General features: G+C 39.1%; 4 protein-coding genes across 5 annotated transcripts; 2 read left to right on the top strand and 2 right to left on the bottom strand.

The window, feature by feature from the left end:
* Positions 1 to 48349: 48349 nt before the first annotated feature.
* LOC111217501 (cytohesin-2-like) lies at positions 48350 to 58156 on the top strand. Its single transcript, XM_022739398.1, has 13 exons — positions 48350 to 48474; positions 49325 to 49407; positions 49693 to 49757; positions 51473 to 51539; positions 52809 to 52927; positions 53579 to 53659; positions 53823 to 53935; positions 54141 to 54289; positions 55050 to 55161; positions 55256 to 55332; positions 55455 to 55526; positions 55753 to 55901; positions 56851 to 58156. The coding sequence occupies exons 1-13, from the start codon at positions 48435 to 48437 to the stop codon at positions 56927 to 56929; spliced, it is 1206 nt and encodes a 401-aa protein (XP_022595119.1). The 5' UTR covers positions 48350 to 48434; the 3' UTR covers positions 56930 to 58156.
* Positions 58157 to 59601: 1445 nt separating this feature from the next.
* On the bottom strand, positions 59602 to 76093 carry LOC111217633 (protein FAM83F-like). The gene is made up of 5 exons (XM_022739592.1): positions 75589 to 76093; positions 68005 to 68172; positions 65124 to 65245; positions 61816 to 62615; positions 59602 to 60318 (listed from the first exon to the last, which is right to left on the bottom strand). The coding sequence occupies exons 1-5, from the start codon at positions 76060 to 76062 to the stop codon at positions 60269 to 60271; spliced, it is 1614 nt and encodes a 537-aa protein (XP_022595313.1). The 5' UTR covers positions 76063 to 76093; the 3' UTR covers positions 59602 to 60268.
* A 2308-nt stretch (positions 76094 to 78401) lies between these two features.
* Positions 78402 to 95848, bottom strand: grap2 (GRB2-related adaptor protein 2). 2 transcript variants are annotated; one of them, XM_022739669.1, is made up of 8 exons: positions 95592 to 95848; positions 87587 to 87719; positions 87398 to 87489; positions 86889 to 87008; positions 82227 to 82416; positions 81324 to 81416; positions 80229 to 80345; positions 78402 to 79645 (listed from the first exon to the last, which is right to left on the bottom strand). In XM_022739669.1, the coding sequence occupies exons 2-8, from the start codon at positions 87662 to 87664 to the stop codon at positions 79466 to 79468; spliced, it is 870 nt and encodes a 289-aa protein (XP_022595390.1). In that variant the 5' UTR covers positions 87665 to 87719; positions 95592 to 95848; the 3' UTR covers positions 78402 to 79465. The 2 variants fall into 2 exon arrangements, with proteins under 2 accessions (XP_022595390.1, XP_022595391.1); XM_022739670.1 differs by having other exon boundaries at positions 80283 to 80345.
* A 5965-nt stretch (positions 95849 to 101813) lies between these two features.
* LOC111217666 (ras-associating and dilute domain-containing protein-like) lies at positions 101814 to 131123 on the top strand. The gene is made up of 16 exons (XM_022739633.1): positions 101814 to 102411; positions 103413 to 103751; positions 104041 to 104276; positions 107153 to 107481; positions 109873 to 110568; positions 110791 to 110828; positions 112117 to 112286; positions 112434 to 112546; positions 116195 to 116414; positions 116822 to 116994; positions 120775 to 120919; positions 122840 to 123021; positions 123142 to 123520; positions 129078 to 129205; positions 130576 to 130715; positions 130819 to 131123. The coding sequence occupies exons 1-16, from the start codon at positions 102284 to 102286 to the stop codon at positions 130913 to 130915; spliced, it is 3513 nt and encodes a 1170-aa protein (XP_022595354.1). The 5' UTR covers positions 101814 to 102283; the 3' UTR covers positions 130916 to 131123.
* The last annotated feature ends 13056 nt before the right edge of the window (positions 131124 to 144179 follow it).

The raw sequence follows: 144179 nt of genomic DNA, 5'->3' as shown, positions 1-144179 counted from the left end.
ACCAATGGCACATAGCAAACAAGAACTTTTAACAGCAAATTAGTTAATTTGCTATAATGTAAAGAAATACATGCTAAACTGAATCAATAGGAACATCATTACTTGCAAAAGTGAAGACCATCTTTCATATATTGAATGGTGAATTTATAGTTGTGGGTTATGTTGGTCTCTTTTTGGGCTTTTACGTTGAAATTTGTGGAATCACCTACAATATTGCTGCTTTGCTGCTATTTAACCATGCTAAGATTATCTCTCATACAGCAATTTTTTTTTAATCAAAATATGTCTGTCAGTTAGTCAGTTATTTATTTGCACTAATTCTCATAATAATATTAAAAGTCATTGTTTTGCATAGTTTTAGCATTTTTTTCCACTCATGTTGTTTTTTCATGCCATTGACATCACATACAGTTTGTCTTGCACTGGTTGTGTGTTATTTTTTATGTATTTGTGTGTTTTTTTAATGTCTACACTAGGTGCCCTTTAAATTGCCCCCTGGGGACAATTAAAGTTTCTTGAATTGAACTGAAACACCTACAATATTTAATATAAGTGTCGTGTAACATTCTTCCTGGTAGTTAGCTTAGCTTAGCATAAAGACTGGAGACCTTTTGTGTTTCCGATGTTTTTGTTGTGTTTTCTGTTTGGTATTGTCCGATGTTATACCTATTGGTGGCGTCCATCTTCTCATCTAAATGCACTACGAAAGTGTATATGTTTACTTCCCAAACTGTTCCTTTGCATTTTTTTCCACTTGTGGTGCAGATGGAGTCATTTCCACAAACATTTCCAGGGTGCTACACTAAAACTGTGGAGAAATATCCATGAAACATATAGTAACAGTATATTTGTGTGCAGTGATGATGCACAGTGAAATTACACAGCCATAAAGATAAAGCTTGTTGCTTCATTTCACTCTTCATTAACTACACAGCTGTCCTATATGGTTTTCAATCTCATAAAAAAAAAAAAAAACATCATGAGCACCATTTCAAAAGAAAGACATGTCAAAAAAACATTGCCTATCTCCTTCTTTAAAATAGGACTTGACAAAATGTCTGATGTTGGTTTCAGAAAATCAACAGTGAGAACAGCACAGATGTGACCTGAGCTCATTGTAAGAGTTCATCAAACAAACTGAATGAAAGGTTATTGTCACCTCAATGGCGACAGCTGCACAGTCTATCAAAAAAGGCATTCAGTCTCTCTGCCTTCCTCAAGTTCAATTTAAAAGACACACAAGGAGGAATAAAAGCCAACCTGAAACAGCAAAAGGAAAAACAACAAATGTATTGTTTGTTTTCTATGAGATCCGAGTAGTTTCTCTGATTTCAGCACATTGCCACATTCATCATTTTTCAATATCTTCAATTCCTTGTGATTACGGACGTTTCACATTGCATTTTCCAATTACCAGCGCCATAGAAACCAGACAAAGAGAGAAGCTGGAGATCTGTGTCATAAATCAAACGGAACCAAATAAATGGCAGAAAAACAAGAACAGATTTTTCTCTTCTCATCTCGTGTCAAAGTGTTTCGAAGAGAAGAGGAGGAAAAACACAGACTTCTCTCCTGCTCCTTGGAGATGACCAAGACATACAATAAAATAGTCTCAAGCAGCTTCATGTTGTTGATGGACTCTGAGTACACTGAGCTGATATTGTCCTGTAATTAAACACCAGTTACTAACCGGAGGGCAACAGTAATCAGCAGAAGTTTCTCTTTCTATCACAGCTTCAATCTATAAGACTACCATTAAATGTTATTAGTGATGCTCCTTTGCATTGATTAGTGGTTCAAATACAATTTTCTCCTGTCGTTAGGTGCTGTTGAGTCATCCTGCCTTATAGGACAATGAAGGTTTTTCTAATACATGTCCCTCTTGTCTCCTTTCCTGTCAGGCTATAACAGCTCAGGCCGTAGCTGATTATCAATATCCAAGTATGAAGATAAACCTTTTTAATATTGCTAAACTGTTTCGCCTCCATATTCATATCCATTAGGGAAGTCCAACTGTTTAAAAGACAAAAAGAACACAGTTTCCCCATTTACACTTTATGCATCTTAGGCAGATCAGATATCAACATATCTATCCATCCATCTATCCATTCCCAGGCCAGATAGGTCTACCCCAGGGTCTTCTACCAGTTTGACATTCCCAGAAAACCTCCAATGGGAAGGTGTCCAGGAGGTATCCTGATCAGATGCCCGAACCACCTCAACTGGCTCCCTTCAACACGAAGGAGCAGCAATTCTACTCCTAGCTCCCTCTAGATGTCTGAGCTCCTTACTCTCATTCCAGCTGCTGTATTCGTGAACTTCTTCGTGAAATTCTTTCGGTGACTACCTAAAGCTCATGACCACTGTTATTGACTGGTAAATCAAAAGCATTGTCTTTGGGCTAGGGTTGCCATCCATTCACATAGAAGGTGGCAACCCTACTTCCGGCTCACCTCCCTCTTCACCTCAACGGTTCGGTTCAACTCCTTCAATACTGCTGACACTGCGCCAATCCGCCTATCCATATCAAGCTCCAGTTTACCCTCACCTGTGGATATGACACAGAGATATTTAAACCTGAGGCAGAAACTCACTCCCAACCCGAAAGGAGCAATCCACTGTTTTTCAGCAGAGAAGCATGGCCTTAGACTCAGAGGTTGCGACTGATCCCAGCTGCTTCACACTCTGAAAGCTGAAAATCGCCCATTAAAAAAACTATGTGTAAATGAATCCAAGAAGCATTCAAGATGTTTTGAAATCTGATTGTTTACCCCAATACAGAAGGAGGTTTGAGACTCATTTCTAGCCAGATGTTGAAAAGGTGTAAATGCAGTGGTAATCTTTCGCCCACCCATAGTCTAACTTCATCAGTGATATATAAGTAAAAACATCACCCTGAACCCTGGGAACCTTTGTTAAACTATTTCACAAATAAAACGATTTACCTATTTATTGAGAATACAAGATTAATTGATAATTATTGCATCCCAAGTAAAAAGCAGAAAAATTAATATTAACTTCAAAGATTAGCAGCCTCATCTTAAAATTAATTTCTTTCAATGCCAGACCTTGACTGTCATGCAGCTGGGACATCATATTTCTTTGAACTGTGATGCCTTAGAGAAATGAATTCATCAAGCTCAAATGCCTTTAAGTCTTTCTAATATCTGCATTGCATTTGTCACATTTCATTCCCCCTCATTAATCATCACACCAGCCACCTCAGGACCATCAGCCCTTTCAGACGTGTCTGAAAGAGGAAATCCATTCAGTTTGTAAATTGAGGTTGTGATCTGCTGCCGGTGTCACGCGGGAGCCAAACGTCTCCTCATCTGTCTTTTTCTTTTCTTTAAATGAAATGAGGGGAGGCAGCTTGTTTCTGTACAGAGCAATCAGTGACATAATCTCACATCTGAATCCTTCCAATCAGAGGGATCAATGGCTCTTACTCTAAAACCAGAGGCAGCCACTGTGAAGAAATAGGACACCCACAGGGTTTTTGCAGGTTTCAATTAGTTACCTTTTTAAGACCCTTATGAATCCTATTTAATAAATGAAACATTTACTTACTTTAACAACCAGGCTTTAATGACACATGATCTATATTTGAATTGTTCGATGTCCAATGTTGTTGGTTAGTTGGTCTGGACTGTTCCAAGACCAGGGGATGGAATGACCCAATGATTAAGGATGGGAATTTGACTCCATCCTGGTCACCCTCACACAAACCACCAGACCACTGATTTTGTCATGTAACTCTATTTGTAACCAGTACCAATTTATACCAATATAAATCAGGCCACTATGTTCATCTGTGAGGAAAATTATGCAAATTGAAAAAGACAAAAATTTGGAACTGATCAACAAATATGAAAAAAAAAATACATTCAAATATAAACATATATTTGAAACTATTTTAGCAATTGCATGTTATTACAGGAGAAAGTGGAGGCTACATGTTGATTATACAGTCATATCAGAAACCCCATGTGGGCTATAATGATATGTCAATAAGTTAACAGAACATGACATGAAAGGCAGTAGTTCTTCACTTTTCAGAAAATGATATGAAATCAAACATTCTGTTATTGATGTCCTTTATCAAAGGCAAACTCACTGTTTAAAGATAGCTCTGAAAATGTGGACACACATGTGTGTGAGCTGCAGTGGTTCAGAGAGGCAGCTATCACACACAGGTGAAGTAGGTGTTGCCCAGGTGTGAGGGTCACACCTGAGATTAGCCGACTCATTCCTGCTTGCTATATTATTGTTGGCCAAGATGACTGTTCAAGCCAAAACGACCCAGGCCACCAAAAAATGTCCCACTGCTCCTGACTGACTTACTGTTGACAATAGAGAAACATGTTTTATTCCAATGTAAGAAAAAAAATTTGATTTAAGATTTTGTGCCAGGCTTAAATTTCAGTACTATTATGTGTCTGGATGGCAGGAGGATGGAAGATAGAATGAATGACAATATATAATCAGCATTCAGTACAAGTCTGAGGCTGAGAAGATATTGTCTAAAGACCACTGGGGCAGACTGTCATCTAGACATGGCTTTAGTTGTAGAAGAGACATGTGCATAGAAAACGGTATCATCTGCATACAAATGGACATTGTAATTTTTTGTTGTAATAATTGTAAACTACACTGGACCAAGCACGGAACCTTGTGGTACAGCTTTGGCTTTTAAAAGGAGGCTTTAAGCTTTCAATGATTTACAGACATCTGTGATATCTGAATTAAAAGCCTGTTTTTTTTATTGTCGTGGATAGCAAAATGTTGCCAGAGTAGGTGCCACTTCACTCATTCAATCAACACTGGACTAATCAAACAGATTGAGCAGTAGCACCAGCAGCAGGAGCAGCAGCAGCAGCAGCAGCAGCTTCTTAACCAGAAGTGCTGTCATGTGGCTGCAGCTATCAGAGAAGGTGAAAGCTGCCTTATCTGAAACAGACAGGGCGTGACTGTGGTTTGTGGTTTCTTGGAAGTGACCGAGACACAATTTAGAACTGCTATGAGTGGGAAGAAAATTTTTTCACACTGTGTTCTGATCTTACTTTAATAATTATGCAAACACCATAATGGTTTACTGTTTAAACAAAACCATTCACAACCTCCAGTGTTAAGCTGCTTTATTCTGTCCTGGTAATAAAGGTCTTTGAACTGCCTGTGAAGATTGGATTCACCTAGAAATGATGAAGTAAAAAAAAGTCATCCATAACTTCATGGAACTTATCCCTATTTATTACTATCATAATTACACCTAACTAGGTATAGATATTCATATAGTAGTGTATTGATATTGTTTTTTCCTCATGTATTTATGCTACTTGACAAAAACTCTCCTCATAATTTAAAATCTTCCCTAAAAACCCCAACAAACTCAGAGCTTTATATTTGTAGCAGATTCTCTTTCTATCATCTCATTCCTAGAGTTGTCTCCAATTCGTCTTACAATATGAAAGTTTCCTAATTAAATATCTATTTCTCAAGCACTGTACTACTATTCTGTCTGTCGGGCACATATGGATTTGATACCGTTTCTGCGAACTGTCAATCTCGAGCTTTGAACTACCAACTTGTTGGTGTACCAAGTCTACGGACAAGCCACACAAATGTATAAGTAAGCACTTGTATCTGAACGCAATTCGAAAATCTTATCCTCAAGCAGACAGAACGCTTCTACTGATCTTCACTAAACAGGTTCTGCCACTGTTTACGCTTACTATAGAAGGCAAAACAGACAGAAGTAGGAACTGGTAACTCTGAATTGTGAACACTTCATTGTGGTTAAAAAGTTCATCTGCATTTGACGCATTTTATACAGCTACTGCGTGAATTTCTTTGTATTCACACAGCTGTTAGTGTCAGCGTTGTTTCTGCACCTTTTCTTTCCACTTCTCCAGTTTTGCTATTTTTAGCAGCGCCATGAGGCTTCAAGTCCAACTAAAACTCACATTTCTACCTATAATTACATTTATTATGACTCCACTGTTTTGAACTGTGGAACCATAAAGCTTCTTTCACAGCATTTTGCTTGTGTTTTCTATTTACTGTTAATCACTTAAACCACCTGAGCCGTCATCTTTCTTTGCAACATAAATGAAATCATAAAACTTCCGATATTATGCGCAGACGCGCGACTACTAAAACACTGTGAAATGGTTGCCATCACACTATAATGTATCCAGAAACAAGTGTTTATAACTGTATTTGTCAGCAGCTATAAGAGGATGCAGATGTTTAAAATATTTAATTTCCAGTCATAACCACCCACACTCCAGGGATTTATTCAAGGCTAGAGTACTAAGTAGGTGACTGCTCAAGTGCCCCTGACCCCCAGGAGCACCAAAAGCCCCAGGCTTTCTCTATATCATTTAAATTTGCATCTCGAAAGTAGAATATCAACTTGTCACATCCTCTTTCATCCATCTTGTCACCCTGTATAGTTTTAAGACCTTCACTGTCTTACTTGTTTTATTTTGTTTGTTTGTTGTTAAGTTGTGTTTTACCTAATTACTTCCTTCCATGTGTCATGTCATTAACAGACAGAAAACCTCAGGAAAGGTCATATTAATCAGTCCAATCTGTAACTGCAACCAAGTTACTGTCATCATCAAGAGGTCTGACAATTATTTTATTGAATAACTTGATGAAGTGGTTCAGTTCATAAAGTGTCAGAATATAGTGAAAAAATGCCCATCATGCTAATCAGAACTTTAAGATGTTGAGAATTTTGGCTTTTTTTTTTTTTACCTGAAACGATTCATCAATTATCACAATTGTTGCCAATTCATTTTATGCCAATTGAAAAATAGAAATAATAAAAAAAAATGCGGAATAAAAGGAGAAATGATGAAAATGCATTAATGTGGCTTTTACTTCATTAGACGATTTCAAATAAGGACCAAGTTTAAAAGATTTGCTCCTAACAGGCATGTTCATCAGCCATGACAGGTACACTGGAGTAGAAAACAAATTTACCTTTATCAAATTCACAGCTACAACAGGCTTCAATTTGCATCCAGGGAAAATTATATTAGAGTAATGTAATAATGTAACATGTAAATATAATGTGTGGCTTGTGTTCTTTCCTCTTTAATTAGACAAAAAGATAAAGGATGTCAACACCATTTTCCCCAAATGCCAAATGTTTCCATGCTGCCTATGAATGTAAGTAGGGTGTTACCACTAAGGTTTACTATTACTGCCCGTGATAATGGAGATGCCTCTTTGTCAGCACAGGGTTACATTGTAGAAATATATTCACATGTACCACCAGTCAACAACAACCTGATCTTGTTGATAAGCTGAAACATAAAGGCAGGTGAGAGAATGTGTGAATCTCACACGGGCTTGACTGCAGATCACAGCTGAAATGCCATCATCTTAGCTGTCACACCACTGAGCTGAGCTGAGCTGAGCTGAGCTGAGCTGAGCTGAGTTGAGCATCCATCATAAAGGTCAGAGTCTGTGACAGCCACAGAGCTTGAAAGGCTCAGAGTATTTCAGGGAGGAGCTTCGTCATCCTGATGCAATCCAGCATCCGGGAAGCAACCCCTGCATTCAGGTGCATAGAGTTTACGCAGAGAACAGAGGTTTGGTGTTGGGAGTGTGTGTGTGGGATGGAGGTGAAACGTAAGAAGTAATAAGTATTATCTTTTTTTAATGCCACTTTATACTTCAAGTGTTTCCCCTACAGTCACTCAGCAGCACTGCGCCGCCGCTAGAATTTCACATGATCATTAATATCAACGGGCTACTAATGGTTTTCACTTGCACACTGTGTGAGCACGACAACACTCATGGAACTGTTTTGAGTCATTGTCTAGTGCATCAAAGCCTCCCGGACCCTCTCCTCATTCTTCAAAGGACATCTACATAAAAGGTAACGTTAGAGTAGCGTAGCTCCTTTAGGGAACAGGGCAGTGCGTAACAAGCGAGCAGCAAAGAAGTGACAGTGAAGCGGTGAATGCAAGCGGAATAGAGGAAAAAGTCAGCAGTAAGTTGTCAGTATGGCAGTAAATGTACAGTATGAGCTGCAGTGTCAATAAAAATGCTGGTTACATGTTGCCTAAGTGCTAAAATGTGTTGCAGAAAAAAAGACTGTTAGTGCAGGTGGTAAAGGAATATTTCATTTTTTGATATTCATTTCTACAGATAAATGTCAAAAGCTGAAAATTAAAACACAAACGAGAAACATGAATAGTCTTATCTATAATGATTCTAAAGTAATTTAATTGGAAACCGTTCTGACTGGCATGACGTCACATCTTCACAAGAGCACCGCTGCTGAAAAAAATTCTAGGGGAAACACTGACCTCTAATAGTCCACTACACCTCAGATGGAAATATTGTAATTTTTACTGCACTACATTTATGTAACAGCTTTAATTGCAAGTTAGTTTGCAGGTTCAGATTTTGCATTTTTTAAACCACAACTCTTCTGTTTTGATTCTCTACTCTCTGCTTGAGTGTATATACCATTTTAAATGTGTACATAAAAGAAATCTGAGTTGGTGTGTTGATAAACCAAAATCAAATACATGACAGCGTACATGAGGTATATGATTTTAACATCGACTGACACTTCACTGAACAGACAAAAACTGTGTGGAGGAGACTTCAACTATCCTCAAATTAGGGCATGAAACAAACAGAAATGTGATATTCCCACCATGTTTTCAACATGTTTTTCTTTTGTTTGAGGTTTTACTGGATCTGTTTTAATTCAACATCATCTCGTTCACCCTCTTCTGCGACAGTTTAATAGTGCTGACTAGAAAATCAGCACCACCAGCTGTTTACCACGATGAACCAACAATGAATATCACATTCATTTGTCTCACTGTCCTCTACCTGCTCAGCAGCAAACAGCAGATATAGTCAGTCAGAGAGAAACTGGTGAACACAGCGGAGCATTTAGCAGCTAAAGAGCCAGATATTTCCCTCAGGAGACCTGGTGGAGACCAAACACAGAGCTAAAAGAGAGGGAACACTGGACTTTAGACTCATGGGCACAAACACGACTACAGAGAAAAGATTATGTTGCTCTATAACTGATAAATACAAATTAAAAGGTGATGATATGTCAGTGTTGTGTTCACAGCAAGCAGAAACGGGCTGAAAGATGAAGTGTCAAAAACTGCAGGTCCTCTAATGACCACTATAGTTCTGCTCTAAAAGCGAGTAAGCAGAAACAGACATGTTTACAGCCTGGTACAAAAAACTGTTTTGGCCTCTATAGCTAATTTCCTCCTCTATGACAACTGTTTATATAACTCACCTGTTTACATTTTATTAAGGCTTAAAGTTATATATAATTAGGGGCGTAGTCTCTTTGAGTGACAGATGGGTGAGCGTATGCTTGCCACAAACCATCATGCACCAAAGTCTCTAGCTGGAGGCTAGGGGCAGAGTCAGGCACTGCCAAGATGGCGACGGCAGAGCAGCTCACTCTTAGCCACCAAAACCACTCTTCAGAAACCTGTGGGTGACGTCACAGAGGCTACTTCCATCTTTATGTACAATCTATGGTTCACAGCTTGTTTCTGCTGCCCCCAAGTGGCTAAAAAAATATTTTTTCATCTAATTAATCTTGGCTTTACAGTCAGAAGACTGTTTACAGAGACTAAAATTATCTAACAAAACTGATGTTGTAAAAATGCGGGATGGACAAAGACAGGATTTTAAAAATTGATGGGAACATGTGGAAATGACGTCTTTGCTTTACAATCCTTATCACAGTTTTATGTTTGCTGTGACGCAGAAAAGGTAGAGTGGACACTGTCTATGTCATGAAAGGTCAAAGTTTGGTCCTACTTCACAAAGCCAGTCCCTGTGGACTGATTGAGTGCTCATTACTGAAAGGACCCAGCAGTGGGAACACAGGTCAGGGTCATGGTTAAGGACACTGGCAGAGCTGTTTGAATAGTATATTTGCTTAGTGTTCTTTTGTTATTTTCCCCTCTTGAAAGCCGAGAGTGAAATGTGCTGCAGCGGTTAACTAAACAGTCCTGAGCAGACGTGAGTGCAGGAGAATGGAAAGTTATTATTATGGTTTACAACTGAGAATGATGATGTAGATAGTGCAATAAACAAGCTATTTACCACTTGAATTAGAGGCAGCCTTTATGTTCGCCTTGAAATTAAAATCAGTGTGTTTAAATGTCGATGAGATGCTTAGTGTTTTACCATTGGACCAATATTCACGACTCCTTATTGGCTGACTGTTGTCCTTCATTTTGTTTATCAACGACACTTCAAACATTATATGAGCCAACAGGTTAATTAATGTTTTAATCTGTGTCAAATGTAGATTTGTAACCATAGCGACAATACATAATTATATGATAATTAAAGCAGTCTTTGTTTTGTTCTTTGGTTGGAGGCAATGCAAGTGCAGAAATGTCTGTGATGTCCAGAGGTAGAAAACTGGACTTTATTAGGAGACACCACTTTACTTCCACCTTTGGGTGTATACTGACCAGTCTTGTTTTGGTGTTCCTCCATGACTATAGACGGATCTGGAGGTTGATTTATATGTTGCCCTATTAAGTACTGGAAGTTCGTGGCCTCAGTATACACATGTCCGGACCTCTAAATGTATCCAGTATTTTGAGTTTTTGATTATTTAGAGGTGTGCATCTTTCAGACCACAAGAGTGCACAGGACACACTAACACAACGTTCCAGTGTTGAGTGAAAATGAATCAATATGCTTCATTATTTTCAGATGATAACTCATGAAATCAAGAAGAGTTTTTACTAAACTAATGTGATAATATCTTGTTAATGCTGCAAGTGTATTTTTTACAAAACCCTGTATCTATGTTGTACTTACAGTGGCAAAAAAAAAGACACTAACAGGTACTGGTTGGCAGGCAGCAGGAATCAGGAGTAGTATCCACAGGCTAACAAGCACTGGGTGCTACGTACACGAGCAACAATGGCACACACTGTATTACTCTGCAGATCAGCTGTTTGAGTCAGAAAGAGCTAAGCGTATGCGCGCTAGTGCGTAGGAATACAGTAGTTCAATGGCCAGAAAATGTAGTTCAGAAGGAAAGGGGAGAAAATATTAAAAATAAACCGTACACTTAAGCTGATGTTAGGTTTTTTCTGTGGGCATGTTTTTAAAGTGGCTAAAACATGTTTTTTGGATGACCCCGTCCACAGCAGCTCATCACTCAGCTTCTGTGAGGGTGCTCCTGCTGCTTCTATGCTGCGACTATAGATATGTACTGTACCTATAACAACCCCACGACCAATTACTTGAACCATCACTTCAACAAAGAATTTATTTGAACCCAAACCACGATCTTTCCCTAAACCTAATCCTCGCCTCAGCATATCTCCTGGTGCTGATTCAGGAAGGGTCAGTGTTGGGACAAATGATCCATGTGATCATTTAGGTTGAAAGACTCGTTCCAACAGTTGATGGTCGTCTTTGTTAATGTGGAAGTTAAAGTCAAAGCACAAGTCTGAAACTAGTTGAGACAGGCTTTGGGAAATAATAACATTAATGTTACACCTCTGTCCGACCTCCACAGTCTAGATTTGCAAGAGCTATGTCGAATAATGTTATATAAAACGAGCAGGAATGGCTTGGTAGCTTATGATTTAAATCATCAAACTCCATCATTTATAGTCACCGTGATCATAAGAAATGCATCAATAAGAGTAAAGCATGTTATGGTCGTTTGTTGGCACGCTGCTGATTGAACACAGAACACATTGAGTATACTGAAAAGTTTAAGTTTGTTAAATTATAACCTTTGTTTTTATATATTATTAACATGAAAAAACATTCTACAGGGTCTTAACAAATGAAGCAGCTTGTTTACTCCCACCTACAACCTGAATTTATCTACTGTTTTAAACAAGTAGTGTCACTGCTCCTTTAAATGTTTTCACTGACGTCACAGATGGAGTCCTTAAACATTTCCACAGCGCTACATTCAAACTGATGGAGAGGAACAACAAAGAAACATATAATAATATTATATTTGACGTGTACAGTGACACAAATCACAGACTTGTCGTTACATTGTACTCTTCATTAACTGCACAGCTGCACCATACAGGATCTACATAAAAGACTCATTTCAAAGAAAGTCGTGACAGAAATGTTTCTTTTTCTGAAATGGGATTTTTTTTTTTTCTTTTTACAAACATCTGATGTTGCTTTCAAAAAATCAGCATTGAGGAAAACTCTAATGTACCTGAGCGCTATCGATCCCTTCATCTTAGTCTCTGCAAGAAAGCAAAGAAGATTTCCCAAAACTATTGTTAGCTGTTGTGTTAACTATTGAACTATTGTTTTCTGCAGCTGTGCTCCAAATCCCTCCACTGATGGTCATAATCAGTTAATCCGGCTGCACCTCTCCTGGTTTATAAAGCCTCTTCAGAGCTGCAGCGCCAACGTGTTTTACACCACGTGTCATCATTCACACACCTAAATGAACATAAGCTCAGCGATAACACACTCTGTTTCACAGTTTAGCAACAATGGAGTCACACAAAAGGAACAACAACCCGGCTTCAGTCACTTCTCATGAGCGGAGAGGGGCAAGGACACAAGAGACTTAAAAACTGATGTACGAGACTGGTGATGTTTAGATTCTTATCCAACACAATGCCATCATCTGATTGGTCCAAAATTCGTTACATGTGCATACAAATGACATGAAAGGTGACTGTAGTACTTTTGACGGGGCTGTGGTTGCTGTGGAAACACATATCACAAAATTACAACATGCTGGAGGAACTTTTGGTGAAACAAACTAGAATCACCTCCTCATGGTTGTTTCCTCCACCGACCAGTTACAGCGTGAGCGTTTCTGCAGAACATTATGATGTCACAGTGAAGTTGACCTTTGACCTTTTTTGGATATAAAATGCCATCACATTTTATCCTTAAAGAAATTTGAGTTAAACTGTGTCATAATTAGTGTATGAATTCATGAGTTATGGCTAAAAATGTGTTTTGTGAGGTCATAGAGACCTTTGACCAGAAAATTCTAATCAGTTCACACTTGAGTCTAAGTCAATATTTGTGTCAAGTTCAAAGAAAATCACTCAGGCGTTACTGAGATATTGTGTTCACGGTGAGGTCACCGTGACCTTGACCTTTGACCCACAAAATCTAAACAGCTCATCCTTGAGTCTAAATGAATGTTTGTCTGCTGAGGATTACAGGTGACCCCGAACCTCATGCAGCTATTATTCAGAGCGAATCAGCGGGTCCTTGAATAAATCAGCGTGTTGATCGATGAATATTTAACGACGACGCTGGTAACTGCTTTAACCTCCTCTCCTCCAGACTCAGCAGGAGGCCTGTCGTTCTGAGGGGGCTGCGGCTTTTCTGAGGCTCAAGAGGAGTGATGAAGGCTGCTCCTCGGGGTTCGGTGAGTCACAGCGACTTAATAAACCCAGTGAATTCACACACAACCTACCATCCAGTTCTAGCTTGAGCTTTGCTGACCTTTTTCTGTTTTGTCCAGGCAGATGCCAAAGAACAAAAAAACATCAGAGCAAGATGGAAAAGGCCTGAGCGCCTGCATCATTCTTTGGTCTTTTTCCAGCTACAATTTCAAGAGCAGATGGAAAACAAAAGCATCTTTTGGAGATGCACCTCCGTACGTAAATGTGAAGGCAATTTAATACGTCAATCTCTCAGTCGTCTCTCTATCATCAGTCTGCGTAAGTGCCTGAGTTACTTTTGCCTAAAGGACCATGACAGCAATCTTTCATCTTGGCACAAGTCTGAATTGAAAGCCATCAGATTGAAGTGAAGGCTGCAACATGGAAAGAATGAGGTCTATTCGTCTAATTAACAGAGATGTTATAACTAAGAAAATAAATCAGTTAAATAAACTGCAACACTTTGAATGAGCCTGCTGCCACATGCTTTTATAGATGTAACGATTAGTCGATTAAAGGTCCCATTTAGTATAAAGGTAGATTTCAATGTTTTGTTTGATTATAAAGAAGGTCTGATTCTATATCAATACTGTGAAAGTATCAAAGCCTCAGTCCACAGAGAAATGCACACAGCCTGTATTCAGAAACTGAGCCTTAAAACCAGCTGTCAGGACTTCTGTAACTTTGTGATGTCACAACAAAACAATCACCTTCTCAGCCATGCCCCAAACCCCGCCCACATGGACGCACCATTCAACCTTGCAGGATTTTTTCACTACTTTCTGACATTTTAATTACACTCTGAATAAATGGTCCCAAGAAAGCTGATTTATGGACAAACTACAAACAACAAATATAATATTTCAACTTTACGCCTTTGCCCACTTTTGGATTAGCAAGGAGTTAGGTGGAGGCAGACACTGCCAAGATGGCGACAGCGAAGCAGCTCACCTTGAGCAGCTCACTCTGAGCTTCAGATCTGCTCTTCAGAAACCGATGGGTGACGTCAGAGAGGCTTTGAATTTCTACATCTAAAAAAACTGATTAAGCTAAGCTAATTAGCCTTTTAAAACTCAAAGTTTTTCTCTTATTCACTTTCTGCCTTTATAAAGCACAGGTTTGCACTTTTCAAAAGCAACTGAAAACATAATGGCAGAAAACAAAGAAATACAATATAAGATGAAAACAGAAATCAGTTAGTTTGAACTGATTTTACAGTGAACAGTGAAAAAGGGAGGTTTGTGTTCCATGAATAGGCCTTTTATTTTGTAAAAATATTTCAGCCACATTTTGGGAAAAGAAAACCTATATACATCCCTTAAGCTAAAATCAGTATTATCATAACCACCAGCTTCCTCTCAATAAGTATTAATATTTGTGTTGTACTTAAACACTGTGACCAGTTTAGTTCGAATTAATTTGTCATTGTTCATTTGCACACGTGGACTGTGAGCCACAGTGACTGGTTCTGAGAAGTTTATCATGATTTTTTACAGTCACTTCAGCTTGTGAGATAAAACATGTTTTTGTTGGGGTTTTTTTCCTGGAAGAAAAAAATGTCCCTTATGTGTTTACTCACTGTGTGAGTGTGATTACCAGCTGACATGATTTGTTCTGTTCAGCTCAGAGGAGCAAAACAACATCATGTCTTCTCAATGTGAAACTACTTCTGCTGTATTTTATTTTTGTTTTGCATTTGTCAAAAGGAGGATGAAAAAACAGGATATGAAAGCAAACAATTCAAATATGATTTAATATGTGATCTTGGAAGATGAAATTATAATGCATTCACACACTAACCATCTGTCCATCCATCAACACACACTCAGAGTCACCACAGGGGGAAGTTAATCAGTTCAATGTGTGTACAGTGTAATTTCTGCTTTTTGCAAGGTCAAAAATACAAAGAATAAGAGAAATCTCATATTCTAGTGCTCCCCCACCGCTGATCAACCACCAACCCATACCCATGTCAGGTAATGGCAAATTCACACGGTAACAACAGAACGATGCGACTATGGATAAAAGTCAGCCAACCCTATGTTGAACCTTAGACTGTAAATAAAGATGGACGTAGCCTCCGTGATGTCACCCACAGGTTTCTGAAGAGACCTCGGCTGAGCTGCTCCTCTGTCACTATCTTGACAGTGTCTGATTCCACCTAATGCCGGGAACACATTGCCTGCATTGCGCGTACATGGCGGCTGACATAGCTGAACTGCCGCGGAGAAGCACATGTGTGTTTTCACACCGGCTGCGTATCTGATGCTGCAGCTCTATCTCTCTACACAGAGTTTGCAGGCTACTAGAATGTCGAATTTCTTTTCATTATAAATTAATTTCTTACATATTTTTGACAGAAAACTTCACTAAAATGCCACTGTCTCCACATGCAGCTGCTAAAGTCTGTATCATATTCAGATTCAGCCTAGAAATTGAAACTAAAGTGAAAGGTGTCAGTTTTATGTCATGTTGCTGGTTTGATGTCAATATGACAGAAAGGTCTTTTCTCTGTCTGTTACATCACGCAACCTTGAGGTGAGAGAAGCGCATCTCACATGTGGGTCACGCAGGCAGTGAGTCCGCTCTAACCTGTTAACATGTGCGCCGAAATGAAAACCAAGAGGTCCCGCAGCCACGTCGCATCCAGTGTGTTCCTGTCCTAACTCCCAGCTAATCCATAAATGGTCAAAGATGTGGGGCGTGTGTGGAGCTGAGACTTCAAGTGTATTCCACTTTGAGGCAAGCATACGCTCGCCAACCTGTCACTCAAAGTGACACTCCCTCAGTTATACAGAGCTTTAAGCCTTAATAAAATGTAAACAGATGAATTATGTAACCCCCCCCCCCCCGTATAGTTTTCATAAAGGAGGAAATTAGCTCTAGAGACCAAAACTGTTTGTGTACCAGACTGTAAATGTTTATTTCTGCTTTAAAGTTGGACACTGTAACATGGGTGTCTATGGGGATTGACTCACTGTTGGAGTCAGACTCTAGTGGTCATTAGAGGAACTGCAGTTTTTTGACAATTCAGTGTTGGCTTCATTTTTCAGCCCCGGCTGCTTGGGTGAAACAGATTCAGTTACCAAGATGCTGGAGTAATACTGAGTTTTCAATTACAGAAAAACAGGTTGGGAAAAATCTGGTAAATTAGCTTACTGTTTTTTTACAGAACAAAACAATTAATTGAGTAATCAAGAAAATATCTAGCAAGTTAATTGATAATAAAATTTTTTTTATTGTTGCATATGTAAGATGTAACCCCTTTACATGTGTCAGTCTAAAATCATGTTCCTTTAGTATTATGTTGGCCATGTCAACTCACTTTTCTTTGCCTGAAAATAACAATCAAATATAGTTGGAAAAAAAGGAAAAAAGATACTAAATCATTTTCTGCTCATATAAATCAACCACATGCTTTCCACGATACATAATTATTTAACATCTCAATTTATTATAATATATGCATGCCCACACACACGCACACACACACACACACACACACACACACACACACACACACACACAGATTAGGTTACCGTGCCAATTTCTTAAATATGTTTGACAGTGGAGTAAAATTTCCTCATATGGAAATATGCATTAGTCTAACAACATCAGATATGCATGTTTCGTCCGTAATTTTACATTCTCTTGTTTCTCTGTTCATTAAAAGGTTTATCAAGAGACTAATGGGCTTTGTGTTCAAATAAATGTCTTTTAATTTAGACTAATAATCTGCCACCAACGTGTTTATAAATTGTAACTAAGAGTTTCCTCATTGGTTACCGCAATAAATTATTTATTAATGCTGATTAATGCAATGAGACGTAATATGACACCAAAGAGACACAAAACGACCATAAGGAGAAAACACAACCACAAAAAGATGCATGCTGACTAAAACTGATGCAAAATGATCACAAAAAGATGCAACACAACTTAAAGAGACAAAATGAGAAGCAAAATGACTACAAAGAGACAGCACAACCACAAAGAGATGCAGACTGACTAAAACAGATGCATAATGGCTACAAAAAGATGCAACATGACCACAAAGATGCAAAAGAGCAAAAATGAGACACAAAATGACTACAAACAGATGCCAAAAAAAAACAACAACCCTGAGACAGAAAACAACTAAAAAGAGACACAACTCAACCACAAAGAGATGCAGAATGACCACAAGGATGCAAAATGACTGAAGGAAGGTGCAAGACGACAAAGCAACTTTAAGAGACACAACCACAAACTGAGGCAAAATGATTAACACGGGGCAAAACCACTTCAAAGACAAAGCCCACACAGACACAACGCGACTAAACAGAGAACACAACCACAGAGAGACACAAAACTACAGAGACGCAAAGTGACTCAAACAGATGCAAAACAACCACAGAGATGCAAAACGTCCATAAGACGACATTTGTTTACTACACTGAATAAACAAAGTGACTTCACTGTTCTGTTGAGAATGGACACTGTGAATGTCCCCCCCCCCCCCCCCCCCCCCCCCCCCCCCTTTACGGTCTGTGCCCACCCCCCCTGTCCTAAAGTTTCCAAACCCGCCCCTGGCTGTAGTCCACACTGAGGGATGTTGTTTCCATCGTTGGTTTTGTTGTTGTCAAAAACAATCTACACACTCTCTCTGAGCACAGGTGAGGTGAGAGACAACAACATCACTCACTGAACTGTCTCAGTTATTTTCAGTTAAAGTCTAATGGGTTAAATTCAACATAAACATGACTGAAATACTACAGATGGATCTTTACTCTTTACAACTTACCTTGCTGCTGACACTCTCAAACCGCGGTCTTCCCCAACCTCGTTCTCCTCTTGATTTTGGATTTATTGGTGAAACAACGCGAGAAGCGCCCCTCGACACCTCATCTATTCCCTGTCAGGATGTGTTTTAATCTTCATCCTCCGCCGTCAAACCGTCCGCTCCGTCAGTGTCTGTCAGTGAGTTACTGCCTCAGTCTGTTCCCTGAGCAACTGATGCACCGAGAGCCTCCAGCTCCGCGTTATAACTGTAGCGCAGGTCGCTCAGTCTCTTGCCTGTAACTAGGTAACAGTTCTGCCTGCTGCAGGGAGTCAAGTAGGAGGTGTCAAAATCCTATGGTGTGTGTGTGTGTGTGTGTGTGTGTGTGTGTGTGTGTGGGGTAAGGGGGGTGGGGTGGGATCGGAGTAGGGTGTTCAGTCAGATTGGACCACTATTTAAGGAGAAATAAGTAAATAAAAGAAGAAACTAAGAATTTTTATTCGAGGTAGGCTATTCATTCAAAACTACTCTTGTAATTTTTTCTTTTAAAAAATGTCAATTTGGGCTAATTTCAATGATTTGCCAGAGGTGGCCCCAACGTTTACTTTGGACAGCACCAGGAGAAAAAACTTTAAGAAACAAAGTGAAACAGTCCTTCACTAAAGCTGTGTCCGAATTCAGGGGCCTTGGAAGACCGACTGCACCACACCGCACAACTAAAGCTGAAATATTTCAGCTTGTTGAAGGACTGCTCAGAAGAACTGAGGTCCAATTTGTAAATTTAGTATCACAGCATCACAAGAGGAAGACCAGAGGATAGGAACAACAGGAACAGGATACACATAAAAAACATTAGGTATTTTCAAGATGGCTTGGAAATCTACACCTACAACCCATCTGCAGCAGAGATGAAGGTAATGAAACTATACCTGCCATGTGATTGGACTCTGCTTTGTGATTGGACTGTCATTGTCCAATCAGATTCAGGTGTCACAACTTGCTACTCACTATCCTGGGAGTTGTATGTACAGGGCTATATAGTGATATATAGTGAGCTATATATATATATATATATATATATACACATGAAAAAACAGTTTCAGAAACTCCTACCCCAACCCATTTTTTTCCTTTCAGGACAAGCGCAATGCATGATGGTATATATTACCATTCGGACAGCACTACACAATGGTGAACACACTATATAGTGGACTGTATAGTGAGTAGTGAGTGATTTCAGACACAGTGAGAGTCAATACTTGTAACTTCAGTCTCACACACTGTGTGGGAACTTTGAGCATGGAGTTTTACAAATTGTGTTCTGCTTCTATCTGTACACAGATGTCAACAAAAGCACTTCTGTCACAGTGTCATTGTGTTACCTCATCATTTTTTCACAGATTTTTTTCTCACTTTTGTTTCCCACAAATACAAATCTCTTGCTTTACAGCTACAAACATTGGAATTATTTGTGAACATCACTTAACAAGTTCAAAATCCTTTTGACCCTAATTTGAGTGTGGGGTGTAGTTATGCCAATGATTTACAATTTCTTGCTGATTTTGAGGGACCATAAGGTGTGGTATTGGCATGAAGTGGGTTCATCCCTATGAAAACACATAATTGCAATTATACTAAATAAAATGACTTTCCATTGTAGGGCAACAAGGACATTTTAAGCGGCTCTTCACAATACAACAAAAATATTGTGAAACATTTGTCTTTACTTAGAATTAATTTTACTTATTGACAAAGTCAAATGTAAATTATGCAGGAAAGTCAGATTATAGATTATAATACAGTGTTCCATCCTCAAAGCATCTGGTGCGGGGGGGGGGGGGGGGGGGGGTTCTTTTTAGTTTATTTTGTATTTTTATTTCAAACCTTTCATCTAGATTTTTTTCTAGACATTTTTCTAATCATCTTTTCCCCCCGAAAACTTTCCTCTTGGGAGGTGTTTATAAAGACGATAAAAAAAACTTAAAAAATGATACTGGCAAAAAAAAAAAAAAAAGTTCACTTGCCTTTCAGGGCCTCTGTAGTTTGTAACAAAAAAACAAAAACAAAATACACATGAAATGTATGTTTATGACTACATTTTAATGTATGTGTAACCGTGGGAAACAACAGGGAAATGCCTTGTTGCCTTGTGTTTAGCCACTTCCTGTTGACCCTCCATTGGTATGGGAAAGAGAGAAATGTAGATTAGAAAATGAGCAATGTTTGAAACCCTTGAGGCCACTGTATGGTTTATGATTCACTGACAAACTGAGATCTGCATGTTGGAGTTACTTTCTAAAATGCTAATCAAGTTCCATTAGGAAGGTCCTGAAGCTGCCAGGATTCTCTGCAAAGTAAACATGGGTCTGGTAAAACACAGATGAGGGTCAGCAGAATCTACATGAGAGCTGTTCTCCCTCGTTTGCCTCACAGTGAACTAAATATTGCCACCCTCAGCTTCTATCAGGACATCTCACTGCGATGAATCCTGACATTACATACTGACATTATACGTGAAATATCTTTCACCTGAATGAGTCATCATGTACATGTGCAATTAGTTCTCCCATTCAGTGATGCTGCACTCGTGACAGTGCAACCAATACACAGGATTATGTAAAACCAGTTTCAGAAACAACATGAAGCTTTACATTGACCCAAGGCTGCAGATTATGTTTACTGTTTATTGTAAGCCATATAGCTTCTCTGTTTATATTCCCACTGTAAATACATTTTCGTTTCCTTTTTAACTTTATCTTTATTTATATTGTTATTAATGTGTTATTATTATTAATCATTTTTATTCATTTGACCTTGTTTTCTTACTTCTATGGGTACTTTGTGTTTATCTAGAATGTAAGCTGCTTGAACATTCAGTTTCTCTTATCTTAAAATTCCCCAAATTTTATATTATTTCCTTTGCCACCATCTATGGGATGATGAGATAACAAAAAACAAAACAGAGTAATCCCTATTGAATGAGTGTTGAATTAATGCTTGACATATTAAAATTTGTGAACAACAGTTTCAACAACAAAAACTGTATTTTTCTTTTTTTTTAATTAGGCAGAAAATATGACAAAAAACAAGACAAAGAATTAATAAGTTTGTACATTGACTGTAGATAAACTCCTCTAAACATCCAGTAAATTAAAAGACACTGTTTAAAGTATTTTAAACCACTATCTATACATTAAAACTGTACATGAAAACTTGTATTTAAATGAAACAAAATTAAAGGCTTTTTTATTCTAATCAGGACTCAAAGTGCCTTGGATGTTTTTACTTCCTGTTTACAATTGTTTGTGTTGACATTACACAGCTTGTCAAACTTCGATGAGACATTTGGTATTAATTTGTATGAGAACTCTCTGGATTGCTGCCATCACTGTTTAATACAAATTCCACAATAATTTATTTTTAAATTTTTCAGTAACAACTTGGAATGCAAAATCCCAGCATTGCTTATTGCACTTATGAGCAAACCAAGTTTCTTGGTGAAAGCCAGGTTCAAACTGGCTTCATTATTGGCTCCAGTCATTTTATAATAGTCATTTGACTGATACAAAATATTGATACAAAAAGGACACAGTCTTCTATGGCAGTATAACTGTAACCTGTTCTTTTTTTTTTATAAATAAATGAGTTGCAACATGAATCTTTTATGAACTACTCTGTCTAATATTTAACTGTCTGGGCAGTTACAGTTGACTAATGTATGTAAACTTGTCACCGTATAGATACAGATGCTACATATTCTTACAAAATTTGAAACTTGTGCCATATATATATATATATATATATATATATACATATATATATATATACACACACAAGTTGATCTTAAGTAACCATTAGTCTTATATGTTGACTTTATATCTAATTGTGAAAATTTTATAAAGTTGTTCCAACTTCAAAATGACAAAAAAAAAAATTGTTTAAATGTTAACGACCAAAATGCTAATTTTAGCGCCATCATCTGTGTAATGTGTAATTCCTTGATACTTTATTGGTGGATATTTGATGGTTGAAACCTCTAGAGTGATGACAGGGATTCTTGTATTAGTGTTTCTGCTTAATTCTGACATTAAGGAACCAAATGCAAAAGGTTTCTATACAAGCTGCCATCAGGATAAGCCTTCTAAATCCAATAATCATATGTCCTCATGCAATATTCCTACCCTACTCTGTGTTGTCATGACTGATTTTTAAAAAATTTGGTATGATATCACACGTGCAACAAATATTCATGAGATCGCTGAATTGCTTTTAGCTGGTGACAAATGTTTTATTGTAGATGTTTTCATGTGTGGGGGGTATTTTACAGCCCCTCATATACAGAGACAGCAGCTCTGTTGCCAAAGCTTTGGCTCACTGGTGTCCTGGGTCTCGTGAAGCAGATGTGTCGTCAACATTTCTCTTTCAGATGTATGGATTGAGCAAGAGTGGTGTAACAGATCAATAGATCGTAATGTGACACATCATTATCACTTCTCCAGTGCTTTCACAAACCAACCCTTCTCTGCTATAAAGAGCATTATTCTGCCTCTGAGGCGACAAAGGAGGCCCTCACTGTCATTAAAATGGTCATGACAACAGTGATGATCACTCCACTGCAACAGTATGTGTGTGTGTGTGTGTGTGTGTGTGTGTGTGTGTGTGTGTGTGTGTGGTCTATCAGATGAACATTCATTCCACATCTCACATGAAATACACACTACAACACAACTTTATTATTATTGTGTAGCATCGCGTTCCAACGCACATGTATGTTTTATCCCCTCCAAAAATTATAAGGAAATATTAGTGCTTTAAACTAAGCATGATTAATCACCTTTTTTTTAATCTATTGACAGCACTACTAAAAAGACCTTTTTCACAAATGACATTTTAACTTTGTGTTAGGAAAATGATCAAATAAAACTCAGGAACACCGTCTGAAAATGATAAGAGTAGGATATTTATTCTTGCAGCAAGGGAACAAGTTACACACCAGAGCTCACAGTGCAAATGTTCAACGGATGCAAGATTCACACAGAATCTTATACACAGAATACGTGACAGTGACCTTGCATTGTTGCTGAAATGAGACAGACATAATAGAGCCTTATCATAGTTAATGTTTTGGTGTAGTGGTCAGGAGGATCAGCAAAGGTCACTGCGCTCCTCTCCGACAACACCTGTCTTAAAAGTAAACACAATGCACACAATAATGGAAAGTTCTATTCAGGATAATACAGTTTCCCTTTAAGATGGTTATGTTAATCATAAAGTATCACAATTTTTCCAACATTTCCCTCCTGTTGATACTTTATGAACTTCTAGTAAATATTAAAGCCTTTTATCACACAATGAGAATTCTTACTATATACATACAGGTGAATTAGGTACATCCGTATTTTCCACACTCTACTCTTCTTCACAGATTTTCACAGTGTACTTCATAGTTCGTTCACCCATCATCACAAGGCACATTTTTAAACAATACTTTTATCATCATCCTCATCAATATCAGTTGGTATGTGTTGGTACATCATAGTTTTTGTTATGGCGGTATCAGTCAGCCTTTGGATAAGTCCTCATAGACATTGTATGCAACAACAACCGCAGACAGAAAGAAGAGCCGCTGCAACTGCAATAGAGACTAGAAAAAAGAAGAGATTAATCCACTCCACCTCCCAAACCAATTCTCCATCATTCTGGTAAAGGGGTGGTCTACACCAGCATTTTCTGCCAGCTCCTGTGAGAGAGCTGTCAGGCCTTGGATGGCTCTAGTAATGCTTCCATCAGGGGCTGTATTGTTTGGAATGAAGGTGCAACACATCTCACCGAACATCTTACAAACACCTCCTTTCTCAGCTAAGAGCATATCCAGGGCCATTCTGTTCTGCCATGCCATCAGGCTTGTTTTCTCTAATTGTTCAGCTATTCCTTTAAACCCATCTCGTGTGTAGTTCACAAACCGTTGTTGGTTATAATAAATGTAATTTATCCAATCTACATTTTTATTAATTGTAGCCCACCAAAAGAACAATGATTCAAATCCTGCGGTTACCTGATTTCGAGCTTTGTATTCGTCAGGTACCCCTCGAGGCACCCTGATCCATTCGATGTATACATGTGTATCAAATGACCCAAGAGGATTTGTTCTGTGTTTTATTCTATGTGATTTGAACATTCCTTTTGATGCTACAGTATCAGTCAAGGGCAATACATAGAATGGCATAACTAATTGGATCAGAGCACATTTCCCTTTCCAGTCATAAGGTAACATTGACCTCAGTGTTTTACCTCCACAGAACCACCATACATCAGCGCGAGGAGTGGACTGGTCCTTTAACCAGTCGTCCTGAATGCCTGTGCCGTTAGTTGATAATGTAACGTTGCACCACGACAGCTCCCCCACATCCTGCCCCGATCCTCTTCGCTCGACACAGGTGTAATTACCTGCATACGGGCTGAAGTGAGGCAGTTGGGTTTCTGCAGTCAGAGGGAACAGATAGTGCAAGATGGTACAGTCCTTGAGAGGGTTAGGAGAGTTGAATAGCCTGAGCATACACTGAAATCCATCTGGATCATTGTTTTGATTTAAGGGAAATGGAACTGTGCCTAACCCAGGTCTGGCTGCCGCACATGCTAGACAATTGGTTGTATTTGGTTTATTGTTTTGTGCAGTATGAATTAACCATCGAAGCCATTCATTTGTGTCAACAAACCCTGTCTCAATAGCTACTTTAACCATTATGGTTGCATTAGTGAGATCTAGGTAAGTCACAATGTTTTTCTGTAGTTGCTCTGCTGCTGTTTTTTATTTGTTTTTATGATGAACCGGCCAAGTGGGTCGGTGCCTGATTCGTAGGCTCCTAGAACATATAAACCGCTATCACTCACTTGTGGATCGTTTAGGGTTATCAGTAATGGATTACAATTATCTTTTTTGCAATTTGTTGAGGATTGTCCTTTAATAATTGTCAGTCGACCAATAAGTGGCTCTCCACTAGAGGCCTCTCGTGGTCTGTAACCCAGGTATACGGACTAGAATTGCTGATGACATAATCCCAATAACCACACCACTGATCATATTGAAAAGCCTGTTTGAGAAGTTTCGCAGATGTATTTGTCTGACCACTTATGGGCTTCTTGGTTTTGACCACAATGTATGACAGAACAGAGATCGAACTTTGCTGCACTACTTTGTCCCTCAATAAAGGTTACTGTTAATGGTGTCTTACTACCTCCCAGTGATCTTCTCCCTACTTTGATTTCCTCTTCAGCGGGGTTTCTGTCGGTGGTCGTCTCGGTCTCATTGAGTGGGTGTTGGTTCTTGCTTACCTGCAACTCATACCATATAATTGGGAGCATAATGATAAGTGTTATACAGAGTAGACAACAGATTGTACCCCTGAGGCCACAGAGGCCTGGTTGTCTAAACGGATGCCATGGTCGTGGCCTATCCATGTTTATTTTTAGGAAATAACTCAACTTAACAGATAAATTATTAATAGGACTATGGCTAATGCTAGGAATAACACAGTAAATATAGTAAGCAGTTTAATGCTAAAATCTTCGTTTTCACTCCACACTATTAAAGCTATCCCTTTTGGTGTTTGGCAAATAGGAATATAATTTAAATTGATTATTTGTTCATTTGTCATCAGAGTCTCTTTCGGAGAAAGCCAGTAACCCCAGACACTTCCCTCCTACTATCTCCAGGTACTGATGGTTTCTTCACTGGTTTGAGACGAGTGATCCTATTGGTTTCACTCCCCTTTGTAGCCAGACTATCCCATGGAGATGCTGAGGTTAGTCTGAGGTTAGTGATCTAGGTCTCACCTGAGTCTTTCTCCAGAGAAGATAGCTGATGTGCTTTCTTACAGTGTGAGAGATGGATCCAGGAGCCCCTTTCTGCGATCTTTACTGCTGTTGGCGTGGTCAGGAGAAGCTGGAATGGTCCTTCCCACCTTGGGCTGGGACCAGGTCTTTTTTTTAATGACTTTGACAAACACCCAGTCCCCCGGAACAACGATAGATGTTGGTTGTTCAGGCTCCTGTGTTGGAACAGAGTTAGCAGATTGAACACTTTTGTTAGTCAACATTTTCTTCATATAATCAGCTAATGTCTCTTCTGCTGCTTCATCAGTTCGAGTGAATGGTTTCAACTGTGGGATCACGTAAGGTCTCCCATACATCATTTCAAATGGTGTAAGACCTGCGCTTGTTGGTGTTACATGTATGTTCAGCATTACTAGTGGTAAACAATAAATCCAGTTCTTCCCTGTTTCCTCCATAGTTTTCCTCAGTTTGGACTTTATAGTTCCATTAAATCTTTCCACTAATCCTGCTGATTGGGTGTGATATACACAACGATTTTTTAATTCTATATTTAGATTCTTTGCTATTAGAGTGATGATATTGTTGACAAAATGTGTTCCATTATCACTATAAATTCTTTCAGGAAAACCGAATCGTGGTATTATTTCTTTAACCAAAGCCTTTGCAACTGTTAGTGCGTCTGGGTGTGCGCAGGGAAATATTTCTACCCATTTTGTGTGCATATCGATTGTTACCAGGCAATATTTCTTCACTTCACATTTATTAAGTTCAATAAAATCCATACAGATGTATTGGAATGGATACTCAGGTTTTGGAAATTGTCCTCTTCTAGGTCTTAGATTACCTTGTGGATTATATTTTATGCAGATTTCACACATTGAACAAAAACTTTTAGAGTAATTTGTAAACCCGTATGTCGTAAATGTTTGCTCTATTGTATGAACCATCCCTCCTGTTGAGACATGACATTGTCCGTGGCTCAATAATGCAGCATACCTGAACAAATTACATGGAAGTATAGGTTTGCCTTGTGGTCACACATAGATGCCTGTGTTGTTTTGCTCCCTTCTTTTTCCACATGTTCTGTTCTGCTCTAGGAGATGTCGTCTGCATATCTTTCAAGATATCATGGTCTATGTGTGTGACTTTCTCTGTTTTTACAGCAAACGCATCTATATGGGTTTGTGCTGCTTTTTTAGCCTCCTCATCTGCTTTTTGGTTTCCTTTAGAAATTGGGTGAGTGTTACGTATGTGTGCTGCACATTTACATATTGCTATCTTACTAGGCAGCTGAATAGCTTCTAGTAAAGCTACAATTAAGCTTTTATGGTTTATCTCCTTCCCAGTAGAAGTTGCCATCCCCCTATTTTTCCATTGTTGTGCAAACACATGAACTGTTGAAGAAGCACACTGACTATCTGTGTATATTGTAGCAGACTTTACTTTTGCTAGCTAACATGCTTCAGTTAATGCTACTAATTCTGCAGCTTGTGCTGAGTAGTGTCTATGCAATGCTTTAGCCATTAATACAGAGTCTTGGGTTACAACAGCAAAGCCTGTGGCATTTGTACCATCTGGGTTCTTTTTGCTTGAGCCATCTACAAACATAGTGAGGTCAGCCTCAAACACAACGCCAGTAAGATCTGGTCGTGGCAAAACCTTTTCATTTATTTCTTGTAAACAGTTGTGTGGGGTTCCATCCGCTGGTGTGGGGATGTAGAGTAGATGGGTTTAATGTTGTACATCTCTCTATAGTTAGATGTGGTTGGGATAATAAGACTGTCATGCATGATAGGTGTCTGGATGGTGTGAGATAGGAGATCTTATTTTGTAATAAAATTACTGCTACTGCATGTGGAACTTTCAGTGTGAGTTGATGAAATAGCACCACAGAGGCTGAAGCCTGTACAGCCATAGAGGCTGCTACTACAGCTTGTACACATGGTTCTACAGATGTACTACAGATCGTGTAGCTCCGGTGTCACAGAGAAAAGTTACTTCACTTCCTCCAATTATTAGAGTAACTTCTGGTTTTATTTCCTGATTTAACATTAAATCAATATGTTGTAAGTTCAGTACTTCACTGTCTTCTCTTGCACTCTCTGTTTCTGTGTGTGTTGCAAGTTTTGTCTGACCTTCCTCTAGTCATGCTGCCCAGTCACCCCCCCCCCACCCCCCACCCCGCTTCTTCGGTCGGTCTGGTGTTTTTCTTTCTTTCTTTGCAACTACGTGCCCAGTGGCCCTGCCTACCACAGACGTAACAGGCATCCCCGTCACCCTGTGGTCGTGCACGCCCTCTTCCTCTTCCACCAGTTCTTCCTCCCCGGCTCCACCCCTTTCCTCGTTCTGTCTGAAAGTACACAGCCTCTCCTCCCTCATCAGTAAACACAAAAGCTTGCCCCCTTTTCTGCTTTCTCTTATTCTTAAAATGGCTTTCTGCATGTTTACAATGTTCTAAAACACTAGTCAAGAGTCCAGTATGATAATCTTTCATGTATTTAATTATGAAGCTACTGATTTGAGGTTGGACTCCACTGAGGAGAGCATTTTTGAGCTGTTGTTCATACGGACTGTCATTAACCATGTTTGCAGGTGGAGAAACTCCACTATGTGTGTCAAAGATGTCTTTAAGTCTAGAATAGTAATGCTCTACGTCCTCATCCTCTTTCTGAACACATCTATTCACCTCAGTCCAATCTGTTCTTGCTTGATATTTAATCACAATTCTCTGCAATAAATCATTTACTCTCACTCTCAAGTCGGCTGAGTCATGCAACAACGGAGTACCGTTTCCCGCATTCGGGCTCCAATCTCCGCTGATCAAACACCAGTCTGGTCCCATCACTTTTCTTATTGCCCTTTCAAGTTCTACTCCATTACATCTGTAACTTGCATATAGATTTTGTATCTGGGTTTGGAATTCGCCTGGTTTTGTTTTTGGATGTGGTATGCCTTCAGCTGCCTTCGCTACATCCTCATTAGTCCAGGGTCGGTGTACAAACATTGTTGGATGTGCCCCATCCCCATGTGGATTTGGCACTTCGATTAGTGGAAGTGTTTCTGTCTCTTGTATTTGATAAGTTTGTGGATTTTTATTTTGGTTTACAATTCTCCAGACAGACCCGACTCTCCCTGATCTTAATTCTCTCCCTTCATCCATTTTCTGCATTTTTAATGGGGTAACCGTGGGTGCGGCTGCCAGTGGTGCTGTTGGATTTGTCTGTTCTAACTGTCTTAAGTCATGGTCTGGGTGAGGTGGAGGATCTGGCACTGGTCCCAATGCAATGTCTGCTCTGTGGCTTCTTCTCACTGCTATATTGTCATCTTCTCTGTCGGTCAAAGTCATTGCTTCAGTCTTTGTCTTTGTCTCTTGACCTTCTTTACCCTTTTTTATTCCTTCTTGCCTTTTCCTGGATTCTGCTAACCAGTCTTTTGCTTGTATAAGACCCTAATTTTTACTCTTTTTAGGCTTCCCCTTTGTCTTTTCTTCTATTTATTCTCTTCACTAACTCCTGACAGTCCCTAGTTACCAGTTTTCCTGAAAATCCATATTTCTTTTCCCATTTTTTAAAGAACTTTATGTTATCCTGGTCCCTAGTGAACATTAATTTTACATCTCCAGTGATTGGACCATTGTTTTCTTTAAAGCAGCAACTACTGCAATTCCCCATTTTCTTATCTGTGGCCAACCAGTTTGTATGGAGTTCACCCGAGCAACTGGTCCTGTTTGATGAGTACCGCTTCAGTTATCACTGTGAGGTTTCCCCTCTCTGTTACTCATCAAGACACCACATTTTCAGAAAATATTCTATCAAATCCCGTTTCTTTTTCTTTTTTTTTCTTCTTCTTCTTATTTTTTTCAATATTTATTTATTTTTTTTTATTATTTTTATTTTTATCAGTAAACCCAGTTTACTGTTCCATAGTTCCCTGAACTATTTTAGGCCTTCTCTTTAACGTGCGGCACGGAGTTATTTATTCCTGTAGTCTTCTCACACAGACTTTGGACTAATAGGGTCCCGGACCCTTTTCTATGTTATCGTCATTACTTGACTTTACCTATTTTATAGTCTTTAACTTGACTTTCCCTATTTTATAGTCTTTAACTTGACTCTCCTACCTTATGATTCAGACGTCCTGGTTTCTCTCTGTTTGTGGATCTCGTCACCTTCCCACAGTCCAGTAGATCCTGGCCTCTTTTTAACAGCAAATTTCTATGCTGGAGGACTTTAGTTCAGGAGTCCCAGACTCCCCCGTGCACGGTTCAGGTCCTGTCCTGGACAGTAGGAGAGGTTGTTGAGATCCAGCTCGAAGGACCAAGTTGTTAGGAAAATTATCAAATAAAACTCAGGAACACCGTCTGAAAATGATAAGAGTAGGATATTTATTCTTGCAGCAAGGCAACAAGTTACACACCAGAGCTCACAGTGCAAATCTTCAACGGATGCAAGATTCACACAGAATCTTATACACAGAATCCGTGACAGTGACCTTGCATTGTTGCTGAAATGAGACAGACATAATAGAGCCTTATCATAGTTGATGTTTTGGTGTAGTGGTCAGGAGGATCAGCAAAGGTCACTGCGCTCCTCTCCGACAACACCTGTCTTAAAAGTAAACACAATGCACACAATAATGGAAAGTTCGATTCAGGATAATACAGTTTCCCTTTAAGATGGTTATGTTAATCATAAAGTATCACAATTTTTCCAACACTTTGCATAGCAGGAAAATCACGGGTGAAACATGTCACCAAGCCACGAGCGAGCCAGCGTGCTCAAAACCAGGAATGGTGGAATGCTGTTGTTTTTTTAATGTTATTCATTTACTCTGTGCATTTCCTGCTATGACAAGTCGAAATGTCAACAACTTCTCCAACCTGAACAACCACACACCACGAATGACCCACAGGAGTGTCTCCTGAAATAGCACCCCTACAGCAGCAGGCTTAACGGACTTTGGTTGTCATGGTTACAATAATAAACACACAGATTGTACTGAGAGCGGCATACCTACTTTTGCTGCCATGGTAACTATAATAACGGTCATGGCTTGGTTATGTTTAGGAATACATGGTGACTGTCACGCCCCGTCTGGATAGTTAAGTTACCTTTTTGTTTCTCCTAGTGTTCTTTGTCTCGTACTTCCTGTTTTATTTTGATACTCACCTCTTGTCTCGTTTCAGGTCCTTTACTTCCTGCCCTGTGTCTTTACCTGCCCTGCCCTAATGTGTTGCACCTGTGTCTCATTGTCTCCCCTCCTCCTGAGTATATAGTCTTAGTGTCCCCCTCCTTCTGTGCCAGCTCGTCTTGTTCCCTCCTTGTTCCAGCATTTTTCCTTGTGAGTTTCTTAGAGCCAATAGTTTCCTGACCTGTTTTGGCCTTTTGCCTGCTGATTTGGACACTGTTGCCCTGACTGAACACCTGTGTACCGACCTCGTTCTGATTAAAAGGACTGATTTTTGAACTGAGCCTGTGACTGCATTTGAGTCTGTGGTCCAGCATTGACAGTGACTTGGGGTCAAAATAAGTACTTCCTCAACATTAGGCAATCTTTGTTGTCATGGTTACAATAATAACATGGTAAATTTTGTCGAATGCTCGTTGATGATAGAAACAACATAAACAGCTACTTTCACACGGGAATGGAACACCGCTCTCCTGTGTCATATTCATCCATCCACCACAACCTCCTCCTGACCTGGACTTTGTCTCTCTTTATACTATATGTCATTGACACTTTTCCCTTTGCACCTTTCATAATTACTACAACCACTAGATGTCGCCTAGCAACAAAAAGTAACTATGGGTCATAATGACCTGCTGCACAGACGACCTCTGGGCTCATTTTTTAACAGGAGGACAGTCTCCAAAATGTTTACTGTGACACAGATCTATAGGCAACTGCCATATTAACTTTATTAGGTGATAATATGTCAGTTTTGTGTTCACAGCTTGTTTGAATCACATGGTTTTCACTGGTTTTCATGTTTTAGCAATCTGCACTCAAACTGCAGCACCATGCAACAGCTACAACACAGTGATTAAAATGAATGCAGACTGGATGTTCTCTGTGTAGATTACACAGCTCTGAGGTCTGCTGAAGGATTTTCATTCTAAATGGAAATAATTGGAAACCAGATCCAAAAACACATCCAAAATCCATCCCAAAGTTTGTAGCACAATTTGAATATAAATGAGAAATCTCCCTCAAACAACAGTCTCTCTTGCTGCTGGAATATTTACTGTGTTTTGTGTTTGTTGGTCTGCTTGACCTTAGATTTTGTAAATATATAAATATTTCCACAGTAAGTGAGAAAGTAATTTTTATTCAGTTGTGTTTTCCTCCAACACACCTGTCATATATTCAGGTGTGCTGACGCTTTTCCAATTTTTTTAAACTTTCATAGCATTTATTTAAAAATCATCAACAAAAAGTATGAAGTGCAATTTTAAGAGGGTGCAATAACCTCAGGTTCTTGTACACCGTAAAGTCAAAACGTCTCTGTGACAGGTGCGTAGGATCCAAGACAAGAAAAGAAAACCAGAAAATCACAAACAAGCCATCAGGGGAACTTCTTGATATAACCCTGGCTCCTTAAAATTCTTGGTACCACTTTACAATAAGACTACCCTCACAAAGGATGTACAACTGGTTTATAATTAGATTATCAATTCATTTGTTAACACTTTATAAATCATAAAAAAGAGCCTTATAGTAACTTATTAATAAATGATGACGTGTTTCACACTTTACATTAAGGCTCATTTTACCAGTTAACTCACTAGTAATATTAATGAGTAATAAGCATTAACTTGATCTTGAGTGAGGCTGCATCAGTGTATGAAAACTGTGTTATAACTTATAATTGTTGGAACAGAGTACCTGTATTTTTAAAATGATATACACATATCTTTTGCATATCTAAAACTGAAATTTATGTGGTTATGCTAGCTTGTGCCGCTACAGTGACTTTGTGTTTACACAGTTGATTGCTCTTGTGGATGTTTCCTCACTGTTAATCCTATTTGTACAAACTAATTCAGCATCTTTCAGTTTTGATTGATTGATTTTTTGTCTTGTATAACGCTGCATGAAGACGAGAGCCCTGAGATCCATTTACTAATTGAATCTCACAAGTTGTACACACTGAGAGAAGACAACCTGCTGATTTGGATGTCCCCTTATAGCGAGGTCTGAGTACACCGCCCTGAAGCTGAAGGGGTTTCAATGTCTCGTTCAAGCAAGTTCTATCTGTCCGGTCAAAGCAGGTGGTGGAGGAAGTATTCACATCCTTTGCTTGTGTAAAAATACCAGTACAATACTTTAAGAACACTCCACTACAAGTAAAAGACCTGCATTTAAAATCAACTTAGGTAAAAGTCCAGAAGTATTGTCAACTAAATACTCTCAAAGTATCATAGTAGAAGTAATCATTTTGCAGTGTGGATGACATTAGATTGTTAGAATTGATGCATCAGAGTATAATTTGACTGTTGTAGCTGCTTGAGGTGGAGCTAGTGTTAGGTATTTTAGTCCAGTGGTGCCCAACCTATAGGTCGGGCCCCTCTGAAGGGCCACACGAGCAGCCAAAAGTGCTCCACTTTTTAAGTGGACCTTTTTCACACATTTAGATTTATAATTTACAGGCAAATTTCACATAACGAGACCATTTGCATTCATTTTGACATAATCAAAAAATAAAGCATGGATATTATTTTTTATCGTTAACACTTACGTTAATTTTAAAATGTAGTAATATAATTGTCTTTTTCTTGAGTTACTGTTCTGCTAGTCTGGGTAATACCTGCTTTTCAAGGTAACAGACTTCGAGTCGTGTTAAATATCTTCAGCTGGGCCCTGGACTGTTTGAAGTGTCAGCTAAAAAAAAGTTCGCTTGTTACTTTCATTTTGTTTCTTTTGCCTATAGTTAATATTAGGTTGTTAGCAAATAACTCTTTAGTGTTTATTTGTCGTTAATTAGTTATTGTCTTAATGGTTTGGCCAGGCAGTGCATATGATCTGCCACATGTTTCAGTCACTCAGGTCAGTTTTGATTCATCCAGGTCTGTTGCAGGTTCATTTGCTGTATGTTGAGTTTTTTTTTTGTTGACCTCTTTTAGGGCCCAAGCTAGTTGATATGTATCCTTCCTTTGTATTTTCTCACTTTGCAGGTAAATAAACGTAATAAAAACTCACCTTTCTGGGAGATGAAAGGAAAAAAAAAAGTTCTGATAAACAAATTTTTCTGAAATATTGGATCATTTTACCCCATGGTGCCTCAAACAGTTATTTAAATGAAACCGAACCTTCTGAGAAATGTAGAGGGAAAATGTCTTTGGTGTAACTGACAAACGACGCATGGTGCCAACTGGACGCTACGTTTTAATCACAAGCCAAAAACATTGGGAAACACTAGAGTAATCTTCAACAGTGCATTGTATTTTATAAACTAATCAAATGTATTTTAATGTCAAATCTTAATCTGAAGAGTATCTAGCAGCTGTTCGATAAATGTAGTGGAGTAAAGAATGTAATATTTCCCTCATGAATGTGGAAGTGCAAACTTTACTGTGAAGCACTTACATATTAAACCTTCTACATTTGCTTTTGCTTCAGTTTGAAAGTTTGTGTAAAAGATTAAAAAACTGTCCAAAGATTTGTGAGGTCTTGAGGCGCAGAGAGAAAGCAGGGATCTCATTAAGAGGATCCTCTTCTTGTCTTGCCGCTACGTTCGCCCACACCTCATCATTCACCACTGACTCATCAAGGTCCTGCAGAGCAAGCAACTAAGAGTCAAAGAGCCTCTCCCACTCTGAGACATGATGCTTTTTTTTCGCAGGGAGAGTCTCATGGGAGTCCTCCTCAACCCGCTGGCATTAAATTTAATAATCCCCCTCATACACTCAGTATGCATATCATTTTATCTTATTTTTTCAAAGAATGTCAATTTAATTACACAAACATTACATCTGGTAACAAATCTGACCTCCTCAGTTGCAGGCTGAAAAGACATTCACAGGATGTTTTAATTTGACAGTTTCTTTGACTTTTTTTGTGGAGCCACTGTTCATTTCTTTTTTCTGTCCTGTAGAGAACCAGTCTGCGATTCACAGCAATGTTATCTGTAACGATGGCGGCAGGCAGGAAGGAATGTGCGCGCTGAGCATGACCTTTCAGACGCTGCAGGGGTCCGTTCCCTGCGGCTCAGTACTGCACCCACTCTACACATGGGTGGTACATTATATGATAAAGAGAGTGTAATACTAAAGCCACACACATGATATCTACTAACTAAAGGTTGAAACATAAGATGGATAATCTTGATTTGACCTTGTTGGACCACTTATATTTAGAAAAAAACCTATATCAGGGTCTTGAGTGGTCTCTGTTTGCCCAGTCTCACCAAAGCTGTAGGTGACAGGTGCTGGTGATATGAACATGACGCTAGTTTAATCCAGATAAAAGATGAATACAAATACTGTACAATATCATTTTGGGTTCAAAGAGAGGAAGATAGAACCCAGGGTTGGCATAATGCATTTTTGTTTGGTGGTTTGTGAAGAACAAGTGGCTCGCAAGCCACCAGTAACTCACCCTGTTTTAGAGTAGCTCACCCAAAGAGGATATAGTCTCTACATGGATGCAGAGTACAAACTTTAAGCAACACAACTTGACTCAGTAAATCTACTCCAAATGCAACAAAATCAAACACAGACCCCCCCACTCCCCACCCCACCCTTCATCTTATTCATCTGATTTGGTTTGGAGATCAGTATGAGTGTTTTCATACAAAATGTGAATAAATGTGATCACTAATATAAGACGTGAGGAGCTCTCAGCCCCTTTTATCTTGGCAAAGTAGCTCTCAGAGTAAAAAAGGCTGGAGACCCCTGGTGTAGACCATTTGACTACTTTACGTTTGGAAATGAGCTCAGAAAAAGGTCATGTTTATTTGTCAGTGTTAGACCACTTGACTATGAAGGTTCTGCAAAATAGGAGACTGACCATCAACAGTTATGTGTTTGCATGTAGCAGGTCAATATTGACATGATTTTCTATTCCAAATGGGTAAAATCTTATTTCATTTTCAGAGCGCAGTGATTCGCTCAGCGCCTCCTAGGCCCAGTCTCGCTCTGTCTTTCAAACACAGTGAAAACAGACCTGTCTGTCGCAGCCGGACTGACCATCAGGAGCACCAAGAGAAATCCTGCTGTAACCTAATGTATGGTAGTATTAAATAACAACCCCTTAGCCAGCAGGCCCGGTTCTAGACTGCTTTGACTGGGGGGGGGGCATAAAGAGATGTTGACTGGGTCCTCTATGAGTGTTCTTTAGGACTGTAGCTGTAACATGCACTGTTTTATTTTATCTAAAACTAAAGCCATAGATTCTAATAATACATAAGCCCATAATGTATTTAATATTACTTAGTAGTTAGATAACACTAACACACACGTAGCTAACTGCTACATCTTCAAGGTGATTGAAAATAACTGACAATAAATAATCCTAAAAACCGCAATTTGCAAGTAGCCAAATAAATCTGTCAGATCTAGAGATCAAATTATGTGGATAATCTGATTCTAAAACCAGGCTATTCTCATCACAGTCAAGTCATTGAGTGTAGGCAAAGTAAGCTGGTAACAGGAGTAGTGATGAAGTCAAATGATAGCGAAGCAACTGCTCTCCCCACTGTGGCCAGTGTTTGTATGACCAGACCAACCAGTCAGATGTAAATGAACTCTGATTATTTGAATGTGGCGTGTTTATGATTGGTCAAATCAACAATGAAAAAAAAAAAATTTCCGGTTAATTTTTTGAATTTTGGGATGAAGCGTGACGATTGGGTGAAGCAGTGGAAGCATTTGGTGGGGCATTGCCCCCTCGAGTCCAGGAGCTGGGCCCGCTAGCCAGCCACAGCTACAAGAATCTAACCTAGAATCTAATTCTGTGGGAAACACTCTTTTGTTTTAGCTTATTAATCATAGTACATTAATGCGTATCAAAAAAAATAAAATCCACCAACACACCTGCCACCTCTGGATATCCTTTGGGCTACACCAGTTAAAAATTCCTAGAACACTTCATTTGCAATTTTTCCTCTTCCTCCCCCTAAAAGAGACATCAGATCTTCTGCTGCCAGAAAACAGCCATCCAGTGGTACTATTCTCAAAATATTTCATTCATTTCTTTAGTCCGTTAAAACATTTTTATTGCTTGCAGTTAGCTGTTAGCTCGTTCGCACTTAGACCAAGTGTTTTGGCTGGAGGAATTGTAAATAATACGATTGACAATTATATTATTCTGTTCACTTGTCATTTCAAGGACTTATAACTAAATAATCAAGGGCTTTTGAAAAATGTGACTCTTAAAGTTCCTCTCCAGACATGTTTAAAAGTCTGTAAAAATCCTCTGCTTTGGTTCCTATTTTGTTTAACATGGTTTTCATCTGTTTTTATTAGACTGTTATTGTTTCACTGCAGTTCAAGGTGGAAACACTCAGTCACGGTGTTGATGAATATTTCACTCAAGATTCATATGGACATATTGACAAGGTTAAACACTTTTCAATACATCTTAAGAATTGACAAGTTTTAACGCTTCCCTTTCTCTATCTTTCCCTCTTAGATTCCACTTATTTCCCCAACTAAGGTCTCTCTTCTCTGTCTGTGTATCTCACTCACTGAATCTACTCTCAATAATTGGCTGAGCTGCATCATACGACCAGTGCCTTGTTATAATTCTCAATAATTTATACCTTATAGGTCCAGGTCTGGAGAGTATGGTGTCCGGGTCTAGATCTGGACCCTGGTCCACCTATTAGTGACCATAGCACTACGTCTGTCAGTCATATCACAAATCACAGGTCCTGCTACACTCTCACACATGAAAATAAACCCGAGGCTGCATCTTGTGTGTTTGTGTATTGAGGTGTGGTGGCTGCTTACGCTGAGTGCTTATCACTTGCTCCTCTAAATAAAAAAAGTTTCCCATGCTCCCTTTATGTGCTCTGACGGGAACCAGCTGCTACTCCGATTAGATAAGTGCTCTTTTCCGACTGTCATCTTCACAGTGCCGCCTCTCAGTTTCATTTAATTCCTAGCTTTGGTTTTTTCTTTGGACAGAACCTTTGCTCCTTTGGCATCTCGCCTGGTTTAAAATATCAAAAACACAGATGAAGTTCAATAGATTTAAAAGGAAGATCTGATCTGTATCTGCTAATTGAATCTTGGTATGTATCTTCACATCTATCTGTGTCTTTAGTATCTGTTGATTTAGAGCATGAAAGCAGATATGCATGCTCCGTATCGCACTTCACTACATTTTTTATATGTTTGGATGATCGGATGTTTTTATAGATGCCCATTAATCAGTGTTTTCACATGTGCAAACCCATTAAAAGATAACCACTTACTAAATAATTAAAACATTCTTGCAACAGTGATCAGCAGCATTCCTCCCTTCAGTTTCTTTACAAATTAGCCTGTGAATTGCTTTATAAATGAGATGCTCTTTGTTTGGTTGCATGTTTTGCTCAGATATGGAGAAGCTTTCTCATTTGCTGCCAGCATTGAAGGAGCATGAAACTCTCTGCGGACCCCAGACCCTTTTTGTTCAGTCTTGTAGAGTGTGTGTTTACAGCCAGGCGTGTGCATTAATGTGCTCTCCCTTTGATGCAGAGATGATTATGTGTGTTTATTTGTCATTCACCATGAGGGATTGCATCACCTTCATCTCAACCCAAACTCGCTTGCATTGAGAAAAGCTTTGAGAGACATGTTCTTCTCTTTGTGGCCCTGCTGTTGTGCTGCTGGTTGCCATGACTGGGTTAGCAATGCAAAAGATGGAGTGATTACCCCTCCCTGACCTACAAGTAAGCAGAAGTACATTGCTTTACCCCATGAAAAGTGACATAAAGTAAAATCGGTGCATAATATAAATTAAAGATCTCATATAGTATAAAGGTAGATGTCTATGTATTGTTTGAATATAAAATAGGTCTAGGTACTGTGGAAGTATCAAAGCGCTCAGTCCACAGAGAAATGCACACAGCCTGTATTCAGAAACTGAGCCTTAAAATGAGCTGTCAGGACCTCTGTAACTTTGTGATGTCACAACAAAGCAGTCACCTTTCTCAGCCATGCTCCAAACCCTGCCCACCTGGACCCACCATCCAACCTTGCAGGTATCTCTGAGTGTTTACCTGAAATCTGCTAATTTTTTTATTGGAAACAGAAAACATTTAGCCAATGCAGGACTCTTACTTGTAATGGAGTATTTCTGCACTGTGGTATTTTTACTTAAGACCCCCTCGGATGACAATCTAGTGTTTAACCTTGTTAACATGTTCATATGATGTTTTTATATATTACAGACATATGATGAGAGAAATAATCATCAACACCATGACTGAGTGTTTCCACCTTGAACTGCAGTGAACCAATGACTCATAAAAGCAGATTCAGGGTTTCATACATAACAAACCTAAGGAACCAAATGTCAACTTGTGGGGACAGGGGGCGGGGCTAAATACACATTATACACAGCCTTGTCAGTACAGAGAGAGAGAGAGAGTTAGAATTAGCACAACCGCTAACACTGTATCAATCATTGCCAGTTACAAGCTAACAAACGACATAAACAAATAAAAGATGCTAACTATGCTAACTGTTCTGATCCGTCTGCTAGTCTCTGGTTCTGGTCTCATACCGTTCTGTGTTCTGCTCTGTGAGTTCAGCTCCATGCTAAAACCTCACATGTACTATGTATTTTCAGACTATAGGAAAGATTGTGTTTTCACTCAGAACTGCAGCACTTTGATAGTGGATCCACACACTTGAGGGTCCTTCTTCTTCTCTTATCTTTGGTGCAAAACCACAATGATGTTTCAGTGACGAACAAGAAAAGAATACATTAGTCTAATGATGTTTAATAGTGTTATGGCTTTGATGTGTGTGTGTGTGTGTGTTTGAGAGAGAGAGAGAGAGAGAGAGAGAGTGAGATGAGAGCAGAGAGTGAGTGTGTAATCTGCTGAACTTGCTGAGCTTGGGTGGCTGTCCTTCCATCTGTCACTCAGCCACAGTTGTGTCTTTAGCATTCTGCAGAGAACTCGCTGTTTTCTTACTGAAATGAGTTTGAGCTCAGTCACATCCACACTCATCCACAACTAACAGAGGGACATGTCTCTATTGGATTTCAATGCTGAAACTAAGACATGTTAAAGAAAGATTCCAGCTGTTTCCTGTCAACAGTTTACAGAAAAGGGAGAGAGAGTCAAACAGCTGGTAACTCCATATGAGAAGGCATCGTTTTTTAATATGGTAGAATAATTTGCTTGATAGAAATCCGCAGATAAAAAAAATGCTTGCTTGAAAAATCTCTTGAAAAATCTCTTGCTTTAATAAACTTGTATATATAAATTAAATATATTGTTGGCATAATATATGCTCGAAACATGTTACATCATATAAAAATGTATCAGACATTTATGTACATATTCAAATTTTACTATGGGTTTTTCATATGTTATAAACTTATATTCCAGAGAATGTATATATGTGATAATAATATGTTCCCTTATAGGTGACATATCTGTCATATATTACATTTCTGTATGCGTAAGCTAGGTAACCTACCCTCCATGCATTTCTTTGATATTGTCAAACTGAAGGACTAGTGAAGGACACAGAACTTAGAAATGTTGTCACTGTTTGAAGACTGAAAGGAGATATTTTTATCATCATTGTCAAGTGGTGAATCATATTTAAGCTCAAATGAATGAGTCACGTACTCCTGGTATATGGCTATACAAGGTTAAAAATCCACATAGAAAACACATTGTGGTTTAAGTGAGAGCATGACTGTTCGCATTTCACACTAAACATTTTACGCCCAACAACAGCAGCACAGGTGCTCTGCCACCTACAATGTCTTTAGAAGGAGAAGAATTCAACAGACTCAGAAGAAGAGTCCTTGTGTGGCTTTGAAAGATGCCTGAAGATCTTGACATAGTTAACCACCCCTGAAGAGACAGAAACTATGCACGAATAAAACTTAAAGATGCAGCTAACAGTCATAAGTGAGGAGCTGTTTCAAGGCATTCAAAAGTGTTTTAAAGCCTCTAACAGAACAGAAGCTGCATAGTGAAAACCAGAGAGCACAAATGAGTCAAGTTTATTCTTAAGTGCCATGAAACCTTGAGGTAATGAAAGCCTCCACTAAACAACAGTCACTAGGGCTCATCTCTCTTTGAGGGACTGATGAATAAACTGCATTGAATCAACACTTTGCTCTTTCAGATGATGTGTTCATGACTGTCTCAAAGGGACATTGTTTTTTGCTTTTTTTTGTTTCTACTACCAAAAACAAGTCAGACTTTTTCTGTAGATTAGAGTTAATGTCATTGGTTGAATTAAGTGTCAGTAGCTGGGGCCACAGAATCATTGCCATTTTTCTGACTGTGATGATGGAAGCAAAGAGGAGAAACTGTGGTCAAGATATTAATCAAATATAGGGATGGCAGTGTTGGTCCAGACTGAAATACCTCAACAATTAGTAAGCTGTGTCCCAATTCAGGGGTTGCATCCTTCAGGGGACATGGTCTACAAACGCAGTCATAGAACGTGAAGGCCAAACCGAAATGACACGGTCTAGCATTCGGAGGATTTCTGCTTTCCGTCACTAGCTGTGCCCGGCCTTGACACTGCGTCGCAGAGCAGCACACCTGTTGCCAAGCAAAACAAAAACTACAGGTATTTAAGCTCCTTGGTTTTAACAGTTGTACCGTTAGCTGTTGAACTCAGCTGAAACCCAATACCTACATATGCAAGTGTAATCCTCAGGCTCTCCGTCAGCGTTGTTTGTTGCCATATTATATTCATTACCAGCACTCAATGAATCTTGGGATAGGTTAGGCCATGAAACATCCACCTGTTGGAGCCGTCCTTGTCCAGGAAAAGAAGGCCGCATCTCTTGGCCGCCTTCGACCTTGAACAGTCTTCAAATGTAGCTTTCGAAGGATGCGACCCCTCAATTTGGACACAGCTGTGGTCTTTGTGACTTTTCCTCTTGATCTCGATTTCGAGGCTTTGGTCGTTGACGGATATGAAAAAACATAGTGCAGGAAGCCAAAACACAGACATTAACAGCAAACACGCTGCAAATACAGAAACACTGCATATTCAGACAACGCACTGGAAGTACTCCAGGCCTCTAGGGGGAGGGCTAAGTGGAACACCTGGAGCACTTCCGTTGTGTTGTCTGAACATGCAGTGCTTTTTTTCTGTTGCATTTGTTTTGGGGGTTTGAGTGTTTTTGTTGTTAAAGCATTTCTATATTTGCAGCATGTTAATGTCTTTGTCTTGGCTTCCTGCGGGACCATTTTTCACATTCACATTCACATCACATTCCCGTTGTTGTATTTGTTTTGTATTTTCATATGTGTTTTTGAATCTGCATTGTTTATGAATTTGCAGCTTGTTTCTCCTATTGGAAGTGTTTTGGGCCGTTGCAACGCGTTTGCCCTTGTCGGCCACCATACTCCCCTTCCTCTACGTCACCAAGATGGTGACCGCTGAAGTTTCCAGTGTTTTACACTCACCTCTATGGTTGGTTTGTTTGGTTTTGAGTGAACCATCCTGGTACTTGCATACCATACTTGTCAATGTGAACTCATTTACGCACTCAAAATAACTAGTGTGAGTATGGAAGTACACGATTTGAGACACAGCACAAGTTTTCAGCCAATCAGAGAGCAACATCTGTCTCTGTCATCAATTCAACATGATTACTCTTCTTAATATTCACCGATTAGGGCTGACTAGAGTCCACAATGACTGATGGTTAACCACAGAGGCCCAGTGATGGCCCATTGTTGGCTCATATGTCAGCCCGGTGTCTCAGGGTCTTTGTAGTCAGCTTTGCTGACTGCAGCTTATCCAGACAACCTCAGCACCAACCAGGCTTCCATTGGATTTTACTGCCAAGGGAGGGAGGGAGCAGCAAGTGATATGACCATTATGTCTCTTTAGAAAGCATTAAGTGATTTGCCAGATGTTGTGTCAGTGCTGTGCCTGCTTTTTACCCTTCTGGGGGCTTTTAATTAACATAATTATTATCCAATCATAGCTATTTCAGTTACATACTTTCAGATCTACAGTGCCAATATTATGCAGCAAAATGTAGTAATATTTACAACATGGTGCACCTAAAAAGTGCGACCATGCACCTTCATGCAATTAATCATACATAACACATAGCCTTTACCCATGGTACTGATCACACTTAGCACTGTGGAGCAAACACAAGCGCTCCCCTGGGAGTGAGCTGCTGTGGTTGCTCATCTCAAACAATCAGCAGACTAACTGAAACCATCAGCAAACCATTCCCACTGTATTCACTTCTCTCTACATGCTGCTCAGAAACATCAGAAGTGAAATGAAGTGATGAAGATTAAGTTCTGAGATCTTTGATTGACAAGAATCTCCTGTGTTAAACTGAGATCTGACCTGTGACCTGAGTGGGATTGGATCCACATTTTACTCAGTGTAATCGAGTCACGTAGGTTCTTGTTTTATTGCTGGTTTCTGCGTCAATGTGTCAGTACCTGAGTGGGCCCAAATAGACCAGAGACATCGCAGCATCATGTCCTTCCATATTGATGTTTTTTTCTTCACCACAGCTGCTTATTAACTGATGAATTAATTGATAGCACATCATGCTGCTGCTGCTGCTGCTGCTGCCAGTGTTTGTGCTCTCTCTCTGTTCGGGTCTGTTTGGGTCTACTGTATTCTGGATCGGGTCTAATTATCCTCAGACAAGGTTTGGATCTGTTGATCTCTTGAAGACCTGCATCATGTATGTGTGTGTGGTGTATATATGTGTAGTTGAATGATGTATGCATGACAACATGATCCTTACATATGAATCCTGTCACCTCTGCACACTGCCCACGTTCCCCTGCTGTAAATAGATCTGCGTTTGGTACCTGAAGGTTTCTAATCTGACAAAGATGCATTTGCATTATGGATATCGAGATACTATGGCAACTGAATAAAACACCAGTGTCAGAGTGTTACAAACCAAAGTTTCACAGGAGAAAATGTGTCAGGCGCTGGCATGTGGGGCTGAGAAAGGGGAGGCAGGTTGCTATTGTCGGAGCCTAATGAGAAATCAAAACACTCAGTGCACATTTTTGTGCAAGTGGGGAGATTTTAAATGGTGCAAATTGGGATGGATGGCACCTCAATAATTACCAATATGAAGGACAATCTTCCCTTTCCTTTGTCACGCTTTGTACACCTGCGATTTATGCAGCGGGCTCACACTTTAATGCTTACTCCTTGTGACTTGCTGCTGCTGCTGTGTGGGACTGTCAGTGCAACAGCTGCTGAAGCCCACTTTGGAGGCAATTACGTCCACTTTGACTGATGTGAGGCTCGTAGAGAGCACAGCTGCAGACTAATCAACCTGAGCGTCTCAAACTTCTCCTGTGAGAGCTCCCGACACAGGCCACCATCCTCACGAAAGATTGGCTTCATGTGGATGGTGATGTAACGGACAGGTTATGAGACTAAAGACATGTTAAAGGCCCCCCACACCCTCATAGGAGCAAATACCCAGAATGAAGGTGCAGTCCAAGTTTTGGGTCTCTCTGTTATTTTTGGGTCTCATTGCAGTCAGTTTGTGGTTGTGTTGTGTCTCTTTGCAGTCGATTTATGTCTCTTTGGTTATTTTGCATCTCTTCTTGAACGCTTTTTGTCTCTTTGTAGTTGATTTGTGTGTCTTTGTGGTTGTTTTTCATGTTTTTGAGCTCTTTTTGCATCTTTTTGTCGTGTTTTTTTCTCTTTGCAGTCGATTTGTATCTCCTGGGTTACATTGAATCTCCTTTTGGTCACTTTCTGTCTCTTTGTGGTTGATTTGTGTGTCTTTGAGGTGTTTTTGCATCTCTCAGTGGTCATTTTGTGTCTGGTTGTACGTCCTTGGTTGATTTGTTTCTCTTTGTTTGTCACTGTTTGTGGTCATTTGTGTCTCTTTGCTGTTAATTTGCATTTGCATTGACTGTCTTATACAGAGCCACTTCATACAGAGGCTCTGGCCCCGGTACACCTTGACCTCTTGAACCCCTCTGCCTGTACCCATTAGCCCCATACAGTAATTAATTTGTGATCAACGTTCTAGCAAGCCTGTCTCATCACAAACTATCCTCCTATATATAGAACTGTGTGAACAATTCATTCCTCATTATGGACACAATGATAGACGCCATTACAGGAGGATGAAAGCACTACAGACAAGAAAGGCTGCAGCTGGAAGATTACCTTGTGTAATAATAAACACTCCTGATGATTGGCAGCGGGAGGAACGGGTCCAATTTGATAAGAGTGAACTCAGAACAATCGAGCTGAGAACGCACTGTCAGGCTTATTTGTGCTGGCTGCTTTTTTTAAGTGTGGACTGACATAGTTTGTGAGGAGAGTCTCATTTTATCTCAGTCTGAGCTGCGGCAACACAAAAGTAAATTAGATGATTAACTAACTAACTTAGACACTGTTGTTCTCAGCTGCTAAAACTTAGAAATAAAATATGTATTAATGTTACTCAAATATTGTCTTTGACTGTCTTTGTGGGCAGGATAAATGTTTTCACACGCACAGAGATGATATTCTTATACGTGTAAAAACACGGTCATAAATGAGCAGTCTTAACAGCTGGAGTGCAGTTTAAATAGCATTAACGCATTAATGTAAATGAAAATGAAGATGCCACTTAAAACCAAACCTTTCATTCTTCAATCAAGGATTTATTGTGAAATGAAACTAAGATTTGCACCGAGTGACAATTGTTTCTCTTATGTTTCACAATAAACTCACATCCTGCTCAAAGTGCAAATCTACTTTAAAATACACACTGATCCTGACTCATGAAGTTTAAAATATATCTGACCGATCACATACAACTAACCCCCACGCGCGCATTTGATGACTGACTTGCATAGTCAAGAATATAAAAATAATTTCCTGACCAGTTGATTTTTTTTGACACGGGGTCAAATTATTCATAGCTGGTAACATATTTATACAATTTGTGGTTATTACTCCAAAGGTAATGATATGGAGTGAGTTAGATCAGCTGATGAATGGAGCTAAATAAAGGTTGAAGACAACATGTTGGCTTAACCAGTCATCAGCTGTGTCTGAAATCACTCATTCACAGCCGCCTATATAACAGACTCACAAGAGTACAAACACTAATCATCATGATTTTGTTTCATCACTGACAACTGCTGAGGCGCACGTTCATTTTCTGTAAATCAAAGATATTATGAAATAGCAATAAAATGCATTGTGCGATTGTTATCACAAAGCAGTGTAGTGTACGTGCTGTGCTGTTGGACCATAGAGTTTTTGTTAAGATGTGAAACACTGTGGAGAAATGTACACACACTGAATTCAGACACTTAAATACAATTACAGTAAATGTTCAAATGTTGTAAATGTGTGCACTATAAATAGGGGGTGATTTTGAGCATTGTGTTAGAAAATATTTTTCGCATGGACATTTTTGCTTCCTTTTTTTGTGGGGGGTGTTTTCATTTCCCCTTTATAACTCTTTCTTTAAAGTGCTGTGTTAAGATTTATTTACACACACTGTAATTTATCACTTATAAACCGTCCTGCTACCTTTAGGAAATTACTGAGCGTTTTTTAAACAACAAATATATTATTGATCAGATGTTTTCATATATTCTGTGGGAATAAATTAGGGCAGAGTTGACAGTAACAAAAATACTGAAGATAACTAGTCTTTTCCTTTTAACCTAACTATGAATCATACTGAATGACCTCTTCTGTTTCATTCTTACAAATATATACTAGTCAGTCAGTATCAACACTGTCTGAGGTGTTAGGGTATATAAAACCCCACTAGGTGGGGCCTCATATTTAGAAATGTTTTGTACAGGTTTTGTTTCCTTCCTGCTGAAGAAGAAGAAATGTCAGCCAGCACTTCTTTAAGAACAGACAGCATGGTAACTTCAGCCCTGTGTCAATGGTACAGTAACAGGCCGCTGTGACAAGTACATTACTTTGCATTTTTTTTTACTTTATACTCAACCACTTCAAAGCCAAGTATTATACTTTTTACTTTCCATACTGTACACAAACATATGATCAGTTTGTAAAATATAATATAGTGTCATAAATAAAACTGCCCAACACTATATGAAGTAGTGAAAACTAGCTCCACCTCAACCAATTACACGATGACTATGCTGCTTACATGTAAAACATCTGTAATAATCAGTGGCGGACCATAACTGAGAAGGAGGTGCTTCTACTCCACCACATTTCAGAGGGAAATATTGTAGTTTTTAACTCAACTATCTTTCTACTGATGTAGTAACTAAGATTTTTGCACACAAATCATATGAAGTGCTTGTAAAATTTGATGCTTTGTTACAGAGTAAATTACCCATATGTATGTTCAGGTAGAGCTGAAATGATGTGACAAACATTTTGTTTCACATGTACAAATGTGACAGTTTTGATGCTTTTACTTTGAATATTTAGAATAATTTTGAACTTTGGACAATAAAAGCATTGTGACGGTGTCGTTGAGCTCTGGGTAACTGTGACAGTAGTTCTCACTATTTCCTGAATTTTTACAAACCAAACAATCAATCAGTTAATCCAGTAAATAATTAACAATGAAAACAATGAAAACAAGAATGGCATTCAGTAGAGCATGTACCTCCACCAAACAATCTTACACGTGTGTGAAGATTCTCCGTCTTCCAGGTCATGGTTATCCAATAAAAGTTGAATCGAGGGCAGCTGGACTTTGTTGATACTTGAAGACGTTGCATCGTCAAACTGACAGCATCATTATACAATTGATACAACATTACAGTTGTTGAGGTGTGTTTTATGTGTGTTGTGTACTGTGCCATGAGTGTAAAAAACAAATTACCAAACCACTGAGCTTTATTGTTCAGTGACATTAGTATGGCTCCATTTATGTTTCCTTTTTTTGTCAAGTTTATTCTATTACTATACTTTTTATTCAGTTGTTTTTTTGTAAGGCACTTTGTAATGTGAGTATGACATGAGTAGCAGTTGTGGCTTTTGGAGAACTAGTATTAGAAATAATAGGTGTACTGTGGTGTAATAATAGTAGCAGCTGTGCAGCATATGAATGAGATTTGTGTTTCGTGAAGAAATGTCCTCACGCACGGTCCACATGTCAACATTTTTGCCATGCACGTCATCTGAAATGTTGTAAGAGGGGCTGTTGAGTGAGGTCGGAGTCCTGTCAGTGTCACAGCTCTCAGAATGGCAGCGCCGGCCCTTTTTTCACTCTGACACTCTGTTTCCTGTGCAGACGTTCAGTCGCTCTACACCATCAACAATATGGCCATATGCAGAAAAGACAGCTTCCTTTGGGGGAAAGGTACGTTTTTATTGTTATTATCTGTATTGTTGTTATTATTGTTATTATCTATATTACTATTATATTACTATACTTAATAAGCTGTTTCTCAAACACAAATACCAAGGTTGTTGGATGATTTAGAGATGTTTTAAGTCACACCATTTGTCTGTACAACTCAATAAAATGCTGCTAATTTAGATTTTGTGGGTGACAAACTGTTCAGTGATATTGACCAAAGCATCTGCTTGTAAATTTGTTTTTATGTTATTCACCCTTTGCATCATTTGAGACCTAAACAACCAACAACCAAACCTAAATTTCACTATTATGCTGCAAATAAAACCATCCACAAATAATCACGTTAATAACAAGTCATATTTAAAAACGTTTGATGAACTTTTATACAAGTGGTTTTATAGACTAACCTTCTGAATTACTTTAAGTGGGTGAGCATTGAGTAACATGGAATTTAATCACATTTATGTCACTTTGGCACAGTGGATGACATCATGCTGATAACTGATATTATATATAAGTCCTCATTTACTTTATATACACACAATATTTGAACTGCATAAGCAACTCTGCAAACATAAATTCTGACAGGAATAGATCAGACTGTTGGCAAGTCAATCATTCATTAGAAGAGGAAGAGATAGCTCTTTCAAGCCTTTTTTCCTTCTTTCGTTCATTGACGACTTCTCTAACCAGTGAAGTATAAAGTTGTGATGCGTTCTGGTCTGTGTGAGCAAGCGTAGGTGTGAATGAAGTTGTTGTGTCCACACTGCTTGAATGTACTGACTGCTGCATCAAGTATAAGCCACCATCCTGAACTGTCCCAGTGTTGATGCTTTTTATTGCCTCACAGCCCCACCGAAACTCACCCAGGCGGAGAGAAGGCCGAGTGAAACCATCAAGATTCACAAGTTTGAGCTGCTGGATGACATCCAGGTACTGTAATGAGTATATTTTTTTTTCCAAGGTCTTACATTAGAGTACATCATTATTCTTTTCCATGCGCCCACTCCTGGCAGCCTGAGCAGAGTTTTTCACAGCACACAAAGGCATTTCATTCACCAAGCTCTAATAGAGATATGAAGGTTATTTTCTTAACAGTAGGGGACAAATAGCCACGGTCACATAGCCTGCAATTGAGTGTAAGGGTGTCTGTGACGTAACATCAAACCTTGTTCCCAAGCTAACATCACAGTTCTCATTCTCAACTTCCTCTCACAGAAGCTCAGGCTGGAGATCAATCACATCATGCCAGAAATCAACAGCTCTGAACAGAAGGAGCAGAAGTGAGTATAAGGAAATTTTTAGAACACCTCTTCAATGAGTCAGCAGCATCTTCCTCTTACTTAAGTGACATTTTGATGCAGTTTGGAGTCCCACACACCATAATGCTCAACTTCCCAAAGTCATGCAATCAATTTTGTTGCAATGTTTCTGAACACTGTCCTTCAGGTGCTGCCTCTGCACATTTTAGCATTTCGTCCTTGGACCTGTTACTAAAATTAGTTATATACTTGACCTTTTAAAAAAAATGCTTCACATATAGCAGTGGTACATTACTTTTAGCTAACTGTTTCAACCAGTACTTATACCAAACTGTTTTAACTGTTAGCCTACTATTTCTACTCTTAATACATCACTTATATTTCAACTGTTAAAACTTTTACCTAACTATTTCAACTGTTAATACTTTAAGCTAACTATAACTTTTACCTAACTATTTCAACTGTTAATACTTTAAGCTAACTATAACTTTTACCTAACTATTTCAGCTGTTAATATGTTTAGCTTAGTAACTATTGTTAATACATTACCTTTAACTAACTATTTCACCTGCTAATACTTTTAGCTAACTACTAATACATTCATTTTAGCTAACAACTGTACTTATAACTGTTTCAACTTTTTATACATAATCTATAACTATAGTGGTTTCAACCATACACGCAGAAACCTAGATACTGTGTCCAGTGATTGGACCTATGGTGGTCAAGTTAACGAATACAGAGATCCAGACTTCACTAAATTACTAACTATTTAAACTGCAAACAGCTTTAATTGGTTATCAGTGTTATTCAGTATATCTAAGTTTATGGTCTGGCTATGCTGGCCTGTGCTGTGAAACTCTAGGCATAACAAAACACATTTACTGTGACAGAACGAATTTAGACAGAATGGTGTTGCGACATTTTGAGAGTGATGTGCATGTGGCTGTCTGCATATTTGGACTTCCTGTTGCTTTTGCTGTTGCTCTCAGACAGAGATAATCATATGTGAGTGACACTTTTTCTTCTAAATGTTTTACTGGCATCACAACTACAGTTTCTCAGTATTGCTGCCCCCACTAAATCCCAAAACCTCCAACACCCACCACTTGATAAAATACACCCTTAGTAATTTAGAAAATATACTACTAAGCTACTACTCACAGATTAATGGAAGGTTAATTGATGACCATTTTGATAGTTGTTTAATAATGTATTTGGTCATCTTTATCAAGTCAAAATACCAAATCATTTCTGATTTACACTTCTGAAATATGAGAATTAGCAGTTTCTCTGAATACCATCACATTAGCAATTGAATAATTTGTGTTTTAAACTACTGGCCAAGTGAAATGATTCATTTGATTATTATTATATGATATATATATATATATATATGATTATATGAATTTGATTAACATTTGAAGGTTTTGAGTTTGATGTTTCTTTATTATTTCATGCCATGCATATAAATATACCCAACCTGCAAGACTCATCAACTTAATACTAAACTAGATAGAGTACGATGCACACATTTACAAATATATTACATGAAGTCCAAACATACATAAAGAATACCAGTTTCACAATAGACAAAACTTTATAGAGAAAGTTTATATATGTGGTAAAAAGAAGAGGACATGTAGTCAGTTTCTGATACAAACAATGACACAATATATTAGTTTATAATGAAAGGTTTTTATTTTTAATTTTACATTTTTTGTCTTTTGTTGCAGTAAAAAGGTTGTGAAGAACAGAAGATTCTTACGTGGGAAAAAGAAATTCAACATGGACCCCAAAATGGTGAGTTTTTATATAAATATATACAATATACACACATATATTTATGTTTATAAACAGGAAAAGTGGATTTAATGGTCATGGATTTGACTTATTTCTTTCTATGAAGGTCTTACGTGTTGCTCTAGTGTCTTTAAACTGCAGTGGTTGGAAAGTTTTTGACACAACCACTATTCGTCATTTGATGTTTCAACACAGCTCAATATAACCTGTGCTGCATGTTGAAAAGTGTGTGTTTGTAGCCTCACTTGACCATCAGACTAAATCTTTCATTTGGTCACCCATATGCATGTAGACAGAGTGCACAGAACATTTGCAGAGCTCTCTCTAAATGTGCAACACCATCTTCAGTTCTGACAGGTCACATGCCATTTATTTAACAGTTCATACGGAAACTCTATTATTATTCTGGTTACCCTGAGCCACAGTAAAGGTACATGAGGTGAAAGTACACTTTCACTCACTTCAGCTCCACTTCATCTGAAGGTTGAGAGCAAGATGACAGCAAGACAACTCCACAGACAGCTGATGTGTGTCGAACTGAGCGGAGTGTGTGTGTGTGTGTGTGTGTGTGTGTGATGTGCAGAAGTGCAAACAGTGCACAGTGCACAGGCGCAGAGGATGAGCAATAGCGAGAAAACCCACATCCTGTTCCCTGAAGTGGGGCAGAAGCTCCAGTTCACCACAACAACCTCTATCTGTCTGCATCTCCGGTAAAAAAAAAAAAAAAACAAACTCTGAGTCCCTCAGCCTGTGCCCTGGTCTGTGCTCAGACCCGAGGACTTGTGCGAGTGGGCGGAAGAGAAGCTTTAAGACTTCTTAAGGGGGGTTAAGGGTGCCTTTAAGTGGAATTGATTTGAAGAGGCACTTAGCAGGAGTACGCACTCAGAATAAAGGGTCATATTTTGATGTTTTGGCTCTGAACACCCATTGAGATTGAGAGTTAACAGCATGCAATATTCATTCAACCTTTCTTATCTCCTGCTCTGGTGATTAATGGCAGCAGTGACTCTAAAGGAGAATAATAAAACTTTCCCGGTGTGTGATATGACTAATGAAGATTTTGATTTAAACACAATTCCCTGCCCTGTAAGCTGAAAGACACAAATAAAACCTCTGAAGATTTAACTTTAAAGATTCTTCTCTATTACAGTCTGAACAACCACTTGACATGAAGTATATAAAGTTTTTGTGTGTAAGCAGGGACATTGCCGATTTGCATGCCCCTGATTTCCAAATGAATGCTCTTCATACAAATCTGACTTCCTGCAGGGCGTCCATTACCTGGTTGAAAACGACCTGCTGGAATGGCAAGCAGAGTCAGTGGCCGAGTTCCTTTACAAAGAGGAGGGACTGAACAAGACCGCCATCGGAAATTTTCTGGGAGAGAGGTACAACATTGACACAACTGATCTGGAAATATCATTGAGCACTTTTACTGGAGTACAGAACTACGGTTCAGTATCGATGTGCTCGTTCTTTATCTGGGTATTTTCATTATATGCTACTTTATACTTCAGCTCCCACTACATTTCTTTACATCGCATTACATCCATCTGACAGCTGTTGATACTGTGCTGATGACTTTACACACACAGCATACCAGCAGCTTATTAAATGAGTTGTTGAGGATTAAACCACCCAACAATAAACAAAGAAGTTAAAAGTATAGCGCCTCTCTGGGGCACCTACAGCATTAAAATGCTGCTTACACATGAATTCGTCAGTAATAATAACTCAATAATAAAATGCATAGTAACATACCACTCAGAGGAGGCTTTTTTTTTTATAACATAGTTAGTACTTTTAATTTTAATACTTGGTATATTTAGCTGATTCTTTAACTTACCTTCTTACTTATTAATTTACCAACATTTATAATGTCATTTTTACTGAGTAGAAACACATGCTTCATAGTCTTTATTCAAACAACTGAATGGGGAACGTCTTCACTTAAGTTTTAAATGTTAATAAGCAGTTTAGAAATGGATTTTGGTCCAGATGTCCAGATGATGATTATTTCCTATTTTCTTTTCACACAGGGAGGAGATTTATCTGAAGATACTGAAAGCCTTCGTGGACTTGCATGAATTCTCAGACCTGAATCTGGTGCAGGCGCTGAGGTTTGCTTTAAAAATAAATAACTCAAATAAATAGATAAAGTCTGTGAGAAATGTTGCAGCAGTTTCGCCTGCAGTCATGTTTTTCTGACGATGTGGAAATCGTCCTTCTTGTGTGTGCGTGTGTGTGTTTTTTCTTACACCCCTCCTCCTCCTTTTCTCACAGGCAGTTCCTCTGGAGCTTTCGTCTCCCGGGAGAAGCTCAGAAGATTGACAGGATGATGGAGGCGTTTGCAACTCGCTACTGTGACTGTAACCCAGGGGTCTTCCAGTCCACAGGTACGAACACAGTAGGCTTCGTCTCACCTGATTGATGATGATAGGAGACAAGTCATCGTTCACAGATTGTTCAATAGAAGAGTTTTTCCTCAGGCAGCATTCACACAAATGGCTGCAATTTTGAATGTATGCAGCTGAAGCAGTGATAACAATGCACGGCTGAAGGAAACACTGTGGTTTTCTGTCTTCTGTGTGTGTGCAATAGACACCTGCTACATCCTGTCTTTTGCCATCATCATGCTCAACACGAGTCTCCACAACCCCAATGTGAAAGACAAACCCAGTCTGCAGCGATTCTTCTCCATGAACAGTGGCATCAACAACGGGAAAGACCTGCCCACCGAGCTGCTCACGGTCAGCGGCCGCACATTTCATTTGTTTTGTTGTTGTTGTTTTTCATTTCTGCGTCGTACCAAACATGTGGTCCATCCCACATGGGATCAAATCACGCCACCAATTTACAAAACCAACCTGCCAACCTGCAGCAAATATGGTCACAATCTCCTCTTCCTGAGTTACAGCAGTGAATAACGTCCAGCAGTCTTTTTGACCTCGATCTTTGACCTTTGACCACCAAATTCTAATCACTTCATACTTGAGTCCGGGTGAATGTTTGTGCCAAATCTAAGCAAATTCCCTCCAGGTGGGCTTGAGATATCACATTCAAGAGACCAAAACCATGGTTTGTGAGGTTACCGTGACTTTGACCTTTGACAACCAAAATCAAATAAGTTCATCTTTGAGTCCAAACATTTGTGCCAAAGTTCCCTCAAGGTGTAATGAGATTTAGCATTCTCGAGAATGGGACAGACAGACGGACAACCCGAAACATAATGCCTGCCGCTCTGACTGTTGCTGACACAAAGGCATAAAAATAAAAGAGAGGCAAAAGAAAGATACATTAAAATTTTTAATTAAATTTCATTTCATTTATTTCCAGTGTTTTTTTGTTTTTTTTATTATTATTATTTCATTGTCTTTAATCCTCTGGAGTTTTACTGCAGTTTTTTAAGCTAAAATATAAAATAAAATGTTAACAATGTATATAGTCTATAGTTTATAGTATATAGTTTGATTTTAGTTGATGTTTCTTCTGCTTTCAATTGTTTTCCAGAAACTGTACACGAGTATCCGCAGCGAGCCGTTTAAAATCCCAGAGGACGATGGGAACGACCTCACGCTGACGTTTTTTAATCCAGACAGAGAGGGCTGGCTCCTTAAAATGGGTGAGATGATTATGTTTGTAGCACACTGAGTAGATTGCAGGCTTTCAGGTGAGATTACTACATCTCAGTAAATTGTTGTTTGTCTTTGTGGAAGGTGGCCGTGTTAAAACCTGGAAGAGGAGGTGGTTTATTTTGACAGACAGCTGCCTGTACTACTTTGAGTACACCACAGTGAGTATCTGTCTCTCTGCTGCCAAGGAAACTGCACTGACAACAAAATATGCAAATGTCAATCATGCTTCCTGTGGTTAAAAGGTGGGGTCTGTCTGTATAATATCCGTCTCTTCCTCCAGGATAAAGACCCGATCGGGATTATCCCTCTGGAGAACCTGTGTGTCAGGGAGCTGCAAGACACAAGCAAACCGGTACAGTATTATTTACGTTTGCTGTGAAGTGAATGAAGGGAGTGATGAGCCTCCACACACATTTTTTTTGCAGCCACACAACTTCATGAATCACACAGAAGCTGCTAGATTTCTCACACAAGTGCTGAAAATAGTGAGTCACAGGGCTATCAGAGGACTGTTAAAACAAACAGAAAGCATATGCACATACAGTGATGGTGCCACATGTGTGTCTGTGTTTGAACAGTATTGTCTGGAGTTATATAATCCCAAAGGACAAAAGATCAAGGCCTGCAAGACGGAGAACAAAGGCCGAGTGGTGCAGGGTAAACACCAGTCCTATAAGCTGAGCGCGGCCAGCACGGAAGAGCGGGACAACTGGATCCACGCAATCAGGTGAGAGCTGCTGATGCTGCGGAGAACACGTGGGAGGACATGTGCCTCTGTGAGCCAGTGCTCGTCAAGGCTGAAGCTGGAACACAGGATCAGAAAAGAGTAAAAACCAGCAGCAAAGATCAGGAAGGCTACAGTCACATCTAAAGCTGCAGCTCGTTTATACAGGAGGTTTTGTGCTGGATTATTACTTGACTGGGACCAGTAACGTTCTGGAGACTCAGCTGGTTTCCTCAGAGCCAAGAAATAGTCCAACAGTAAATTGTGCTTGAGCTTTAGGGGTGCTCGTTTGGACAGAGCCAGGCTAGCTGTTTCCCCCTGTTTCCAGTCTTTGTGCTAAGCTAAGCTAACCATCCGACTCTCATGCTTTAATTTAGGCAAATTCAAGAGATTTTCCGTGGGTCTGTTGCTGAGCTCTCTACCTTTAGTTTGTTGTGTGTTTAAACAAACATAACTGTTCGTTGGTGGGAAGCTGGTGAGGGATCACGTCCTTGTCGCTGCACTAATGTCTCCTACTGGTTTGTGTGGATGTAGGAGAAATAGTATTAATGTTAAGGGCCATCACTGGAGTTCACAATAATGCTGAAACAATTAGTCAATTAATCGGTTAGTTGATCAGTTTTAATAATAGTTTCATTTCATTTATGATAGTTTAATCCAGATGTCACCTTGGGTTTTGGGCATGAACATCTGCAGCTAAAAATACCAAACATCTGCAGGTTCCCATGAAACAGTATTTTCATTTTATTGACATTTTATTAACTAATTTACCATCAGTGGAATAATAAAAAAAAATAACCAAGAAATGAACCAATAATGTAAATAATCATGAGTTGCAGAACTAGCTGGGAGGGACAATGACTGTATGGGCACGAAAAAATGAAAAAGCTACTACTACCACTGTTCTTGATGATCTTTCAGTTTCAAACGTCGTCTGAATCTTCTTTCGCAGGGCGAGCATGACCAAGGACCCGTTCTACGACCTGGTGTCTCTACGTAAGAGGAAGGTCATTAGCAACACATCCTCGTAGAAACTGAAACTCCAGACATCGGTGGAAACAACATCTGAGCATTTTATGGATTAATCATGCTGAGTCTGTTCAACTTCATCACACTTCATTTCACAGAAATGTACGAATTGGGAAGTGGCACTTTGTGAACTATTTGTGGCTTGCAGTGTAAGGTCTTCACATTACTTCTGCAAACTGCACGCACTACTGCTCCGGGTTCAGGGGCCGACACACATCTGCTGCAGAGGCACAGCCCGAGGGGTGGCAAAGACCCCCCATGGTGCCCTCCCGACTGAGCTTCTATATGAAGTGACTTCTTGCTGGAAAGTCAAATAACCACAAAGCCATGCAAACAAGTCAAAACAAACACAATTTGACTACAAAGAGATGCCAATAAAACACCACAAAGCTACAATTATTAGCCACAAAGAAACATAAAATGATGACAAAATACACAAAACAGACACAAAACAACCAAGTGGCGTGAAATGAACACAGTCAGTGTTATAATGTGATGTAAAAACAACTACAAAGAGACTCAAAAGACAACAAAATGAGACATAAATGTCTTGCAGTGGGAGGTGTTGGGGGTGGGGCGTTACATGTCTGTGTCAAGGGACCTGATGTCTCACAGTCTGTCCTTGGCTGTAAAAACAGCAGCTATTTATTGATATTATTTCATGTTAGAATATTTAAAGTTGTTTTATTTTGTATTTGTTTATTACCTATAGTATGTAGCACTTTGTTAAACCTGTTCCGGGTGTTTTTATTTGAGGCTTCCTGGGAAAATATGAAGCTTAAAGAAGCAGTTTCATGAGCGATTTGTGGAGGGTTTTCACTTTTCTTACTTCACTTACTGATGAAATCAAATTTGTCCTTTCTCTTCCTGATGAACATCAAATACAATCACAAACCAGCTTTGTTAAATTCACGTAAATAGAAAAACCAGAAAAGCTACAAAAACATTGACAAGCTCTTAAATTAACTTATGACTACATAGAGTGTACAATGTATTTTATTTAGATACACTTGTTTAACATGTATTATATTATTTAATGACTTCATACTGATGAGGGGATCAAACTATCTGTATAATAAACTCATTTATTCTGAATGTGTGGCTGTTTCTCCAGCAGATGGCGCTGCATCATCATAACATGTCACTTCTTTCACCAGGAAGTTCATGTTCAAATATTTACTTTTAATGCAACTCACTGGATGTTTTTTGTTATCAAATTAATACAGCCCTGTGTTATCTTGTTATTCTCAGTTATTTAATTATCAATTCAATCTTTTCCTGTGAAGTTCCTGTTGTGTGTGTGTGTGTGTGTGATGCTGTGATACAGATATGGTTTCCTGGAAGCTGGTGTACACACACACACACACACACACACACACACACACACACACACACACACACACACACACACACACAAACCCAAATAAACAAACATCATATTTGCTTTTTTGCTAAATATATTTTCTCAGTGTATTCGTCAAACAGTGAAGGTGTGAGTTATTGACTCACCTGTGGAAAACAAACCTCCTCAGGCGTCTTTAAAGGACACGACATCAGCTGATGTGTTGACGTTTCTGTACCTCTTCACTGTTTGATGTCCTGCACACGTCACTGCTGTTTGACTAAAAATAATTATGTTTCCTTTCTTCTCACCTTATAAATGAGGTCCATAAACTGGACCTCTATATTTGATTGAGGTGACTACGAGGTTGAATAAACAATAAATACATGTCATTACTCCAAACCAAAGAAATATTTTGTTATGTTTAATGCAGACCATGCACAATAGGAAATATATTCTTTTTGCTTGTCTGCAGAGCATCCTTGGGATGTGTGTAGAAGTTGACTGGAGTCCACCTGTAGGAAACTGAACTGATCGGATGGGGTTTAGAAAGACACACACCCGTGTGTATGAGGCCCTACACTTCACGCTGCAAGTCAGGACCAATGAACTCCAGTGAACTCCCTGGAGACCTCTGTTAGAAAACTGTGAGTCAGAGATCAGAGTGAAACTTCCCAGTGGCCTCAGTAATTGTGAAATGGAAGACGTTTGGAACCACCAGGAACTACTAAGACCAGGTCTGGCCAAACTGAGGTACCAGGCAAAATGTGAACCCAAAAGTCACTTAAACAGACTTGAAACATAGAGGTGCTCTGGTCTGGTCTGCTGCATTAGAGCATTCTGGATGTGAGATTAACTGTTGTGCTGAGCTGCATGTTGGTAAAGAAGTAGGTAAAGGTTTGCAGAAGTGAAACCTGTTTAGAAAAATGTGAGTTTCAAAAAAAAAAAAAAAAAAAAAACTGGGCAATGGGTCAGTATTTTCAACTATTAGTACATAACGATGTTTAAGACTTTTTAATACCTTAATTCCCATTAATTATGACTGCTTACTCCATTGCCCTGGACTTATGACACTGGGCACACTGCCAGTGGACCTCTACGTCAGACCTTATGTCTTCATAATTTAATCAACAGACCAGGAACAGGTTCTACTGAGCTGCAGGAAATTCATCTGCTCACTGAACCTTTTCATAAGATACTTGACTTGCTGGAAAACCACTTACACTTTAATTTATTTGACATTTAATCACACAAACCATTTATTTATTTATTCATTTATTATTATTAATAAAAAAAAAACATTTTTTCAAATTCCATATATCTACAAAAATGTGATGATTTGTGGATCAAGTGGTTCTGAAGGATTCACATTTTAATCTCTTCCAGTTTCACCTGGATGAAAACAAAAGGCCAAAGTGCGAACACATGAAGCACGACTGTCGACACTCTACATTATTCACAGCCTGTACAACCCACTCTGAACACTTACTCTGTTACCAAGCGTCCCTGTAAAGTGAAACTCAGGGGCAACAGCACAACTGATCACTTTTCCTGTCTCTGTAGCAACCACAGGCGTGACGTAATCCACCCACACCACCTGGGTGGCATCGCGGCCCCTCAGTGGTGTTAGGGTTTAAGCACACAAGTGTAAAACATAAAAACAACACTGTATTAATAATTTAATACAAAAAAAAACATAGAAAAACAAAATAATGGCAATGCAAATCTCCCCTCAGCCCTTTGGCTACTAGGAGAGATTGTATGGAGTTATTCCTCACATGATTAGTTAAACATCTCTTTGGTGCAGAGTCCCATAATGCACCAGCAGAGGACTTTCAGCCAAACCACAGCAGTACAACAGGCCGAAGATGGGGGCGTCTTGTAAAGTGACATGACTTAGTTTCAGTGAGGTAACACTGACTCAGCTGTTGCATAATGTTTAACCATCAGATCCCCCAGCTGATCTTATCACTCTGACGACAGACTCCTGGTTTTGATCTCATGACTGGATGCAGTTCTTCTTCTGGTGCCGTCGCCGGCTTTTGAATCCTGTTCAAATGAAGACACAGATTGATTAAAAGGTATATATTTAGGTATATAAGAAGATATATTTGTAGTTTTAAGAACCTAAAACCATCTCAGTGTAGTTTTACATCTCCTCTCTCAGGCTTCTCTGTGGAGCTCTAGTAACAACAGGTCAGTGAGCCAATCAGAAGAGAGGAGGCTCTGAGCCTCTCTTCTGATTAGCTCACTGTTTTCTGAGTGATCCAATAAAAATATAGCAGATTTCAGGAAAACACTTAAAGAAACCAAATCCTGTAAGGTTGGATTGTGGGTCCAGGTGGGTGTCCCGACGGCTGGTTTTAAGGCTCAGTTTCTGAATACAGGCTGTGTGCATCTCTCTTTGGACTGAGCGCTTTGATACTTTCACAGTATTTGTATAGAACCTAGACCTGCTTTATGATCAAACAACGCATGTAAAATATACCTTTATACCATATGGACCTTTAATATCAGTTAAACCAGCAATAACTGCTTTTGTTTTTTTTTCCCAGAGGAGACAAGTTGCAAACACAGCAGTGAGATATCAGCAGTTACAGAGCAACATGACTATTCGTTGGGAGTCATAGTTGTGTCACCTGATGTATCTCAGTCCAATATCCCCTCTCTTTCTTTCAGGTCTGTGTTTGGTCTTCACCAGCTCCTGAGGGAAATATCTGGCTCTTTAGCTGCTAAATGCTCCACTGTGTTCACCAGCTGCTCTCTGACTGAGTGTGTCTGCTGTTTGCAGCGGAGCAGGTAGAGGACAGTGGCTTTTTTTTTTTTTTGAACAGCTGTTTCTCTGAAAACAGCTGCTGCTGCTGCTGCTACAGGAAACGACTCTCTGACAGTCACTTCATAAATTGTAAGAATATTGATTATAGCCACTTTTAACACCAAATGAATTTTGTCTGCAGCTCTGAGTATCATAAATGTTCAAATACTGATTGGGTGAGTTGAATGTTTTCCCCACACTCATTGTCTGATTTTGATATGTCCTTTATATCGTGTGTGTGTGGAAACCTTCCTCTAGTATGATGAGCTTTTAGACATTTTTAAAAAATATGTCTACATGGAATATTTAGACATTTTGGAAAATACTCTTTTGGAGAGTTATTTGAAAGGACTGATACCAACCTCATGTGAATGGAAATGGCAGCTGTTTAGCTTAGCACCATAATTATAATTATTCTTTGTTGCAGCCTGACAGTCACTAGAGCTGAAATGATTAGTTGGTTAATCAGTTATTCGATCGATAGAAAATTAATCACCAACTGATCTGAAAATAGTTGAAAAGATTTCCCCTGATTTAAACCGTCATGTTCAGGTTTAGGACAGTTGTAACTAACTTCCACCATTTTTGGACATTTTATAAACCAAATAATTAATGGAATAATTAAGAAAATACTCTGCAGATTGATGTAATAATGAAAAGTCGTTAGCTGCAGCAATGATTCGGATTACAATATGGAAAAAGTGAAATGATAGCGATGTTTGAAGACGTACCATCTTCGTCTGGTGTGTTGATGGTCAGCAGAGACACACTCCGCTGAATGACCTTTGACGGCTTCTTGGTTTTGGATTTCAGTGGACCTGGTTTCTCAATGATCTCAAACGAATCCTCCAGCTCATTTCCTGCAATGCCGTTGGTCTCTGGCACTTTGGAGGTGGGCGAGGGACTGTGAGGAGTGACCACACCTTCCTCTATAGTTTCTGTGCTCTGATTGGCTCCTCTGCCTTTTAGGAAGTGCCTGAAGGAGCTGCGCTGTTTCTTCGCTCCGGGCGACTGGTTCTTCTTCAAGCCTCCCTTTCCGTCCTCATCCTCCTCCTCTGAGGGTGAACCAGGTCTCTGCAGGGCGATTCGGTCCACCTGCACCTTTCCATTCTTGCTGGCATGAAAGTAGCTGCTCTGCAGGCCGTTCCTTTGGTTCAGCCCACCAACAAGCGAGTCCCTGGGACTCGACAAGTCTTGTAGGGAGCCTGTGAGGCCCATACTATTCCCAAAAACCAGAGAGTACTTAGGATTGTGGTATTTATGTGCAGGCACCTTCAGATCAATCCGTTTGGAGTCCCCCACCGGCACTTGAAAGCGAGACGTGGGGACGGGAGGAGGTAAGATTTTCTCCACCTTTGGCTTCCTGATGGGTGAAGTGATCGGCGGCTTGGTGATGTTGAACTCCCTGTAGAGGTCGACCTGCTCAGACACGGCGTACAGCTCCCTGAAGTCGTTGTCGAAGAAGTCCACGATCTGTCCCGACATCACCGTGATTGCGTTCCTGTCCATCCGAGACGAACTCCAGGTGAAGCTGCAGGAGAAAAGACAGTAAACCAAACCATGAAGGTCAACTCGTGTTAGAAATAAAACATCTTTTAAAAGGAATAGTTCAACAATTTGGGAAATGTGCTTATTCACTTTCCTGCTGAGTTAGATGAGAGGACTGATCCCACACTCAGACTGTATCTGCACATAAATATGAAGCTCCTGCCACCTAGCAAAGCTTAGCTTAGCATAAAGACTGGAAACACTACTAAAGGTATCAACATCCACCTACCAGGAGGCTTTAATTCTTCCTCTTGCTAACCATCTGCCCATTTTGATGCTCCAGTTTTTGCCATGGATGTAATCTTTTAGTGCTCAATCAGACTGGGATAGCAAACAAGTATACAAAGTGGTCTGGAGCCAATCACTGAAAGGAGTTTTTAAAGATTTTTAATGTTTTTAAAGATTATTTCATTTTAAAACATTTAAAAATATCATTAATACTTACGCCAGGCTAGCTTCCCCCCCTTGTTTTCAGTCTTTATGCTAAGCTAAGCTAAGCTAACCAGCTGCTTCATATCAAGAGTGGTATCAATCTTCTCATTTAACCACAGCAAGAAAGAATCAGCAGATTTACCAACATTTTGAACTACTCTTGAAAAGTGTCTTCATGCTTTATAGTGCAACTTTTGTTTTGTGAGCACATGTACAGTCGTTTACAGCATTATGTAGTGTGGCAGCCACATGCAGCAGGAAGAGTTTGCACAGGTTATGAAAACTTGATATTTCTTCATGTAAACTTGAGTCATAATGAAGTCTCGCCTGAGTCAAAACATGACTGTGCTCATTTCACTTGTCACGAATCAGTCGTTCCAGTTTTGACTTTAGTGATCCGCGACTGTTCCGGAGGAAAACTGAACACTGCTTCACCCCTGATGTGGTCACTCATGTGGTTTACCAGTGGACTCTGACCTGACTGGTAGAAGTCAGTGGCAGATGAGACAGATGGCGTGTGGACAGGTCAGTCACTATTCAAAACATTTAAATCGGGTTATTTTTGCAGGGAGTCTGGTTCAAGTGTTTGTCAGTATCAAGTAAAGATACAGTCTGGATACAAACACTTGATAAACAGTTTATAATCCACTATAATTCAGTCATGAGCAGATATAAGGACATTTTTAGGGTTTATTAATGCTCAGTATTTGTCAGTATTATAACTTTACCTATAAAAACACATTTTTACAGAGATTATAAGCAGATTACTAACACTATGTTTTAGTGTTGTCATTATATGTTTAGACAGCAGCCTGCACAGTTCTTAACAAAAACATTAGTAAACTCTTGTATATGTGCCCCAACTGCACATATACAATTTGTATATACTGCTTATAAATGCTAAATCCAGGGGACTTTAAGTGTTACTGAGTTTCCGTACACAAGAATTTCTTTTAAACATTCAGTATAAATTTAAGAATAACGTGTATTAAAGGTCCCACATTGTATAAGGGTAGATGTCCATGTGTTGTTTGATTATAAAGCAGGCCTAAGTTCTATATTAATACTGTGAAAGTATCAAAATGCTCAGTCCACAGAGAAATGCACACAGCCTGTATTTAGACACTGAGCCTTAAAACCAGCCGTCAGGACTTCTGGAACTTTGTGATGTCACAACAAAGCAGTCACCTCTCTCAGCCATGCCCCAAGCCCCGCCCACCTGGACCCACCATCCAACCTTGCGGGATTTGGCTTCTCCGAGTGTTTACCTGAAACCTGCTATATTTTATTAGATCACTCAGAGCCTCCTCTCTTCTGATTGGCTCAGTGACCTGTTGGATCTTTAGAGATTTTTTAGTTGATTATAAGTTTAGCAATAACAGGAGCCCTTGTATATACACATTTGTGTAATAATAACCACCTTGTTATGGTCTACAGTTTGTTATATATTTCCTTCCTACATTTTAAATATAACACAAGCAAATATATGTAAAACACCTACTCCACGCAGCACTCGACCACAGGTGACGTTATTCCTGCACTAATGTCTGTCTGTCTACACATTCGATGGGAGTGTAAGGGTTAACAGACGTATAGTGTAGTAATTATTTCTCTGAACCTGGTTAATCAAGTAAACACTTAAAAAGATTTTTCGCCTCTGCGTCATAATCTTACAAACATTTTACACGTCTGCCTCAATCAGTGATCATAATGGCTTATGGTTGATTTATAACAATAGATTAAGGAGCAGGTCCAACAAAAGATAAAGAGAAAGTGCTTTAAAAAGCATTCCAGTCATTCAACAAGTTCAGTATGCTTCACAAAGTCATTAGTCTGCTGGCCTGACTTTCTATTATGTTGTAACTGCTGTCCAGGTCTGTGTTGTGTTTAATGATGAATTGTTAGGGACATTATGCTACAGTTGGTGCATAATTATAATATATATATATATATACATATACAGTTATAATCAAAAAAACACATGGACATCTACCTTTATACAATATGACACCTTTAAAAAGTGTGACTGGCTGAAATGTGTGAATCATTCAGAGCTCACCTGTAAGACCCGAACATGACTTTCTCTCCATCCACCAGCATGTATTTGGAGCACAAGGAGCCGGGCAGTTTTCCAAAGGACAGGGCCAGCCCTGCCCCTCTCACCATCCGCACACGGAGGTTCTGTAAAGAAAACACCCGCTTAATTACACACTTCACCTGGCTTAGCATCGCACAGGTAGAGCCAGGTAAACACACTCAGCCACAACTATCAAAAAGAGCAACGATGTATCATGCACGACTGGTTGATTTAAGGCGACGCCAAGTCAAACTGCGCTGTCACACCTTGCGACATAAAGTCAACTTTCTCATGAAATATAAGACAAAACTCAAACCCTTTAGCCACATGTGTTTGCTTACAGGGAAGAGAAACAAGAGGAAAAGGAGACGTTAATACAGAGTAGACACACAGGGAGGAGGCTTCCCTCTGCCGCGGAGGTGCAGCATCGAGTTACACTCTTTGGATCTGTGCTCAGAATCTATGAATGTTCATTTGTGAGAAATAAGAGTAACAGAGCTCAGTGCTCTGAAAAGGCCTTTCACAGCCTTATCAACTGACACCACAGGAGCCAGGTACTCCAGTGCTCCAGTTAAACTAGACTGCAGCTACAAAACTCTGCGTACAGCAGATAAGGCTGGGTACTGTGTCCCACAGGAGATAGGATGACAGTCCGGCTCAGTGCGCTGCTGTTCGCTCTGCATCTAGACCAGCACTTACTGTCATTCCTCAGGTTCTGCAGCTCAGTATTAAATGTTAATTCATAAAAGTAAGATGATGACATAACGAGATAACGATGTGAGCTATTAATGTCACCTGAGTCATGGTGTGGAAGGGTGTTAAGTGATCTCAAGACTGTGTTGTAAGGCCTCGGTTATATTGGCTTGTGGACGTGTACGCGGACACCTGTGGACACCGTGGACACGTAGTTGTTTTAATGTATACGCCACTTGGAAGGTGCGTTTCATAGATGTATAGTAGATTGTCGCGTATGTATTCCACGCATTCGCACTATGAGTCAAATCAAAATGGGGACATCCATGCAAGAGGAGCTGTGCGTCTGTTGTACGAACTGTTGAGGTGAGGGCAGCGGCGGACCTCCCCACACAGCCTCTCTTCAAACTCAGTGCCCATGTTTGTTTTCCAGCTCATGCATAGTTCATTCAAACAACTGGCACGGGTCAACTTTCTCAAGGAAAAGATAAAACTAGGGCTGCACAAATATTATCAAAATCGCAACATGACCAAGTGCAATATCCAAGTCGCAGGAGCTGCCGTTTTTTTGTTAAAAAGGTAAAATGTGTCACAACAGACCAAAATTGAAGCGCTGTGGTGCTACAGAGACGCTTCGGCCTATAATTCATATTGTACTGACGTAAAAGGAAAATGTTTGTTTGGTACAATCACCAACAAAAATCACATCATCATCATTTTCAGAATTTTTTCTGTGAAAATATAATGCAATGGCAATTCAACTGAATCATGACTCATAGCACAATATGAAAGCAATTGCAATATGATTTTTTTTTTTGGCATATGGTTCAGCCCTAGATAAAACCCTTTAGCTATGTGTTTACTTAAAGGGAAGAGAAACAGAAAGTAAGAAAAGGAAACATAAATGCTGAGTAGACACACTAAGGCCTCTTTTCTACCAAAAACCTGCTAAGACCCACTAACATCAGGTTTTTGTCGACAGCGGAAAGGGGTTCAATGGGCATTCACACTTTGGTCAAATGACTCAAATGCAGAAGACGCAGGTATTTATCGACTATGGCTCCGATTGGCATTGACGTAAATACAACACTCGGGTTAACACGCCAAGTTTTGCCTCTTTTCCTGCTGTAATGTCAAACACTGTAAACACACCTGTCACCTGTGCAGCGCGCTGCTGCAGAGCTGCTGCAGAGCTGCTGCAGGCCCAAAATACATTTTAAACACACAATCACCGACTGATAGTGTCTCACACGAGGCTCCGTCACTGACAGGAGCTCCAACCTGAGGATGAGACGCAACTGACTTTCTCCCCTGCGCACGCGCGTGTGTGTGTTTGTGTGTGTGTGTGTGTGTGTGTGTGTTACTGTAACTGCACTTGTGTAACTCCACTGACAGTGTAAAAGCAGTCAATCAAGCTTTTTTTTTTTGCTGGATTACCCGTGTTTAATAAACCTGCTTACTTATTTTTGGTGTAAAAAGAGTATAGGAGGAGGCTTTCCTTGAGAGTTGTTGAGATGGGACTAACAAGGTTTTAACAACCCCACAAGAGCTTAAAGACCTGGAATTCCCCTCTAGCCAGTGAGAACTGAAGAAGCCTTTCAGGTTAGAGAACCTCAAACAAGTCAGCTTTCCTTCATACAGCTCTTAGAGACACCATGACCTGGGAGACTGAGAATCTTAGTAGACAACGTCTCCCTAATGAATGAAAGGGCTAACTAGGATTTCCACAACCTGGCAACCCAAAAGTTGTCCTTATTAATGAAATATAACTTTATCTATAAAGTATTAGTAAATCATTAATGAACCATTCATTGATTACAGCCTTTATGAATGGTGCCTTATCAGGAAGTGGCAGTCATTTATTCATACAACAGAACTATTTAATTAGCTCATTTACTGTCACGTTTTAACGGGTCGACCAGATCAAACACGTCTGTGCTCATATTGTCTCTTTCCTAAACAAGGTGACATATGATACACAACGTGTTTTAATCCATGATAATCCTTTACATTGTCTGCTGCAGGAGAGCAGTGACCCACTGAGGCGCTTCGAACTTCCCATGTTCATTTGCTCTTTGTGTATTGTGTGAGCGAGCGAGCGAGCGAGCAAGCCTCCTCCTCCCTCTGTGCAAGCGCTCTCCCTCCACTGTTTGCTGAGCTCAGTCCTCACCCGCAGATGCACCGCGTTGATCTGCAGCCGAGCGCACATATCCAGGAAGTGGGGCACTCCTTTGGCCTCCAGCACAGCGTAGACAGCCACCCCGCGCCGTGTAGAGGCATCCAGCAGGTCCTGGAGGATCTGCAGGTCTGTGAGGAGGTCCATGACTATGGCAACCACCTGGGAAACACAGGGAGATTGAAATCCAGCCAGGCAGAGAGAGACAGCAGCACCGACAGAGACATTTACTCAAGTGGAAAATTGAGATACTTGAACTTTACTTCGAGGATTTGCCTTTCACGCTACTTTACACTTCTACTCACTACAGAGAAAGAGAGAAATACTTTTTTACCAACAGCTGAAGTTAGTTCACAGATGAAGATAAGATCCACAATGATGATGATCTTACCAAACAGGAAGCATTTTAATTAAAGCAGTCATTCTCAACTTTCTCTGTGAGACATGCGTCCACAGCCCCTGTCTTCTTCATTACTTTGACCTATTTTCAATATCTGCCATTTGAGCCAGTTTCAGCTGCAGCCATAATCTGTTTAAACCATTTATCCAGTAGTTTTAGTTACTATAGTACTATTACAACTTCTCCTTTGCTTCCTAACTACTTCATGTGTGGTGTGAAGTGTTACCAGGCACAAACACATACAATGTCACCAAAGTACGCATCCCTGCATGTTATTATTATTTATTTAGTTTGGGTTTTTTGGGGTTTTTTTGGGTTTTTTTTTTTTACTGTTGCGTTAAACCCATGCCTCCTGGTCTCTGTCATCCACAATAGACCTATCCTTTTTTTATATTATTACACTGGTTTCCTACTGTATTTCCTATGATTTTTTTTTTTTGCATTGTCCAGTAGTAAAACTCCTGTAGCCTACTGATCATAAAAAGTGTTAACTAACTACACTCCGATCTGCCGGTGTAGTTTTCCTGATTTCTTCCTAAATGCCCCGTATTAACAGTGGTCATATTGTTTTTCTGACACAACAATCAGTCACTTTATTTGTCCCAGTGGGACAATCGAGTATGCAGCAGTGCAGTATACTGTATGCATCTAGCACACATAAAAACACCAAAAACACCGGGCACATAAATACAACACCAAGACCAAAAGATAAAGGTCAATAAGTTCATAAAAAAACAGGCAGTTCGTTAGTCGACAATAAAAAGCAACGTCTACCTTTTCCTTCTAGAATTTATGAGGGAGATGACAGAGGGTATAAAAGAGTGTTTGAGTAACGATCCCGTAGAGATGTGATTTACTATGTTGTAAGGCCATTATTTTTGCATAAAAATATAACTCAAGAGTATCTGTAATGCTGCCATTTTATTAGCTAAATGGCAAATACACAAAATTCAAGTCTATCCCTGAATTCCTGAATTATAAATTCAAAAATCATTGTTTTTAATCATATTGTTTTTAATGATCTGAATGCAAAAAAAAAAAAAAATACAAGTAACCCTGAATGGGACTGGAGCAACTATAATTTAAAATCTAATTCAAAAATAAATTGTTAAAGTTAGCAACTCAACCAGCTATAGAAGTAAAATGTTACTTGCACATTAACGCATCAGTAATAATCCACTAGCATAACATATCATGGTACAACAATCACATTATACTTTTGCCTATAATACTTTAAGGACCTTTAATTACCTACTTCAGAGAGTACTGCACTCCTATAACACAGAGTACTACACTACAGATATGTGTAGAAGTAACATAAGTAGCAGAAATACCAGACAGTGCAAATAACAGTCAGGCTCATTCAGACTCTCTCTCCTCTCATTGGTTCGTTTTCCTGGTGAAGATCACTGAGCTGTACGCAGGTCACCGATGACATCACACCTCACGATTTCTGGGTGACCGAGTTAAGATTCACGTCTCGGTACGCAAACACAACTGCTGCAACATTAAGACCAATGAAACCTTTTCAACACTCCCACTGCCAGCGAACACAAAGGCACATAACAGGTGAGCACATCGCACGCAGACGAGGCAACAGTTGATGCTTCCGTGGAACTTGTTTTTCCAGGTGATTAAAAACAAGGTCACGCCAGAGAGTCTCAACACAGTCCAGCAACAGCTGCAATTAACATGGATTGCTTAATTAATTAAACAGCAGTGTCTCAGTGTTCAGGGCCATTACATCAGCCCGTCACAAGACACAAGACATAGCACATATACAGGACACGTATCGGTCTACTTTCAGTGCAGCTTTACTACTGACTATCTTCTTAGACACACACGAGTGTGTTTTACAGCCCCACTGGGCTTTTATATCTCATGTGAGATCATGTGAGGGTTTTTCCATTTCCTTATTGCAGCACTGGTTGTACATGTTTGGGCCTGATCCAGGAGTTTCCTAGCAGAGAGAGAGAGCTCCATGTGGGTACAATCTGAAACTACACTGATGATAAAAGTAAACAGCTAAACAGCTAATAAAAATCTGTCATTTGTAATTTTAGTTGTATACATTTTTTGAAGACCCGATCATCCTTAAAGAGTACGTCATCTAGAGAGCTAATAAAAACAAATGAAATGGTCAAAGTTGTCATATTGACATTTAAGGTGTATTAATTGATTTCCAAACGTCAAGCACTGAGTAACACGAAGAAAAACATTCCACCTTTTCAGTGTCCAGTGGGGGGGGGGGGGCTCAGTGGCTCACCTGCTAGAGAGCGCATCACATGGGCCTTGTCCTAACCGCAGCAGCCGTGGGTTCGAGTCCGACCCATGGCGTTTTGCTGCATGTCCCCTCTCTCTCGCTCCCTGACTTTGCTGTCCATCTCTCACTGTACTGTCAGAATAAAGGCCAAAAATGCCCAAAACAAAGTGTCCGCTAGCTGCCGGCCCCTGAGCTGCTCACTGAATCAAATGGTTAATTCATCATTCACTCTTCTGAAACTTTCTTTATCCGTGATGCACTTACACAGAAACATGACACAGTCAGTTTTCTGGAAATGAAAGCTAGCTCAGCTACATTTTCATAGGCTAGCCTGTTAGCTTAGCTTCACCTCCAATGTGGCTTCATTTGCTCGACATAAGTCAGTAAATGAAATCAAAACGCAAACTACTTGTGTTCATTCACCTGCTGCTTAATGCTATGCTAATTACAACCTGCTACACCCATGTTACGGTCTAATATTACTGAGCTGGATGTTTGTCTGAGGCTGCGTCACATTTTCAACATGAAGAAGCTGTTCATAAAGTCAGCCTAACATTTGATCATGAGATCATAGGAGACTGATCTATGGAAACTTGTCACCGTAGGAACAGTGGTTACATAACCTTAGAAACTGAACCGCGTGTGTGCACCATAGGTGTCCCTCTGGTACTTAAACAAATAGCACTACACCTCTGCTCTGAGCCTTGTTAAGATACTGCCGTAGTGCTCTGCTTTACTCTGCTTGGTTTCAAAGAGATAAAAACATGATCATCTCACTCAACCGGCAAAAGTTTTCATTTATTTCTTTTCATTGCAAACATAAGACTGTACGAAATATGAGACTCTAAGACTGTCTGTGGATTTAACACCTGCTCTTACTCTTGAAAGCAGTTGAATGAGAAGCACGATTCTCCACCTGTCCTGAAAACATTTGCTGCTCAATCCACAGCTCATCATCACATAAATGACACTGCTGGGGTTCGTCTCTCGATCTGAGATGATCATCTCTAATAGAATCAATTTCTGCCTCCAGAATTAGCACATCTGTACGAGTGTGTGTGTTTCTGTAGTTATAAGAGCGGCAATTTGAACTCCTGAAATGCACAAGTATTCTCTCAAGCACTGGGCAGGCTGTCATGAGTAGATGAGAGGTGTAATCTCAGCATATGAGCAGCTAATTAAACTGTGAAGGCTCGGAGTAGGCTACTGTAAATAGATAATGAAGAGAATCAACTTATGTCATCAAGTACATTCCGTTGACTAACCAGTCCCACAGTCACAGGTCGCCCTTGTTTAATCCCCGTCTTGTATCTGTGTGCATCTTTTTTTTGTCCATTATGACTCTCCATCCAGACTAAAACAGCAATATCTTCCCCTAAAACAGCTCCACAAAAATATATATGGAATAAAAATAATATGGAAGTATAAAAACAAATAAAAAGAATTAAAAAAAAAACACTTTTCCCCTATCGCCTTTGCATTTTTTTTTAATTTATTTATATATTTCTCTTCTCCACATTTTTTAATTTACTCATTCATTCCTTTATTTCTTTATTTATTCATTCGTGTTTATATTTCCACATTTATTTTCTTCTTCTTCTTCTTCTTTTACCGATTTATTCTTTTTTATGGCACCCCTATGATTCCATACTCCACAGCTGCATCGCCACAAAAAAAAACCATTCCACACCCACTTAAATGCCCTTTGTGTAGGGAAACACTACAGTATCCCCAGTACAGTGATCATGAACAATATCATTATATTATGACGGATATAAACCTAGCTATAGTCTAGTTCACCTTTTATCCGTTTACCATCCTCCTCACCTCAAAAAGAGAAACGGTGCTTTCTGTGCCAGTTAGAACAAACCGTGTCTCCTCAGCCTCTGGTGCCAAACATCAGGCCAAGCACAAGTTAACATTCCCCTCTTTAGCTTTTTTTTTTTTTTTTTTTTTTCCATACCCAGCAGGTTAACCACTCAGCGGGAATCTCTGAGTGGGCGAGGGAGAAATTAAGAAGACGAGGCTTGGCTGCAGGATCGAGGGGGAGGCTTGAACGAGTCTTTATTTTCCTGCTGCAAGTCCTGATGTGCAGCTGACATTTAGAGCAGCTCGACCTTCAACGTCTGCACCACGTGTGACTCGGCTTGTTAAAACCTGCAAGCGGCTGATCCCGTCGCGGTTTTTAGATTTTATAACTGATGCCGTGGGCTTGGCGAGCCCTTCCCTGGAAAATTGATCTGATTCTCTATAGGTTCTTGCAGATGTTGAGTATAGATGCAGAACAGCGCCTAGGGATAGTCCTGTACCTGTATCTGACTTCACTGCATTCTGTTGAACAGCACATGGCAATTAATCAAACAGACACCATCACAGTTTGACTGTGGGACGAGCTGCAGTTTTTCATTTCTTTATCCTCTAGAAGATAAATTGATTTTATTTGAACAAAGACATGTTACCTGTTAAGAATTGGTACATTTTCAAGATTTACAATGACTTACCAGTTAATTAGGTACACCTTGCTCAAACTAATGAGGTCTAATCCTGTAATAAATCCTCCTTCACCTCCATGTTCAGTTTGCGTTAGAGTCATTTCAGAGGTGCTGATTCATGTTTAAGATCATTATGGAAGATGCGGTTTGGGGTGCTGTTGAATTGCACTGAGTAATACTAATATTTTCTCCGTCTACGGTTCAGTACAGTGGACCGTGATAATGAAAATTTGGGGTAATAACTCTTAACTGTCACTTTTATTTTCACTTCCACATTTATAGCAGAGATGACTGGATTGGTCCGAACTTGTAGAAACTTGTCTGAGGTTAATGACAGACTCGCAGTAAATAGTTTCTGCAGTTATCTGGGTTTAAATCAATAGAATAACTGTGTTAAATATAAATATGACAAATATAAGCCAAGATGTGTTCCACTGTTATGTATGACATATCAACATGATGACGAAAAAAAACCTCAGACTTCACCTTTGAATGATCTATGTTTTTAGTCTAAAGCTGCAGCGAACATCACTTCATGACGTCCTAACTGACTAATCTCGCAATTATTTTGTCAATTAACCGATTCATTTTTTTTGTCTGTAAAACTATTTGTTCATCACATCTTCATAAAGCAGCATCTTTCAGTTTATTGTTTCATCTGAAAACCAAAAATCCAAAGACGCACATTTCAGAAGAACAGACGAAAAGAAAGACCGCAAAGAATGATGAAACGTTTTTGTCCACAAAATGTCAGGAAATGTGAAAAACATAATTTCCCACAAAACATTTGAGTTTAGTATCATATACGACATAGAAAAGCATTACCTATTCATGCTGGAGAAGCTGGAGCCAGCAAATATTAGACATTTTTGCTTAGAAATAAAAAGCTATTACTACATTATCTATAATAGTTTCTGATCAGTCAACAAGTTGTCGCAGCTCTAAAGAAAAGCAGCAAATATTCACAATTTCAAAGGTGGAAGAAGCAAATGTTTGATATTTTTACTTAAATTATTAATAAATTGTTCTCTCATGTCGACACTCTGACATTCTGATGACTATTCAATTAAGAGCATCAGCAACATAACAATAATATGTTAGTATGACCTTTGTTTATGGTTTGGAAATAAATCTAATCCACAGTATGTGTGGATCAATTACCGAACGGGCCTGCGGGGAACAAGTCTAGGGGCCATAAGGCTCAGGGGCCTCTGGGCCACGGGGGCCACAGCCTCTCTATCAAGTGACATCTATTGTTTCTTGTCAATGAAAATGACCGTAAAGAGACGATGACCACAAAGAGACAAAAAGTGACCACAAAAGCCTTTTACAAATCTGTGCCCAGGGACCGATTGTCTCATAATGCGTCCATGGCAACATTCATGTTCCACAGTATATTTTCTTTGGATTGAAATAAATCCTTTGCATTCATTTCAACTATGATTTAAAACAGGCTCCTGTCTCCTCCACACACAAAGGACACAAGTAGAGCGACAGTAATCGCTCTCAGCCTGGGGGTCTTTGTCTCTTTCACTGGTGTAGGTGAGTAACAGTCACATGATCACCTGTAGCCAATCATTTTGAATATTTCAAAACTATTATTCAGGTGTGGGCCAAGTAGGTCAGGGCCTGGTTTTTTTTCTCTGTAAGGACAAGAGGCCAGTTTTATTACACGGTCGGTTATTTTCCAGCAGCAGTGTGATAAATGTGTTCCTGTAACACAGCCTGGAGACTTCAGGTCGTCATCTCTGTAGGAGAGTTTACACACAAACTCAGGCTTTGGGATTTAGATTTGACTTGATTGTCAAACTGCCTTTAATCTGTAAATCTACCTGCATTAATCTTATCAGGTGAAAAGCATTCTGTCTGACTTTCACTGCAGCAAAGTTTGATATAAATGATGCTGTAGGGAAGCATTATTGATTGTTTTCTTAAATAACAATTAAGTGTTTGACCCAAACATTTAATTGTTATTTTAAAATTCTAAAATGTCCAGTGTCGTGAGATGACTTACTTCAAAACCCAACAATGTTCATTTTATCAGTCATGAACAAAAAAGAAAAAAATGGAATAAAAGATGCTGGAAAGAGTAAATGTTGAGTGTACCAGGATTTGTCACACAGTCCCTAAACTACTGGAAACAGGCAGAAAAATGTAGACTGATTAGAAATAAAACCTTCTGGACTGATTTGGGTTTTTTGCAGTGTCAGTTTTCTTTTCACATGAGAATAGCGTGGAACTGCAACAATTAGGTCTAGATGATTAACAGAAAATTAATTGGCAGCTATTTTGACATTTGGATGTTGGACTTTGAGTCTAATAAAACAGGTGATTTGTTTCTCTATTTTCTGGTTATTGATTGATTCACCAATCGATGATGAAGATAATCGTTAGCTGCAGCCCTGAAGTGAAGCTGAAGTTACCTTTTGTGATTCCTGGATCAGTCTCCTCACCACCTGCTTGATGTGCGGCCCGGGCTCTTTGGGCGGATGGGTGTACACGGACACCCGGGTCACGCCCTTGTAGAGGCCGCTGCTGCCGGGCCAGCCGATGTCCAGAGACGGGACCTCCGTGTCGGACATCTGGGGCCAGTAGGTGGAGTGGACCCCGGAGTCCGCGCTGGAGGACTCCTTGGACTTCTCATGCTCCGCGGACTCGGAGTCGCTGTCCGTGTCGTACTCTTGAAAGGTTTTCCGGATGGACTTCACCTCCCTGGCGGAGAGGAAGTCCTTGATGTTGTCCTCTTTGAGTCGCATCTTGAAGGCACCGTCCCCGTTCCTCAGCAGCTGCTCCAGCGCCGCCCGCTGCTCCTCGCTGTAGTAAAACGCGGGTTTGGACTCCGGGATCTTCTCGTTGACGTGGTCGTCGTCCATGCACACCAGCTGGGACTCCGCCATGACCGATACAAGTTCCCCCGCAAGTCGCTCCTGGTTCACCGGGGCCGCTGCTCTGCAACACCGTTCTACCTGTGCAGACAGGTAAGTTCTGAGGCGACACCGTCAGGTGAAAGCAAGGGGCGGAGCCTGGCAAAGCTGCTCACATTATTAGAGAATTTCCTGTTACACAACTCTCAAAATAAAGTTGTCGCTGTTGAAAGTTGGTCTACTGCTATTTTCAAACTGCCACACTGTAAAAATATTCCATTACAAGTAAAGGTAAAGTAAAAGTATAATCAGTAAAATTTACTTAAAGTATCAAAAGTAAATGTTCTCAATGCAGAAAAATGACACCTTATTGTTAATTATATCATTAGATTATATAATTAGCTGGTCAAGGTGGAACTAATTCTTAACTATTTTATATAAGACTGCGACTAATGATTATCATTAATCTTATTATTTTCTCAGCCATGAAATGAAAATATTATCAGCAACATGTTAAGTATTAAACAAATAGAGTATGAATGCAGGACTTTTACTTGTAATGCAGTATTTTTACATTACTGTATTGTTACTTTTACTCTAGTAAAGGATCTGAATCCATCTTCCACCACTACAAACTACAGAGAAGCACAAATGAGTCAGATGTCCCAGGAGGCAACTTTGAATCTGACCCAGGACAGATCCTACAAACAAGGCAGATTAAAACATCAACAAATGATGCAGGAGATGGAGGTGATGAAGAGACAGGGGGAGCAAAGTAAAACAGCCCTGGTGATAAAATCCCCCTGTAATGACTTGCACACATGCAATATGTGAATTAACTAAAAACAGCAACAGGCTTTTCACAATAAATGTCAGAGAAACAGAGAGGAAATTTCCAAGCACCAAAAAAGTTTTTATTGACGCAATGTTTTGACCTCAAAGGTTTTGATGAAGACCTTTGCAAAGGTATCTGACTTTAAATAAAATTTCAATGCAAAAGTCTTCATCAAAACATCAATAAAACAATAAAAAAAAATTTGGAGAGCATGCAAACTTTGTTGTGGGAACTTGTGCGCTGCTTTCTCTGCAGCACCTGTATGTGCTGCACATTGTTCACATTCTTGCTCAGAATAATCAGTTTACATGTAAACTGGATTTAGAGGACATCATGTAAACCTGATTTTGTCCGCAGACTGTCCAGCTGCTATGTGTGTTCAGCTGCACACAGTAGTAAACTGACTGAACAGAGGTGAGAGTTTAAAAATTAACCTGCTTGATGAAAGTGGAGTAGAACTCACCAATTCATCATTGAAAGCAGTATAACCAGTCAGTAGTTAATGACTAAAACTGGTGTGGTAACGTGAACATTTACCCAACATGAAATATTTAAAAACATCCTATAAGCACATTATATTAAGATCGTGGCTGTGGCTCAGCATAACCGCAGCACTTTGAATGTCAGCTCCTTGACTTCCAAGCTGTAATGTGTCCTATAAAAGCACAATATAATAATTACAGTCCCTTTACCATCAGTCAGATGCAAATATATCATGTGTTAGACAGGTTTTATTGACATCTAACAGCAGCAGATAAGAAAGATGCTGTTTGTATGTAGTGAGTATGAGGACAGTGACCGTGGTTAGTGACTGTAAAATGTTTGATAAAAGGCTGTTTGATTTGCAGCTTCCTGGACGGCTGTTTACAACCCAAACCCACACTATTTCCTGTCCCTTCCTGCATATAGCCTCACCACGTGAGCTTCACCGGGCAGATCTGACTGCACCAATAGTACCTGCAGAAATCCCGTATTAATAAATATCAAGGTACCATAGAAATATAGCACAGCACAAACAACTACTGTGGTTTACAGGAAATTACCATAAAGGACAATAAACCTTACTGGTGAGCACCACAAACACAGGAAGTCCCTGAAACAATACATAGGTAGAATTTATCTAACATCAACTATGTACAGTGTGTACACTCAGTGACCAATTTATGAGTACAACTGTTTAGTCTAATGCAATTCAATACAGCTATTACGCATTAAATCTACATGAATGATGATTCAGTTTTTGTTGACACTGTCTTAAACGAGACATTCGTACTGGACTGCTTCAAATTCAGAGGTGTTTCTAATATTCTGCCTCCCTCATGTATATAAATGGGAAGGACTTTGCTTCTAGGAAACTGATGTACACTGACATCTGTGTATGAACAATTTTTCACTTAACTGCTACATAATTTTACTCAAATATAACAAATATTTTCCTGATGATAAGTATCAAGCTGTCTAAGACCTAAACACCAGCTAATTCTTTTGTAAATTATGTGTTTGTGATGTTGTACACAACAGTTGTAAATAAATATGACAGCAGTAAGTGAGACAGCTTGCAGGCATTTTTTCTGTTTAATTTGAGTTGTGCTTTCGTCCAACAACACCTGTGACATATTTAACAGTGCAGAGATTTTATTCAGTTTTTGGGTAATTATCTTGCAAAAGTCAGTGACAAATTAATTCTGGTTTCTGTGAGGCTGCAGCAGTTCAACTAAAGGTACATCCTTTAGTGAATCCAACCCCTTTAATCTGGAGTAGGCTCCAGATTAGTGCAACTTTTACTTTGAAGGCCACCTCTCCTTACTTCTGCTTTTACTTTATAGCTGCCATCCTGCAACTAGACAACCTGTGAGTCTATAAATAAATTTCAGTCTTCCAGAGAAATGCCAGAATAAAAGAATGCACAGTGGCTTGTAGGAAACAAAAATATCATGAAGGAAGATAAAAGCAGGAAGTCCATATTAAAATCCTCAGAAAGACTTCGTCAGAGTTAGCATTAAATTTAAACATAAAATCAGCGGTAAAAAAATCATTTTATTTCCATATCAGTGAGGAAGTTACATGTCTATGTGAAGCATTTAAATTCTTTGGGAAATGTACTGATTTTTTTATACAAAACTTTTTTTGTGGTATAAAATATGACTACACTTACAGCATGAGCAGAAACAGTGGATTCATGAGCAGACTGGCCAAAGAGCATTTTGATATTGGAATTGAATCCCTGCTGACAGACATGCCCTAATAGAGATGATAAAACATTCCTCAGTGAGATCTGCAGCAGTTCCTGTGTGCCAGTTAAACATATGAAAGGTTTTAGGATGTGCCTTTGATCCTTTGTGAATAACTGAGGCATAGCATGTCCAATAAAACCTGAATGAGCACCGCACTGAGTGGCAGCATATATATGAAAACGCTAAATCACTTGCAGTCATTTGGGCCCTGGCATGTTGATGAAGTGCCAACATGCGATGCAGAGATTAGATGAGTCACTGACTGCTCAGTGTTTATGTTCAAAAAGACACATTCGGGGCTGCTGCACCTGCAGAGCGAGTCTGTGAATGTGTGCCGGCATAGTAAGTGCGTCGCCTGGGTGTTTTCTCACAGCTGTATTGTGTAGTTTGCAGGAAACAGCCCGGTTTTCCCCCGCAGCCTCCCTTTCCACCATGATGCGTCCGAGCGATCCAGCACTTCGATGACATCTCCAGCGCAGAAACCGAGTTCATCATCTTCCTCTGCAGTGAAGTCGTAAAGCGCCTTCACTTGCACTGCAGACGGCCTCTGTGGGGGAAAACCGAACGCTGATCAATAGCTGACATTGTTTACCTTCATTTATAATAGTAAAAACATTTTAGCAGATAAAAATGTCCTCAAATTACAAATCGCTATCCAAAGTTACTCATTTGAGTTGTTCATTTATTTAAATTTTTCCCTCTAATTTTTAATTTGTGCTTTTGAAATATTAAAACATGCTCTCATTTTGCTTATTTGCTTATACAGACTGTAACCTTTTATGATATTAAACATATATAGTATAGTATAGTATTTCACTATCATTGTACAGTGTATATTAGCACATTGTGTATAGTTCTATCTTTAGTCTCTATTCTATTTTTATATTATTCTATTTATGCCCTTTTGAAAGTAATTACAAGAAAACAAAGAAGAAGAATAAGGCATGAATAAATGGATTTGAGGACCTAAAATGCCCCGAAATTATCCAAAAATCTGGACCACTGCTTAATGATAAAACAAGTCAACTGACAGAAAATGTATCATTTGCAGCCCTGCTTTGGACTACTTCAACCAAAATCCCAGAACAGACTGTTTTTCCTCAGCAGAGGGGAAAGGACAGCAGGCTGACCTGAGGCAGAAGCATGGTTTCAGATGTGCGACGGGGAGGATATGCAGAACTCACGGGGCTGTTTCTTCCTGTGTGGCCGATGGTGTGAGCACGCTCCTCCAGACCCACTCTCTTAGCCTGGAAAAAGAAGAAAAACACTCCACTTTATGTTTATGCTTGCACTTATAGCTGAGTGTAAACTAAAACTGATAGCCAAAAATTATATAATCAATATAATGGTACACAGCAGTGATGGTGTTGCTTCTGCAGTTGCCAGTAGTTTATTATTATTTTTAACAGATATTTTGAAATCCACAGTGAGTTGGAACACCTGAACGCCACGTATTGTGATTGAGAGTGTGTGAAAACTAGTTAGCAAGTGAGCGGAGAAGTTATGGTGTAATGGATAAACAAAAAAAGAAACGTTTTCAATAGTTAGCTAAAAGTGATTGATGAACACTTGAAATAGTTAAAAGTAATGAATTAACGGTTGAAATAGTTGGCTAAAAGTCATGGTTAAATTGTCAGCTAAAAGTAATAGTTATTAAATAGTTAGCTAAAAATGGCTGAAATTGTAAGCTAAGTTAATTGCTACTTCTTCAGAACAAACTGGAATGCTACAGTGACTTACTATCGGAAAGTGACGAGACAGACCAGCCTGGCCGAGGCTAGCTAGTTAGCATGTAGAAGAAAAGAAGTGGTGGAAATGGGGCAAAACAAGAGTCAACATCCAACGATCGAGACAGCTCTTGGCGAATAAAGGAATGAAGTGTGATGCTGAACTCTCAACATTCCTTCTAGACTGGTAAGTAAACAGCTGTTAATGCTAACGTTGCCTATGTAGCAATAGCAAAAACTGACATAGGTCCTTTAAATAGTTGGCTAGTTATTGATAAACAGTTGAAACAGTTAAAAGTAATGGATAAACAGCTTAAATAGTTAAAAGTAATCACTAAATGGTTGAAACATCTCGTTTCTGCCACTCCGAGAGTTAGCGTTAGGAACATGGGACGTGGCTTCTATGACGGTCCTTAGTTGATCAGACAGGGCAGAGGGGGAACATCAGACTGACGAATGTTGCAAAGCGGTGTTGTTTGTTATATAAAGAGAGTGTACCAGCTGGCTGTGAGGCTGGTCTGAAGCTCTGCGTGGTGTAGCAGCAATCGCTGCAGCTGATTGATGTTGTTCAGGCAAACTTCCCCTCTTCAACTATGGGACGGAAACATACAGGAAGTAGATAACATCGCACTGAAGAATCAAAATAGGTGCATCAGGAACTACAGTAGAATAATTGACACAAGAACTGTCATTTCTATTTATATGCTCACGAATCAAACGTTTTTCATGATGTGTACAAACTGAGGCAGTAAAGTAACTGGAACAAATACAAAACATTCACATAAATAACCAACTAAATTAGAAATTAAATCAAACACAAGAAATGGACATAAATTGACAAAAAAATAAGATAAAACAAATAAAATAAAACCATATAAACACCACAAACAAATGGGTTGTGCATAAAAGTGAAACATGGACACAAAAAACATAAATGACAGACATGATGGGTGATTGTGACATGCAGATAATGGTATATTTTCTAAAATATGAAATACACTCCTTACGCCTAAAAAGGTTTTACGCTGTGTTTGACATTATCTGCTTCAACACAATAAAAATAATTTAGATCTAAAAGAACAACATTTATACATTTTGAATGAGTTTTGACTTTGGTCTCCCATTTATTTTAATACCTCTAAATTCACCTGTAAATATTCTGGTGTTGGCTATTTAGGCATGTATACACATGCCCTGCTACTGAATCCTTTTAGCAATATTTAACCATTTTAATTATTTAAGTAGATCTACATGTAAAATGGTCCCCCTATTATGATCAAAATGTTAAATTAGAGTTTTCTAAGCACAAATATAAAAAACCCACTGGTTCCAGCTTCATAATTTTGAATATTTTCTGTTTTTCTTTGTTTTCTATAATAGTATAGTAGTATAACCTCGTACCGACTGGGCCACAGAGGGACTCCTGTTGGGCATGCTGCCATCGTTGAGGTAGATCTCTCTGGTCTTAGAGATGGAGGTGGTCTTGTAGAACTCCACCAGCTTGTTTAGGGAAGTGAACTTCTCAGACCACAGGAAGTACTGGCCTTTGTTGTCCTTCAGCACTTTGAAGTGCTGAACGTCACTCTCATGTCTAAAGAGAAAAGATGAAGAATCAGAATCAGAAAAATGTTATTAGATGGGCTTACTACCTGTGTTATGCACATTTTTTGTGCATAAAAAACGAGAGGAAACACTGGAAATTCAAAGAAATCTTGAAATGTTGCAAAAAAGTTTTTATGAGGTGGAAAAGTTGATGTAAAAGCAAAATGGTGAACACTACTTAACCATTAATTTTAACTATTTGAACTGTTTATCCAGTACTTTTAGCTAAATGTTCAAACAGTTAGCTAGCTGTTTAAACTGTTAGCTAACTGTTTCAAGTGTTAGGTAACTGTTTCAAGTGTTAGCTAACTGTTTAAACTGTTTATCCATTATGAATCTAATGTAAATGAATGCATGTTTCCTTCCATGCAAATACTAGGAGTTGGTTTATTGAGTAAAACAGCTGGTGGCGTAAATTCTCTAGTTCCTGATATTTGTAGCGCATGTATGAGCAGGTCAATGCTAAGCCCAACCCTACTCCAAACCAACAGCCGTGGTTTCACACGTGTAGAGCAATTTAGGTTTCCGGCACAGATTAGGCAGCTATAGACATTAAACCCACAACACGGTGTAATTGAAGGAGCCAGTGAAACCAAGAACAGTGAAAAACGATGTAGAGAAATTAATGGAAATATGACGTTTATGTCTGTCTCATGTATTACTTTGAGGAAATCAGCAGCTGCAGCAGAGAAGAAGCTGCTGATTGGATGTACCTGCCCGGCAACCACAGCAAATGTCCTAAATCAAACATACCTGCCATGTTGTGTGACCTGCAGGTGCATGGTGCATGCTAAAATACAGACGGTGGATCCTTCAACTGTGACTGAGAACTGGCAGAGAAGCTGGATTTAGAGAAGATTACGGATGGTGATGTTCAGACAGCTGTGTGCAGCACTGTACAGCATCAACAATTACTACTATCTCTGCTTTTTCTACTGCTTTACTCTGCTGTTACTTCTACAAGAAGCAGCAGCTGTTTGATTTATGTAGCTTAATATTGCTGCCTAAAGTCTATGGACAATCCTGCTGTTTCTACTTTATTACCATTTATAGAAGGTAGGCTAAAAAACAGAAACACTCTGTGTAATGTAAAACAGTTCAACGACAGAAAGGTTTCTCTCAGTGATTGGCTCAGCTGTTTCAGAGCAATGATTGAGAGTGATGTGACAGGCTCTAAGCATATCCATCCACACCAGATCTACCACTTTGCACTTTAACTTAAGAGTGTAAATATGTGCAAGTGTTAGAGTACTTGCTCCTTCATAGCTTGTTTATCATTTGGGTAACTGCCTGCCTGTAGAGATCTGATCATGATAACTGGGTGCTTCCTGGTATTTTATTTGCATGGCTGATGATCCAAGAAAGTTTTGATTTGACTGTGAACGAGGACTGACTCATTAAGTGACACGCGTGCTAAAATGTCCTTCCTCAAATTCACACTCATGAGTTTCCTCAATCTTCTTGGTCACAGAGTCACTGTGCTCAGAAAAGGGCTGGGTTTTGTCTATTTCAGTGCACAGGTACCTGAAGGCCCCCACCTGTTCCACCACCTTTTAACTGAACAACTAGTGACTCCCTGTTTCCTTCATTCCTGAATTCCCAGACTGTTTCCTCAACTGGATTGTCCTCTGCTGGTCAATGCAGAAAACTGCAACACCGGTTTACTAGACAGCAATAACTGCCATCCTGGTAGTGATAACTGAGGTCCTCAGCACCTGCCAGGGCCTTTAATGGATGCGGATTTACTGTGATGTTTGGTTATAATACACACAGTTGATAATAATGTTCCTTTTCTGTCTTGTATTTATAAACTCTCCAATAACATATAAAATGGCCTCCACCAGTAGTAGAATCATTAACATGTTAGCAGTGTTTTAATGTAGCTGGACATAGTGGAGCAAATTATAACTACAGTATTTCATATACTGTTGGGTGTATTCCAGAGCATTGTATTGTGTTTTATTTAACTGATAATATGTTTTCTATGTAAATCTACAAAGTAAACACTAAATCTCAGATAAATGAAGAGTAAAGTCCAATATTTGTAAATGTAGCAGATAAGATGTATAAAGCGGCATAAAAGGGAAATACAAGAATACTCTCAAAACACTCTAAGAAAGAAGTTAAATAAACTCATAATTGTAATTAAAAACAGCACAGTAGTCAATTAATCGATTAGTGGACAGAAAATTAAGCAACTATTTTGATTTTGATCAAATAATAATTTCAGTCTTTTTTGCCACATGATAGTAAAGTGAATATCTTTGGATGCTGGTCAGACAAAAAGAGATGCTTGAAGACGTCACCTTTGGACTGTGAGATATTACATCAGAGGTTTTTCATTATTTTCTGGCATTCTGCAGACAGAACGATTCATCCGCTCATTGAAAAAAATAATCAGCAGATTAATCGATAAAGTGATGAAAAGTAATCGTTAGTCGCAGCCTCTGCTTTGAAAATGCAAAACAACATGACTAAGCTGTGAACAGACAAACAAACAGTAAACAGACCAAAAGTGGCCTGTTTTCAAATGTTAATGTACGAATGTACATGTCAAATGTTACTTTTTATGTTATGAAATTAAAAATTAAAAAAAGAGTAAGCATAAGCTGTGGCATAAGTAAAGTAAAGTAAACGCCATTGTCCCAGGAATAATTGTCTTGGGCACATAAAGCATAAAAACACCACTGAAACATGAAAGAGACATTAGACTACATTTGACATTGACAACACAATGGTTTAAAAATAAACTCTAAGAATCCTACATGCAACAATCCAACCGCTACATGCTACAAGAGGTCTGATTCACACTTCGGCCCCTGAGGCTTCCTCTCAATGGCAGAGATTCATATTCAGAGAAGACGGGATGCTGAGAGTCTGCAATGATTTTTTTTTTTTGCTTGTTTCATGACTGTCTGCTCGTACAGGCTCTGAATGTTCTCGTATCCTTTCTTCCACATTACCCCCTCACATGTGCATACTGGCAAGCCTGCTTTTCATTAGCACTGTTAGATTGTCAAACCATGCCGTAATTCCATATCTAATGATGCTCTCTAGGATTGCCCAGTGGAACATTAGCATGATCTGGCTGCTCACTCCACAAAGCCTCAGTCACCATATTGTACGTTCAGCGCCCACAAACTTCTGCAGCGCCCGAATTCTTTCACTGTCACCACTTTTGGTCTGAATGTAGGTAGAAAATAAAGTCTCTGCCGCAGTGTTCTCTACAAGTTATTAATGTGTGTTTCCAGCAAAGAAGTTTGTCTATGTGGACACCCAAGTATTTATATAAAGACACCTGAACAGACTCCAGAACTTAGTAACCTCCCTTTGGCCGAGATGACGGCTCGCCAACACTTGTTGTAGCCAGATAAGAGTCTCTCTGTTCCTGACTGATGAATTTTCACCCTCTTCCTGCAGATCACGTCAAGTTCTGAGATATTTTAGGTTGTCTTGAGATCTACACACAGATTTTCAGAGATGTTCAGGACAGGGGGCTGTGAGGGCCGCTCCAAAAGCTTCAGCTTGTGTTTCTTGAAGCGGTTCATGGTGGATTCTGAAGTCTGCTTTAAATCATTGTCCTTTTCTAAAAACAAGCCTCTTTTTCACTTTCTCTTTCCTGGCTGACTGCAGGACATTTACATTCAGAAATGAGTGGAATCCATTCTTTCCTCTGTCAGCGCAGTGTCTCCTGTGCCTCTGGCTGCCACACAACCCCAAAGGATTTGCATCCTCATACTTAACATTTGGCAAATGGGAATATTTACACACGTGATTTTCCTACTGTGACCTGTCAAACTGTCCTCTGAGAAAAAAACGCCTTTGATTGACCGACAACAACTAAGAACAAAGAATAGACTAAAAGAAAAGGTGTTTGGCCCAGTGAACTGTACAGCGCAAACTTTTTTCCCTAGTGGTCTGAATGACTGCAGACACTTTCAGATAAACTTCACCTGTTGGAAGACTGCCATAAACTAAAAATACTGCCACTCTCTTCCCGCCTTATTTACTCTACCAGCGCTGCTGCAGCTGCCTCCTGGTTGTAAATATGTGAAGTTTTGCAGAGTTTTGCAGCAGCGTAAGGGAAGCTTAAGAACAGCGAGATGATGAGTCAGAGGTTACTTTTTACATGTACATTGATGTGTGTAGAGGGGAAATATTGGTGTACTTTTTCTGGTTAAATAAGGCTTCTTGACGTAAAAAAAAAGATCTTTTGTAAAATTTCAAACACACTGAAACCACCAAACCAAAAACTAAATGAGAAATACTACGCTAAATAAGATGCAATTCAGATATTCAATTCTTTGAATTCCGTTACAAAAATTTCCCTGCAACAACGGCAAATCCGTCTGAAGTCACGTCTGTCAGTTTGAGCTGTTTCTGACTTCAAGCGGACATGTTAGTGCAAACACGATGGACTAAGATGATGAACAAGGCAAACATTCAAAGACTTTTTAATACCTGACAGAGATGGAGAAGTCTCCCGGGGAGCTCTGGGACCCTCGAATCACAAAGTCTCCAACATCTTTGCTCCTCAGGAGCTCCTCTGCAGCGTTGCGACTGGCGTTCTCCTGAAACCATCTGGAAGCACAAACATGACTCTCATGCTTATCTGATATAAACTTCAAACGCACCTACAGCAGATTCCCATGGTAAAAGTACAACTTTTTTGACATAAATCTTCCTGATCCTGGTCTCTTTTTATTGTCAAGTCAGAATTAGTCTTAGTGAGACTGAACCTAGTGAAAATAGTTGTGTTTTCTTTACATTCTTGTTGCAACTGTTGTCGCTGTGATATTAGGTTGTATAAAATGGTTTGCACAGTTACAATGACGAGGATGTCAGATTTCAGTGATGTACATTTTGTCACATCCAAGTGTGGATTCAACTGCATTCAACAATCATCCCCAAAAAGGTAACAATTCCACATCCAGGTCCACTGTTTGGTAATTAGTACGACCGTCTCTTACCTTGGAGTCTGCATTTCAAGGTAGTTTTGTGGTACGAATCCTTCTTGCCCGTTCATCTCTGCCTTATACCAATCATCTTGTGAGCTTAAAATCTGATCAGGAAAAGAAAGCGACAGGATGTTACACAATGGTAATGAAATATTCTTGAGGCCACAGTGAGAAAATTGTAATTTCATGACATACACTGACCTTAAGTATATCGCCCTTTCTGAAGGTGAGTTCATCGTCTGCAGTTGCAGTAAAATCATACTTTCCTCTGGCTTCCATCGGCAGCGGCTGAAGTGTCAGACAGGTTTAAAGAATGAAGAAAAGGCAAGTGTTTCTATGCGGGGAGAAAGAAAAATATAGGAATATTATTAATTCAGCACAAGTAAGTTACGATTTCCGTTCTAAACAGCTTCAGCAGCATAGTGCTTCAAAGTGCCTGTTAGAAAAAAAAATTCTCATCTGTTGGAGCAGAGACACTTCCCTCTCTGGGGTGTAAACATGCTGATGAGATAACGGCACAGTTTTTAGAATGATATTTACCAGTTCAGCTTATCTTTAGGAAGTCACAAGATGATGTCAAAACTGTTCAGAGGGTACTTTTTATGACTGACATGATAACATGGTGTAAAAGGTGTTTTTGCTGCGCTCTTAATAAAACAGGAATTGATCTCCCAAATGCAACAATTTAAGAAATTAAAATTTAATTTATAGAATACAGAATCTTTCATGCAGATTAATCCAGCTCAGTGTTTTAAATGCAACTGGCAGACTTTTAAGAGTTGATGATTAGTGATGATGTTAATTCTGTCATTTAAGTAATTTTTTAAGCAAATGTGAATATTTTCTGATTTTCTTAGTCCGTATGTGATAGTAAACTGAACATGCTTATGCTTATTTCCATTATTACGTAAAGATCTGCCATTATTTTCTCAATTAACAGATGAATCATTAAAAAAAACACCCATCACAACTTCCCGGACCCAAAACGGCTTGGTTTGTTTGACCAAGAATTCAAACATGAAACATATTTCATTTATTATCATATTTGATGAAGGCAAGCAGCAAATTCTCATTTATGAGAAGTAGGAACCAGCAATTATTTAACATTTTTGCATTAAAAACTGATAAATTGATTTTCAAAATAGCTCCCAATTCATTTTTGTTTGATTGGCTTATCAGTAAATCGACTGACTGTTGCAGCTCTACACAAAAAAAGACATTTGAAAAAGTCACCTTGGGTTCTAGAAGTTTGAAATGAACGTTTATCACAATTTTCTGACATTTTATAGACCAAGCAATGATTAATCAAGAAAATAATCAGCAGATTAATCAATGATGAAAATACTATAATAATTCGTTGCAGCATTAAAGACTATAAAACACAGAGACACCGGCATCAAAAGCAAAATATAGAGACATGAGATTACGGCATGAATAAATATGGCAAAAGTGAGAAAGTACTTTACTTTAAAACAATAAAATATAGACACCAAGCAGCTCATTGACTCATTTAAATCTGAATGATAGTTAACAAAGTACATCTACACATGACTAAATGTATTCCTTAATTGATTGATTTTTAACATTTCTAATAGTTTTAAATTGTCTGACTTCTGTTTGGTTTTTGGGGACACAATGAAAGGGAAGAAGATATAACAGCATATAAACATGACACAGAAACACCAATAATATATGTTACTACCCTCAACCATTAATACTTCAGTTCCTGGTAATTATACAATACTGTATATGGTCTCATGTGACTCAGCTATCGAGTTGGAAGCCCTTCACATGAATGAAGGACGTGGACATGACATGTGGGAGTAAAGGAACTGGAAAAATCATTTGTTATCTATTATTAAATTAGGAAGAGACACATAAGCCACTTCCCCGTCTGTTACTGTTTACAGAGCGATGCATAAACAGGACAGGAATACAGAGGTCAACATGTCATTAGTGAGTTAAACCTCTAAAGCACGGATCAAATGTCAAATTATAACTACAGTCAGGATCCAAATGATAGCAGTTACTATATATTGGGTGTTACTTTTAGTTATTTTCCCACAGATGTGAATAAAACCTTCAGTCTGTGGTTACGGAGTGAAGGATGTGGTGACTTATCTTGAAAAAAATGAATACCTTCGCTTCACTATTGCAGCTGCAAAATTACAACTTTCATCTTTGAACACAGGTAGCCTATACCAAGATATGTAAAATACCCAGCACAATCCCTTTCCCCCATGGGGCAAACAAACATCCCTTAATATAAAGATTCATCATCTTTTTATCTATGCGCACAGCTTAATAAAAAAACATATAGATTCCTGTAATGCGTTGATTATCTAAGACAAACATACCTCAAATTCTCTGTAGTATGTTTAATCCTTTTAAAGTAAGTCATTAATCAACATAAACTAAACCTGTGATTTCCAACCAAGGGTATTTGTACAGTAGCTCATTTTGCAGAGTGCAGCTAATTTAGAAAAACATAAATTACAAGAAGAAGAAAAAATCAAGTTAGGTAAAAACGTAAAGTAAATAAATAGTTCAAATGATTATTTGAAAATAATGGACAAACATTTGTAATGGTTTGTTAAAAAAAATTAGTTAGCTAACAGCCAATGATAATAAAAATAGCTAATGATTTAACAGTTTCAACAGTTAGCTAAAAGTAATGGATTAACAGTTGGAATAGTAAGCTAAAGGTTAGGATAAACAATTTCAACAGTTATCTAAAAGTAATGGCTAAATAGTTAGCTAAAAGTTACGGATAAACAGAATTAGTTAGCTAAAAGTAATGGATAAGCAGTTTCATCACAGCTAAAAGTAAAGGATAAATGTTTGACATAGTTAACTAAGGATAAACAGGTGGCTAAAAGTTAAAATAAACAGTTGAAACCGTAAGTGTTGGATAAACGTTGAATTTGCAGGTAAAGACTTGAATAGTTAGCTTAACTGAAAAAGCTCAAGTAGCCTAGTGGATAAATTTTTGAATCATCCAAGTTCTGCCACTTTAAGTGGTAGGCTACTCATTGCAAATGAAAGCTTTGACAAACCGACTCTTACAGTTCAATTGTATAAAAATAACTAAGTTACAAATCAGGACCATGAAGAGTAAAGGGTAGATCAGACAAAAAAGGTGAGTAGCAAAGCTGAGTTAAACCATTTAATCATTAAAGAGCAGAGTAGACTAAGGTTACTGCAATATCTATGAGTCACTTTTGGTCTATAAATTATGTAACAATTACTACAAAGTTCATAGTTAACAAACTCTGGCATTGAAGACACAAATTAACGTGTAGGACCAAAATATTTTTTTACCCTCCTCTGTCACTTATTCAACACACATTTCACCCTATCTTGAAACAAAAAATTGAATGGGGTTTTAAGGACTAAAAATTAAGATACTTATTTTGTCTGTGCAGTTTTACAGCCGTAAGAAACCCCCTCATTCTCATTCCAGTCTCAACTGCTGACTATGGTTTTAAGTGAGGAAATAAATGAAGTGGAAATCAAGGACAATTTTAGTACAAAAATTGTCTTTTTTGATTTTAAAGCATTTCAAAGTGCTCAATCCACAGAGAAATGCATAAAACCTGTATTCAGAGAATGTTCCTTAAAACAAGCCGTCAGGACTGCTGTAACTTTGTGATGTCACAACTATAGACACTGCCCTCAACCATGTCCCCCAGCAAGGCCCTTCCAGACCCACCATCAAGCAAGCTACAACGCTGCACAATCGTTGGATGTCAGGAAGCCAATATGTCACTGCAGAGGCATCCCAAGAATAATAACATTAAAGACTAGTGGCTTAAGTTTATTTTTAATGAAATGTTGCAGCACTTTAGTCTGAATTTGACCATCTAAAGTAGACCAAAACCATCTGTTAGGTTCATTTCAGCATTGACTGACCGTCGCCATTTGCGTTTACCAATGCGTTTTACCAAGTTACAGTAGTAGGCTAGAGTCTGGTACCTATGGTTGGCCTGTAGTCAACCAATCAGAAGAGAGGCTAAGAGAATGACACAAAATGCCCTGTTCATGCTAGAGTTCCACAGGGAAGCATGAGAGAGAAGATGTAAACCTATATGGTTTTTGGTGCTTAAAAAATATAAACATATCTTCTTATGAATATCAATTATCCAAATAAAACACCGGGGAAGTGAAAATATGGAACCTTTAACCTTTTTTTAAAAAAAATCCTGAATCGTATCCTATGACGTTTAATAATGCCTGTAACTCTGAAATAATATGCAGGTTTTCTTGTTGCAATGTACGAAGACATTCTTTTAAAAATCACTTAAAACCTAATGCCAAATGGCTTAAACGGCTTCATTTAAGTTGGCATATTTGCAATTGAAGTAGCACTTAATGGCCTTTGTGACAATGTAGGGCATAACCACAAGAGCACTGACAGCAAGCTGGTCAGCACTTCAGCAGCACGACACGAGTGGTTTTCCTGAGCTTGTAGCCAACATAAAGGCCTCAGCCTTACTGTGTTTGATTCATATTTAAAGTGGTATTGTACTTCACAGAGAGTTAGGACATGTTACATACTGTCATTGTACTGTAGAAAAAGGGACTGCTACTAACAAAGTATTTTCATTATTGATTTACCTGACAAATCTGAAAACAGTCAAATGTCTCCTTTGTCTGATCAACAATTTAAAAAAAAACAAAGTAGTAAATATTCACATTTGAGTAGCTGGAACTAGTGATTTTTTTTTTTTTTTTTTTTTAGCATTTTTGCTCATAAATAACATGTTTAACCATTAATTGATCATCAGAAGGATGTAAGAACTGTGTTCACTGTGTTTTTAACTATATTTAATCAATTTTGAAGATATGGAGGAAGTTCATATCACCGTGCAGTATTTTAGAAATGGTGATAACAACCAACTGCAATTAATAGTTTCAGTTGTAAGAAGTGTTGCTTGCAGGGCTGCATCTGGTCTGTCTTAACTACAGGGGGTTTCTCATTTTGCACCTGCATCATAAACTGACTTTGTGCAAACTACCATGCAGAACTGAAGCAGCTCAAAATGTTTATTTGATTCCTTTTTCTGGAACACTTCCCCTCCTTTGAAACTTGTTAGTTTTTACCAGAAGTCGAGGAAGTGTTTAGATCCTTTACTTAAGTAAAAGTAGCAATACTGCAATATAGAAATACTTTCATATTTTAATATGATTATCACATGTTTTTCATGTATAATCCCCCTGAAATGTAGTGGAGTATACGTATAAAGCATCTTAAAATGTGAATATAATCTTGAAATCACATTAGTCCAGTACTTAGTCACAAAGTACATGACTAGTACAGGTAGTTTTCACAGGTGTAACAGGTAGAGCAGACAGCTGGTCAGGTTAGGCAAAGAGTAGGCAAAGCAAACATAGTCATCACTGCTGAATGGACAAATTCCTCCTCAAAACATTTACATTTCAGGAATCACACTGACTCATTTTTCCTGAACAAACTGCTGGAGGATCAGAGCAGTGGTGGAAGAAATACTCAGATTATTTATGTAAATACAGAAAATAGTGCCAATACAGCAATGTAAAATACTCCAATACAAGTACAGTCCTGCATTAAAGCTCCTATTAATACAAGTATCATCTGCTAAATGTGCATCACTGTGCATTTTACTGTTGTAGCTGCTTGATGTGGAGCTTGTTTGAACTACTTTAAAAACAGTTACTTTAGGGCAGTGGTTCCCAACCTAGTGGTCACGCCCCTCCAAAGGGTCACAAGATAAATCTCAGGGGTCATGAGATGATTACTGGGAGAGAAAAAGGAAAAAATAGTTCTGATACTTTATCTAATCTCCATATTTCACACAAACATATCTTGTTTTAATTGATAAATAACGGATAATTTTATGAAACTATGTGAGAAGTTTAGAGGAGAAATGTCTCTCTGATGGACCTCCCAACAACTAACAGAAATCTGAAACATCACGAGGGGCCACAATTGGACACAATTTTTTCTGTAGCTAGAAATATTGATTTTTTTCATTGATTCATTTGCAGATTATGTTTTCATTTAGTTTATGGAATCCCAAAAAGGACTAAAAAAGATGCTAATCGCAGATTCTCAGGGCCCAAGGTGACGTCTTCAAATGACTTATTACACATACTGTATTTACTGGACATCGATTAGCACATTTGAAAAGCTGGTTACTTGTTATTTTTCGCTTTATCAACTAAATGTTTCAGCTGTTTAATCTTGTACTCTAGTACTTTACACATTTATCATACAGCATGTTTACTAATATCAAATTTAACCAGAAAAGTACTAGTAGTAACTACAACTGCCAGATAAATGTAGTGGAGTAAAAACTACAATATTTGCTTCTGAAATGTAGAGAGGTGAACGTATACAGTGGTATAAAATGGAAATACATGTAAAGTACAAGTACTTCAAATTAAGTGCAGTACTTGATTAAATGTACTTCATCACTGGATCAGATGAAGTCCACATGGAGCTACTGTTGTGACTTTGTGGCTCATCTCTCACAACCCTTACTGTACCATTTTGAGGGACCTCACTTAAGTATTTCCATTTTATGCACTATATTCCAGGAGGAAAGATTGTAATTTTTACTGCACTGCATTTATTTAACAGTCATAGTTACTATTTACTTTGATTTTACATACAAAACATATGATAAACTTATAAAATAAAATGCATTGTTAAAGATTAAAGGCCCTGCATATCCACACAGCTGTTTTCAGTCATGTGAATCATTGGAGCTGCTAATGCTGGAGCTGTGCAACAGTATGCTTTGAGGTCACCATGTTCTAGTGAAGAACGATACGTGCTAACAGAATAATGTGTTTTTCCCTTAAAAAAAAAATAACTTTTTTTATCTTAATTTTTTAGTTTGTGCGTGTAGAACAGAATATAAAATCTAATATTTCTGGAATTTGTGGGTTACATAATTTTACACTCTGGAAGGCGTTATTCTGCATAATGAACACTTTAAATACATTTTGCTAGTAATACTTACTTTACTTAAGAATTTTGAATGTGGGACATTTGTTTGTACACTGTGGTATTGGTACTTTTACAGATCTCAGCACCCCTTCAGCCACTGCTCTTTATTTGTAATGTATCACAAGATAAAAAGGTTTAATATTTAACAAGAAGGAACCATACTACAAATAAATGCAGTGCAGAAGAAGTTGAATATTTCTCTCTGAACTCTAGTGGAGTAGAAGTAGAAAGTAAGAGAATTGTAAAAAGAGTAAGTCCAGGATAGTACTTGAATAAATGTACTTATTTACTTTCCAGCACTGGGTCAGGTTCAGTATTAAACACCACATGGAGCTACTATTGTGACTGGAGCTGCAATGATTAGTCAATTTATCGATTAGTCAATTAACAGATAAGTAACTGAAAACTTGAAATGTCAGAATTTAATGTCTTATTGTGATATATGACAGTCGACTCATCCCTCAGCGCTCTCGTCAAGCAGCTGAAACTTGACCACAGGGTGCAGAAGGGCGTGTAACATGTTTGCAGCGGAGGATGTCTTGACATGAGGTCATTCAGCTCTGGCATCAGAGATCAATCAGGCCATTGACCTCTTACCCTGATGTCTGACCTCTCTGGTGACAGACATGTAGAGGGATCGTAACTGATACACGCTAAAATGACAGTACATGCATATATACTCTGAACTTATGAAGTTGTAAAATGTTTTTTTGCAGTTATGACCTCTGTTAACCTTATCTCTTTTACACTAACAACAGCTTTTAAAACCACTTCCCCAAAGTAAGGGAGTAAAAACATGCAACGGATGAATAAACAAGTAAGCAGAAAAGATCCAGTAAATATACATAGAAACAACAAAAAAATGCTTCAGAAATCAAAATTTGACCTGTCTTTCCTGTATTTCAGCCTGACTGAAGTGCAGCCCTAATCAACCAGTTATAGTTCACTCAAAAATTCAAATTAACATGTTAGTTGTGTTACTGGCAGAAGAGGCTTTTTTATCAGAAATTAATTCAGTTTTTAAAAATGTCATATATTGTAATAAATTACTGTAAATCTGTAACATGAGCATGAACAAGAGAGAAGTGAGAAATAGATAGAAAGAGAAAGAGGAAGAGAGCTCAGTGGTCACTAGAATAATTCATTTTTGAAGCGAAGTTTGGTGCGTGATTTCTCTAAAGTTTCCTGATATTAAAGCGGTCTTCAGCTTACCTTTCCTCTTCTCTGGAGCGGAGCTGAGCTTGTGTGAAGTTTAATCTAAGGCTGACCTCTTCTCCCTCCTTGGTGTGAACACAGCAGCATATTTATGAGTCCAAAACTGTTAGCACAAACAAATAAGAGTCCCGATTTTAGGTGAATACTGGTTTTGCTGCTCTGTTAACTTGATGAAGGCACATGAAGACGGAAGATGTGCGCGCCCCGAGTCTCTGCTCTGATGTTGATGCCTGAATAGAACCGCATTTCTTCAAAGTGTCAACTACACACAGTATGAAATGTCACTTCCGTCCGTATTTTCAAAATAAAACTAAGCAACAAGTTGCAACAATTTATTATACGTTTCTGAGTATTTCGACATTTGTTCACTTTATTGTTAGGTTATGACAATATTGATACCACTCTTATATTATTTGTTCAATATAAAGCTACAACCAGCTTAGGTGAGCAAAAAAACTCTTGGAAAGGGAAACAGCCCTGTTAGCGAGAGAGGCTAATGAGAGTTTGTGCCTCTCGTTAGTCCTCAGCTTGCAGAAGTGTTTGAAATCATTTAAAAATACTTCCGTTACTGTAATTACCGTAATTACGACTCTACCATCTGTATGAAAAGAACTATTCAGTCCACTGCACAGGATCTGATTATGCTAACACCTATAGCGAAACTTGCACTTTGCATATTTAGTCAAATGTTAATGGCATAACATGTAATTTTTGGGTAGTCTAGGTTGTTTGTATGTTTTGTGAAATTATTTGACTCACTTTTGGTTTTTGTAGGTATTAGATTTAGGGTTGGCAACTGTGATGGGTGAAAAACCTTGACACTCAAGACTATTTTTTTTTTTAAATAAATTTTTTAAATTTCAATGTTTTTTTGTTTTTTTTTTTACCAACGCTAGATAGCACCTGCCTCAATCCTGTGGATGCACATGGCAGTTGCTAGGTAATAAGATACATTTTTGTATTTCTACAACCAATCAAATAAAAGTGTAGGCATGGCCATTAGCCAATTGTTGCTGTTGTACCCATTTTCATACGTGTACTGACACAGGATTGGACATTACCAGGAAGAATGGATGCTATGGCAAAGTCGATATAACACTTGCTGAGTCCTCGAGTGTTTCACTCTTATTAAAGTGGTATTAGCTGTAGTGTCCCCACCTGTGGTTGGAGTAAGGTCTTAGGTTAGCATTAGGCATAGCAGAGATAATTGGTGGGGGTTAGCAATACAGACAGGACATAGATCAAAGGAAAAACCTGACTAAATGAGTGGAGAAACATGACAAATGCAGATGCATCCACACAGGCACTGCATGCAATTAAGCAGATATGGCCTTCACAGTCACCAGATCTCAACCCAGCTGAACTCTCATGGGAGATTTTGGACCCATGACCAATTGGATCAAAACACTAAATGAGGTAATCCAGTGATTATTGGGGTTGTTGAACTTTTGCATCATTTGGTCAAGATACCAGCAGGGTCAGAGAAGTAAAGGTAACCCGCTGTATGTAGGAAAAAAGGCCAAAAAAAAAAAAAAATCCCCATTTCCCCTTTTCTATTGTTTTCTGATCAAAAGTCTGCACTTTTTTACTATTCCTTCAGTTTTGACTGACTTTTCAAATATATAGTGTTGCTTATCTCAACATCATCATGGCTGCTGGTCAAAATATGGAAATGTGGTTTAATAAACACAACATCATTCTGGTATTTGCTAAACACAAAGTGTTAATAGTGTTCATTGCATGTTTAATCAAATAGCTGTATTGTGATTAGCTATTCATCTCAGGAAGTTTGCTGTGTTATCATAACACATGGCAGCGTTGACATTTTGCCACCAGTCAATGAACATTATCTTGATGGAGCGCTATTGTGCGTGACAGGATATCAAATTACCTTGAGTGCTTGATTGCTTCATGGAAATGTTATTTAGTGTCAATCAATATTGCTCCACTCGGCAATAATCAACATGTAAATGCAGCATGTGAATCAATGTTTGATGTATTTTGTTAATACTGTAGCACTTTATAGCATCCTGGGAAAACTGGCATGTTTTACTTATGAATATGCAAATTGTGTTTTTTTGGTCTGAGCTAGAACAAATTACTGAATTGCATGTAGAAATTTGGCTTTTCTCAGAATTAATTTCAGAAATGAATCAAGGAATTTGAAGAATACAGTGTAGCCAATAATGAATTCAAAAGCACTTGAAGTATTAAAGTATCTGGACTCATGTTATGTTCATCCTATAAACACACATAAATGCTTTTACGTCCCGATGAAAAATTTGTGATGGATTTTTGTGCTGTTGTCAGCATAGTTTTCATTCAGCAATTCAAAGGTAAAGATATCAATGAAATTGCGTTAAAGATGAAAATAGGCATGTTTTATATATTTATTCTCATATTTCAAAGGTAAGTATTGTAAGTTCCATTCCCTAACATTTATCTTATGGTTGTTGTTACAGTTATGTTCCTGATTGTATTTAATTTCAAAGATGGTCTTGCTAAGGGTATTAATACAATGACAATGTAATTTATAAAACATGAAAACATGCAGTAAATTATACAGGAAAGGAAGACCACGACAGGAGCCACTATAGAAAAAAAGTGATCTTTTCTGTGAATGATTTACGTTGTTTCTTTTTGCATATTCATGTTTGATTGAATCTGTATTTTCTGTTTGATTGTGATGAATATTTGCAGTCTGTCATGTGTTGGTTGTTTTATGACATTAAAACCAATAGCCAAAACAAACCTAAGTTAGTTTTCTTCTTTCAGAAAGATCCATTCATTCCCAAAAAGTCATGTGAGAGAAAAAAACAGCACAGATAATAACTACACTGAATGGATACTGCGCTGAACCCAGGGAGTCACAGTCAAACAGCAGAAACAGGCCGTTTGCTGAATAGTGTCACGATGTGTGTCTGACCTGAATCTTGCCATCTCCAAACCACTCATTGTGCAGAGCAGCTGCAGGTGGAGCTCACACACATCCGCCTCTAAGCCTCTTGCTCAATACCACAAAAGACTACATAACCGTATGTGTGTGTCTGTGTCTGTGCATGTGTATGTGATAGAGAGTAGTAATACTGCAGAGATACTGCAAGTGTTGGTGGTGGCTAACACTTAATGTATTAACTTATTCATTTAGGTGTGAGTGCTGATATGGCATTACAAGATATAGAATTTCCTGTTGCTTTTATATGTATTATTGTGGTACTGCTAAACAAGCAGCTGTGGACTCAGATCCTTTAATACTGATGCACTAATGTTTATGTAGCATTTGTAGCAATGTCACCTGGAGCCAATCCCAGGAGCTCACCTGGAGCCAATCCCAGGTGACATTGGACGAGAGGTGGGGTACACTCTGGACAGGTCGCTTGTCTATCCCTTTGACATATTAGAAAAAATACATATAAAGTCCACTGTCTTCTTGAGTACTTTTCAACATCACACTTCTGTCAGTTGATGCTTCAATAGGTCACATTTTTAATCTGTTTTCATAAACATTAGCATAGTATTGTATTTCAGTACATAGCTGTCAGTAAAACTACTAGCATTTCATATGTGTTGCTATACAAGTGCTAGTGTGCATCGTACACTCAACGATGTTACCTTTAATGTCATGTTTCTTATATATGGTAATTCAAGGTTACTGCCACTAGATGGAGCGTTTGATGCACACATGCACAAATTAACCTCAGTTGAGGGACTGAAGCCTCAGGGCTTATTATCTATTTTATAAAAAATAAAATTTGAAAGCACATTCATTAGTTTAGCAATAAAAAATGTTCAGATATTTCAATCTGCGTCTTGGTCTGTATCAAAATATACAGTGATGAAAGTTCAAAGAATACCTTTTTTTTATTAATTTACACGCTTAAGTGCTTCCTTTTTTTGGTCCATGAGAAAATGTTCCAAAATGTCTCTATCTCATGTTAAGAAATTCTTTAAAATAAACCCCTAACTTTCCTTGCTTTAGCCATGGTAATACTTTCCACCAAATTTCATAGAAACTGTTTATGTTTTTGTGACATCCTACTAACTGACAACTGTAACTTAAAGCAGTGGTAGGCCAAAATGCTTTCATAATATGATACAAGATTTTTTGTCTGTTGTAATTGTATATATGTAAATGAACCCAAAACACATATTTAATACACTAAAAGCAGTCAGTTGAAGCTGTTTAAGAGAATTTTTTTTTGTGTACAAATAACATCATAGCTTCATGTTTCTGCTGCAATTGCATTGACATTCTGCATGACCTTTTCTCCTTCCTCTTACCAGTAGACAAATAATTATAATAACTTTATCTTTTCTAAAAATGAGGAAATAACTCAGATCCGCGCTTACATCTTCTGTTCTACATTCATCCATTCATGATTTTTTCCTTGTTTTGTTTTTCTCTTCTGTTTTATTTTGGGCTATGTGCATCCAGTAATCATCAGGATTTATTATATGAATTTTTGTAATCACAAGAGCTGAACTATAAGCCTTCTCACTTATTCTCCAGTAAAGGCCAAGATGACGGGAGATGACATTGTGATATGCAGCCTCAGGTGTTTTAACCCTAAATGTTTTGGCTAAATGGGGAATTTAAAGCAGAATTGACATGCTGTTGTAATGCTGCATGAACAAGACAACATAACCAAATTATAAGCAGTGGCTGTGGCTATGGTTAGGACTTCTGAAACCACTGGAAGAGACTGCTTTAGAAAACAAATGGGTCTTTGATAAAAGTCAAAGGTACAAGTTTGTCTACATCAAGTTGTAGGGAGAAGCTATCTATGACTCCCAAGGTGCATTTCTGCAAGAAAGATCCAATCACCTATCTTAAAATGCTGTCACATGAGCTGCTCACAGCCATTATGCTCTTGAGGAAACTGAAAACATGATCTTAAAATCATACACTTAATTCAATTCACTTTTAAATTTTGAATCACTTTTGATACAATTTGGTGGCTATGGCACCACATTTAGTTAACAGCTGCACTGACAAAGTGATTTGAATTCCCCACCACTCTGATTCATTCTGACTAGTGTCTTCTCCATAATAACAACAACCAAGGCCAAAACAACTGAAAGATCATGATTTCTGCTAATAAACAAACACAAATCATGTATCCACAGGTTAATATTAATGGACAAATAATCAAATATGATTAAATATTTCGGTACTATTACATTTTGATTTTTGAAAGACATCTAAAAGAGAAAAGGCATAGAAGCATCCAAAAATCACATCTTAAAAAAAAAAAAATCCTTTTTAAACACGCTGCTAAAGGTTTTTGATAGGAAATCATTAAATTACAATCAGTATAACCTCATGTCCAGATACAACCTCTTAAATTTTGAAAATCTCATTCTGTTTTCAGAAGTTTGATTGGTGAATGTAATATAGTTTTTATAGTTGTACTAGATGAATATGCTGATATTTATATGTTAACATGTGCATGTAAATGAATGGTTTTAGTGTCTGGTGATTGCTTTGTGTTTACCTGCTCAGGAACTACAGATGGAAATGATCTAATTATCTCTTCTCATTTGAGATTAATATTTTTGTGCATGGCCCTAATTTGATAAAGAATGGAAACAATAATTAAGACTGGTAGCCACAAAATAAAACTATTTAGGTTTGTTACATTATCTGAAGAGTTCTGTGTTTCTGTGTTATGTACAATGACTGTATGTAAAGGTGGATAAAATCACAGCTCCCTAAAAGTGAAACCAAAACATCTTAGTCCCTGACTGCTGGCTGCAGTAAAAGCCATAAACCTCACCTCCTCCACATTAGTGGATGAAACATGGGCCAAACTAAAAAAATCCTACATGTCAAATAAATTTTTTCCAAAAGATGGCTTCTGGGTAGTTCTTATCACACTCAATGCGCCAAATGAGAATATGGAAAAAAACATCATTGCATTCACTGCTTGCCCTTTAAATTTAATTTTAAATTTTTAAGGAGGTAGGTTGTTGCTACATGGGCCCCAGAAAGTCTTGGCTCGGCCCTGGATCCTCTATTTTTGTGTGTGTGTGTGTGTGTGTGTGTGTGTGTGTGTGTGTGTGTGTGTGTGTGTGTGTGTGTGTGTGTTGGTGTGTGCGTGTTGGTGTGTGTTGTCCCGCCTCTTCTCTGACCAAGCGCGTGTAGCTGCATGACGTCAGCCGTAGTAGCTCGAGAGCAGGACAGGTTCTCTTTCATTCAGTCCGCTGCCCGCTCCCCGACAGAGATAACGGATTTCACTTTTTTTTTAAATGATGGACCGGGCTGTTTTTTCCACTTATTTTGCAGTCAGGGACGGACTTACGGCGTATGAACAAGTCTCCATTTCTTCCTTTTCTACTGGACATGCATTTCAGTTTGGATTTTATCTCTGAAACTCATTTGGGAGTTTAAACCGACCGACTGGCGTTTACTTGTGTGGGAATGTAACGTTAGTTCATCTCGAGCTCTCAAAACATTTTAAATAACTTTCAAACCTATTATTTTAATGGATATGAAGACACCGTTGGAGTAATTAAACACCTTTTTGTGATTTTTGAAGTTTTTTTTCTGGAAGTGGAGGTGGACTACTGTTGTCCCGAAAAGTTTTCATCATCCAACTAAAAGCTAGCTAGCGGCAAAGAATGCTATTTTCTGCTAATCTCAGCCGTTTTAATAGTTTGGTTGTGTTTATGTGAAATTAAAAACAATTATGATTTCTGAGGAGAGAAGCAGCCACGTAAATAAACAAGCCCTGAATTTCCCTGTGGGTTTACTGATCCGCTCTCCGAAGAGGCGACTGGCCAAACTGGGGAGGAAACCCAGCAATGGATCTGTCCAGTAAGTCCTTATTTTAACCCTTCCATTTAGTATTTATAAGCAACAACGTAAAATACAATATATAAAATACAATATAGTGAAGCTGTAATCAGTGGTGAAGTACGATTGCTGATATTAGATTTTACATTAAAAATATGCGATGATCTTACAAAACATGATGTAGCCTATTGATTGAAATAGAGAAGTGCCAGGAGTCTATTAATGAAGTGGATAGTTGACAAAAAATGAATCTGCAACTACTTTTTTCATTTTTCAGAACTGAACATATTTTAGTTTCAGCATTTCAATGTAGGGATTTGATGCTGTTTGTCACATATGACAATAAACTGAATTTTGAATGCATCATCTTGAGCTGTGGTACATTATGCCAACCCCTTTTCATGATTTTCTGACAAAATGATTAATTGATTAATGAGCAAAGAAAGCTACAGATAAATCCATGACAAAAATCATTAGTAGCAGCCCTAGTTTACATACTGAAAAATGGGTGTTTTAATTTCCCACAGCCCAAGGTGATGTCTTCTTCAGATGTCTTGTTTTGTCTGATCAACAGTCCAAAACCCAAAGATAGAGACTAACTCATCATTTTTCTAGCAAGAACACTAACATTTTGTTGGTTTCAGGGAGATGACATGGGAGAATTGGCCTCTTTTCCCTGTCTGACAATATAGTAGACTGGTTATGTTTGGGTTATGAACTGCTGCCTGATTAAAGCATTTGATGATGTTTCTTTGAGCTCTACAAAGTTTTTCATTGACATTCACAAGCATTTTTCACTGCTGTGACGTTTTACAGGTCAAACGACTGATTTATTAATCAAGATAATAATCAATAATCAAAATAATCGTTAATTGCGGCCTTAAATTTGTCTACAGTCAAATACTTCTGGATGCACAGAAGCAGCACATGATGCATGTGCAGGGTTGCTTATTATTTCATTGTGTACATTTAAAGTTTGTCACCTAACAGTATCCATTATCCTCTGCTCTGTACCCTCTCAGGTCCAACAACTCGGACACCACTGTGCGGTCCTCAGAGAGCGTGGGTGTTCGGCAGCCAGCCAAGAGCAAAATCCGCCGCCACAACAACAGGCTTTCCACTGTTTTCAACCACAGCCCCAACCTGCGGGACAGTGGACGCCGGGGCCAGGCACAGGGCAGTAGGAGCCTGGCCGGGGATCTCCAGGCTGCAGACGACCCGGCCGAGCTGTCCAGCCAAATGTCTGTCCCTGGCATCCTGAAGATCTTCGGCAGCGATATCTGTCAGGGGACCAACTACAAGAGCGTGCTGGCCACCACTCAGTCCAACGCAAAGGAACTGGTGAAAGAAGCCTTGGAGAGGTAAAGGCTTTCAATATTGAACTGGTGTATTTTAGATTTCAGAAGGTGCTTTAACATTTTTGGAAAAACTCTTTAACCTGAACAGATGTGTACTGGATCATCTCAAATCACATGTTTAAATGTCTGTACATATTTTCATGGTGTTTTATCCAGTAGTTGTTGAACTATTTCAGTAAAAAAAATGAAAACTTGGAAATTAAGTATAATAGTTATCCTGACCTAAAACAGCATTTACCTTCCATTGCCCCCCAATTATCTTCCTGACTGAATTTCTTCTGCTATTGTTCAGGTACTGTCTGGAAAAAGAGGACCCCAATGACTATGTGCTCTGCGACGTGATTGGACAGATGGGTGGAGATAACCAGTGGAAGAGGGAGTGTTTTCGGGTGGTGGGAGACAACGAGAAGCCCCTGATGCTACAGTCGCTTTGGAAACCCAAGGAAGGCTTCTCCAGGCGTTTTGAAATCCAGCTGAGAGCAAGCGTTGAAGAGCAGAGTTTAAAGGACAGAGACACAGTCACAGCAGGTACAAGTCTGCTAACACCTTCATACTTTAGGTCCAGCTTTCATCCCTTGGAATTATCTTCTTCAGGGACCCTCTCTCTTTTAAAAGCACACATCTGACCATTTTCAGTAATGTAGATACATGTCAGCAACCCTAACATCCTTACGCCTGGGTAATCAATCACTCAGTCTCTGTTGTGGTGGCATGGGGAGCCTTTATCCTTGTCTCTTATTGCAGGCTATCAGCCTTCATTGTCCAGCTTATCACCAGCTAGAGGAGGATGGCAGGCATGTGAGAGAGGTCAGGAGGAAACAAAAGCCGCACTGAGGGATAGAGGAGGTCAGTGTGGCCCCACTCTTATCTTTGTTTTATTGCAAGGGCCCATCATGGCCCCGTGAAGCAGCTCTTCCCACCGAGCCCGTAGCTGCCAGAAAGTGGACGCTTACTTTTGTGTTATTCTTTCTGTCAGAGCTCACTTCCTGCACACTGGGGACTGAGCAGCCCTGTTGACTTTGGAACAAGTTTGTTGTGGTTCTCTTCTGCATTAGACCAATGTACCCCTCTGCTGATACTGGCTTTTAGTAAATATTGTTCTCGGTTCTGCTGAAATATTGGAGCTTCGTCCTGATTGCAGCTGCATGTAATCAATGGAATTTAAATTTACGTTCATTTATGATTTTGGAGTTAATTGTACATGTAAACCAGGAGTATAGTGATGGGTGGGTTTACCTATACGTTTAAACACATGTTTGACTTACACTAGTTGAACAATCAATCTTCAAATTTCTCATGTTAAAGTTCATGTCATTCACATCCCCAAAACTCATAATTTACACAAACTATACACATATATATATATATATATATATATATATGATTATATCTGATTATTTGAGTTTATATTGGAAATACCATATTCCATACATTTAAGAACCTCATGTATTACCAGTGTTTTTGTTATAGGTACTGTGGCACAAAAAGGTATTTAATTAGGCTTAGTTTTAATTATTTGCTTTCTTGTTGAGAGTTAAATAAGAAGATCAATATCACTCTAAAACAAACTAATTGGAAGCTTTGGTATTGCTACATAGCCAATCTCAGCATTACTGGCTGTTTACTTATGAGTGTTGCCAAGAGCTTCAGCTACCGTTACGTTTACAAGACAAGAAGTTATAATACGTCCTCTGAGCAGCTACTTCCTCAGGGCAGACCGGAGGTGGCAGTGACTCAGTATTGGAAAGTGTAGTCTGGTAAGTAAACAGCTGTTAATGCTAACACTGGCTATGTAGCAATAGCAAAACTTACATTTAGCTCCTTGAAGAGTGATATAGATCTTCTCATTCCCCTACCATCAGAAGAATGAAATTATAAAAGAAAACACTGACAACTTAAAAACAAAAGACATAACAATGTTCAAATTTAAAGAATATCAGTCATCATCGACTGCAGCTGGAAAATATCAGTCTTCAAAAGCCTCGCTCCACCCTCCTCCTCCTGTCACTGACCAGGGGGGAAACTGCCCTTTACCTCCATGGGTCTTTTAGGCACCGAGCCCGGTGTGTCACACTGGTGCTGAACAATGTGGAAAACACCCATTTCCACAGCTGATAAGAGCGGCAGAGCTGTGGGTGTGAAGCCGGGCTCTGTGGACATTCCACGGTACTTAGAGGCTCCAAATGAGCTGAATAGTGTTTGTGTTACGTCAGGTCGACAGAGTGGCTGTTGGTATCAGATAGAGGTGGCCACATCTCACTTTCCCTGCACATTTCCTCTCTTTCCTCTGGTTATGTTTCATTTGAGTTGGTGCCAGTGCAGTGAACTGTTATGTGGGAGTCACTTTAGATTGACCAGAGTGATTTCAGGGGGGATTTTAGTCATTGTTAATTTTTTGGTTGGTCATTTAGCTACATTTATTTTTACTTAAAAACATTATCTCACCCTCAATTAAAGTGGCAATCTACAGAAATCTTTATTTTTGATGTCTCTGGCCTTAAGTGCCTCTTTCTGGTGTTTTTTTTTTTTTTTTTTTTTTTTTGCTTTGTTTTCTTTTTTGACATCAGTAGCCAAACATTGGGACTACAGGCCTTAAACAGCGGGGTTTAGCCACAAATTCAGGTTTTTGTCTGTATCTTCACAGGTTTTTAACAGAGAGAAATATCTGTATAAGAATATCAGAAGCATGTTGATTAGTATGGTCAAAAAATTGATAGTGCAACATGAAAAAAGTTAACACTAGCAGATTTTGTCGTAAATTTTCGTGTTAAATTTAGGGAATAATTGTTCTCTAATTTTCCCCATAATTTGGCAGATGTTAACACTAAGTATAATGTGGCCGTGGATTCAGTGAGTTCTCCTGTGGGCTACAGCTTTAGCCCAGTTTTTTCTTAGTGGATATTTGTTTACATTTTGGTAAATTGGCACCTCTAAGTATGCTGAATTGTCCATTAGCAGTTCCTATTTGCAGTGTACTCATGTACAGACAACTATCACTGTCTTATTTTGATGCTAAAGTAAACTTAAACACGTGATTATTCTCAGGCAAGTTCTGGAGTATAAAGGAGCATCTGTTTTCTTTGATTTCTAAGTGGATTAATGGATGTTTATTCAGAGATAATGATATCATCAGAGAGTGTTTTAAAGTACCTTTATCACTCCAATGAGCTGTGTGTCACAGCCACTGCTGCTGTTCCAATTACAGATTGTATTGACTGTGGTACAAACTGCAATAATAAGCTTCTCCCCTCAGGGGAGGTGCCTCAGTTTGAAAAACACTGGTCTAGACTGTATTATCACGAACATGCAACAGTTCATTTTTCATATTATAAATAGTATGGATTTTTAATAGACACCACTCAGTTACGACATAGTCATAACACACTGTCTTCTGGTCAATCCAGGCATCAATGCTCAGGCTCGTAAGCTGCAGAAGAGCCGCTCCAGAGTGACCTCTCTGTTTGTGGACGGCAGCGGGGAGGATGTGGACGGACTCGGGATCTGGAGGAGTTTGAGCGAGATGGATCTGTCTGCTATGGGGAAGGAGGCCAGCCGGGCCCAACAGAGCGCGCTCAGAGAGGATCCCGAGGCCGAGGCTGACAAGGAGGTGCTGCGACTCGGCATGGAGAAGGAGGAGACGGAGAGCAGTGACGACAACACCACCCAGTACTCCATTCACCCACCCTTCGACTTCCCTTACTTCCTCCTGCTGCAGGGCTACAGCCACAGACAGGTAAGAGACAGAGGAGGGATAAAAGGTTTAAGTATAATTATTAATAATCTATGGAAAATAAGGTATAAATGAGTAGTTATCACTAGAAAAAGCCCCAGAATGTAATATATCCTTCTGTATTATTGTATCCATCAGTACAACAACAGTACTGGGGAAACAATTTACAGTCACTGTTCACAAAGAATAAGAGAGAAGAAAGGACTTATCATTCAAACAGCTGTTACTTCATTCTCAAGGACAAAATCCCAGAGTCACAGAGGAGAGCTTTGGTCGCCTTTGTTATAACAGGCAAACACTCAGACGGGCTCGTGAAGTGGACTGCAGGACCTGTAAGTCCTACGCAGGCCCACAAAAGAAAAAGAAGTGACTCTTTACTCAACGCGGACTGCCACACAGGACGAGATGTCTGTCATCATGTCCCAATGAAAGGACAAGGAACAGAGTGTTCACCATTCAGTCAGAAGGAAACCTGCTCAGGACGTTGAAAAAAAAAGAGATAACCCTGATTAAAGACACACTGCAGAGGAGGATAAACTACACAGAAGCTATTCTTAGAGTACACTGTATACACACAGTCAGCTGGGGTGCGGGTGGGGGAGGGAACACTTCAACTGGTGTGCTGTAATCTACATACCAGGATTTTAAACGATGCCTCATTTGAAACATAACCTCAAAAACTATCACCTCCAACGCACGTCCCTGTAGATGTGAGATGCAGTTTGAATCATTTGCTCGTTTTTTACAGTAAGCACAGAGAGTCGGGCCGTGGCCGTCGCAGGAACAGGAAGTGCTTTCCCTCAATGTTGTTCATGGAGATTGCTGACTGTGCAGGATACTGGTAGCTCCACAGCAGGCGTAATCTTGCCCTGCAACAATAGGTCGACCCAGAGCGAAAGCAAAGGAACGAGGCGCGTCTGTGGTGCAGTGGTCATATAACAGGAAATCAAAGCTTTCATCCATCCAGACCTTAAAAGTGTGTTTGAGACACTGTGATATCACAGATTGACTGGTGGAACCAAAAAACTAATTTGGGATGCAACCAATGGTGTTTTTTCTTATCAATTAATCACACTGAGAGGTGTTTCTAATTACATGAGGACACAGATGAATGTAATGCAGTCCAGTGAAACACCATCACTAATTCCAACCTCAGTGCTAAAGCATTTAATCCAATTTATACCTCTCTGACAGTGTCAACAAAAACTGAACATTACAGGCATCATAAAAGTCGACTCTACGGCAGAAGAGTTGTATTGGATTAGACTGTGCAAGTGTAATGAAGAGGAAGTGGCATAAGTAGCAAACAATATCTACTGGCCTATGACATTTCTCTAACCCACCTTTGTATTCTGGAATATAACACAGAGTAGTAGCACTGTCCTCACATTACAGCTGCTGTTACCTTACTTAGCATAGGCCTCTAAGGCTGCTTGGTTCTGACCAGCAGGGTGAATACAGTATCGTCGTCTGACTAATAGTCTTACTGCAATGACCCTGAGGTCACGGACATCACCGACGTCTCACTCTTAAGCCCTTCCATTCCTGTCTCACCTCGCACTGCCTGTGCAGGCTGTACTTAACACCAGCTGATCCTGCTGATGTTCACATGCACTCTGCTGGCTCGTTTCCAAAATGTCTCGTCCTACACACTGACTGTCTACAAAATTAATCTGCAGCTGTTTTTATCATTGATTAAAATTGATTGATTTTAACTTTTTCAAGCAGCATTGGTGAAATTTCATGGTTCCAACTTCTTTGTTGCTTTTCTTTTCTTATAATAAAATAATTGTCTCTGGTTTTCTGACTGGTAGTTGGACAAAACAAAAAACTTGAAGATGTGAGTTTGGCTCTTGGAAATTATGATATTCAAGTGCTAAGATTACTTTGTTCCAGGTTCTCAGTTTGATCATTTGCGGTTTTATGTGATATTAAACTGAATATCTTTGGAGTTTGGGGAACTGATTGATCAAAATGAAACATTTGAAGGTGGAAAATAGGAAATTGCGACACCAATTTCTGGCATTTTGTAGACCAGATAATCAATCAATTAAGAGAAAAATGAAAGGAAAATTGCCAACTATTTTGATAACTGATTACTCGTTTAGTTTAATTTAAAAAAAATTATGTTTCCACCTTCTCAAATTTGAGAATCTGCTGTTTTACATGGTAAATTGAATATTTTTAGGTTTTGAAATGCTGATTGGACAAAACAAGACATTTAATGATGTCACTGTTGTTGTAGGATATTGTGATGTCCATTTATCACTGCTTTTTAAACCAAACGATTAATCGATTAATTGTGAAAATAATGCGGAAATTGTTAGTTGCAGAAGTAATTTTTTAAAGCATATTCAAAGGAAAAATAATTCATTAAAAACAATGTTTTTTCAGGACTTTGTCATCTACTTGATGAGTGGGACGACCACCATCTTTGGCTGCTGTAGAGAACACTGTAATGGTGAGGATGAGGAGAGGTTAAAGGTCGACATCCTTCTCTTTGCTCCTGACGTGTTGCCTCAACACTGCTGTGTCAGACGCTTGGACTCTCACAACCAAAGCTCCACAGGAGAGCACAAAAAGACACTGACAATGCTGAAGCCCCTCCATGGGGCTCCTGTGACGAGAAATGGTTTTCTCCTTAAAGAGGAGGTGGAGCTGAACCCTGGGGACTTGGTGGGTTTGGGGAAACACTACCTGTTCATGTTTAAGGATCCTACCAGCACATCAGGGTCCCCACAGACGCCTCATTGGATGACCAGACTCTGCCCAAACTCTGATACAAAAATGTCATCCTCTTGTTTATCATGTGGCTCCTCTATTGCCATGAAAAGGTTCCAGAGGAAGCCTTTACCTCCTCGTTGGAGGGACCTGGAAGGCACAGAGGCTTTGGTAAGCTATGAGCTGGAGCAGGAGGAAAGAGTACTGCAGGAGATTTTGGACATGTTGGACCCCAGTGGGAATGAACCAAAGCTGACACCTGCTTTCCTGCTGAGCCTCTGTATCCAGCACTCAGCCTCCACGTTCGAGCTGACACACTTCAGACAGCTGCTGCTCCGGATAGCCAGCCAGATCCAGCTCATCATGTGGGTAAGGATGAGTCTCTGCTCTTTCTTTCTGCCATCAGATAATTGACCCTTTGTGCAAGTGAATATCAAGTGTTTATCTGTGTGTTTTCAGCTCTATGTTCCCCTGAGTGTGACTAAGAATGTAAAAGTAATCAAATATGTCATCAGAGTTGAATATATGGTTGATGTTGGCTGGTAATGCTCGTATGAAATGGATATATTCTGTATGTGTTCTCCTTCTCAGGAGAAGACAAAGGAACTTGCAGCGATCCAGCCAGAAACGTGAGTAGACAAACTTTAAGTGTTTTCAGAGTGCCCCAGAAATACATGACAATGAGCAGCCATTGCCTGCGATGATATATGACACCCAACACCTGAGGTTTACTGTTTGAATAAAAGAGGAATTAGAGTCTGATTTACACTGATGCAGTTTGTGCAAAGACAGAATTTCCCCTCTCACAAAGTAGAAGCAGCTGAGAGTTTTCTCATGATCACAGGGCTGCTTTTTTTGTTACTCAGCAGGTTCAATTAGAGTCCAGTGTGTGGGCTTCAATATCTGCGGTCTTATAACAGGAACTGAAAAGCCCTTTAGACCTTATAAATGTCTGTGAAAAATGTTTGAAATGAGACTGTCTTCACAGTTTGACTGGTGGAGCAAAACAACATTAAAGCTGCAACTGAAAATAATTTTCATCATCAATTGATCTAATTACGTTGCTTTTGTCCATAAATGTCTCTCATACAAGACAAATATCAAATCCTACCATCTGAGAAGATGGCACCATCAAATGCTGGGCATTTTTCCTTAAAAAATGAATGTAAAAAATTATTTGTTGATTATCCAAATCAAATTATTAATTGTGTAACTGATAAATCGCTGCAACTCTAAACGGAATAACACAGTTTATACTACTTCTATTTAGAAAACAACTTCCAGCTGAGAGATTTCTCATGAGCTCAGTAATACTGACTTTATCATTAAAAAAATATCACTGGATTATGTTCAGTCTATTTGAGGAAAGTTTAATTAGCTGTTGTATGGGCTTCAATAGAAGTGAGTGGGAGACAGAGTGAATATTCGCAGGACATAAATGTTATGTGAATGTACTTTTGGATACAAGTGTAAGGTGTCTAAATGTAACTAATAATTATTTTAAATATCAAGGAGCAGCATACTTTATTTTGTCCAGAGAAAAGTCCATCACTAAAGGTTATCAGTTTACAATCATATATATACTGTATATCATATAAGGGTAGAAATTATTGCCTGAAAAATGACATAAACAATTAATTGATTATCAGACTTGTTCATTAACTTTCAGTCAATTGACTTATTGATTCATCAACTAATCACTGCAGTAAAAAGAGAGAGAGAGTAGCCCTTTTTCACAGCAGACGTTTTTACTTGTTACAGTAGGAAAAGCATTAACTCTGGCTTCCTAAGTTTTGGAAAGTTGCTGTCATGTCTGTGAAGTATAAATATTTCATCATATTTTTTACAGGATTGAGTCAAACTTTTTGTAAACATGTTTCAGCACTGATCTCTTAAACTTCTGTCTTTTCACATCAGGAGCTCTGGTGAGGGGCAGCCCGATCACCTTCAGCTGCTCAGTATGGAGGAGCTGATCCCAGGTCTGCAGCCGCTGGTGCTGTGGATGGCCAACTCCATTGAACTGCTGCACTTCATCCAGCACGAAGTCCCTCAGCTGCTGCCCTGGAGGCAGGACCAGGAGGACGAAGGTGGTTGTTACATCTGTCACGCTCACAGCTTGTGGACCTGCAGTATGTGTGTGTGTGTGTGTGTGTGTGTGTGTGTGTGTGTGTGTGTGTGTGTGTGTGTGTGTGTGTGTGTGTCTGTTGTTAAGACTTGTTTATATGTTTCGTCAGGCCTGTTGGACTCTGAGATGTCATTCACTCGGACAGCTTGTGAGGAAGCCATGACAGTCCTGGAGGAAGTCATCATGTTCACCTTTCAGCAGTCTGTCTACTACCTAACAAAGGTTGGCTGCCACAAATTCATATAAGCTGAATATAAGAATATTTTTGGGTGGGGCTTGTCTTATATTCGAGGACAAGACAATTACATGTTCATGATATCAGATTCTTTTTGAATCTAACACATTTTTTTTTTACAGTGTTGAATAATGGTACAGCGTTAATGTTGCTAGCGAGGGTTTTTAGTCCATTTAAATTCTTTCACTCAGTCAGTGTTTAGTCCGGTTCAAGCTGCAGGTGTTTCTGAAGGCTGGTGTGGCATGTTTTTGCAGCAACAAAGGAAATAAATGAATGACAAGTGAGAACATACAGAAATGAACCCGGGAGAAAGTCTGTCAAACAGCCAAGAATCACAGATGATCAGCTCAAAAAGACAAAAGTTTGAAAAGTCAGAGAAAGTCTTATCTTAGGGAAACTTTCCCAACAGAACAGAAAAGGATGGGTTGTCTTGTAATCATAGTCAACCCTTATTTGGGCCAGTAAGGTTTATATCCAGACACACTTTCATATAGGGACATCAACATCTTCCACATCCTTTTGACTTGTAAAATCAGAGTATCGGTCACATGTGAATCAGGAAACTGGACTGTATAACCACAACGCTCTGTTTTCCAGGAGCGTTATCCAGACAGAAAACACAATTGAAAATGGAAACATAGACTCTCAGTCAGGAAGAGCCTGTGAGATAGTGAGCACGGTGTCTTTTCCACCAACTGGAATATAAACACAGACAATCTTTTCTCTCAAGGCTCAGTTGGCTCATAGAATAATAACAGCAGAATGCCTGATTTGGTGAGAAACACTAGGCCTGTTTCAGTCTTGCAGATGCATTAATGAATTGTTGGAAGTCGAGTCAAATTTATTTACAGAGCACATTTAAAAACAACAGGTGTAGATGGGAGAGAAGTGAAGGTGGTCTGGATCTAGAATATGGACTGAGGAGATTGGAGATGTTGGCTGGTGCTAATCTTCAGCGAGCTTTAAAACATTTTATTAAAACCAAAAATATGGACTTGTATTCAAATTAAACATCCATAACTGGGAGAAGTACTATCTGCATATATGAGTTTTTAAAAACACCAATATTAAATGGAATGTATGGTTGAAATTCAGCACTGATGAAAAAAAGGTGAAATCATTTAATTGTATTGTTTTTAAACTGACAAACTTTTCTTTCAGCCGAGCTAGGGGAGATGTGCTGACTCGCACATACGAGACTTGCAGTAGTTAATAAAAGGATGTAAGACAGAAAGAAAAGCTTTTATCTTTCCTATTGATATGACATGACAAAAGCTTTTGTTAATGACTAAGTTTGGGTTTCAACAGCATTTCATCAAATCCCAGCCCAGTGTCAGATACTCTTATCAAATCTAAATCTTTATGAGTGTCATTTCAAATCTCATTAAGTTTAGCAATAACAAAAGTTATACATGACAACAACTCGAAGATTAAGTTTAGATCTGTGATCAGCTCAGAGCAAAAAATTCTGCAGGTTTTAGTCGTAGCTACCAAATTAATCAACATTAGCATGAATTAAGCTCCATTCACGATCAGTTAGTCAATATCTGTATTTGGTCGTATACTGTTGTTACAGAGTGATAGATCTGGTCTCTTCATTCACAAACAATCTTTGGCAGAGTACAGTCAGCACTTTGGAGAGAGCACATTACCCAACAGCTGTTAACGTTACCTGCAAATTTTAAACATTGGTCTTTTAAGCACGGAATTAAAATGTGCGCAGAGATTTGAGGACGGAAGCAAATGGCAAAACATGGACCTCTAGAAAAATTTTCAGGACCGAGCAGTGGAAACGTATCTTGGATTCTATAAGAACTGAGTGCAGTGGAAGCATATATAATGAAAATAGAATAGGGCCTAAGGTGGACCCTTGGTGTACACCAAAGGAGAAAAAATGATGATATATAATATATAATATATAAAATATATATATATAATAAAATCTTCACTGATATTGATCTCTGTTGCAGATATTAATGTACTCACTCAAAGTTGACTATAATATCTGGACACTCACTTTTAATCTCTTTTCAAAGTCTGTAAATTAATCTTAATGTATCTGGATTCTCTTTGTGAGCCAAGAACAGTCAACTCCCCAGGATACTCCCAGGATAGATTTATACAGCTTTCCCTTGTTAACGTGGTTCATTAAAAGCTGACATCACAGCACAGACACGTAACAGCAGAGACTGTGGAAACAACACCACCCTGCAAAGTGGGGGAAGGAAGCAGGAACAGTCTGTGCTGTTGTTTTGAATTCTCATATTTCTATCGCTTTTGCTGCAAACAGCTTATACAGGACATATATATACAAGAGATATTTTACTGTACAGTATGTGCTCCTCAGTGTAATTAAGGGTTTCTTTTATGTGCAGTTTGAGACATAATGTTTATTTGTCCCTTTCAAAGCTTGTTAATCACTCATCCCCAGTTCTGTTAGCAGTAACATATGATGTTATTTCTCCCTTAATTACAGACAGTGTACTGTATGTGCATGTGTTTGGTGGTAACTGTCTTTCTGTTAGATAGAAAAACAGGAGAGGGATTAGCAGCTATGGGCAGCAGTCTGTTTCCTGCAGAGGAAGACAAACTGTCACCAGAGAAACACCCAACAGGGGGGTTAATTTCCTGTGAACTGTGACTGAATGTTCGTAATGCACACACCATTTTTCCACTTCTTCTTTTTCTTTCTGAGTCTCTTTAAAATTAGAATATGAATAAAACTGTACCAAAGGACATTAATGCAGCTGCAGATTTATCTCCCTGTCTCCACGATAACAAGAAACAACAGCACCTGTAGATCTGCTGAGCCTCGCTGGAAGGGCATGCAGGGTTATTGTCATCTTTATAACCACTTTCAGTGCATCTGAGGTCATTATCTAAGTCATGGTGTGTGAGGGACTGTGTGTTTATGTGTATGTGCACCTATCAGGATGATGTCATGCATGTGAAACAATGGCTGAACTGTGGCAGAAGAAGGAGTCGAGATAAGAGCCGGATCTGACAAAGAGGTGGTGTTCAATAAAGCAGCTCGCAAGACAAGATCTTTTTCTTTGTCAAGCACTTACCCTTTTTAAGATACTACATTCAGCATATTTATATTTTTGAGCAAGGGCACTTATGTCCTCAAATTAACATGATAACTATTTATTAATGTTAAAACACATAATTTAAGGGTATCAGAATGCTGTATTTTGATTATCTGTGTGAAACTATACGATGTCATTTTATATACTTGCGTGCATTTTTTAGCATCTCTAATGACTCTGACTCTGTAACTGTAGTATAACATTATGCATTTTCTCAGAGCTGCTTTTTGTGGTGCAAAACACATGCTCTCCTTCAAAGTTTCCTGTCTACTCAGTGGATGCCTCCCTCACACTGACTCATCATGTCATTATGTTGTGTGCATAGCAACACTAAGAAAGACAAAAAAGTACTTTAATGTCCTACTAACGTTATTACACAGTACTTAATACAATGAGAAATCATGTGAAAGCAAAAGACAGATTCATCAGCCTCATCACTGCTCGATTCCCATGGTCCATTAGCTTTGGGAGTGGTGATGTTTTTTTTTGTAACATCCTGAACGTCTTTACTGCAGAGATTTAAAACATGCCCATCTCTGTCCACAGAGTATGTATTCAGCTCTGCCTGGTCTGCTGGATGGGAACCCATTCTCAGAGAGTGGTCAGCTGCGAGTGCCTGACGGACTCAGCGGCATCCTGGAGGTGCTGAAGGAGGCGCTGAAGCTTCTCAAGGCTTTCCAGGTGCATCCGGACATCTCATTACAGCTCTGTGCCTACCTGTTCTTCTTCATCAACGCATCGCTGTTCAACGCCCTGATGGAGAGAGGTAAGCTCACTGTCCTCTATCAAGAAAAGCTGGGGCCGGTTTCATAATGATATGTCAGACTACTCTGTCGTGTTAGACCATTTCACAAAAATAAAGACTGACCTATTTTAAGCCAAAAACACTTTACCAGCAGGCCAACTCAGGTCTCAGAAAAATGTTACCATGGTAACATGGTAAGCAGTGACAAATGCAGTGACCAGTAGCACCAGACAACAAAAATCAGGGAAACATAAATGTACAATAGATAAAGATAAAAAAAACATAAAGATCTTTTAGTCTGGACCTAAGTTGAGGACTTACTGAAAACTAAATCTTATCTAATGTCAGTCGAGCCTTTGGTTGCACATCGATATCATGCAATGCAATTCTCTAATTTAAGACTAATCGAAGACCAATTCATCATTCAGGATCTGTTGCTGGGTTCTACCAGTGGTCGCGAGGTGTTCAGATCCGGGCCAACCTGGACCTGCTGATGGACTGGGTCCAGAGCATCGGACTGGGCGATCTGGCCACTGAGTTCTTCCAGAAGCTTTCAGCTGCTGTCAATCTGCTGGCCACACCCAAAGAAACCCTCCTCCAGGTCAGAGGACATCCACTTCTCCTTCCCTGTTTGCCTTAGCCGCAGGCAGGAGTAGCTTCACAAGTCGAGACATGTTTACACCAGCCTGAATGTTTTCATTGTCTTAAAGGTGTCGCTGCAGCATTATTTCATGTTTATTTATTAGGTGCAAAATTTTCCATCTTTGAGAAATCTGAACTTCACTTAACCCCTTCCACAGCAGCAATGTAGCACCTGCTCTTTTCAGCAGTGTCTTATTGTTGCTAAACAAAGGCCAACTGATAAAGCCATAAAATCTGACAAGTCTGTGGAAGCATGTTATTAGTTTATGGTTATAATAGCAATGAGTAGCTTCCATAGTACAGTGCTCACTGTTCAAATATGAGGAAATAACCTTCAGAAAAAGAGTGAGTAAATACACTAAAATGTTCAAATCATGATGTCATGGTGCTAATGATGGTCTGACTGTCACTAATAGTCATTCAGACCAGAGTATATCCTGTTAGCCAGAGTATGTAAGTAATATATTATCAGCTCAAATCCTATTAATGCTCGACATAAGCCAAGTGGAAACATAGAAACACATTAGAGTAAAGGCATCTTAGAGGCTTTCATACCCTCTGTATGTTCAGCAATTACATCAAACAATACTGTACACCACGAGAACAACAAGTTTATATTGTGTTTAATCTTTGCTGTGCCAATTTGACACTCAATCCCTCCTTTCTTAGTTACCCATTCAAATCTTGTTTACACTTTGCACCACCAGAGGAATCTGAGCTCTCACCTGGCTGGTTATTGAACACTCAGGTATTCAGAGTCATAAAGAGACACTCACACATAAAACTACTCAGGTATGACGCATGAGGAACAAAGGTTGTACAAACCTCCAAAACAACAAACCTTCCTGATTCACAGGTTTATGGCTGCTGCAAAGATGATGACATGAAAGGTGCTGGATGTTTTTGTGGTGAAGTAGCTATATACAGCATGCTATAAATAGAAAGAGCCTCTAATATGTACTTTACATTACCTCCAAATCGATCTTTGTATCTTAAATACAGTATATCCCTCAGAATAAGAAATTCAAATCAAAGCTTGGATGTAAATCTTAATCCTTGTTACAAGACAAATGCAGTGGGGGCGTATTACTTCTTGGGTTTCACTGCCTCTTAATGTGATTTATTGATTGAAACAGCATGTTGATGTGGGGCACAACTCAGCGAGGGATCATTGTAAACTGTGAACCACAGGGACGTCACAGTGTCACAGCTCCTCTTCTCATTCATGACCCACCACTGCATCCTCTCTCTCCTGTCCTCCTTGCTCCTCTCTTGCCTCTCTCTCCTCCCTCACCTGCACTACTGGCCTTTTTTTTCTGGTAACACACTTTAGCACTTAGATAGGCAACATGCAACAAGCATTTTTATTTCCTCCATTCTGTTTAGGCATTTGTACTTTAAAATCCAAAAGGAACCTCTCATTAGCTAAAAGGTGACTAATTAGCATCCCTAATTAGCTTTACTAACCTCAGCTCCTCCATGGTCCCCATCCTCCTTTCTCTTCCTAAACAACCAGTTTAATAGACTCAACTGAAAACTGAAATATAATTTAACTATCAGTGTATGTGTACATGACAAATTAGACTTTAGTTAGTTACCTGACGTTCACTTACTGGACAAGTAAGTGAGGTAGTAATATCACTGTAGCTAAGTCGAGTAGCCTGCCTTATAGTGTGGAGCCACTAGCTATGTTGTAATTACTAACAGAGGATCCTAACATGGGACACACAGGTAATAATGACAAGCAGCTAATTAATGTTACTTCCTGTGAATGTAGCTAATGTTACATAGCAGCCAAAAAACGCACTGTTAACGTTAGCCTTTCTTGGGGAGATGTTTGCTAGGGCTAACCCTCTTCACTTCTCCAACATAGGACTTTTCTTGGTCGTGAGAAGCTGCAGCATTTATTAACACATTCTGTACATTGACTGCCATATTGACAACTTACTGCTAACCTTTTTTTTTCAATACCAATTTTATCAAATCCATTTTAACAAAAAGAAAATTACAATACACATTTCTGTTTTATTCTTAAGCTCAGTCTCTTTACACACTCAAACATCTTTGTTTAAATGAATAGCCAATCACCAGCATTATTAGAGCTTGCTCCAAGCATGCTGCATGCTGATTGGCTCACTGACACTGAGATTCACTCATTTACTCCTTAGGTATTTGAAATGAGATCCTCGATAGAATCAAACCAATTCAGTCGGGCCATAAAAGTATTGTTTGATATCGAGCCCTACTTGTAACAAACTATTTCAGCTGCTTATTCATTACAGGCTATTTATTACAATATGTCAAAACTGTTATCCATTACTTTTAACACATTTGCAACCATCTATTCTTTACTTTTAGTTGACTATTCAAACTTTTAACTTCTCTGTTCGGTTGCTAACTAGTTGGTGTTCATGTATCACTACGTTCTATATTTGGAGGAACTGGGTCAGATATGAGGCTTAGTTTTTACACTCTGAGGTTGACACCTGTTTTCACTGTATGACTCTCAGTCAAGTTACCAGCGTGAGACATCTCCGGGGGGATTACACAGCACCAGCCCACCCATGACACAGCTGTCGACGTCCGTGTCTCATCTGTTGGTGGGATTGGATGGTTGCTAGGAAGCTGGTGGTTTTATGTATCCCTGCCTTGGCATGAGGTCACTGTGGCTGCAGCGGCAGAGCACACACCCTCGACAGATTTTTAGTTTTCCATCTGGAGTTTTCTGGGCTCTTGAGAACTGAAGTGGCTCACTGGCATAGTTGTAAATTACACCAGAGGGATGTGGTGTGGCTTGTTTTGCCAGCAGTTAAGAAGAACACAACATCTGAGGAGTTATTTTAGGAGAGTACAGCCTCCAAACATTGACACTCAGACATAACAAAAAGAGACATTTAAAGTTTCTGCCGTTTATAAGCAGCATTTAAACTTCACCTTCTGCTGAGCTGAGTGTGGCATGTGTGTTATAAGAGAAGGGCAGGGACTCAACAACATTTAACTTATGGTTTCTATTGTGGCACCGGCTTGTCTGGGCGAAGTCTTACTTCCACCAATTCAGCTGTAAACAGACTGAATGAACTGTGAAATTTTCGTGATGTTTGTCTTTTAATAATCACATGAATGTGGCTGGTGAGTGTTTCCTCGTCCTTGAGCTACTTTCTGCAGTCATCAAAACATCAAATATTGTCATTCTCAAGTTGCTGCTGTGAGGAAATAGTCGCATTTCATGATAAGAACTTCCACAGCAACCTGAGAGGCTGAGGGAAGAAAATGCAAAGTCTACACTTCTCATGATGCACAGAACAAGGACCACGAGTTAAATAGTTCTATTAAATGCAGCACTCACCTTTTATGTGGGGTGCAGAATGAACACAGGATCGGGCTTTGAAGAAAAGCTACCGTATTCACCAGCTTTAGATTCAGACTGAAATATTTTCCCAAGAAGCTTTGTTACCACATCTGGCCCCAGTGGTGACAGGGACAAAGACTATTTACTAGATCATATAATTGGTTTAAAATGCTTTGAATGCAAATGAGAGAGTAGCAATGACTTTTTTCCTTATATGGAAACAAACATGTTGGTTTCTCCCCTGTCATTCTCACAAAGACTACAAAGTACTTCAGTGGCTCTTTCTGAAAACGAAAACATCAATGGGTCAGTTTTACAATCCCGCATTTTATGTTCATGAAGGGGTTTGGCGTAAGTTTGTGTTTTCTTTGCTGTTTTCTGCCGGTACAGGCGTCCTGGACTTCTCTCAGGACTGAGTTTGCTGCCCTGAACCCGGCCCAGCTTCACCACATGCTGAGGGAATATAACTCTGGTAAAGCCTGTCCCACCGGATGGACCCCATCACCGGATGATGGTCAGGACGCTGTTAGGACAGGTGAGGAACAGACATAGACCAGTTTACAGCTGAAATAATAGCTGATTAATCGATTTGTTGATTGACAGAAAACCAATTAATAGTTTTATTAATTTTCCAAACAAAAATGCCAATAACTCTGGGGAGGGGGACTATGGGGATTTGCAGCTTTTCTTTCATCATATATCATAATAATTAAAATTATTTAAAAATGAATTAAAATTTTTTTTATATTCTGCGTTTTGGACTTATGAACAAAACAAGCCATTAAAAGACGTCATGTTGGGCTTTGGTAAACTGGGATTGTGACATTTCAGTGAGTCAATCTTTTCAGAAACCATTCTGTCTCTCTCTCTGGAAAATTCTGACCAGTATCAGCACTGGGGCTACAACTAATGATTGTTTTCCTTATCAATAAACTGCCATTAATTTTCTTGAGTGATCTACCGATCTTTTAGTTTAAGAAATATTAAAAAGTTGTCCCAGAATGTCACAATAATAATATCCCAAAGCCTGAAGTAGTGTCTTCAGTGTCTTTAGATTGTTTGATTTATCCAACCGACAAATCCTTTGTTGTCTCTGAGCATCTGTTTAGCTGCTAGTTGTCATTGTAAAAAATCTTAATGTTGTAACAGTAATAAACCTTGATCCGTGTCTCAAACTATGCCATGTAGGGTCCTTCATTTGAGGTAATAGGGCTTGGAAAGTCCTTGAAAAGTCCTTGAATTTGATGTGCAAGAAAGTGTGGGAACCATGATTAAAAGTTAAAAAAGAAACCAAAGAGCAAAGGGCAAAATCCATTTAAACTTTGGATTATGAAACTACTTTCTTCCCTTTTTCTGTGTGACAGTGTGACATCTGCTGTAACCAGACTCTCTTGTCAGCAGGAATCTGAACAGTCTATTGTGTAGCCTCACATGTTCGAACTTGACTGTCAGCGTGCTTGATTGCACACAAGACGTCATGGTAAATAACAGAGAATGTGACAAGTATCATTTGATTAAAAAAGAGAGAAGAAAAAACTCATAATCTAATGTGCTTCTTATTTTACTTTACATTCTCAGCTGTTTCGGACCTTTAAAATAAAGAAAACAACTAAATCTCTTCTTCTTCTTCAACCTCTTTTCAGTTGGCAAACAACAAAAGCCAGCCAACATCTGGTAAAGATGACAGCTGTCAGAATCATTACTTCATTTACACCCCCATCCAGTCTCCTCCTGTTCTCTGTGGTCACCTATACTATGTTTTAATACAACTGAATTCACAACATATTTTACTAAACAAGTTTGAAATAAATAAATAAATAACTACATTTTAATCAGCAGTCATTCCCAGGCTGCCGAGAAAATCCTTATGTTCTTATTGCGGCAGCGTCTGACAAAGTCAACATGAATCCAGGTTAAAACACAACAGCTGCAGTGTGTGTTCGCTGTGTTGACATTTAAAATGCTAAATCAGGCGACTAAAGGTTGTCTGAACTTAAATGGAGCCCCCCGCCTTCACTGGGACGGCTTACTTTATCAAAACCATCCAGATTTTTTACCTTTATAGACTCAGGAGGCTGTTTAGAAAAAGTTCCGTTTTTAAGGGAGAGAAAGTTGTTTCAGTCTGAAGGCAGAGCTGAAACGCAGAGACAAAGATCAGTTTACAAATTTAACCAGCTTAGTTTGGACATGCTGTGACTAGTAAGAGTAATCTAGTCTGTCCCCACAAATCGGCTTCACTTCACCTCTTCACTTCAGACTTGACTGCACCCTGCTGCGAAAAAATACCAGCAACCGATCCAGCGGCGGTCCTGTACTTTTTATTTACGGCTCTTAATTAGGTGTTAACCCAAATACAGCAGATTTACTTGGGGATTGACTTTCATTAGAAAGCTGTAGTGAAGGTCGGGTCATTTGTGATGGATGATAACGGGCAGGCCTATATCTCATCCTGCAGGCGACATCCTGGAGAGCTTCGACAGCCACCCGCCGCTCATCCTGCCCAGCAGCACGTTTCACCTGGAGCTAGGTAAACCCATTGTGGAGCCGGCGCTGTTTGAACAACTCGGTCATCTGCAGGAGTTCATTCGCCAGCTCCCCTGCAGCGAAACCCAAGCTGGACCGGATGTGGAGGAACAGGTAACAAGCTCTCTGACCCCAGAACTCAAAAATATAACGAGAAGGCTACAGCAGTCAAGAAACGAGACGCTTTGATGTTTCTACATCTGTTATTGATCGACTTTTATTTCCCAAACTCAGGCTCTCAATGGGACAACTACAGACAGCCAGTCTACGACCTCACCCTCCATCAGAGTCTTCCAGGATCCTGCCCATCAGGGGGTCTCTGACCTGGTCACCTGCCTCTCTCCTGAGGCAGACCTGGACTGTACTGCCCCTGCAGAGCCCGCTCAGGTCAGAGGATCTCACGGCGACCTGAGCAGCTGTGAAGCAGTCCTGACCCAGAAGCTAAAGAGCCTGGAGCTGCAGAACGCTCTCCCAGGACAGGTTGACATGGGCTACCACAAGAGCCTGGCGCTGGACCCGTCCTGCCTGCTCACGCCACCCAACACCCCCCAGGGTATGGAGCTGGCCGAGCTGGAGGCTGATCTGCAGGAGGGCGCCCGTCAACAAAAGAAAGGTAACTGAGGGCAGAAGTCAGACAAAGGCAGAAGATCCGCACAGACATGAGAGCAGTACATTTAAATTTGATTCTGATGATTGGTAAATCAAATGTGATCAACTTATTTGAGAGAGGTGTTGATCACAGCTTCTCAAGTGTGAGGATTTGCTGCTTTTCTCTGTCACTCACTACAGAATACACATGCAAATACACAAGGCACAGACAAGTGAAGAAAACACCTTCACCAGTTCTACAACTCATGTGCAGCAATGTGAAGAAAATGTATAAAACACAGACCAGCTGAGGAGCACATTCATCAATTTGACAACATATATGCACCATAAAAAACTGGGTGTAAACAGATACACAACACAACCATATATGGAGATAAAGACAACACAGGCAAATACCAAAACACACTGAAGTTGACTGTTCATAAGTGGTGTCTGATGTTTTCCTCATTTGATATTGACTTTACGCTGTGTTTTCTTTAGCTGCAGTGAATTGAGCTCTCAGAACCGTAGTTTTACACAGTTTCGTTGTATTGGACAAAATAACCATGAATAATAAGTTTAAAGTATTTTATTCAGGATGCACTTGGGCTGCAACTAATACTGTTTTCATTATTGATGAATCTGTTGATTTTTGGCTGTGCGAGGGAGAGTGGTTGGATGGTTTGTCATATTATTTTCTACAGATATTCTGGTCTTCAAAGCATACATTATAGTCATTTTAAAAATAGATATGGCTTCAAAGATCCTTTAAAGATCCCATCAACTGAAACCTGAGAACAGCAGATGATACTTGGGAGAAAGAGTGTGAAACAAAGAGCAAACCACCACACATGATGACAAACCGAAAGCATCTGAAAAAGCCCATTCATGGCTTCACATGCACACAGCAGGTTTTGATTCAAATAACACGCAGCTCTTGTCACTTCAGCTCAAACCTCCTCCTCTTGTTTCCAACATCTTGGAATGAGGTCACCGGTGCTCATTCCTCCCAAAACCCCATTTCCCTCCTCTGACTGACTGAATCTATTAAGGAAAGTATTTAGTGACTTGACCTTGTGGACCTGCTGCATATTTGTCGCCGGCGGTTCCAGGTCCACATAAAGGTGCCCCGACTTAAAAGAGGTGGAGCGCTTCATCTTTTACTGACTGTGGAGGTCAGGAATTTCAAGTGGAAGGCCATGCAGGGTGGGTTCGCTGTGCAGAGGAAGGAGTGTTTCCTCTCCCACCCCTATTGTTTTTGGACGCCTCCGTCATTAGGTCATCTGTAGGAGTCAGAGGGAGTCAGTGTTTGAGTCAACTACTTCAATTTTAAAGTAATATACACACTAAAAATTTAAATGCAGCTTTTGTGCGCAATTTTCCATTTTTACATCATTTCTGGACAAACTGGCGGTCAGAGTGACTAAGCGTCAGGCATCTGGAGGGGTGTTCCCCCTGACAGCAAGTGTGTGTCTGTGCAACACTTAAAAACTGACTGGAAACATCGGAAATTAGAAGAAAAGTTTAATGATAATGCTCAAGTTTGACATTTTAGGGACGTCACTGCCGAGAAATGTTCTGTCAGTTTCTGTGGCCATGTACATTTGTTTATTGTTTTATTGTTTTTTTTCCATTTCCGGTTTTGTCTCTTAGCTTCTGGTTGTTATCGTCGGCTTTAGCAAACACAAATCAAAAGTCATGGTCCTGGGCCACATTTTGTAGGATTTTATTTTTTTTTATTTTTAGGATTTCGTTGTTAGAAGTCGAACAAACATTCCCACTTACATTTTTACAAACTCTCTTAAATTTCTACACGTTTCCCAAAACAGAACTGAGCAAGTTCATGTGCAAGGGCTGTCACTTCTTATTAAAAATTGTGTCATGTGTGGAAGTATTTGGGTTTTAAATGACCAACAGAGTTTGTTGACTTTATGGACAGCGTTGCCTTACTGTACTACGAAACACGTGGCGCAACATCAATTGTACAAGCTCGTCTGACTGTCTGTACTTTGTGTCACACTCGTCCTCAGGACTTTTGCCAGAGGTTCATAAAAAGACCATTCACTGGTCAAATAGCAAGATGTATAGATATGCAGCCCGGAGTGTGTTCGAATCAGTTTAGACAAATTACGCGCCAGTTTGAATTTGTTCGAACTTTAGCTCGGTGTACCGTTAACAGCTTGTAAAGGTCGGCTGTCTGTGGTGCCGGAGAAAAAGATAACTACATTCTAAAGGAACAACGTATGTATAGCTGTCTGTAAAGTGCGCTACATGTTAGAAATCCATAAGTCACAATGAGTAAGTGTTGTAAACAACAGAATTTAGTTTTACACTAGAGTGATTCATAAAAATGATTCTCATCGTTAGTTAGAAGTCTGGCGTTTTCAGCTAACTGCCTCTAATGATTAATGTTAATGAGAGGATGTCATGTTTTAGCTGCTGCTTGAGACAGAAGCTATCATGAGAGGTAAATAGCTGAAACTTAAATTTTACACAAGTCAAATCAAACATGAAGGATGTGTATGTGAATTCTTAGAGAAATTCATTTTAACCACAGTCTGAGTGGTGGATCAGGAGGGAGGAGCCTCTGCAGTATCTAATGAGCCTGGTTGGTCCAGAAGCTGAGCTCAGATTTGTACCTTCAAAACCACTTTTCATCACATGTGATTGTATTTGTATGTTAAGAGGTTCAACCTGTGTTAATGTGCTCCCTAACAGACCCCCCAATGTGGTTTTGTGCAGTTACAGAGGGGGTTTAAGCTGAAGGATTTTGTTGATCTTAATCAGATATCTTTACTCTCATTGGTCACTTGTTGCTTTGTGTTTTCTCTGTTAATGCTTTTATCAAAAGTAATTTGCTGAAAGGGTTTGAGGATTACGTTGACAAAAAGCCATCTGGCACAATCTCTTCATGTATATCTGTGCTAATAGGCTGTACATTCAGTAGTTTAATACTTTATCAATCTACACATATTATGTAGAGGTGCAATTATTTTGTTCCTTTATTTTATTTCCAGTATTCCCAAGTAGGTTCAAGATTTTTACCCTTAGATAATTTCTCATCAGGATCTGGCGAATGCCTCAACTGCATTAATTTGTCATTTTTAAGATAGTTTAGTTTAGAAAGTTGAAGATTGTCTGAGTTTACAGCTACTGTATAGTTGAAACTAGACAAAATAATTTTGTTTATGAAACTTAAGGAGTAGTGAAAAATGTCTATTATTATTTCGTAGAATTTAAGGTATTTGAGCAACAGATATTCAATTTACTATAAAGTAAAACCAGAAAAAGCAGCAAATTCTCATCAAATGTTTGATATTTTTAATTTCAAAGAGCACTGTGAATGATCAATATCAGTTGATAATCAAAATAGTTGCCAATTAATTTTTTGTGCAACCTATATGTAATGGTTTAATATTTTCTAAAAAATCAAGAAGACTTAACTCTGTAATAAAGGAAATTAAACCACTATTGAATATAGCATTTACATTATTATATAATATATATTAGTCATTGATTTTTTTCAGTGTCAGAAAAAAATTTAAATTCTAAGATTTTTATAGGAAATTTGATATTGTTTGTTCTTTGATAAATTCTCATAAGAAACTCAACTCTCTAAACTGCATTAAACTGTCATTTTGTATTTATATATAAGTTATATATTACACTATTATAACATATAGTATTGTCAGTATTAATAATAGTAATAGTAAAGGAAAGCACATGGTTTATTTCCAATATTCCCCATCAGTCACTGATTTGAGATTTTTTTTATAAAATAGTCATTTTTAAAATAGTTTTGTACAACTTTACAGTTGTAGTTGAAACCAAATTAATTCTATAAATCCTAATCTGTAATAAAGATAATGTTTTTACCATTGAACTAGTTCAGGGAAGTCCTGGAGTTGTACCCCCTGATGGGAACTCTGTTATATCACACGGGCCGTACCTCGGCCTGCAGTACGTCTACCTCTGTGCTTTTGGCTAACAGCTAATGTTATTTTCAAAGTTTGGTAATCCTTTAATCTGGCCCCAAGAGTTACAGAGAGGTGGTGATGTCAGGAGAGAAAAGAGCAGTGGCCGATCCGTCATGGGAATTTACAGTTGGGTTGGTGCGTGGAATCTTAATCGGGGGCGGCATTGTTCGGGTCAGGTCCTGCGTGGGGGGCAGACAGGCTGCATGTTGGGAAAAGGCGGAGGGAAGTGGGGGTGAGGAGGAGGGGAGCAGGAGCTGCAGGGGTGGGAACAGGTTGTTTGGGAATGTTACTGTCACTGGAAGTCCCTGTTACAGCGCAGCAGGATGGTAACGAGTCCAGAGCAACCAGGTCTGGTCTCAGCTCAGTGGGTCATTTATTTCATTTAAACACTGTCTGAAGTTCACTAGAGCTGAGCTCATCGTTTGGAGAACAAGGTTATGGACAATATTTAGTGAGCTGTTCTGTCACCACTGATACAATATCTTCAAACGAGACTTAAGATTTCAGACTTTGGACTGTTGGTAGGACATTTGAACCAGTGTTGTAGTCGAGTCACTAAACCTTGAGTCCGAGTCGAGTCTCAGGTCCCCAGAGTCCAAGTCCTGGACTCGAGCACTACAGTGTTGATTTGAAGACATCATCTTGGACTCTGCTAAGCTGCAATGGGCATTTATTCACTATATTTTATAGACTAAACTATCAGTGGATAATTAATAAATATAATGTGCAGATTTAGATTAATAACAATGAAATGTATTGTTAGTTGCAGCCCCACTTTTACTAGATTCTAATTCTGTTTAGGAGTTTTGAGAGTTGCTGAATCTCTACAGTTCATGTTTGGTCCATGGGAAAACTGAGTCAGTAACACATCAGAAGAATGGTCCCAGACGTTGATTTATGTATGGCACTTAATACATATTCTATTTAAAGTCTGATTAGTCAGACATCAGTGTTAAACATATAAAATAAGGACTCAATCATGTCTACACACATGTCCTCACACAGTGATTAGTCACAGAAGGATATAAAGAAGTAACCAGTTCAACTGAAAACTATGTGTAGAGGTTTTATAAAATAAATGCTAAATTGAACTCTGGGGTCAAACTTATAAGTTTACTGACAAGTTTGTTTATTCTTGTAATTTGTCATTTCTCTTTTTTATTCTTGTATTTCAAACCAGAATTCTGTGTTAAAGAATCACACTGACCTGAGAACATCTGATTGTGTCCATGGTGGATTCATTAAGTTGTGAACTTTTGCTTGTTGTGTAGGGGTCGTGTAGGGGTATCATTTATTTTCACTATAATTTCATCCACAATTACACAATGTATGACTATTACTTTCTGTAATAAATCTACATCTATGAGCAAAAATCTTCTTAGGTCAGGGACCCTGGGACAAAATCTAATCAAATGGAGGTCTATAGTTTAATTTGTGTATAAGTAATAAGTGTAATAAGTGATTCTGCTGTTTGCTTCTAACTGACATAGGAGTTAAAGTTGTTTATGTATGCCACTTACTATTAATCCTCTTTACTCTGTACTTACATTATATTTAACACCACTTCGTTTTGACTCGATCGCGTGTCTCTCTGTGTTTGTGTAGCCAGTGGATGTGCTGAGAGGAAAACAGAAAATGTGGAGGAAGAAGAAGAAGGAGAGAAAGAAGAGGTGTTCACGGTGGAGCTTCACAGAGGACCTCATGGTCTGGGGCTGGCGCTCGTAGACGGAACGGTACGACGTCTTCTACTTGATATTATCCATCATCCACCTGCTCCGTCCTCTCTCTTACGTCACAGTTATTTAATCACAAGTAATCACAGTGGAGTTTCGCAGAGTTTCAGTTGTGGTTTACAATGAATTTGCTCTTATGGTTTAACACAATTTAATCCGATCACGTAGCCAAGAAAAACCTTGTGTAGCTCAGATCTCATGCAACAGACTAATCAGATCTGACTTTAAACTGCAGGGATTTTAACTGAACAGACTGAAACTACAGAACACATTTAACCACACTGTAGTGTATGTTGCTACATCCCAGTCTCATGGACAAGAGCCAGTATGGTACAGTGATACAGTTGGAGGGCAACCCATTAATTATGTTTAACAAAATCTTAGTGAGACTGTTCATAGCTATAGAAATGATGCTTCCATAGAGCTGAGACATTTAGATGATTGACAGAAAATTTATTGGCAGCTATTTTGATATTTAATTCATCGTAAAAATGACAAAATTTTCTCTTTCCAGCCACTCAAAAGTAAATATATTTAATAATATTAATATATTTTCTTAGATTGCTTTGATAGTAAACTGATTCTTTTGGGTTTTAATGTGTTGGATGGACAAAAAAAAAGTAATTTGAGGAAATGTAACAGACGTACGGGCTCAAATTAGAGTTAAAAAAGATTTTATGATTGTAAAGTAATGTCCATAAACAATTTCAGAGTTTGTAGTTGTAATTCAAACTGTAAAATAAATCAAATTAAACATCAATTACTGGTGTTTCTGCCCAACAAAAACGATGGCAACATTTAGAAACACATTTGCAGTCGCACAGCATTACATTTCCATACAGTTTGAACCGAGATACATGACTTCATCTTTTTAAACAGAGGAGAGTGAGCAATAGACCACGTCTCACAGCGCTATCGCTGCACAGCCTTCGCCTGGAAAAATATGCAACCCCCCCGTTTGTGTGAGGTGTCTCTTCAGGGTTGTGGTTTTCTTCCCAGTGGTTCTGTAGCCGCAGAGCTTCTCCCCTGATAATAACTTACAACACACTCACATTTTCTCTCGGTGACATTATATTTGAAGTGGGTCCAGATATCAACCCGTTTTGTTGCCCTCATCCTGGAGGATCTTCTCTAGCTCTGTCTGTCACAGTTTGGTTTGGTAGTCTGCCTACTGCTGAAACAAATGCCACTCTCTTCTGATTGGCTGACTGTTTTCTGAGTGATCCAATGAAAAATGAGCACTGACGAATATATTTAGCTATTAACGAAATTAACACAATTAACAGCTCAAAAGGAAATATCAGCACACACTCTGCCTCCACAGATGATGATGATGATCTTTTCATTTTCCCTGTTTTGTCTTCAAATAGAAAACCCCACTGAGAATGAGCGGGATTTATGTGAAGTCAGTGGTTCCTGACTCTCCTGCTGATCAGTGTCAGAAACTGAGAACAGGCGATCGCATCCTGGCAGTTAACGGCATCAGCTTGGTTGGAATGGAATATAATGTGTAAGTATTAAAATAAACTACATTATATGATATGATATTATATTATATTATATTATATTATATTATCTCACACACACTTACCACTTTTTGTTTTTCATTTCAGTGGTAGAGAACTGATTAGATCATCAGGAAACTCGCTCAGGCTGCTCGTCGCCAAGATCGACTCAAAAACAAGCAGCAAGGGCTCGACTAAATGCTGAAGGAAAAAACACTGACGATCAAGTGCAACCAGGAATACTGGAGGATGTGAGCTTCATATTTCCTGCTGCATCCAAAGTCAGTGTTTCTCACAGAATGGATTCCCTGACCAAAGGAAAACACTCTCCCTGCTTTTTATCTCATTCTCACTGTGAGATAGAGCATGTAGGTGTGTGTGTGTGTGTGTGTGTGTGTGTGTGTGTGTGTGTGTGTGTGTGTGTGTGTGTGTGTGTGTGTGTGTGTGTGTGTGTGTGTGTGTGTGTGTGTGTAAAAAGCATCGAGGCAATCAACCAAAGCAGCAGGACTGACTCGTTTCGCTCACACCAAACAGACTGTGGGCATTTTGCTGGCAGATGGATGGTGAAGACAAGTTTTTTTAAAAGCTCATTTTGCTGTCCCAGCTTCTTTCTGGCCTATAAACAAACTGTCGGGCTGCGCTCCACTCATAAACCAGTGAAGGTTTGGTGGTGAAGAAAATAGCTGCTGCTGTCTGTGGCTGTTTGCAGTCTTGAAACATATATTTCACTCTGAGAACAAAGTATTCTGTCTGAAGAGCTGCTGCAGGATCATTCGTGTCTGGGACTGACTGGATTTATTTTGAAATTCATTTTTAAATTATGGCTTTAAGGGCTATTTTGAAAACTGTGAAAACTCCATCTTACCGATTCATTTAGTCTGTGAGCCCCATTCAGACAGGATTAACATTAGGGGGGGGGGGGGAAATATTCACTGTTTAATTAACTGATCGTTCAATACGGGTTTTGAACCATCAGAAAATTACAGGAGATGGTCTGTAATAGCAACAACAAAAGAGGAAGACAAAGCCTCGCCAGGGGGGCGCAAGAGAGTTTGAGGGGAGACGTGTGCCAGATACCCCCCTGGAGAAATAAATCCAGTCCGAATGGGGTTTTATTGACTCAAAAAATGGGATTTTGTTTGCAGAAGTACAGAAGAATTTGTCACTGGGTTTCAGGGTGACATGGTTTCATCTCTTTCCAATAGAAATATACTGGAATAATAATAGCATTAATATACTTTTACAAGAAAAAAACTGAATTATTACACTGTACTGGGAGATTTTATTCTCGTTTTCAGGAGGAAAAACTGAGGCTGGATGTAAGTCAGTATGATTGTCTTTACTTTGTTGCAGTTGGAGATTTTCATTGCGGCCTTTAGAGCATTGTTGTAAAAATGCCATCTCTCTATTGGATGAATCACTGTATGTGAGAAGTGTTACAACAGCAGGTTAAACCTTAAACTTTTTGTGATTCTTCATGCTTTTAAAGTGAAAGTGAAATGATTGCATCCTTAAATTTAAAGAGGCTATAATCGGTATTTTTATTGTAACAACTGTAATGTGAAAGAGGTCACTCATGGTGAAGAAACTATAGAGAATTATCAGGTGAATCTGCAGCTGCCCTCGGCTTCATGAAGCTTTAAAGTGAGTTTCAGTTCATTTTTTAACTGTCCGGCCCCACGACTCTTAGTGTTTTGGTTCACTCTTACCGCTCTCATAGTGTTGTTTTCTGTAAGAAACAGATGTAAAAAAAAACCCACTGTTCACCACCTGCTCAGCAAAAAGACAATTAGATATCTCCCTCCAGAGCTGGTGGACGCCAAACACAGAGCTAAAAGAGAGAGAATACTGGACAAACATGACTCCACATGAATGATGTTGCTCTGTACCTGCTGCATGTGTAAATATTCAAAGGTTAAGGTTAAAAGGTGGTGATATGTCAGTGTTGTGTTCACTGAGAAACAGCTGGACAATAACGCCAAAAATATTCTTCCATAGAAATGAAGGGTCACAAGTTTGTATCTTAGTCTCTGAAAAGTTAAAGTTTCAGAGATGAAAGAGATTCTTCACAGAGGGGGTTGCACCCCGGGAAAATGGGACAGTCCGTCATAATGTTGAGATCTTTCAGTAGAGACATTTACACTCATCTACACACACATATGTACATTAGTTATATTGATATTATTCCTTTATATTTCCTTTTTATCCCAAATGTAAACAGTGTTAAAGTAAAGTTCAAGTATATTGAAACATAAAAAGTATTCAATTTTTTAATATTTATATTGTGCAGTATTTTTGAACCTAATGAATAAAAACTATTTTCACTTTGAAAACTGTCGTTTTTGTTGTTTTGTCCTGAGGCATAAATCTTCTCCTGCTCTGTGTGTTTGTTCACAAATGAAGCAGCTGCTGTTGCAGTGAATTATATCTGCAGCTGGGATCTAAAAGCCGGTCTGGGTGGAGCAGCAGAGAAGCTGCTGGGTGTGTCGGCTGCATGGCACGCTTTAGCAGCCGCCACCAGCCACTGTTTATAGCTGCTCTGTGGTTTCCACCAGCCAAGCACTTTCCACTGACTCCAACACAGCACAGTTCAGCCTCTGTGGCCCCCCCGAGGCCACAGCTAAAAACACTGCTTTATGTTGGAATAAAGATTTGAACACTCTGGCTGAAATTATATCCCTGTGAGGACACATCAGAGTGTGTAATTAAAGTGGAAGCAGGCCACAGGCTGCTGAGTGTGAAGCTCCCTGCAGCTCTCGCACATAAATCCTCTTTTAAGACCAAACTTTCCTGATTGTTCAGAGTTCAACTTTATGTTTACACGGCAGGTTTTAATGCTCAGGTCTGAATTGCTCCTCACATTGGGGTGGGGCGTTATTGTACGTATTTATTCAAACATAAAGAAGACGTTGCAGAAGTCTTGTGCAGGTTTTTGCAGTACTCAAGTGCCTACTTGAGTAACATATTTCCAGTAATTTCCACAGGACAGGCTTGGTTCGTCCTGTCACCCCCACAAATACAAACACTCTTCATGGTACAGTCCAGTTCAGATGATTTGTTAGAAGCTGAGAGAAGTAGCACAATTAATGAAGACGTTAAATTGAGTTATCTAGAAGCTCTTCAGTCTCCACATGTGAAAGGATTTTTCTGACTTCAATCTCAGAATTCTGAGTTTAAAGTCAGACTTTGAACTCAGAATTATATATAAAAAACATGTGGCCCTAATCCTCTTCCATAGTAGACTGTGCATAAAAGTCTCATGGTCAGTTTTTCTTTTGATAAAAGGATCCATCAAATATTTGTCACATATGTATCATTAATGTTGTCAGTGTCACTAAGAATAGGCACGTGTGAAGTTTCTGCCGTGTTTGTGGTGTTTGATCATGTCGTAAACTTCGAATCTGGACCTGATTGTTGGCATGAATGTGCACTTCCATACTCGAGACCACAAGGGTGAGTCCTGGGACAGACCCTGTGGGGTGATGAAGGCTGAATCCAAACCTCCATCCTCTGCACTTGGGGGCTGAACCCCCAGCAGACTTGGGTCACTCATACAGTGACGTCTTCACATCAATTGTGCAAGGGGGTAAAATACACCATGACCTCATGGTGTGGTATCTGTCTGAATGGTTCTCGGGGTACTGATACTGGTACCTAAATGCAGGACTTGTGCACAGAAAACCACTTGAGGCTCCTTGCTGACTTCCTCAGGGATTTACGGAGAATTCGCTCATTAAGTCTGTGACGCTTCGAGTGGATGTTTCCTAAACATATGGATTCAGCCGAACAGACAGAGGGAAGGGAGGGCTGCTGCTCGCACTAGTTTTACTTGTGCTGCTGTGTTGAGGAGACTGGGGGGAGACCGATTGGGTCAGAGCTACTAAGAAGCTGAATGAACCCCCCCGCCCTCCCCAGCACACTCCTCTATTGTCTATTTGTCTTCAGGGAGCATCCGAGGACTGAACCCCAGTACAGGAGGAATGTCAGTTTCTTCAGCCTCCTCGTCACCAACCACCATTAGAAAATAAAGTAACCTTTTGTTTGAGCTCCATTCCTGCTTCTGAGTCGTGACTCACCTGGTCTAAAGCCCCCCCCCCACACACACACACACACACACACACACACACACACACACACACACACACACACACACACACCCACCCCCCTCAAAAACCTCACAAGGTCATTGTCATTGATACACATACGGCACGAAAAGGACCAAAATTAAGGATGAGAGCAAAGCAATAAACACGTGCAATAAAACAAAAATAATTGTAGACTAAAACATTAACACAGAGTGAGCGCTCTAACATTGACAGCAGTAACTTGGATGTTAACAAGGTCCAGTGTATTTTATCCTCTCCTCTCTAGCAAACTTGACATGCTGGTGGAATTTCTTTAAATGTGTCTGATTGAAGTCTGCAGCGACGACGGACAGGTTTACTGATCGCTGACGCCGCTCTCGCAGGTAGACGACAATAACAACAGTGGCTGCTGTGCTGCACACACCACCACCACTGCAGCAGGAAATAAACTCCTAGGTAAAACTGGCAGAATACAGATTTTGACCTGACGATGGAGCGAGATGAAAAGTTAAAGGATCACCAAAGCTATTACAATTCATCCTGAGGGGAACATGAAAACCACATGTCATGATAATCCATCCAACAGTTGTTGAAATATTCAAGTCAAAACCACAGATGTGAACCTCATGGTGGCGCTAGAGGGGAAAGTTACAGGATCACCAAAGTCAATGGGATTCATCCTCTGGAGAATGTGAATGTCTGTACTAAACTTTATGGCAAACATCCAGTGGTAGTTGAGATATTTCAGTCTGAACCAAAGTGGTGGACCGATCACTAGCATGGCTAGAAACACTGTCAGACGGTTGTGTAACTTATGGACAGTGTCCAGTCCTCCTGGCAGCAGAATCTGGTTTGGACCTGAGGTAGTGGTCACAGTTGAGGACTGGACAGTCTGTAAACAAGTCTGTAGTCGCAGTACACAGTGTCCTCTGGAGGACTTTCCTTACGTCCTCCTTTGAAGCCACACTCTTCCAGGGGAGCTCTCCGGGGGTCAGGTGGGCCTCCTCTGCGGGCTCTCTGCTCCGGAAAAACCTCCAGCCTGGAGGTCTGGGTCCCGACCCGGTCCTGGATGATCCTGATCAGGCTGAAAACTCTGCTCCTGCTTGACAAAACCACCTCAAAGTTCCCTGGAAAGGAGTCGAAGGGAATGAGTCTGACACTCAGACGGATGAACCTGTGCGTTGGTGACAGCTAAAACCTGACTTTAAATCACGCACATTCACTTTTCTGTGGCTGTTCAGGGGTTTTGAGGTGGTATTTATATTTTTTTTACTTGGAAATAAGATTCCTGTGAGGCTATACAAGTGGATCTGTAATTATGGGTTACATGACTCCACCAGACATTACATGTTTTATAGACCCTGACATATTGTCTGTGACATGTCTGCACATTGCATTCACTTCACATTGTGTACATTAATGGTAATTCAGTGAATTCAGCAATACACTGCATCATGTGTGGCAGCTACTGCAGAAACACACACACACACACACACACACACACACACACACACACACACACACACACAAACAAAAAAAAACAATTATGGAGCCAGGTCAAAAAAAAGCATCAACACCTGTGTGAAGGTCTCAGTGAGGCTCCTCTGTTTGCAGAGCTGTTGGGTCTACATGTGTCCTGGAGCTGTAATTTTGGGGACCTGAATGCAGGAGGCGGGTCACAGAGTGATTTACTGCTGATAGCTGAGGGTCAGAAATAACTGAGTGGTTAACCTCAGACATGGAGGTTTGGTCGCTGCAGTTTGTGGCTGAACGCCAACGCAGAAGCTGCTGAAACTGTTTTTCTTTGGGACACATCTGATGTCTGTCTGGCTGTGTGGCTTTATTTTATTTTACATGATGTTAAAACAAGCTGTTGTTCCTTCCATTCATTCTAAATACAAGTGACTTTATGTCTGTATTTACCAGGGGCTGAGGAAGCATTCAGATCCTGCACTTGAGTAAATGTACCACATTAGATTGTTTGTATTGATGCATCAGTCATTGCAGCATTTTACAGTTGTAGCTGCTCAAGGTGGAGCTGGTTTTAACCATGTTAAATATAATTAGTTTAGTGCAGTGGTTCCCAACCTAAAGACTGTCTGATGAAAATCAAGTCTTTAACTTTGCTAACATGATGTTTTTATATATTACAGACATATGATGAGTGAAATATTCATCAACCCCATGACTGAGTGTTTCCACCTTGAACTGCAGTGAACCAATGACAGTCTCATAAAAACAGATTCAGGGTTTCATATGTCACAAGCCTAAGGAACCAATCCGGTCGTCAACTTGTGGGGACAGGGGGCGGGGCTAAATAAACCTGAAACCTTGTCAGTACAGAGAGCCAGAGGTTGCGTTAGCACAACCGCTAACACTGTGTCAGCCACTGCCAGTTACAAACTAACAAACCACATAAACAAATAAAAGATGCTAACTGCACTAACCGTTCTGATCCGTCTGCTAGTCTCTGGTTCTGGTCTCAACAGACTCCTCATCTGAGTCTGGGTCTGACTGAGGCTCAGACATGTTTCCTCCTCTAACCATCTTGATACTCTCTGCTCATTCACCTGTACACCTGGAGCCAGCAGGTGGTGGGAGGGGCTCAAGGCCTGATCTGGATTTCTCAGTGAGGAAGTAAGAGTATATGAGCTTCAGACCCAGTTTTCCTTTTTTTCACTTTTTATGTGGGAACAAAATATGAATCATAGCAGAGGATTTTTACAGACTTTTAAACATGTCTGGAGCGGAACTTTAAAATGAAAATATTCAAATGTAAGAACCTTAAAATTGTACTTAGGTCTTGTACTTGAATAAATGTAAATATAACTGCTGGGAAATCTTCATCTCTGTCTGTAAAATTGTCTCTAGTTTCACATTTTGTATTAAAGTACACTGACACCTGTCTGTGTCCGGGCTTAAGGGCTGATTATGAGCACATCTCTTCAAACAGGAGATGTCCTCTGATAACGGACCATCGGTCTCTGTGCTGCTGTGACTCCGTCCTGACAATGATGACAAAAATACTGAAAAAACTTCATTAAAAAAATTAATTAACGCAGAAACAAAACAAAAAAAAAACAAAAAAAACAAAAACAACAACAACAACATAAAAAAAACAAACAGATACACTCAAACAAATTAAATACTTAGTTTTCACCTTCATCTCTGACCTTGTCTGTTGAAGTCTTGATAACGGATCACATTGTTGTCGGATTTCATGTGGAGCTGAAACTGCTGACAGGGGACGCCCAGGCTCATCAGACCTGCAACCAGAGACACATCGGTCAGTGAGACAGTCTGACGTGTCACAACAGTCAACTTGTACACATTAAGTCTAGGTTTGATGAGTCCTCCCTGATATGGGAAACAACATTTAAACCCCTGTCTGCAACATGAACATAACGTTGGCTCGGTGAGTCTTAAAGCAGGGTTTCGCACCTTTTGTTGACAGTGTGAAAGATTGATTTGTTTTGGAGACTTGTTGACGCTTTCATAAATTCAATGATAAACTGGTGGTGAGACAACTAATTATGATTTCTTGTTTTGAAAAGAAATGTGCTTGGAAGCAAAGTGCTGTTGTGTTTACCATTAGATAAATGACCTCAGCAGAGGCAGCGGCCTCTTTGCGTCTCGAATGTCACACTCTGTTTTGATTTTGTCTCTGCAGGATGAAATATATCTAATTCATGAATAAAACAGTGTTGAGGGGAAAAACATCTTCCAGGGCTCTTCTGTTTTGTGGTGTCTGAAATGATACAAAAGTACTGATGTTCTTTATTTGAGGATCTTATGAGCTAATGTTATAATTATATATGTGGGTCCTCAAGTCTGAACAAGTCTGCAGCACAGATACATCTCAAAGATATGTTTGTGGAAATTACACCCTTTCCTAGTATGACCATGAAATTCTTGATAAAATATTCTGTGGTTAAGGAGGAACTTAATATAACCACCATCAGTTTGAAAATACCTGGTCAAATTGAAACCCTTTTATTTCTTTTTTGCAACGTGAGGAGTTTTGCACCACATACTGTTGGTTTTCTTGCTCTTTGAAAAGAGGTGACTCCCAGTGAATCACAGTCTGCACCTCCTGAGCTGCAGGTCTGAGCTCCTTGGAGCCCCTCAAATGTCCTTCAGTACACATGTATAGTTTTCTCTGTGTGTCTGAAGTTTGACAGACAAAAGGGACATTGTCCGGGCTTAGTTTCCCAGAGCCAGCTGCTCTTATCTGTGAGGGGATGAAAGGAAGTGAGCCACTGCTCCCATTATCAAAAGTCTGATTCACAGTACCCTCCCTAAATACTCCAGTACAACCACACTGTGGCATTTGGTTAATACTGACTCACTTATCTCTTTCTAATTTCTTTTTTCCTTCAAGATTATCTTCATCTGACATTCGAACGGGCAGAAATGACACGGCAGTTTATGAGCCCCCACAGATCCTTGGTGTATTATGCCAGAAAATAACGTAATTGTTTAAAAGAGAGCAAGAGGAAGGAGGGGGGGGGGGCTGATCCAATTCGGTCTGTGTTCCTGAGACTGAAATGCTGATCAACCTGCCACTGATGATCAAAAAACCACTGACTCATCTCGTCCAGGAAACAATTTAGTACAATTTGACATATTGCCATAATGTAATCCTGTTTCAGTTTAAAAATGTGAGATGGAATGAGAGACTCGCATTATCACTCTCAACAACAAGTCATAAACATAGTGAAGCATTTAATGGGATGTGTCTGTTTCTTAGATTCATTATTTATTTTTCTTCTCTTGCTTTTCTTTGATGGCGTTTCAGGGTCGCTTCTTTTTCTTTGTTGTGTGAGCTGCCATGTTGTCTGGTCAAGGACGAGGAAGCTCTTTGTTTACAGGAGGTATGAGGTAGACTACGGTATTCACTTGAAGAATGGATGAAATGCTGTTAGTCATGCTGATAGAAGCTACAGTGAAATCACTGGAAGTTGTATTTTTCCATCACACTACAGTTCAAAGTATCAGGTTTCCAATAACAGAGGTCGTCAAGGGTACAAGCCAAATTGAAAAACTATTGAATGTGAGGTTAGTTAACCTTTAAACAGGAAACACATTGCACAAACCATTTCTAACAAACAAGTGTGAAACTAAAAATAAGTATGGTAGTGGTTTGCGACTTTTTTTTTTTTTTGTCAGAATTTCATATTGATCCACAGACCTGTCAGATGATCTCCTTCATCAGCACTATTTTTTTATTTTTCTATTATCTATTACCTTCAGCTGTTTATTGCGATCATTAAGCTCAGCCATTTCAACTATTTATCCATTACTTTTTGTTAACTGTTTCAACTGTTTATCTGTAACTTTTAGCTAATTACTTCAACAGTTTATTATCTGTTAGCTAATAATTATGAAAGAATCTGTAATCAGTTTCAGATAGATGGATCTATATCTATATCTATTTTTAGCCAACAACTTTTATCCATAACTATTAGCTGGCTATTTAAAGTGTTTATTCGTTACTTTTTGCTAACTATTTAAACCGTTTATCCATTAGCTAAAATGTTTATGTTAGCTTCTTTTGGCTAACTATTTCGACTGTTTACCCATCACTCATCAAACTATTTCATGTTTCTTTTAACTAACTATAGATGTATGTTCCCAATTTATCTTATTGTTTATTCAGGACTTTTAGTCATTTCACCAATTTATTCATTGTTTTTATTTATTTTTGAATTTATTATTGTTCATTGTTTCAATTGTTTATCTATTCCAACCATTTACACATCACTTTCTGTTTTTTCAACTATTCTGCTCACTTGCTACATACACTCTTAACTTGTGGTACAGACTGACTAAAAAAAGTGGACTGTTTTTTTTTTTTAAATTCAAATCTTAATTTCTATTTTTAATCTCTATTCTTTTCAAAGTGCTACTTCACAATATTTCCATGTAGCCCCAAGAAACTGCAGAGGTAGCCCCTCGGGTACAAGTATCCCCAGGTGGGAAACACAGAAGGATGGATCCAGACGAATGAAAAAGGATGGAGCTTGGATCTGTATTGTACAGTAGATTGGAAGTGTATTTTGTGACTGATCTTGTTATTGGTTCATCTATGACTGGACATACACCACAAAAAAACTTTAAGATATGCAGACACCCTGATTTACGATGCAGTCGAATGATGAATCTTGCTATATCCCAGCAGACTCCACATCACAGCAACAGTGACAAAAAGAAAGAATAGCTATGACGATTTCGCGATGGCTCATCCTTCCTACTCATCTTAAACAATGAAGGCAGGAAACAAAGGCAGTGACCAGTTAAACACTATGAGGGCGAGTGAGCTCACTGCTCTCCCTGGCTTCCTCAGTCCCAGTCAATGTTCCAGTTTATCCCAGTCACAGGACTGGGAGCAGGGGAGGGTTCCTGAGATCGAGCCCCTCCCTCAGACTCAGACAGGAAATCCCATCTGGAGACGAAGGTGTATGAGGAAAGACTGACTTGGAGGGGAGCCAGTCAGGATGCCTCTGAGTCTGGGCAAAGGCTGATTCACGGTGAAAGACGAATATCGTTTAGTGAAAGTAGTAATACCATGATGGAAATAGATACAGTTGTAGTTGAAAGTTCATACCAGTTGTAGAACAATTAGTCAATTAAAAAAGTGGAAATATAAAGAGAAATAAATGAAAGAATAAAAATTAAAAAAGTAACTTAAACAGAAAGAAGTGATGAACCCGGCTGGGACGCACTTGTTATTCAATGCTTTTAACTTCAAAAGTCACAATTGGGCATTGAGCTACAAGTGCTCTCAGGCAGGTTCATCGCTTTTTAGTGTCCCCTGTAAACACTTATTTGAAGATGTTTTCTGAATGTGTTTGTGTTTTGTCTATTTGCACGCGTTTTCTTAAGTTGCAGTGCGTTGAGCTCTCAGGTCCACCATAATCGAGAGGCATAAAAAAAAACACAAATTGACACAAATTTACAATAAATAGGCACCTCACCTCTCCTCTGAGGATGAAAATCAAAGAAGGAAAGACATTAGACTGCGAATTAAAAAAGAGCTTTAATAATTTTCTGTTTCTGACAGAAAACACGACATGATCTGTTTGAGAATAAATGTGACACACTCTTTCATCTTTGCTGTTATGAAATTCCGGGAGTCTCGTGCATATTCATGCCTCTCCAACAGGCAGATCACTTCAAAGTAAGTCTCAGATTTTACCAACCACTCCTCTTCAAATGGAGAACCACAGGTGTGCTGGTGGTATGTGGAGATTCGGGGTGGGGGTTGAGGACTGGGCTGTCATTTTATATCTTTTCTTTTTTTTTTGTACTCTGAGTGCTAAAGTGTGCGCTCATGCAGCACAAAATTCAAGAAAAGTTTCCTGCAGTCACTCATGCAGGTCTTTTTGTATTCTGATATGTTTTGGGTTTTTAGAAATCTTTACAACTCTCTAGTGAAAAAAAGTGATGGAAGAAGTATTCATATCCTTGAGTAAAAGTAACATTACCACTATGTTAATAAACTCCATTATGAATACAGAAGTGAATTAAAAATGTTAAGTAAAAGTATATAGTAGTGGTAGTATTATTAGCAAAATGTACTTGAAGTAAACTACTCACTGCAGAAAACTGGCGCCTGTGTGAGTTACTGTTGCATAGGTGGAGTTAATTTGAAGTATTTTAAATATATATATATATATATATATATATATTATTAAACATTTAATGTATAAAAGCTAAGAAAATACCCCAAAATTTGTTCAAATGTGTTTGTCTGACTAAAAGTCCCAAAACTAAACATATTCAATCTAAAATTATATAAATTCAAATAATTCAATTCAATTCAATGGTATTTGTATAGTGCCAAACAATGTGTCTTCATAAGTGATTTTCAGGATTATTTGATTATCAATGCATTATATTTTGTAAGATGAGCGTATATGTTTTACAATAAAAATCTTAATTGGTAAAGTAGGCTAACTACATCTGTCAGATAAATAACCATACGAGTGACAGGTATCTGAATTCAGTTTCCTTAAAAGAAAAAAAAAAGAAAAGTATTAAATAATTTTACATTTAACTTACAAAGGTCTTAACTGTGTCAGAAGAATAAATGAGCAGCTGGTTTGCCTCATCCCTTCAGTTTATTTTAGTTTATACTCATTTTAAATACAGCAAATACACAGTGGTGTTTCTGCATAATCTGCAGGGTTAAAGGTAAGTATATTGTTCCTTTTAGTGAACACATGCAAAGCTTTTAGTCATTTTGAAGCACCCTGCACTTCCACAGATAAGTGCTGCAGTGAAGCTCATGATGCGTGTGGTTAAAGCTCCCTCTGCTGGATTAAAGAAGAACAAACCAGGACAGGAGGAGGGTTCAGAGAGAAGTAAGAGGAGAGAACAGAATCACTTTGTTTTTGCCTTATAACCCACTTCACTTGTTTGTTTGTTTGTTTTTTTTTTGTCATATTCTCTGCCCTATTCAAAAATAAATAAAAGTAATATTCTGTTTTTGTTGTTGAATCTGCCTTTCACAAATTTGTCAGTATCAATATGCCAAGCATTAACTCAACACTGACTCAACATGGATTGCTTTGTTTTGTATTTTGTTATCTCACCATCCCATAGAAAGGAAATATCCTCATATAACTGTATAAAATCTGGGGAGTTGAGTTTCATTATATCTCCTCAAGTCATGTTTATTTTGTTGTTAAGTAGTACATCTAATCTCCTTGGTTTGCTCCCACATGTTATATATTTAACAAACTAACCCTTTTTTCCCCCATTAGTTCCTCTACTCTCTGCCCTTTATAGTCTGTTGTCTTCCCTCCCCACAATGTGTTATTGAAATCACCACACCATATTACCTTATTTCCTTGCTCTGGCCTTTTCAATTCTTCTATTGTAAGTCTTTTACTGGGATTATGTAGATTTATAACAAGAATCTTTCTTTTGTCCAAACAAAGCTCTACACCAACTAGATCAATACTGTGATCAATAAATATTGTACCATAAGACAATTCTTCTTAAATAAAATGTGCACCCCACCCCCCCCCAACCCCCATCTCTATCTTTTCTTATTGTTCTATATCCCCCAATACTGAAGTCCCAATGAGGTTTCAGCCATGTCTCTTGGATACAAATAACATCTGATTTCTCATTTAACAGCTGTATATATGCCTTGAATTCTTGACCATTTGCAATAAGGCTTCTAGCGTCCCATTGCAGAATGAAGAAAACCATTATACTCATCAGTGCACTGTGATAAGCCGTCATTTAAAAGTTAACATGTCATGTAACATTCTCATTCTTCATCAAATCTTTCACACCCAAAAACTCACCTGCTGCATCCACTATAGTTTTCAGCCTTGACTTCTTGTCTGTTGCAAAGTAACTTTTACAATC

The sequence above is a fragment of the Seriola dumerili genome, unplaced genomic scaffold (genome assembly GCF_002260705.1).
Source record: "Seriola dumerili isolate Sdu_G_001 unplaced genomic scaffold, Sdu_1.0 BDQW01000044.1, whole genome shotgun sequence".
Classification (NCBI taxonomy): domain Eukaryota; kingdom Metazoa; phylum Chordata; class Actinopteri; order Carangiformes; family Carangidae; genus Seriola; species Seriola dumerili.
Note: the sequence above shows the minus strand (reverse complement) of the source record. Positions and strands in the feature narration are given on the sequence as shown.

Excerpts from the sequence above, each read along its gene's own strand:
- LOC111217501 (XM_022739398.1), top strand. The coding sequence starts at position 48,435 with ATGGCCATATGCAGAAAAGACAGCTTCCTTTGGGGGAAAG. Across the intron at positions 49,758-51,472 it reads TCTGAACAGAAGGAGCAGAA|TAAAAAGGTTGTGAAGAACA; the intron begins GTGAGTATAAGG and ends CTTTTGTTGCAG. Across the intron at positions 52,928-53,578 it reads GGAAATTTTCTGGGAGAGAG|GGAGGAGATTTATCTGAAGA; the intron begins GTACAACATTGA and ends CTTTTCACACAG.
- LOC111217633 (XM_022739592.1), bottom strand. The coding sequence starts at position 76,062 with ATGGCGGAGTCCCAGCTGGTGTGCATGGACGACGACCACGTCAACGAG. Across the intron at positions 65,246-68,004 it reads TCAACGCGGTGCATCTGCGG|AACCTCCGTGTGCGGATGGT; the intron begins GTGAGGACTGAG and ends TTTTCTTTACAG. Across the intron at positions 62,616-65,123 it reads GTCATGTTCGGGTCTTACAG|CTTCACCTGGAGTTCGTCTC; the intron begins GTGAGCTCTGAA and ends TTTCTCCTGCAG.
- grap2 (XM_022739669.1), bottom strand. The coding sequence starts at position 87,664 with ATGGAAGCCAGAGGAAAGTATGATTTTACTGCAACTGCAGACGATGAA. Across the intron at positions 87,009-87,397 it reads CTTGAAATGCAGACTCCAAG|ATGGTTTCAGGAGAACGCCA; the intron begins GTAAGAGACGGT and ends TTGTGCTTCCAG. Across the intron at positions 81,417-82,226 it reads GTCCCTCTGTGGCCCAGTCG|TTGAAGAGGGGAAGTTTGCC; the intron begins GTACGAGGTTAT and ends TCCGTCCCATAG.
- LOC111217666 (XM_022739633.1), top strand. The coding sequence starts at position 102,284 with ATGATTTCTGAGGAGAGAAGCAGCCACGTAAATAAACAAGCCCTGAAT. Across the intron at positions 107,482-109,872 it reads AGGGCTACAGCCACAGACAG|GACTTTGTCATCTACTTGAT; the intron begins GTAAGAGACAGA and ends ATGTTTTTTCAG. Across the intron at positions 123,521-129,077 it reads CGCCCGTCAACAAAAGAAAG|CCAGTGGATGTGCTGAGAGG; the intron begins GTAACTGAGGGC and ends GTGTTTGTGTAG.